Source organism: Solanum lycopersicum, chromosome 3 (assembly GCF_036512215.1).
Source record: "Solanum lycopersicum chromosome 3, SLM_r2.1".
Classification (NCBI taxonomy): Eukaryota; Viridiplantae; Streptophyta; class Magnoliopsida; order Solanales; family Solanaceae; genus Solanum; species Solanum lycopersicum.
This window is the reverse complement of record NC_090802.1, coordinates 64,752,256-64,873,057: the sequence shown is the minus strand read 5'-3', so window position 1 is coordinate 64,873,057 and position 120,802 is coordinate 64,752,256. Positions and strand designations below refer to the sequence as shown.

The 120,802-nt window shown below is 32.3% G+C and overlaps 14 protein-coding genes and 1 non-coding gene across 29 annotated transcripts; 10 read left to right on the top strand and 5 right to left on the bottom strand.

Annotated features, from left to right (window-relative positions):
- Window positions 1-3,330: 3,330 nt before the first annotated feature.
- LOC101255481 (transcription factor BEE 3) lies at window positions 3,331-5,075 on the bottom strand. The gene is made up of 6 exons (XM_004235761.5): window positions 4,601-5,075; window positions 4,337-4,456; window positions 4,147-4,212; window positions 3,990-4,058; window positions 3,822-3,899; window positions 3,331-3,661 (listed from the first exon to the last, which is right to left on the bottom strand). The coding sequence occupies exons 1-6, from the start codon at window positions 4,949-4,951 to the stop codon at window positions 3,533-3,535; spliced, it is 813 nt and encodes a 270-aa protein (XP_004235809.1). The 5' UTR covers window positions 4,952-5,075; the 3' UTR covers window positions 3,331-3,532.
- A 3,285-nt stretch (window positions 5,076-8,360) lies between these two features.
- On the top strand, window positions 8,361-8,434 carry TRNAN-GUU (transfer RNA asparagine (anticodon GUU)). Its single transcript has one exon. It is a non-coding gene; the product is annotated as a tRNA-Asn (tRNA).
- A 1,208-nt stretch (window positions 8,435-9,642) lies between these two features.
- On the top strand, window positions 9,643-13,458 carry LOC101260032 (large ribosomal subunit protein uL14mz). 2 transcript variants are annotated; one of them, XM_010320315.4, is made up of 4 exons: window positions 9,643-9,759; window positions 10,990-11,039; window positions 12,431-12,522; window positions 12,894-13,458. In XM_010320315.4, the coding sequence occupies exons 2-4, from the start codon at window positions 11,003-11,005 to the stop codon at window positions 13,266-13,268; spliced, it is 504 nt and encodes a 167-aa protein (XP_010318617.2). In that variant the 5' UTR covers window positions 9,643-9,759; window positions 10,990-11,002; the 3' UTR covers window positions 13,269-13,458. The 2 variants fall into 2 exon arrangements, with proteins under 2 accessions (XP_010318617.2, XP_004235825.2); XM_004235777.5 differs by having other exon boundaries at window positions 12,428-12,522.
- Window positions 13,459-18,881: 5,423 nt separating this feature from the next.
- LOC101266622 (MYB-like transcription factor EOBI) lies at window positions 18,882-20,728 on the top strand. The gene is made up of 3 exons (XM_004236372.5): window positions 18,882-19,333; window positions 19,423-19,552; window positions 19,735-20,728. Exons 1-3 carry the CDS (start codon window positions 19,168-19,170, stop codon window positions 20,279-20,281), a joined length of 843 nt encoding a protein of 280 aa, XP_004236420.2. The 5' UTR covers window positions 18,882-19,167; the 3' UTR covers window positions 20,282-20,728.
- Window positions 20,729-25,297: 4,569 nt separating this feature from the next.
- Window positions 25,298-27,885, top strand: LOC101255184 (small ribosomal subunit protein eS7). The gene is made up of 6 exons (XM_004235760.5): window positions 25,298-25,413; window positions 25,968-26,052; window positions 26,150-26,223; window positions 26,310-26,433; window positions 27,187-27,369; window positions 27,590-27,885. The coding sequence occupies exons 2-6, from the start codon at window positions 25,978-25,980 to the stop codon at window positions 27,707-27,709; spliced, it is 576 nt and encodes a 191-aa protein (XP_004235808.1). The 5' UTR covers window positions 25,298-25,413; window positions 25,968-25,977; the 3' UTR covers window positions 27,710-27,885.
- A 590-nt stretch (window positions 27,886-28,475) lies between these two features.
- LOC101266926 (uncharacterized) lies at window positions 28,476-31,877 on the bottom strand. The gene is made up of 10 exons (XM_010320316.4): window positions 31,451-31,877; window positions 31,062-31,157; window positions 30,354-30,438; window positions 29,975-30,096; window positions 29,692-29,716; window positions 29,532-29,615; window positions 29,396-29,425; window positions 29,191-29,296; window positions 29,041-29,105; window positions 28,476-28,897 (listed from the first exon to the last, which is right to left on the bottom strand). Exons 1-9 carry the CDS (start codon window positions 31,538-31,540, stop codon window positions 29,042-29,044), a joined length of 702 nt encoding a protein of 233 aa, XP_010318618.1. The 5' UTR covers window positions 31,541-31,877; the 3' UTR covers window positions 28,476-28,897; window position 29,041.
- A 575-nt stretch (window positions 31,878-32,452) lies between these two features.
- LOC101249060 (cysteine-rich receptor-like protein kinase 43) lies at window positions 32,453-35,686 on the bottom strand. Of its 2 annotated transcripts, XM_010320317.4 has the most exons (6): window positions 35,051-35,606; window positions 34,788-34,956; window positions 33,948-34,158; window positions 33,629-33,866; window positions 33,365-33,515; window positions 32,453-32,997 (listed from the first exon to the last, which is right to left on the bottom strand). In XM_010320317.4, the coding sequence occupies exons 3-6, from the start codon at window positions 34,150-34,152 to the stop codon at window positions 32,599-32,601; spliced, it is 993 nt and encodes a 330-aa protein (XP_010318619.2). In that variant the 5' UTR covers window positions 34,153-34,158; window positions 34,788-34,956; window positions 35,051-35,606; the 3' UTR covers window positions 32,453-32,598. The 2 variants fall into 2 exon arrangements, with proteins under 2 accessions (XP_010318619.2, XP_004235787.2); XM_004235739.5 differs by lacking the exon at window positions 34,788-34,956 and having other exon boundaries at window positions 35,051-35,686.
- A 5,264-nt stretch (window positions 35,687-40,950) lies between these two features.
- Window positions 40,951-48,572, top strand: LOC101266109 (AMSH-like ubiquitin thioesterase 1). Its single transcript, XM_004235710.5, has 14 exons — window positions 40,951-41,332; window positions 42,530-42,594; window positions 43,307-43,382; window positions 43,460-43,651; window positions 44,170-44,261; window positions 45,169-45,274; window positions 45,989-46,035; window positions 46,249-46,582; window positions 46,689-46,778; window positions 46,863-46,925; window positions 47,020-47,094; window positions 47,407-47,469; window positions 47,647-47,699; window positions 48,014-48,572. Exons 1-14 carry the CDS (start codon window positions 41,213-41,215, stop codon window positions 48,186-48,188), a joined length of 1,551 nt encoding a protein of 516 aa, XP_004235758.1. The 5' UTR covers window positions 40,951-41,212; the 3' UTR covers window positions 48,189-48,572.
- A 6,344-nt stretch (window positions 48,573-54,916) lies between these two features.
- LOC101259728 (uncharacterized) lies at window positions 54,917-55,618 on the top strand. Its single transcript, XM_004235776.5, has one exon. It carries the CDS (start codon window positions 54,917-54,919, stop codon window positions 55,616-55,618), a length of 702 nt encoding a protein of 233 aa, XP_004235824.1.
- Window positions 55,619-58,325: 2,707 nt separating this feature from the next.
- On the top strand, window positions 58,326-60,121 carry LOC101260626 (uncharacterized). The gene is made up of 4 exons (XM_004235779.5): window positions 58,326-58,758; window positions 59,398-59,478; window positions 59,567-59,638; window positions 59,713-60,121. The coding sequence occupies exons 1-4, from the start codon at window positions 58,528-58,530 to the stop codon at window positions 59,845-59,847; spliced, it is 519 nt and encodes a 172-aa protein (XP_004235827.1). The 5' UTR covers window positions 58,326-58,527; the 3' UTR covers window positions 59,848-60,121.
- A 2,579-nt stretch (window positions 60,122-62,700) lies between these two features.
- LOC101263990 (zinc finger protein BRUTUS) lies at window positions 62,701-75,914 on the bottom strand. Of its 3 annotated transcripts, none has more exons than XM_004235703.5 (14): window positions 75,189-75,914; window positions 73,691-73,900; window positions 70,317-70,511; window positions 69,848-70,212; window positions 68,447-68,675; window positions 67,994-68,162; window positions 66,694-67,902; window positions 66,392-66,563; window positions 66,072-66,290; window positions 65,864-66,001; window positions 64,668-64,902; window positions 64,492-64,551; window positions 63,564-63,635; window positions 62,701-63,118 (listed from the first exon to the last, which is right to left on the bottom strand). In XM_004235703.5, the coding sequence occupies exons 1-14, from the start codon at window positions 75,489-75,491 to the stop codon at window positions 62,984-62,986; spliced, it is 3,711 nt and encodes a 1,236-aa protein (XP_004235751.2). In that variant the 5' UTR covers window positions 75,492-75,914; the 3' UTR covers window positions 62,701-62,983. The 3 variants fall into 3 exon arrangements, with proteins under 3 accessions (XP_004235751.2, XP_010318621.2, XP_010318620.2); XM_010320319.4 differs by having other exon boundaries at window positions 73,317-73,900; window positions 75,189-75,767; XM_010320318.4 differs by lacking the exon at window positions 65,864-66,001 and having other exon boundaries at window positions 75,189-75,817.
- A 1,761-nt stretch (window positions 75,915-77,675) lies between these two features.
- Window positions 77,676-91,601, bottom strand: LOC101264306 (uncharacterized). 8 transcript variants are annotated; one of them, XM_010320321.4, is made up of 14 exons: window positions 91,367-91,601; window positions 89,483-89,572; window positions 89,051-89,157; window positions 88,767-88,891; window positions 87,800-87,964; window positions 86,815-87,033; window positions 86,567-86,644; window positions 85,467-85,804; window positions 85,279-85,389; window positions 84,711-85,198; window positions 83,584-83,752; window positions 78,456-78,695; window positions 78,214-78,348; window positions 77,676-78,078 (listed from the first exon to the last, which is right to left on the bottom strand). In XM_010320321.4, the coding sequence occupies exons 4-14, from the start codon at window positions 88,870-88,872 to the stop codon at window positions 77,947-77,949; spliced, it is 2,181 nt and encodes a 726-aa protein (XP_010318623.1). In that variant the 5' UTR covers window positions 88,873-88,891; window positions 89,051-89,157; window positions 89,483-89,572; window positions 91,367-91,601; the 3' UTR covers window positions 77,676-77,946. The 8 variants fall into 8 exon arrangements, with proteins under 8 accessions (XP_010318623.1, XP_010318622.1, XP_069151485.1 ...); XM_010320320.4 differs by having other exon boundaries at window positions 86,815-87,048; window positions 91,367-91,564; XM_069295384.1 differs by having other exon boundaries at window positions 86,815-87,048; window positions 89,483-90,390; window positions 91,367-91,528.
- Window positions 91,602-99,402: 7,801 nt separating this feature from the next.
- LOC101267504 (histidine--tRNA ligase, chloroplastic/mitochondrial) lies at window positions 99,403-108,101 on the top strand. The gene is made up of 11 exons (XM_004235715.5): window positions 99,403-99,923; window positions 100,006-100,101; window positions 101,546-101,634; window positions 101,781-101,910; window positions 102,603-102,695; window positions 104,233-104,307; window positions 105,146-105,263; window positions 106,065-106,207; window positions 106,360-106,488; window positions 107,477-107,640; window positions 107,741-108,101. The coding sequence occupies exons 1-11, from the start codon at window positions 99,585-99,587 to the stop codon at window positions 107,877-107,879; spliced, it is 1,515 nt and encodes a 504-aa protein (XP_004235763.1). The 5' UTR covers window positions 99,403-99,584; the 3' UTR covers window positions 107,880-108,101.
- A 953-nt stretch (window positions 108,102-109,054) lies between these two features.
- LOC101265218 (AP-3 complex subunit delta) lies at window positions 109,055-112,419 on the top strand. Its single transcript, XM_004235707.5, has one exon. The coding sequence runs from the start codon at window positions 109,237-109,239 to the stop codon at window positions 112,147-112,149; it is 2,913 nt and encodes a 970-aa protein (XP_004235755.2). The 5' UTR covers window positions 109,055-109,236; the 3' UTR covers window positions 112,150-112,419.
- A 1,188-nt stretch (window positions 112,420-113,607) lies between these two features.
- LOC101267221 (glycosyltransferase BC10-like) lies at window positions 113,608-118,604 on the top strand. 4 transcript variants are annotated; one of them, XM_069295383.1, is made up of 3 exons: window positions 113,608-113,716; window positions 115,571-116,270; window positions 117,864-118,604. In XM_069295383.1, exons 2-3 carry the CDS (start codon window positions 115,632-115,634, stop codon window positions 118,503-118,505), a joined length of 1,281 nt encoding a protein of 426 aa, XP_069151484.1. In that variant the 5' UTR covers window positions 113,608-113,716; window positions 115,571-115,631; the 3' UTR covers window positions 118,506-118,604. The 4 variants fall into 4 exon arrangements, with proteins under 4 accessions (XP_069151484.1, XP_010318627.1, XP_019068705.1 ...); XM_010320325.3 differs by lacking the exon at window positions 113,608-113,716 and adding an exon at window positions 114,632-114,767; XM_019213160.3 differs by lacking the exon at window positions 113,608-113,716 and adding an exon at window positions 114,637-114,767 and having other exon boundaries at window positions 115,620-116,270.
- The last annotated feature ends 2,198 nt before the right edge of the window (window positions 118,605-120,802 follow it).

Genomic DNA, 120,802 nt, shown 5'->3' with positions numbered 1-120,802 from the left:
TAGCGCGTAAATAATACATTTCTCTGTAGTTGAATACATTGAATTTGCACGATTAATAAATGTATTCATGCATATAAAACAGCTTTGTCTTTTTGTCTTTGCATTGATAATAAGAGTATGCAAGCGTATCTGCTTTAAGAATCCCAATTGATCGTCATATTATGTATTTTTAAAAATTACGACTATTTCAAGTGAATATAGGTCCTTTATTTGGCGTGTCATGATAAATTACTAAGTTGTTTTTGTATAAATTATATTAATTCATGTTGAATTAATCTTTTTCTTGGCCAAAAAATGAATTTATTTGAGTAACTTATTTCGTATCAAATAACTGGAAAATGGATTAGTATCACGTTCTAATATCTTGAAAATGAATTAACATCACATTTTAATATCTTGAGAATGAATTGACATCATGTTTTAATATCTCGAGAATGAATTAACATTACGATCTAAATTCATATCAAGAATATTTTTTTTGTCTTGTGTTCTTTAAATTTGTCACATAAATTGAAACGAGAATTTACTGACTTAAATTTTTGAGCTGTTGGTTTCTTGTCAAAAAAAAAAAAAGTTGTGTTGTTCCCTGAATGGACACTCAATTAAATTGTAGGGTCATTTTTGATGTTTCCTTTACATCTAAATGGAAACATACTGTTGTTTAATTATTCTCACAAAAACAATTTTTTTACAACTTGTTGCCCTCTAACTTACTAACTTGTTTCACAATGGCTCCCACATTACTCTTCAACAACTTAATTAATTGATGTATCCACTTAATTAATTAATTAGTACTTTTGTTCCTTCTAAAAAAAGATTTGCTGGTTGGTGTCTTTAATTTGGTGTGATTTTAATTATGTTTATTAGTAGAAAATCTCTTACGTAATATTCCACGTTGTTAAAGTGTATATAATTAATGTTATGCATCCATGTGTATTATTTTATTTTATTTTTGAAAATATAAAAGTTAACATACTTCTTCCGTCCGATATTATTTGTTATAGTTTTTATTTTTAGAGTCAAACTATAAAAACTTTGACTAATATTTTAAGATGTATTTTTTCATCAAATTAATATGTAAAAAATTGTAATTTGTAGTACTTTTTATATAGTTTTAGAATATCTAACTTTTTGTTTAAAATATCGAATTAATGTGATCTAATTTACTTTTAAAAATTAATTAAATTGATTTTCGATAAACATAACATAACAAATAATTTCGAACGGAAGAAGTATCTTTTAAAACCTCGAAGGTTCGTGCATATGTCTGAAAAAGTCTTTCCATTAGTAGTGGGTTTAAAAACTCACATTCAATTGAAGAGAATATATTAATAAGAGGATTAAGTCAACCGTAATTTACAATATAGTTAATTAAATTTAATATTAGATTGATACCTAGCTATAAATAAATTGATTAATTAATAATAGAGTGAACGCTTCAAACATAAGATAGGACAAATTTAGATTGATAAGAGAAAATAATTTAGCGATATGAAAAAGGAAAATAAATAAATAGCGTATTATACATTTTGTGAGATCCAGTTATGCAATTATTATTATTTTTTCAATGAATAGCTTCATTATACACCTCGAAGACAACGATATTATTATGTATGGATTCAGATAATATTTGGTTGAAATTGAAAAAAAAATAATTAAAGATGAAATATTGAAAATTAAAATTGTGTTTAAACATAAATTCTAATTACTTAGAAAAAAAAATGTTAAAGATGTATTTTGTCCTTTTTTTGATTTTTCATTTGAAAAAAAATACTTTTTATCAAGAAATTTTTTATATATAAGGCTCAAACGCTCATCTATTTTGTCATATTCGTCTATCTTGGAGTATCCATTCACTCGAAATTGCTCGGCTTCGGTTTCTACTTTCCGTAAACGAGAACGAGCTTTTTCGAGTTGTTCAATAGCCCCCACATAGTTCTTCTGAATTTCGAATAGTATTCAAGATCCTCTGTTTTCGATTATCTAATAAATCACTTAATGAAAATAGATTATTTTTCCATTCCTTTCCAAAATTCCATAATCCCTTCCCGAATCAAACATGAATCTTTCGATTCATTTGGCTCTCACGCTCAATTTTGGTAGTAAAACAATTATTATTTCAGTTGAAATAATACTCAAATAATTTATAGTGGAAAAAAGGTGACTTTATGGATCCTTAGAGAAAATAATTTTGGTCCATTGAAGCTATTTTTACTCTTCTATATATGTCAATTTGACAACCATAATTATGTTAGTTGATGTTAATTGGTTATGAAAATGATGGTAATATTCTCAAGTGATGGCAACTTATTAAATTAATTAATTATATAGCAAAATAAAGTGGGACATTAATAGTTTTGCTTGGTAGCATTACATTGGAGGATCACCAAGTCAAAAAGAAAATTTGGCTGTTATAATTTATCATTTAGTTGGAAAATGAATAAGCAATGCAAACACATCATCTCATCATGTCCAATTAATCAAAGTTTAATCACATGCTTTTGGATAAGGTAAGATTGGTATTTTGATGTGATCCTTTGAGTTAACAATTTACCTTATAATAATTCGATTCTTTTGAAATCATCTTAATTTTTATATATAGCGAAAATTTACTATATTAGACGGATGATTTTTCTTTAACCTTTTTGAGTTAACAAAGAAGTCAAAAAATAATAATTGAATAATAAGATTTCAACTTTAGAGAAACAAATATATTATGCTGTGTAGATCTAGTAATCGAGCAATTTCACAAACTATGTGAAAAATGAGGTTTTAGACTATAGATATAACTATTCACTCGTTTAAAATAAGTATCTATTGACTTTGTAACAAGTGAAAAGATATTTTGAATTTTTTATTATGGATGATTGGCTACAAAGGAATTGTTTTTGTTTTAGGTAGGTTGGTTCGGTTTGTTGATCTTTCTCTATGCCTATTTTGTTATAGGGAAATGTTACACATGTAAAAAATAAAAAATAAAAAAATCGTGATGCGTTTATAAATTAATATAATTTTTGAAAAACTATAATTTCACAATCGTTATAATTTATACTCCTACTAGTAGTTTAACATATCAATTGTTGCTAATATGCTTGTTACTAACAATTTGTTAGTGTCAATTAGAAGATTTGTGAACTTTGTTGCCTCCCATGAAACATTTGCCCTATCAAATTTCGTATTACATCAATTTGAGCATTTTTGAGTTACTTCTTTCGATTAAATTATAAAATAAAGATATCATAAGTGAAATTCAAGATAAGATAGGTAATTACTAGAATTAATCAACTTCAAAATAGATTCTTCATTTTAATCATATTTCAACAAAAAAAATTTAGAGAAAATCAAACAATTTACTATATATAATTTGGTTAAGTACCCACATAAAAGCTGAGTGAGTCCTAATACAAGTATATTAATATAAAATATCTGAATTTCTTTTTTCCAAATGTGTACAAATATTGCAAATGTATAGCACCAAGTGGGAAAAAAGTTTGATTGAAAATAAAAATAAAAAATTAATTGGGCAGAATCTTCAGGTGTTGTATGGCAACATTGGATAACTTCCAAAATGAAGACCAACTTGATTTGTAGACATCACTTCACATTCAATTTCCTTCTTCATCATTTTCTGCATTTTTAGTGCTTCATATGCCTTTGCTCTCTGCACATAAAATATTCCAATCGCTCATTTTTAGTCCGTCACAAAAAGTATAAAAAGAAATATCGCGATTATGACTATGCTTTAGTAGTAACAATTATGTATTATGTAAATTTTTATTTCATTTATTGATTGGATTGAAAAGAAAATACGAAAAATTTACCTGTAATGACACAAGAATGTCGGATTCCGAGTTGAAGTCGTAGTATGAGCTTGCTGCGGTAAGTTTCATGGAGAGGAACTGGATCCAACAAATTCGAAATAAGTCAATTTATTTATTTTATTTTTTTATTATTCAATTTTTTTTAGTAATTATGGAAATTAAACTCACCTCGACTTGATTTTGCAAGGATTGCACGTAATTAATAATTTCATCCAACATTCCTGCCATGCCCATTGTCTGGAATTTGATTAAAATTGAAAAATTGTTAGTATTATTTTTTCGAATTTAAATAATATACATCGTCAGTATAAAAATACAAATATACCTTGTAGCATCCTGGAACAATATCTTGCAAGCATCTAAGTCTTTCATTAATTTTTCCTCTTCTAACCTGAACCATATAAAAGTAAAATTACATTAATCATCACAAATTTTTACATTTTATAAAATAATTCACAACTAATTTTACTAATTATTAAAATTTAGAATATAGTTTTAATCAATTAATTAATTACCCTTTCTGCTAAGCTGTGACTATCAGTTGCTTGGCCTCTTTTAGCTCTAACATGAACCACTTCTCTTGGTTTTTCTTCTTCCTTTTCATCAACTTTCACTCTATTTCCTCTTCCTTTAGTCTGCAAATTAAAAATAAAAAAATTCAAATTTAATTAATTTGATCGTTAATAAAATACTTTCTCTGTTATAATTTTACTGTCTAACTAAACTAAGACACTGAAATTGAAACGAACAGAGTAAAAATTTAGAACTAATTAACTTACATTTCTTCTTTTATTCCCCGTAGCAGAAGCTGAACTGCTTTCTGGAGTATCACTAATTTTTCTTTTTTTACTATCATTAATTTCCTCATTTTTGCTTTCTTGTTGTATATTTCCTTGAAATATTTCTTGTAAACTTCCTGGAAACTGATCATTTACTTGAGTGAAAACATTATCATTCGAAAATTCCATTGAACTCTGTATATTGAAACTTGACATGTCTGATGAACAAGGAATGGTCATCATATCTGGAAATTGGTTCATTAAATCGACACTCGAATCGAAATTTAATAGAGAAAATGGTGAATTTGTGATAAAATTTTGTATGTCTGAGTTGAATTGATGATCAGCCATTTTTTTTTGGGTGTGTAGGAAGGAACAGGTCCTTTTATGTTGTGTTTGTTTTTTTAGTTTGTGATAACAGAGTTTTGTGATGAGTGATATATATATATACGGAACATGCAGTGTTGAATTTTGAATTTCTTTTTTTTTTTAAAAAAAAATTAATTAATTAAAGAGTGAAAAAAGTGAAGCATTTTTAGAGGCCACGTGGAATCTTGAGCTTCTATGGTTTTGTTCCCCTTGCTGGACCCAATATTCAGGAGATATATCCAATTAAAATGGGACCCACTTTCAGGCATTGGTTTCCAGTCAGCAAATTATTAGCAAATATATTAGTATATCGATTTGGTCAAATTTTTAAAATTGGTTTGTTTTGAGAAGTATTTATTTGCTTTTTAGGATCAAACTCATTATATTAGACTTGCTTAAGGTGGATTATTTTTTCGGATAGCTACTGCATCAAAGTGAATATTTATCTCGTGCGTATCCAAAATAACGATTACAGATTTTTCTAATCATTAAAAAAAAATATTTTTATTAATATTAGCTAATTCATTTGAAAATACTTTTAGAATAATTTTTTATACTTACATTCAAAATCTAAAGGTGTTTTTTTAAAAAAATCTTGTTTAGTTTCTCAAAAATGTTTCTAAAACTCCTACTCAAATTTAGTCATCTTCATTAAAAGCTTGGTTAAACACTTTTTTTTCTAAATAAATGTGTTTGGTTTTTCAAAATTCGCTAAACTAGTTACTCCCTTTACCCCAAAAAGCCTTTTTTTTTAAATTAAAATAAATTTATCTAATTAAACAATGTCATATAAATTAGAACGAAAAACTACGGCACAGCCTAAAAGAAGAAAAAAAACAGAAGGGGAAAATGTCCACTGTTTTTTTAAAAAAATAATAATAATTAGATGTCATGGTCAAGTAAAAGAGCAGTAGTTTGGTGGGCTGGTCCTTTTTCAATAAATATCAAATAAAACTTTATTTCCTCTCCATAAAGAAAAGAATTAGTAACAGATTCAGAGTATAAAGATCAAAATATAAACTTAGACATGTATATTTAACTTTATATAATATAAATTAAAAAAAAGGGGGGACAAGAAGGTATAGACAGTATAGTATTTAAAAACTATAGTCTTATAGACAGTATAGTATTATTTAGTAGTATGATGAGTTAAAATAAAGTTTTGGAAAAAAAAAAGGACAAGGATAAGACATATTAAAAGATTGAGAATGATATGGATGCACTTCATTTGATGATTAATAATCACTATCAAAGTGGTTGATTTGAGATGGGGACACTCACCTCTCATATATAATTATAATAAAACACTATATAGATGATCTCATTTTAATTGAACTAATTCAAAGATTATATTAGTGGAGACTAGAGAGTATTGAGTGATCATATCATGTTATTAATCACTATTAGTCATTTGACTCTTTTTAAGTGTCATTATTACAATATTGAACTTAATTGTCTGGTGATTGTTAATTTCCACTAACTCAATGCTAAAATGACATATCAATGAACGTGGCTTAGCATCATAAAGAGTACTTAAAACAATGTTATCAGTATGGAAATATTCAATGTAACAATTTGATATTTATTGGTGTTACAACTTTTGAGTAGGAAAGCAGGAAATTGAATAATTTCGTGGTGAAAAGTTTTGAGTTTGAGTCCTGGCTACGTAGAAAATTCTATTTTAAAGAGATTTCGTGTTCTAAAAAAAAATTAAGTCTTTTATTTAGTTGTTGTATGGATTAATAAATAAGCAAATACGAGAAAAAGGAAAGAAATTAATCAAAATAAGATTAAGAATTGATTTTACTAAGATTAAGACAGAAATTCAAATCAAATGAAGAAAAAAAATATTCAATGTCTTGTAGCTTTCTATTCAAAATTACAAAATTACTCTATACTTCGTGATTTGCTGCTGAAGATGTTGTAATTAAGTTAATTTTATTAGAATTAGCATTGTAGATTTGGAATTGGGACTTCAGATGTAAGCTTTTAGCCATTTTACCACCAAAAAAAAAAAATGTTTGTTATATTTGAAATTCTCATTATATAATAGTATAGTTTACACATAAATTTAATCAATAAGTTTTGATATCTTTCAATTATTTTTGTCAAATTTAAAATCTATCATAATTATTCTATATAATTATAAATTCATAGGGAAAAAAAATACTGTTATTTTATTGAAAGAAACCTAACAAAAAAATTCATAAGAATACCACCAAAGGATATGTTGCAATTGATAAGATTGTTTCGTTTTTTATTCAAAAATCTCGAATCGAGCATAATATGAATTTTTTTGATATGGACGTATGGCATGGTGTGTTTTTCCTGAATGGAACCTCAAGTACGTGAATCTTAGTTAATTTGGCTTTATGCCTAATGGAAAATCAAAAATAACCCATCGAGGACCCTTAGTTGCAGTATTCGTTGATTCTTTTAAGGGGTTTAGGCTCAAATATGCCGTTGAACTTTCAGAATAGGCTCATTTATGCGATCAATTAAGAGTTTGACTCATTTATACCATTACTGTTAGAGAAAAGGCTCATTCATGTCATTATTTTTTAACAGTGGTTTTGCAAAATCATTTTTGATACGAGACCAATTATAATTCGGCCACGTCATCAATTTTTTAATTAAAAAACAATTTATTCAGAATTTTGATTTTTTTAATTAAAAAAAATTAATGCATGAATTTAGTAATGCAGGGATTAGTTTTTATCAAGTGTTTGGTTCATTGTTTCCTATCTAATTTTATGTTTAATTTAAAACTTTACAAAAGTTTAGTTCCTATTATATCCTTGAGTTATTGTGAGATTTTATATTTCATTTAACTAGTCAAGTTAAATACTAAAAATATATATAAAAATATTATTAATTTTGAGGTGTGATATGTCACACAGTATATTTCTAATTTTTTTGTTGGTCAAATATAACTTAATCTTAACATTTACTTAAATTGTTCAAATAGACGAAGTTTATTTTAAAAATAAAAAAAATAGTTCAAGTTACATGGAATGAATTTGGAGAATTTAAATGAATATTTTTAAATATTCTCATATAAATTTTTTTTAAAAAAAGATGAATTAGAAAAAGAAAAAATAGGAAAATAGTTTTGGGAATAATTTAGTCATTTAGGGGTCTTATCCCAGGATTGCTAAACCTTGGATTAGCTATCCCTCCTTTTCCTACGAATAAAATAAGACCTTGTTTGAGGTATAACTAATCCATGAATTGTTAAGTAACCAAACAATGTTTTTGCTGGACTAAATTTTAATCCATGTATTCTTTTGACTAATACCTCCTACGAAACGGGTCCTTAAAGTGTCGGCTTGATAGTGTGATTTACTAAATCTAGGACCAAATTGAAAATATAGATTAAATTACCAACAAAGCTGGAATAGCTCAGTTGGTTAGAGCGTATGGCTGTTAACCATAAGGTCGGAGGTTCGACCCCTCCTTCTAGCGATTTCTTAATTTTTGCGTTAAGTGATGATTTTTTGTGCTCATAATATTAATTTGGCCTGCTTTAATATTTCTTTGAGTTCTAATTAGGTATTTGTCGATACAATATCAATTGATTTGCTCAACTTTGTCGTGGATTTGAAGTTGAAACTTGCAAGTTTAAATTTTTGAAGTTGCGATTATTAAAATTAAAAGTTATGATTTGACATGTATTTTATTTTTTTTAAAAAATAAAATAATATTTTGTGAGTGAAAGTTGGGGCACCCATTTTTGGGAAATTGAAAAATAAAATCTGATCAAACAGATATTTTGCTAATAAATTTTCAAAAACTATCCCAAAAATCTATCTCCAAATGCCATTTGATTCTTTGCGTTTATTTATTCTACCATTGTGGCAGTTGACAGACGACAAATATGTTTGAATTATATCCTCAATTTGTAGATAAAGGAAATAAGAGACATGTTCTATAAGACTGAATTTTTTGATTCTGTTTATAAATTGAAACCACGTAGAAAGCAATGAATTTCTTCATTCACCTTATAATAACTAATACTTCTATTATTAATATCTATAAAAAATAATATATATATTTTCAAAATTAATTTTTCTATATTGTTAATATCTACTTAACTCTAATAGTCATATACAAATGAATTGGTTTTTTGAATTCTTTGTTTCGAAAAAGTTTGCACTATTTGGATTAAATCGAATAGTATTTGTTTGCTATATATGAAAGTTGTCCTTATATATATGTATAGAATTAAGTTGAAGATAATCACTTTTGTCCCTTTTTAGTCATTTTCATTATGATTTAGTTTATTTTCTTATGTTTGGACATTTATAATTGATATACTTTTAAGTATTGTGTTTTACGTTTTACTTGTAATTTATATTAAAAAGTATATTTAAGAAATATATATATTTAAAATTGTAAATATAACTTTGTTATGTTTCTAATTATTGACATAGCGGATTAACCAAACCCAAAAAAACCAAACCAAACCAAATTTATTTTGATTCAAATAGCGTTACACTTCTTCAAAATGAAAAATCAAAAATCCAAACTAAATAGTATAAAATCGAACCGAAAAATCGAATGCACACCGTGACCAATAAACATGATAGGCTTGGTAGAAACATTGGGCTTCGGAAAAAAAAGGCTGAAATTCTGTTACTCGAGTCCGGCCCAATTAATCCAAACCGCATAACGTTTCATCCGGCCCGTTTATTATTCCTTTAGTAAAAGTAGAAAATACATACTGGACCGACAGAGCAAGTGATTCGGGCACCCTCACAGATCTGTTCGCCGTCGCCGAACGCTTAGAGGTACTCTTCTCCTCCATTTTTCTTACCTCTTCAAACTCACTTCTCTTTAAACTGTAGCCAAAATTTCAATTTCGTTTTTAGCGGTGTGTTGCAAGTACGATAATCATCGTAAACCGAAGGATACGATACCTGTTAAATGAGAATATTCAGAATTATATATGTTTCTATTGCATTTTACTGCTTTGATGATAAATACACATATTAATTCAATTGATGTTTGTGATCTGATTGCTGAAGTAGTAGATATTAATAATGAACGTGCCGCCGGTCAATGCTTAAATATCTGTAATAGTTTAATGTTTCTGCGATTTCATTGATGAAAAATAATTGAAGCAGCTAGACTAGATTCTATATGTCAAATCCCGTTCATTTTCAACCACCAGGATAGAACTTTATATCTCAATGCTGGTATGGTTTCGAAGTCGTTCTTGTTGTATCGCCAGGATTGAGTTTTTTAGTTAAATGCTGGTATGGTTTCAAAGTAGTTGGTGTTGTATTGTCAGAACAGAGATTTATATCTAAATGCCTGTATGTTTTCAAAGTTTTTTATTTTCAGGATAGAGATTTATTCAATTTTCAATGATCTTTTTCTGGAATAATGAAAGTAAGGGGTAGAGTAAGTGTTAATTAAAAATAGTCTTATTGGAATGTGTTCATAGTAGTGAATTATGTAATTCAGCTTCCTAATTACCAAGTATTTATGCACAGAATTATGGGTGACAATTCTTTTGGTTAATTCTCAAAAAAACTTTTGCAACATCGAAAAAAAAAGATCGACAACAGACTGTGATACTTGTCTTTGCGTGTATTTGATAAGTTTCTGTTTGTTACAAATTCAATGTGTATTCTATGATGTGAGTTTTGAAGGAAAGGACAAAATAGGAATACCCTGTTGGCATGTTCCTTCACGCTATTGAGGGTTGAGTCACTAATGAAGCAAAGTGGAAAAGGTCCACTGTTAATCTCCTGTAAGGGGATGGGCTACCATATTCAACAGAAAAAGAAGGGACTCTTCAAGTTATCAAGGGCTTGAGTTTTTCTTTCCCCGGTCACTGTATCACATGTTGCTGGCTTACTACTGTACTTCACATAATTTGATTATCAATTACGCTTAATCAAATTTGAATATTGTTCACATCTATTGGTAGAACTGGTGTTCTAATTTTGTAATGCTTATGTTATGTCTATTCGTGGAGTATATCGTATCTGACTTTCTCATTCTTATCACAGAATCTTTTCCAAAATGGCTGCATCGTCTTCTTCTTCTCGGTTGGTTCGTGGTAAGGGGCTTTATTTGCTTTGATTGCTAATATGGAGCGGTATGATATACATTTGTGTGAGATGTGTGACTCTCATTCTTTTTTAATGATAATATATCAAAATGCCAATGAAATTCTCTCTCCCCCTGCCTCATGGGAAAAAGTGATGTGGTTTCAGGCATATAAACTAATGAAAAAAGGAGTGTGTAAAACAAATAAGAGTAAGTTTTAGGGGTTACCGGCCAGGATACGACATTTTTTGATCTGCAGAAACTAGAAAGGCAGTTTACATCTCTGCTCATTGGTGGATAGTCTAATGAACTCAGATTAGGTTTTGCATGTACATGTTGTAGTTATTCTCCACACAACAAACTCATTTTATATTCTTGCACGGAGCAGCCTATAAACAGGAACTACATGTTTTGTCTCTAATGATATAATGTATTACTGCCCCCTCCCAATTTTTATGAAAATTTCTGTATCCTGAGAGTGACTTATCTGTGATTGGATTAGATCAACTCAATATGTTATAATTATAATTTAGATTAACAAACTATATGAAAAGTACCACAAATTGCAATTCTCTCATGTCAACATTACAAAGAAGTATCATTTTAAAGTGAGGTCAAAGTTTACATAGTTTGAATGTCGACAAGCAAAAAGGGCCACCATATAATTTGGGTAAGAGGGAGTAGTTACATGTCAGATCATTTTCCCTTTTTCTTTCTCTAAAATTTTTCCATTGAAACTGGAGAAACGATTAAGTAGTGATCTACTCATTCAGTGGGGTTTGGTGTCAAAATCTTTTGAGAGTGAATGTCCTCTTCAATCTTTACAGCATAGCAAGTATAACCTAGATTTATAGTTATAAAGTCTGGATCGTTGGAGATTTATTCTCGTGTGTGCATAAGACTTCTGCTGGAATCAATTTGCTCCATTCCAAGTTGTATATCCTCATTGTCCTAAATGATGTTTATGGACTTGTTTTTTCCACTTGATACAGCTTTTTGTTCTTGTTTCTTTTTAATGTTCTTAAAGGAAAAAAAATAACTGATACTTGGTCTCAAAGTTGCAGTGTGAAACTTCTACACCTATAAGCTTATTTAATCATTTTAAAGTTGAACATGATAATTCAATTTGGAAAAAGGAAGTAGTGTAATTTTTATCAGCCATAAGGTCACCAACAAATTTTGCACTTGGACAATTTTGTGGAAATGCTTAAACCAATATTGATATTTTGTGCATTACGAAGCCCGTTAGCAACTGCAACTGGATATTGTGCTCCCTGTACCAGCTCACTGAATCCACTGCCTTCCTGTGCTATCCACATTGCCTAATCATCAGCTTTTCCTTATTTCCTTGACTATATGCATGACCTGTGGTATAAAAAATTTATGATGAATTTGCAGCAGTGGGTCGTTCATTGTTCAGTGGTCTTTGCAACAATGCTGATGGTTTGATGAGATCAACACACGAGATGATGTGCAATCATTTGTTATTCCAGGTTCATCTGCTATGCTGTTTAATTCTCACCCCCAATACCCTAATCTTTTTCCGGTTTGCAATCTTAATCAGTCATTGAGCATAAAATTTGGATGTTGCGTGCATTTTGTCAACGCATGATATTATATAATATTGCAAGCTACATCATTCATAATCATACCTCACATTATGTATGATAAACCCTTCTTATTACTGATCAATAATTTTAAATGCTTATTTTTATCAAAGGAAGCAACTTAATAACATCACATGGCTGAGTTGCTATGGAAAAGTTCTTGAAACTTGCGAGTCCACTCTGCTAATTGAGTAGTATTTGAATTTTCTCTTGTTACAATGATTGTAAAGTTTTTCACTTGTTTTTGGTCCTTTCAGCAACAAAGAACTTTCATACAAATGAGGACGAGTCTGAAAGTGGTTGACAATTCAGGTGCAAAGAGAGTGGCGTGCATCCAAGCACTAAAGGGAAAGAAAGGAGCAAGATTAGGAGACACCATAGTTTGCTCAGTGAAGGAAGCTCAGCCAGGTGGTAAGGTGAAGAAAGGAGAAGTGCATTATGGTGTTGTTGTTCGTGCTGCTATGCCAAGGGGTCGCTGTGATGGGAGCGAAGTGAAGTTTGATGACAATGCTGTGGTACTCATCAACAAGCACGGTGAACCCATTGGAACCAGAGTTTTTGGTCCAGTGCCCCATGAGTTGAGGAAAAAGAAGCATGTTAAGATTCTTAGTCTTGCAGAGCATATCGCCTAATGTTTCAGCCTCTTGGTTATTATGTACCTTTAACTCAATGATTATTCAGTCGTCCGAACCGATTGGAATACAGTTTTGAATTTATTGTATTTGTAGGAACCTGTAGTTGTCCCCAAGCTGTAGAACATGTTTTTTTTTTTTTGAATCATCATAAACGTTTTGACTTGTAAATATAATTGTTGGTCCACAAGATACAGTGCTCAAGGCACTATGTCCACAAACTGACTTAAAATAAATACATCACTAACACAATTGTTGGACCCTTTGGAGTGATGGGTTTATGTTTCTCACTTTTACAAAGAAAAGATCTGTTTCTTCTGTTCATTTTATTAGTGGCTAGAAGATCATTATTCCTTTGATTTTTATTAACTATCCTCTAATAATAATGCATGCACTTGAATCTACCGTTTTGTGAATGGCAGTTCTATCCACATAATATAAAAATTTAGGTACATTAGGGACAACTAACAGTTCAGTATACAAAGCATCTCACGTTCACATAAAGTAAATGAAAGAAAATGTAACTTTATTTCAAAAAATAAGTAATTAACACTAGGCTTTTACCCGTTTTTAGGTTCATTATAGGTCTCTTACTAGTTAGAACTTCCAATAATCTTGGTAGAAATTTGTTATCTTTTTTTTTTCGTCTCAGCAAATCATTTTTTCCACAAAGAGTCGTGATGTCTCGTCTTCTTTCACCTTATAAAAACAAGTTAGTCCTCTTATCTACCTTTGCATTTGGATTTATACTCAAACTATTTGGTTAATTACTTGTCTTATTGTTCTAAGGACGTCCGTTTATCACGCCTAATCACACTTCAATTGAGAAATTAAACTGTGATGAATTGTCTTCTTTGACACTTCTATAAGACTAGTCAATATGATTCCAGCTCTTTAAATAATATGTTGCTGCCTTTTTAGAAAATTGGGTTTGTATACTTAGCCATGACACTGATGTTTGTGGAGAAAGGGCTTTCTCTTTTTTAACTTCATCTGATCAAAGTATGCCATTTATTATAGTTAATAAATTCATTGACTGTCGGCTACTATTTAACTAAGCAGTTAAAAAAGTCTGAGTTTGACAAATCAGAGTTTTGTCGGTTTGGAATGAAGTGTTTTAGTCCTACTGAATTATAGGAGTTAAATTTCATTTGTCACATCGCACGTTCTGAAAAATATGAAGTCGTGTGCAACATCAACTTTGAAAACGGAGCCAACGAGGATTGTGAAAGAGTGGTAAGTACACTTTCATGCTTAATCAGAAATTTCAGGTTCGAGTTCTTGAAATAAGAAATTGTCTTTATTAGGAAGTGTTTTAACTTTTATCCCAATATCAGACTTTTCAGTGTTTATTCAAATTTAATCAGTCTTCTATGTGTATACTGAACACCAAATAGAACAATAAAACTTTGACAAGGGAAGGATTTATAGACTCCTCCTTATGATTTTGTTTCTCTTCCAAAATGGCTACTGGTAGACTTTTATGACTACATAAATCTAGGGCATCTATTGAACTATTCATATTAAGTTGGAACAAATTTTGGTAATATGGAACAAATTTTGTCTTTCCTTTGAGTGATATATCATTAAGAACACACATATCAAGTCTATTTTTCTTCTTTAGATGGTTGTTACTTATTGTATTGTTTTTTTAAATACAATATTTATTTTGATTGTTGTTTACATTTTGTTATATCGTTATATTCATTAGGGTGGATCTATGTACAAGCCTAAAAGTGCCACGACACTTGATTGTCTCGATTGAAACACTCTATATATAAGAATTTGTATATATATATAACATGTCACCCAGAGTTGCACCTAAAGACTCAAAAGAGCCAACGAGCCAAAGCTATTGCTATTGACAAAACTCGATCATATAACCTATTTAGTCTATCCAATGTAGATAAAGGAATCACACTAATGTTCAAAGGATACGATGTCGCATCCGAAACTTCAAAATTCTGGATCCGTCTCTAATATTGTATATGGGTTCATTTATACCTCCTTCGACAGAAAATTTAACTAAGTTGAACCTCTTTAATTTCTCTATTTATTTATTTTTTTTCATATTTTGAACCCACTTAGTAAAACTTTCGATTTCACCATCGATCACAACATATAATACATCAAGCTATTCAAATGTTAATTTTCATGAAAATATTACAGTACAATACAACACAACACGATATGTTATGATTAGGGGTGTACATAGGTCGGTTCGATTTATCAAATTTAAAAACCAAATCAAATCTAGTCGATTTTTTCGGTTTCGGTTTTAGTTGGTTCTTTTGAATTTTTTTCGATTTTTTTACAACTATACCATATTTGAAAAAGCAATCAAATATTTTTTCACTTATCTGAGTGATAGACTAAACTTGAAAAATGTTAAGTGAATAGAAATTTTCGAAAAGACTGTAAAATTCACATGAGTACAAAATATTTTTTTTAATTATTAACGTTCATTATGCTAAACAAATAAGATTAAAGGGTAGATGCAAAATGAATGCAAAAAATATTTACAAAGTAAATTTTCAACTTCAAATTTGCAAAACTATAACATATAATTATAACTTCGGATCTTAATACAAAATAAAATATTTACAATTTTTACAAGTCTAAATTTGAAACAAAATATATAAACATTGAAAACTATAAACTAACTAAAAATATATTTCAAAGTAGATTTTAAATAATATTGTTTAGCTATAAATAAAATAAAGGCTTAATTCATCGACAACCCCTTAAATTTGTTCGCATAATTCACTTGGACACCTCAACTAGGACTATTACCTATTAGACACTTTAATATTAAAGAATATGTATCTATTGAACATAAAACGAAAACTTTTTTTAAAAATGTTTTGTGTGTAATTCACGCGCATTGTCTTAAAACAATGACAAATAAAATTATGACACTTGGCACATAAACCCAGTCTAGCAATAAAATATAATTTTTCAATTTAAAAAAATGAAAAATAGTTTCCAGCCTTTATTTATTAATCGCAAAAATATTTAAAAAGAGAATCTCCCCCACCCCCACCTAACCCTTTGAATTTCTTCTTCCTCTACCCTGTAAACCCCGCAGCCACCATCTATTTCACCATTGATAACAAAGATAACAAAAATAAAAATCCCCCGTTCAAATTCATTCTCATATCATCTGTTATTCTCCATTCGTTTTGAGGTTTTTGTGAAAATAAATAAACGTCAATTGAGATTTATGACCAAGAAAAATTGAAAGTATGTTGAATTTTTTAATATCATCTTTAATAAATTTAATGAGTGGCAATGTTTGTTCATCGGAGTGATCGAAATAGAGATGGACGAATATCAATCAATTTTTAACTCCACTATTCGAATTTTTCTTCTTCTCACATATTAAATTAGCAGATTTGTTTTTACAAAAAAATGAAAGAAAAAAGAATGAAACAAAATGCTAAAAATTTTAAATCATTAGAATGGAAGGGGAAGAAGATGAACACTGGTGCATGGGTATGGGTGAGGGGGTGGGTGGGGTTGGTATGAAGAGACTAATGTGGAACTAATATAATTTTTTTAATTATTTAGTTAATGCATGTCAACAGTTAGAAAATAGGTACCATTTAACAAAAAATAAATACTTAAAAAATAAAATTTTACTCTATTCACATGCTAAGAGCAGTGATATACACTTATTTTGCCACATCAGCATTTTGTGTTTAATAGACAGATATTTTGAAGAATTTAGGTGTTCAACAGGTATAAGTCCTAGTTGAGGTGTCTAAGTGAATTATGCGAGCAACTTTAAGGGGTTGTCGATGACTTAAGCCTAAAATAAATTGCATGCATACATACATACATACATATATATATATATATATATATATATATATAATTGAAAGCTATAAACTAACTAAAAATATATAGATTATATGTAAATAATTTTATCTATAAATATGTGTGTTTTTGTTGGTTTGAGTTCGATTTAATTTTTATTTTTAATACTAAATCAAACCAAGAGTGATCAATTTTTTTTTTAAACATTCAAACCAAACTATAAGTCAACTTTTTCTTTTGATTTGATATGATTTATCGATTTGATTTGACTTTATGATTTCGTTCGTACACTCTTAGTTATAATACTTTGGGCTATAACTTCTATCCTTCTTGTTAAATGATATCTCTTTCATTTCCTGTTGTGAATCACGAAACTAATAAAGCACAAGATAGTTATTAAAAGAAGCAAGACCACATCTTCACATTGCTGCATTTGTAATGTAGATAAGATATTCATTGCTACACATAAATGGTATCAATATGGTATCACATCACAATCACCATTCACTTTTAATTTCTTGCTAGGCGCAGCAATTTTGTGTTCAATTTTCTCAAAACACATGTTTGTTACCTTTTATTATAAGAAATTGTACGCTCGATGATATTTGAGTCAAATCTAGCCGCAATATAAGACTTTATTTCAATAAAATAAAATTAAAAAAACTTTAATTTGTGTAATTATTGTAGTAGTATTTTGTATGGAAAAAAAAATAGAACCACATAATATAAAGAGCTTAGGATAAGTCGACATCGTCCAAGTAAGAGTGGGGAATTTTGTAACGAAAATGCAAACAACGGCTTAAAGTGCCGCCTTACTTACCAACTTAATTAGCAATCAAAAAAAAATTAAAAAAATCCCACGTTTTATTTGTACAGTTTTGTGAACTCTATGGAAATAGTTGTTGTGCTACATGTGTTTCAGTCAACCACGTTGTATTTATGGAGAATCTTGGAAAAATTGACACCCTACTTTTTATATATATATTTTTTATTTTCATATAATCAATAATATTTCATTCTTTTTTTAAGAAAAAAATATATCACATTAAAAACGAAGGATGGGGATGAAAGTTGAAAGTTTAAAGTTTAGATAACTAATCAATTGAGATATATTTGTCAGTTTTTTGTTGTTGAACTTGAATTATGATCTCCAAAATATTACTCCTTCTTGTCCTAGATTAGTTGATCTTCTTATTAAGAATAATTATCTCATATTAATAAGAAAATATGAATTAAATTTTCCTATATTGCCTTTGGATTTTATTTTTTAGACTGTTCACATTTATTTATGAAATTCTCAAAAAAAATTAAGAATTGAATAATAAAATTACAATTTTTATTTATAATTGTTTTTAATATACATGTAAAACTGAAAATAGTGAATTAATTAGAACGGAGTTAGTACTTTCAAAATGGAACTCCATTTTTTTTATCACCACTTAATATTTTGCGCGAAATAAATAAATGTAACATATGTATTTTGCTTATAAACTTTAATTTTTTAATAATCATTATATTTTATTTTTATTTTGGACTCTTATAATTCAATGAAATAAATAGTTTTGGCCTTTGGGAATATAAACAGTATTGTTAAGTATTTTGTGTTAAAAGTTAAAATTCATCCCCGGGACAAAGGAACATTTGATAATTTTTATGTCCTTGTCGACCTTTTTTTTCCTCTTAAAATATATTTTAAAAAATTATCATATTGACCCTATATTTTATTTATTTATTTAAATCTAGATACTATGACTTTAATCTTATTTAATTAACCATGGGTGTTGATTCATATTCGTTATTATAGCCTAAACCAATAACCGTTTTGGTCACCTTAATGGACGACTTTACTTTTAATTTCAAACCGACTTAAGGATTATACTTTCCAAATACATGAAAAGAGTCATGTAAATTTCTCAACCTTTTTATTTGGTTTATGACTTTTAAATGTTTTTTAGCTTTATAAGCAAGTTCCACGCAGCATCTACTTGTAGTAGTACTAATATAAAGTTGTACTACTAGACTTTGAAACTTGTACACTTGAAAACTTCCCTTCAAACAATTTTTATTTTATTTCTAATATATGGAAACAGAAATGTCATTTTTGTCTAAAAGTTCGAGTAGTAGTTCTAGTGATGATGATATTGAATTGAGGAGAGGTCCATGGACTATTGAAGAAGATAAACTCCTTGTTCATTACATTACTAATCATGGCGAAGGACGATGGAATATGTTAGCCAAACATGCTGGTAATTTTTCTATATAGTCATTGTTGAGACTTGAGTCTTTCATTTTTGCGTGTAAATGTAAGTTAGCATATATATGTTCTTTTTTATAGGATTGAAGAGGACAGGCAAGAGTTGTAGATTAAGATGGTTGAATTACCTTAAACCGGACGTTAAACGAGGAAATCTCACTCCTCAGGAACAGCTCCTGATTCTTGAACTTCATTCCAAATTGGGCAACAGGTATATTTCTTGTATCAAATAGACTATTGTAATCAGGGGCGGAGTGAAGCCTATTCGCTAGAAAATTACTTATTCCCCTGTAATTCTCTTAATGAAAGTTCTGACTCTTGTCTTCCTATAATTCTCTTAATGAAAGTTCTGACTCTTAAAACGATCAAAATTCTGTTTTTTCTTACTATTAGATGGTCAAAAATTGCACAATATCTACCTGGAAGAACGGACAATGAAATCAAGAATTACTGGAGAACGAGAGTGCAGAAACAAGCTAGGAATCTGAAGATTGATTCAAATAGTGCAGCATTTCAAGAAATGATTCGTTCTTTGTGGATTCCGCGGCTTCTTCAGAAAATACAGAGCTCATCTGTTTCGCCATCAATTCAGAGTTCACAGTCATCAACGCCTCCAGGTTTCAGCACGAGCAGTAATTCGAGTTCACATTCATCGAGTATCTATAATTCTCCAAACAATATTTCGGAATGTCCTCAAATTCCAACACGAGAGATAGATGATTCTGATTTAGATTCATTCGTGAAGGCTCATTTTCCATTTGACAACAGTTATGATATGGATAATTTTGGACAATTAACAACTGGAAACTTTAATGATGTGATGGATTATGATCAATTGAGTGGAGATCACATCAAGATGACTGGTGATGTTATAGCTGACAGCTTTTGGAGCAATATGGATGAATTTTTCTACCAAAAAACAGGATACGAACAACAGTAAATAGTACTACTAGTAGTTGATATGGGTTGATTGAAGCAAGTTTAACCCAAAAAAAAAAATTGCAAACCCTTCAACCTATGCCTGAAATTTCAGAGACACACTTATATTATATGAAGGTTCTTTTATCTCGTGAACTTATTTTATAAGTAATTTTTTATCCATTTTCGGTTTACGTGTACTATCTTAAAAAAAAAAGTCAACCAGTGTTGGGCCCACAAAATAGTGTCACGTAACTCCAAAATGGTAGGAAATTATTAATAAAATAAGTTCAGAGATAAAAGACCTTAGTATAGTATGAGTGTGTCTCTGAGATTTCATGCTAGGTTGAGAGGGTATTTGTGCATTATCCCAAAAGAAAAACTGTTTCTAGAAAAGAAAGGAGAGAAGTACTCTTTTTGTTTACTTTTATTTGTTCAGTTTAGAAAATAAAATATAATTTTTCAATGATATCTTAATTATTATTATTATTAGACGAATATTTCATATATAGCCACTTAAAATAACCTAATTAATTTTTATAGTTATAGTTTGATAATTACAATTCGTAGCTAAATATTATAAGGAGGAAAGAGTCGAGCGAGTCTGGAGAGAGAGGAGAGAGGTGAAATGGAGAAGGTAAGGAGTGGGAAAGAGGTGAATTGTATATGTATATCGGTTAGATAATTGTATATTATACATATGTATTTGTATATATGACAAACGAGATTCGAAGAGGGAGGAGAGAGGCGAGCGAGATTGAGAGAGGGAGGAGAGAAATGAACGAGAGAGGTGAGGTGTATATGTACATCAGTTAGATAATTGTATATTGTACATATGTATTTGTATATATGGAAAGCGAAATTGGAAGAGGGAGGAGAGAGACAGGTGGAAATGGGAGAGGGAGGAGAGAGATGAGCGAGAGAGGACATAGAGTGGAAGAAAGGTGAATTGTATATGCATATCTGTTAAATGTATATTTTAGCGAATTATACATATACAAACGTGACTAATTATCAAACTCGAAGTCAGCCCACGTAATTGAATATAATATTAGTTGCAAGTAGTAATTATAACTAACTATAGCTATGATGGATCGTTAAATAATATAAATTTACTTAACCACATAATTTTCTCTTATTAGTATTAAATTAAATTCATTATATTCAAAGTATAATAATAATATTATCATTTTATTTATTATTTATTAAAAAATTATATAAAATTAATATTAAACAAATAAAAATAACCCGAAATTCCATTTCCTAATAGAGGGGATTAATAGAAAGGTCAATCAAAGCAAGAATATTGTTCTTTTGAAAATTTCTAGTTTCCTCCATTGGTTCGTGTAAACAGGGGGATTCATTAATTGATCATAATTGATACAAGACTTTTACTGTTAATATGATAAGAAAAATGAAGGGTAGTCCCTCCTTTTTATATTAGTTTATTATTATTTTTTATATATGTTACATTGAGAAATTATAAATAAGAGAAAATTTTACTAATGCACGTTTTAAAAGAAACTTCTTAGAAATTACATTCACAATTATTTTTCTTCTATCTTATCTCTCCTAATTTTTATTATAGTCATTTTTCACATATTGTTATTGGTGCATATTTTCTTTACTTGTTCAAATTATTTTAGTCTTATTTTTTTCATCTTATATATTTATGGAGATATTTTTATATTATTCGCTATAATTTCGTTTTTAATAATATCTCTCATGATATATATTGTACCCACACATTAAATAGTATATCCTCATTTCCCCAGAACTCCCTTTTAAACATAGAGATTTTTGACTTATCAATATTTTGTTCCATACAATAATATAAATTTAACTATCACTATATAGAATTATGTGAAAACACATTTTTATCATACATTATTTTAAATATAAATCGCTATTTCACTCGTCTGCTTTAATATGATGTGTCATGGGTTCCATCATAAAAACAAGGCCAAAGTCATATGCGGCCACTCAAACTTGTCCCGATTATTCATTTAGACATTTGAACTGGGACTTTTACCTATTGAACACCTAAAAATGTGCCTATTAAACAAAAAACGCTGATGTGGCAAAGTAAGTGTATCTCACTGCTGCTGAGCGCGTGAATGCATTTTTTTATTTTTTTTTAGAATATTTATACCTACTTTGTTGACACTTGGCATGCATTGACTAAATATATATATAAAAAAAATTAATTTAATTAAGCATAAATCTTTTAAATCATAAAAAAAAAAACAAAAAAAACCCACACTCATCTTCCTTCAACCCACCATTTTAAAAACTTCAAATTTCTCTGCTTTTGTTATGATTTTTTTTTTCATTTTTTGTAAACAAAACGTCTGCTGCATTTTCAAGAAGAAGAAAAACTGAAACATTTGGAGTTAAAAATTGACCAATATCTGTACTTTTTTATGTTCAATAACTCCAATTGAGCAACTATCACCATTCATAAACTTATTAGAAATGCTATAAAATATTTGATATAATTTTAATTTCTCTTTGTTGTCGATTTTAAAATAATTTATCAAGGTCGATTATATTTATAAAATCGAAATAGTCGTCAAAGGAATAACATATAATGAAGAAAATGAAAGAGAAAAACATTTGGTGGATGAATTCGAAATAAGATGGGGTTAGGCATTTTTTTTTTGTTATGAAGTGGAATGGTGATTATGGAACAAGAGAGAAGAAGAAGAGAAGAAGAAGAGAATAAGATGAAGAAAAAATGACAGTAAGTTAGATGGGATGGGGTTAGGTGGGGGTGAGGGAGAGGGTGAGGGGAAAGATTTTTTTTTAATTAATTTAATTTTTTATATATTATTAAATGAAGGAAAATATTCTTTATTTTTTAAAATTAAATTAATGGGCCCATGTGCCACGTGTCGTAGTTCTATTCGTACTTTTTGTCAAGATAAAAAGTGTGCATTACATGCACAATATTTGTAAAGATAGTTGTTATTTTATGTTCAATAGATAAATATTTATTAATATTAAAGTGTTTAATAGGTAAGAATCTCAGTTGAGATGTCTAAATGAATTATGCGGACAACTTTAAGGGGCTATCGATGTCTTAGGCCTAAAAACAATTTTAAAACTAAAAGAAAATATCTCTTATTTTCAACAACTTTTACAGCTAAATGAAGTCACTCCAACATTTTTAGAAAATCTTGAGATTCCACCAAAAAAAAAACAGATTAAAAATAAAAGTTTTTTTAATCAAAAGAAAAAAAAGTTTTTTTTAATCAAAAGGCAGTGTCCACCAAGAACAGACAGATTAATGACAAATGATTAAATTAACAGATTTTCAAAATAAAAATAAAACATAACCTTAATAAGACAAGTAGATCACCCTTTTATAAATTTTTTAAATTAAATATCGTTGGGTTATTTTAAGATCTAATAAGTCTTAAAAGAAGGGAAAATAAAATTTATTTCTAGGAGTTTTTTTTCTTTTTTGTATTTTTAAATAAAAATATTTCTCTAATGTATTATTATTGTTGTTTAGTTTGTTGAAGTTATCGAAATATAAGATACTTTTATATATTTAACTTATTTTGAAGAAAAGAAACAGATTAAAAAATTTGAAACATAAAAATATCAAAGGAGGAAGATATTTCCGGCAGCCCATTAAAGAATTGAAAAACTTGCATTTTTCTTCTTTTTCTTCGGTCTGTTATGTATACAAGTATGAAACATTTGAGAGTAATAATTACTATTAATTCTTAGTGGATGACTGAGTCTAAACTTTGGAACAATTCAATCTCATCATTGAACAAGAATTTTTAATTGAAGAAAGAAGATATAATTCTTACGATGTTAAATTATTTCTTATATTTAGTGTGTTTAGTATCATGAGTTAAATCTTTTTTTTCACATTTTTGTTATATTTAATGGTCAGAATTGATAGAATATTTAGCAAAAGTGTTAATTTTTATTATTGGTGAAAGATGACAAATATTTCATAAAATTAATCAAAATACACATTCAGATTCATAAAAAAAATTTATTTCTTACAAACTTAAAAAGATGAAACTGACTCAGAGTATTACTTACCAGATCATTTAAACATAACACCAACTATAAGGAAATTTATGGTCTTTTGCACCTATAATTGTTTTGAAATTATCCATAATTTTATAAATGGATGCAATGAATTGAGTATTTTCAAAATAGTAAAAGAATAATGAGATGATAAGAATTAGGTTGACTTGGTGCATAAAAATATTTTGAAAAAATAAAAAGGAACAACTTTTCTTTGTAAAATAATTTGACTATTTTGTTTCCATTTTCCAAATTTCACCACAAATGGAAACATTTTTTCCATACACTTCTCGTCGCTGCCATAATATTCAGAGAAATGGAAATTCATTCAACACTATTTTCATTTCTTTTCATACTTACAAATATTGAGTTTTATAACAAATGTCCAATATAGACTTTTCAACCTGAATCCAACTTTAATCGGACTTCAATATAAATACTGAACATTACACAAGAAATAAAAAAAGAATTTTATAACAAATGTGAGTTAATTACTTAAAAGTCATCAAAGCTATGAAACTAAACACAGTAAAATCACCTACTATATTTGATTTGCAAAATGAAAATCTGTATAACTAATATATGTATAAATTATGAGAAAATTTGTGTATTATTTTATGCATGATATAAGATGAAATAATTTATATATGTATGATTAAATCCTATATAAAGTAATACATGTATTTTTGCACAACTAATGCTTCTATTATTTTTTTATTAATTAAAATACTTATAAAAAATAATAGACAAACTTTTTCATCATAAATTTGTATATTTTTAATACCTACCTAACTCCAAGGTTATATTATAGACAAATGGGACGTCCATTTTTTATCCGTTATTCCGTTTGTTTTGACCCATAAACATGATGGGCTAGGTAGAAATATTGGGCCTTGAAATATACAAAACAAAAAAGAATGGGCTGAAATTCTGTTAATTCGATTAGGCCCAATTAATCGAAACCACACAACGTCTCATCCGGCCCGTTTATTATATCTTTATAATACATTTCACTCTGCAAACCTAGGGTTTTTATCTTCTGTCAGAGCAAGTGATTCCGGCACCCTCACAGATCTGTCAGCCGTCGCCGAACGCTCAGAGGTACCCTTCTCCTCCATTATTCTTACCTCTTCAAACTCACTCTTCGATTTTATGCCAAATTTTAAATTCGTTTTAGCGGCGTCTTGCAAGTATGAATCATCGTAAACTGAAGGATTTGATACCTGAGAATGCTCAGAAATATATATGTTTTCTATTGCGTTTTACTCCTTTGATTATAATTACATGATGTCTGTCATTTGATTGCTGAAGTAGTAGGTATTAATAATCTGTATTATTATAATGTTTCTGCAATTTCACTGATGAAATAATTGAAGCAGCTAGACTAGCTTTGATGTATCAAAAGTCCCGTTCATTTTCGAACCACCAGGATAGAACTTTATATCTTATGGTTTCAAAGTCGTTCCCGTTGAATCAATGGGATGTAATTTATATATCAATGCTGGTATGGTTTCGAAGTTGTTCGTGTTGTATCATCAGAATAGAGATTTATATCGTCATCCTTGAGAAAATCTTAGAGAGGACTAGTCAATTGTTTTCTACCTATGCTATATAGTGATTGTTAGGTCTGAATTTCTAATATGTTAATTGATTAGATCTGTGAAGATGTACACATCAAAGCAAAAGATTCACAAAGACAAAGATGCTGAACCATCTGAGTTTGAGGTGTCTGTTGGACAGGTTGGTTGGTTGTTCCTTTGATAGTTCCTGTTATTGTTTATCTTCATTTGATAATTTTGTGTCTGTGAAATTAAGATTGTAAGCTTTTGCTCAACAGGCTTTGTTTGATTTGGAAAACACCAACCAAGAGCTGAAAAGTGAATTGAAGGATCTGTACATCAATTCAGCAGTGTAAGGGTGCTTCTTACAGATTCTGTTAGTGAATAAATATGTATCCGACTGCACTGTGGTATTTACTTTGTTCACTGCTGCTGCAGTCAAATTGATGTGTCAGGAAATAGGAAAGCTGTTGTTATTCACGTTCCTTACAGACTGAGGAAAGCTTTCCGCAAGGTCCATGTCAGGCTTGTTAGGGAGCTCGAGAAGAAATTCAGTGGAAAGGTAACCCAGTAAACACTTCTTAGTTTATGCTTCCTGCTGTTACTTCCTTCAAGTGTGTGTTTAGAAGTATATGTTTTGGAATCTGTCCATCAGAATTAACGACATTCTGTTATACTCCATATTAATAAGAAGTTTTTTTGACAATGGTGATTTTCATAGCTAACTTGTGCTTAATTCTGATGTTGTGATTTGTCTAATATAATATCGCATACCTCACTTGGTGGATTCAATGAAAATTTTTCTTTTATGATTAGGCAAAATTTAGTCATATACTCTATTTTTTGTCCTCTTTTTACCATTCTTGCCAAGGAATATCTACTATCTGTACATTTAGATAATAAATTAACCAACTGATGTACCTCTTATTCTTCATTGGACGGTTCGGATGGACTTCGCCGTTCTTTCCCAACTAAAATCGAAAGGGCTGTATCACATCGAGATGTCGATTCGTTTTCCGCCCCCAATGAGATGGGGAATTTTTCACCCCCTATTTAGACTTTTGGGCCCTTCATCTTTCTGAATCGAGACCCGGCCCGGCTCGCGTCGTTCCAACAACCGGATGAATCTGAAGTTATGCTATTGCTTGCTTTATTAATTGGATGACAGTTTGCTTTCGATGTGGCTACATTTTAATTTTTGAGTTGTCCCATATATTCTCCTGGTGGTTGTTGAATAGATTAGATCATTCATTCAACTCTTTTCCAGGAAGGATACATTTTCTTTTAGCATTTCCTGAAATTCCTTTTCTTGTAGGATGTGATCTTCATTGCCACCAGGAGGATAGTGAGGCCCCCAAAGAGAGGCTCTGCTGCTCAGCGACCCCGCACCAGGACCCTTACTTCTGTCCATGATGCCATGTTGGAGGATTTGGTTGTCCCTGCAGAGATTGTTGGGAAGCGAACTAGATATCGCGTTGATGGATCCAAGATAATGAAGGTAGGCTGCTGGAATTATCTTGTTGCTACTTTTTTGAGTAAATCACTCCTGCTATGAGAAACTTTTTACAAGAGAAGTAGCTCTTTTGAGTTGAAAGTTACTTTTACAGCTCATTTCTAAATATTGAACTAACTCTCTGCTCTATCTATTGGAAAGAAAAAACCTTATCGATCTCTTGACAGTTATCTCAATACTTCATTGTTGTGCTTGTTTTGGACAGGTCTACTTGGACCCCAAGGAGCGTAATAACACAGAGTACAAGCTGGAGACTTTTTCTGCAGTTTATAGGAAGCTTTCAGGCAAAGATGTCGTGTTCGAGTACCCCATCACTGAGGCTTGAAGATACAAAATAGTGATGTTTGATCTCTTTGTTGCAAAACTACAAAATTAGTGGCTACTTTATAAAGTTTTGGCGTTTGAATTTTGTTTTGAAGGCAGAGAACAGTATTTAGACGATTATTGGATCTCATTGAAACTTTGTTGCAATGCTCTAGATTATTCGTTTTGTTTGTTAAATCTGGTGTTGTTCTTTCCTCCCATTATGTGCTCTCTTGTACCTAGGATTTAAGGTCTTGTTAGAGTTTCATAATCTGGTGCTTGCAATTTTTTATTGGCATACTTAGCATCAATATCATGTGTATCCTTTGGTGATCCAATTGATTGTCTAGATTAGGTTTTACATGGTATTGGTGATTTTAGGTCGATAATTATATCATAATCTTTTGGATAGTATAATCTCTGGAATTTTTTTTTATCATTTTATAGAAAAATTCGAAAATCTCCTGTTGGTTGCATCACTTCTTGGATACATCTCTATCTCTTTTTGGGATTCGATACCTCCCTCTCTTCCTTCTTTATGATATATCCCTTCTTTTACTGATATATCTCTCTGCATATCTCTGCTATTTGTTTGGAAGATTGACTTGTGTCTACAATTACAGATGCTTATTGCATGAAACTTATAAGTAAGAGGAATGATATATCCCACTTTGTAATATGTTACTCAAAAGCTGAGGTGTGTTTGAGAAACAACTTCTCTACCTTTACTTCTCCAGGAGTAAGGTTTATGTACGCTTCACTTTTGAAATTACATTGGGGTCTGGGTATGTTGTCGTTGTAACTTGTACTAGTAGGAATGATGTTATTGTCACTGACAGAATATAAACTTAACAAAATATTTAAAGAGTTCTATGAAGAAAATGAAACTGATGTATACAACAGCAAATGTCAAAGAGACCAAGTCATGAGGAAATGTATCATGTACTGAGATTCCTTTTGGTGTATGAGAAAGGAAATAGAACAATGTTATAATTGTAGCACTATAGTACTCTGATTCTCCTCTCGCCGCACCCAAACATGTTTGTATTGTAAGTTATGCTGCATGCAGTAATCCAGCTTGCAAAGATGATTTGGCAAATACAGTCCCATAAATAGTAAGGAGCCAACCAACGTGAGGGGTACACGAATGCTCTTGAACTTTGTATGAATGGGAGTCCCTTGAGTTGTGTCAAGTATCCAGCTCCTCAGCCTGCAACTCTGTTGCTTAGGACACTTACTATGAACGCCTATATAGTTTCTTCATTTTTTGTCGCGGGGAAGAACAAAAGAAGACAACCCAAGCACATGACAACAAGTAATAGATTGGTAACCAACGGTCTAAGGCAGGCGTACCTTAGGACAAGATCACCAAACTAAGATATGTGGCTCCACAGAGAAACAAGAAAGAAATGAGTCCCCTGCAAGTGACTTCCCCTTCAGTAAAAGTTGTATTATTTAAGAAGTTCAATGGTTCAATGCCTTTTAGGAAATAGTTGTGCTCACCAAATGACTCCCCAGCCAACACCAGTACAAGGACAGGGACACACTTCAGCGAACTTCTCAGCATCACTTGAGTTAACTCTTCGTGATATCAGATCATCGTATATATCTGCAACAATTCAATACATGTATAGGCATCAATATGCTAATGTAGAGTTTTATCAAATGAGGAAATACGTGAAACAGTTGTGTATCTCCAGAGCCTTACCATATACAGAAAATAAGCTGTTCATTACACCTGCATATCAATAACACTTTAATGAGTCAAAAATGAGTCTAGACATTGGAAAAAGAAAATCAATGGTGCATGAAACTTTAGCATAGGTAAAGGGATTGAAAATTACCAATGAACAAAATGATGTACCGCAGAATTTTTATCTTTGTTGTTTCTTGCAGAATCCATACAACAGCAAGGAAGAGAACAAACCCTGATGGTTTTGAGGTTTAAATATCAATTTGGTCTAGTTCTCATGGCGAAAAACCTTGCAGAGTGAATGATCTTACCTATACAAAGGCCCCGGAGTGTCCACTGCACAAAAGAGGTGAGACATGTTCAGCAAGAGGGTACTGTAAATTCAATGTAGAATCATGCATATTAAGAGCATTATCATTTAGAATATCCAACATCAACTAGCTCGAAATAAATAAGAACTTCGTCCTTTTCAAAGGATACAGTTGGAAATTTATTTAAGTCATTTCAATCCAAGATGCTCTCCCATTAAGTATACATGTAATTTCATTGAGAAGATGAGTTTGAGACACTCTAAGGGAATCGATTGTCACTCACATTTTTAGCCACAAAAAGAACAACAATTAGAGTGACCACTAAACATCCTGCTGCAATTCTTGCTGAAAGGAGCTTGGTGGATGCAAGCACTAAAACCATTCCCCAAAATGCTGAACCAAGATCTATAAGGAGAAAATAGAGTCGATTCCATAAACCAAACAAGAGTGTGATATGAGTTAACGTCAGCCATTGAAAGAGAAAACTCATCATGGGCATCTTGCAGTAGTTTCTAATATTATTTAGACACAAGAAGATATTGAACATTATGCTAGTTCTAAGATTATTTACATAGCAAATCAACCGAACAGAAGTAAATAAATAAGTTCATAGTTCATGTCGATAAGATTAAAATGTAACCAGGGAAGTGATAGAAATATACATCCAGCTGGCAAGATGAACCAATATACACCTCCACGCGTTTGTGTGGTGCCACCTTCATTAGCATGAACCTGTATTCCCTCAACCTGCAGGTGATACAAGCATCACAAAATAAGCTAAAATACGAATGACACAAGGGCTAAGGCTGAAGATGGGACTATTTGTTAACTGGTATATATGTCCCAATGTAGAGGCAATGGCGTAGCTAATATAACAATTAGTACAAACAACAGAGAATGTTACCCAGTTCAATCAGAAATATATCGGTTATAAGGAACTTGAAGCAAGCATTGAAGACAGAATATGTTCAAGGTACTCTTTTTCTCACTTCTGCTATGAAGCATGATAATACGACAGTGCAACCTATGATTGTATATTACCTGTTATGAACCTAACATACAAATATGCCCCTGCGGAGGCAAGCAAAGAGAGTCTATTGTGTATTGTGCTTTGGCAAAGTCTATATTTCTCACCTCCGATTCTTCTGGCATTTCATCCCCTTATTTGTTACTGTTTCATTGCTTAGTTTTCCTATTGTAAATTCTGTATTTCAGTTCGTCAAATATAATCAATCTCATTGTTGTTGAATATGTGAAGTAGTCTTTACTTTATTAGCTAACAACAATCAGTCTTTAACTATCAACTCTCAGGAAGTATGAATCAACAGTATCTTATGCTAAAAAAAAAGGGGGGGGGAGAGATTTTTTACATGTCCGCAAGTAAGTTTGCAAGCTATGGCATGACTAGCTTCATGAATAAACACGGTAACGAGCTTGAAAGGTAGTAGCAGCACTGTCCTCCATAGCTGCAAGAAAAGAACCAACAGATTGTCACCAAGAGGAAAGGTCACAGATAGACCAGTAAGTCATAACAGCTTAAATTTCCAAAAAAAAAAAAGAAAAGTGGAAGACAAGAAGAGTAAGTACAGCAAGAATGACAACATAAAAAGTTGTAAGAGTATGAATGTGATCCAAGTTTAAAGATCTATTGTTAAGATATACAAAAAAGTTCCCTTTTTTTTAGAAGATAAAGGGGTTGTTTTAATTGAATTTGTAAGAGTATGAATGTAAAAAAGGAAGAAACAAGAAGAGTAAGTACTGCAAGAATGACAACAGCACAAACGCCAAGAGTTGCGAGAAAAACGATTTGTTCATGCTTGCAACAATGCTTCAGCTCCCAATTTGGCATGCTTTGCAACTAGCAAAAAGAAAAAGAAAAATAGTTCAAAGTGGTATTTTCAGGTCGAAAGGGATCAAGATTCTTTTTTTCTCGAGTGGGTGTGAGTGCAAAACTTTTATATAAGTGACTTTGTTCCTTTTTTTTAGTTTCCAGCTTGAAAAGTAAAGAAATTTGGAGGTGATGACTTGCAGTTAGTGAACTTTTGCACAATTAGCGGCTTTTTTGTTTTTGTTTGTTGTGGAAAGGGCCAGAGTTGAGAGACTGAATGGGAAAATGGCAGAGAGAATGAGATTGGCTGATACTGAATGGGTGTTAATAGTTTATTCTGACTCCGCTCGTCGGTGCTGTGCTATAATTAACTGCAGTGTGGGTTCTTGTTGTTTAATGAAACCCATGCCACATGCACCCAATAGCATTACTCCGCCTACTCCATATTAATTGGATTGTTGATGATACAAAATATATTAGAAAAAATAATGTAGTTATAATCTCATTAAATTATATGATACACATAAAAGTCTATAATTTTTTTGAACTTAAAACAATTTACATATTTTGAACTATAAAAAAAAGTCTCAATAATTTATCAAGGGAGTACACTTTGTTTCTACTTCTACACTCAATTTAATTAACAAACAGTACTGACATAAGTCGTCTATTTAAGTTTATTGAAAATTGTCTTGGGAGAAAACATTTTGACTCGAGCATCAACTTTCTTGGATCTTGGTTCTGAATCTCATTGGTCATAGCCCCTCTACACAACATAAAATTAAAGAGAAAAAAAAACTGTATTACCCAAGACATCACCATATATTCATTTTTTAAAATCTAAATTTAATCAGATGATGGTGAGTCTAATATATATATACATATATATACACTATATAAAGGTTTGCTTTTGATCTGAAGTAGACGACAACAGAATAAAAGACTGCACTTTAATGTTAGGAACAAATTTTACATACAGTAAACCTACGCGCACATATGGTGATCAAAACAATCAGGTAAATACAAAATAAAAAAATGGTAAACAACAAACTCGTTACAAATTAACTGTACAAACGAGGTCATCTACCTTCATTCATAGAGGAACATGAGATTGAATTTCTAGAAAAATCCTCAACAAAACTACTGCCTCCAGAAGCCCTAGTAGTACTAATAGCATTTGTCGCGCCAGTTAATGTACTACTAGCATTAGTAGTAGTATTTTTGGTAAAGGCACTAGAACTGTCAGTTGTCCATCTGCTCACACGTCCTTGAATTGCAGGTTTCCCAGGTTTTGGTAACGTAAATGAATCACTTGAAAGCCTGAGATTAACAGAGTTCATGTCCGGTCTATCTGAAACAGTAGATTGACAGCATAGTAGTCCTAACTGAATACACATTACTGCTTCATCAGCATCATAGTCTTCTAGGCTTGAATCAACCAGCTCCAAAGTCTTCCTTTCTTGAAACAGTCCCCATGCCTGTATAACGATAGGAGTAAACTTGTCAAAGCAAGATAGCAGACAGTGGACGGTAAAATAGCAGATACTTTTTCCTTCCTAGAAATGAAATATGGAACGATAGCTCGATTAAGCCATTTTTTCAGCATATGAATGAAAACTAGTTGACTAGTTGTTGGACAGACTGTGCTCTAAGATGTACTGCTTTTGGGATACTCATGACAAGAAGTTTGTAATAATGTAAGTTTTGAATATCCGGTTTCCAACCCCGCGTTGTTTTAGTATTTAGTCATATTCAAGTAGGAAATAGATTCAAAACTCATGAACCAAACACACTCAATCACATCAGCAAATACTCATATATTTAAGTTTCTAGACTGGAACTTACATAGCTTAAGAGGTCTGCCTTTTGAGGACCAAGCCGCCCATCACTGTTCTTCCTTCCACTCACGATCTCCAATAGCAAAACACCGAAGCTAAACACATCTGCCTTCACGGACAAATAACCATGCAATGCATACTCTGGAGCCATATAACCACTGCATTCAGTAGAAGCAACTCAGATGCTAATTAGGGGAGGAGGAAATGGGGCAGAGGAATCTTTTTTCTCCTTTGCGTTCAAAACATACAAGTAAAGAAAAATAATACTCACTATGTACCAGAGATTTTAAATGTATTTACATGAGTGCCATCCTCTGGAAACAGCCTAGCCAGACCGAAGTCTGAGATCTTTGGATTTAACTGCTCGTCCAGCAATATATTACCGGCCTTAATGTCTCTATGTATGATTCTTACTGGGGCTTCTTCATGCAAATAGAGAAGACCTCTTGCAATACCAGTAATTATTTGGAATCTCTTTGTCCAATCCAAAGATGGAGACTTCTCCTTAGCTGAAAAATCACACTTTGTTAGTTTTTGATGACCTGATGGTATTAAAGAAACTCTCGGCATCATGAGTGTTTTTTTTTTACCGAAGAGGAAGCAGTCGAGGCTTTTATTTGGCAGATGCTCATACACAAGCATCTTTGAAGGTCCTTCTATGCAACATCCGAACAAAACAACCAGATTTTTATGCTGAATTTTCAATAATAGTTTCACTTCATTAGTGAATTCTCTTATTCCCTGTCTTGAATCTACTGATAACTTCTTTACAGCAACTTCCTGACCATTTGGCATCAGTCCCTGTGAAGAAAGTATATGAAACATAATCAAGATAGACTCCGATCTCCTCATTGAAATAAACCATATGAAGTTCATTAGGTCAGACAGCTGTGTCAATTATTAACTGGAGTTGTGGAATTTCGAAATTTTTTGTTTTCACGAACTGATGAGATTAGAATGATTTCTAATGTATGAAAACTTGTTAGTTATCAATGAATACCATCTTACAGGTTCAGTTCCTAAGCAACAGGAGTCCGAGATGGTACTAAATGGAGAATTTGCATAGCCTTCTTCTAACATATGTTGTAACTTCTAAATAAACAACAATCTTAAGAAGTAACATTATACTTGTTAAATTTAAGATATACGTTCTGAATACATAACAATTACAAAAATGAAGTATATTCAAATATGAGAGAATTTAATAAGTAAACTCCGCATTGCTTTTCTATACATGAAAAATCTTATAATATGTGCAGCTTCTTATAGTTTCAAAACCATTAAATACAAACATTAGTAGAACGAAATGAGAACGTAGGGATTCATGAATAGGAGAAGCGAAGTCACAAAAGGAGTATCAATGCGAAATGTAGCAATTATGCAACCAAATAACCCCAATTATTCCCCTAATTGGATACTCTGTTCAATACCTAATTTGGATTTACTTTTTTTTTATGAGCAGTCAGCTGCAGTAAGCTTCCTTATACTCAGCGGGAAAGGCCGGACTACAAGGTTCTATTGTAGGTCGTCTTAGGCAGCATTTCGTTTACACAGCTCGAACCTAGATCCATGACAGCAACTTTGCCCGGTATTAATTTCCTAAAAGTAACGACAAACGAGGTAAATTTCGAGTGCTATTTTTGCTTATGGTTACCTGTAGAGGAAATATCAAAATCAGATAAGCCGTACGTACCTTGTAAACGGGTCCAAATCCTCCGTGACCTAGCTGATTAAGGTCAGAGAAGAAGTTAGTAGCAATTTGCAAAGCGCGGAGCTCATAGAACAAATTAAACGACTCTTCTCCATTGTCATCTGCTTCGTCTCCGCCGCGGCGTTTCTGCCGCTTCTCGAAACAACTGCATAAACTTGAGAGGAATCCCATAGAAAACAGAAACATCAAGGAAGGATGCGCATTCAGTTGTGAGAAAAGTTAAACAGCAAATTTTTTCCAAATTAAAATTCGTACACAACTTAAAAGATACGTGTTGAGTACTGCTTATAAAAGTTCTTAGGTCCCAGCTTGAAAGAGACTGGTGATCAGGTGTGGACTACAGCAGCCGGCCGTATTCAGCTCTTAAACTTTACACGGATGTACGGATGGCTTGAATACGAAAAGAACTATTGCAATTCGTATGTATAAATGTCAAATTGATAGTGTGCTTATTTTACCGTGCTTATACGAAAACACGATTAAATAGTGCTCACGCAAAGAATAGAAATATCTTTATTAAATTTCAGATTTTATTTATTGCTTCACGGCACAATGAAGGCAATACAATATATAATGTGGGGGTAATAAGGTTGTGTTATTTGAAATTAAAACACATATGGAAACACCGTGAGAAGGTTATATTTATTTATTGTAATAAACATTGATTAAGGAAAGTCGTTGGAGCAGTTGAAGACTTGAAGTATTGACTTTGATTACGTGTGCGTGGAAAGTGATGAGCAGTTGAAATACTTGTAGTCAATTTGACGAAATAACTTTTTGATCTTAATAGTATTTTTATTAATTTTATACCAAATAAAAATTTTATTTGTAATGGGATATAATCGAATGAAATTTTGAAGGAATGAATTGACGCATTCTTCATTTGCTATTTTTACGAAAAATGATAGTTTACCATAATAAATAATCTATTACTAAATAGAATTTTTCAAATGCGTATATTTTAAATGAGATTTTATATATATATAGATTAAATTTATTTTATATTCGAAATAATAAATAAGACTGTATACATTATCTATTCTCTCCAAATGTTACACGTGCAATTATATTAGGTGCGTTATTAGATTGAAAATGTATGTTATATGCAACTTTAATGCTCCTTCCATGGGTTGATTACTTGATTTTATTATGTAGAAAGTGTGTATTCTTTTATTATATAAAACAGAGTTTCACTTTTAAGTAGGCATATTTTTATTGACGTTTTTGCTTCAATAATAATATTTAAATAGAAAGTATATTTTACTGTACTTTAATTTATTTAGCGTATATTTTTTTAAAATTATGAAAAATATCCGCTTTAGCTATCTTTAGTTATATCTTTATTATTTTAAATATTAATTAAAAAATAATAATTTTAAAAAATATTTTAAGTATGGACCCTCCGTAAGCAAAACAAAATGAGATAATTTACTGCTACATAAATATATATTAATATAATCTTTTTCGAGAGTGAAAATTTTAAAATCATATAATTAATGTATTAGGAACTCTTTCAAACGAGTGGGACTTTTTTGTTTTGTTTGTCTTATTATTCGATCATCCCTATTTCAAATTAAATATTTACTTTGATTTTGAAGTTAAAATTTACGAGGTATTTATTTTAGTATTTGTTGAAAATAAATCATTTTTTATGGGTCTAATTGGATGTTGTTTTTTTAATCTAAAATGTAACGTCAACTGGTCTATAATTAGAAAAGTACATGTAATTGCGACGTTGTCAATTAAGAAAATTAAAGAAGAATAGCGAGAACTTTAAATTTGAAACGTAATTAGTAGTATAGCTTAATATAGTCAGAATAGATTAATCCTATATATTAGGAGGATAAATCATGGATTAAAGCTGGAAAAGTTCTAGAAAATTGTTTAATGGCGCACTACAATTTAGTGCTTTTATTTCCAATCAAACAACTAGTTTATCACTAACCTTGATCCAAAAAAGTACTCTCATAAACATAGACAAAACAACAAATAGTAATTACTTTTCTCCGTCACATATTAATTGTTTAATTTATTTTTTGCACAATTTTTAAGAAAAAAATGAAAAAAAAATAATTTTACTAATTTACCTTTTAAATTTTTGTTTAGAAAATTTTCAAATATACTTTCATATTCCAAAAAAGAATAATTATAAATATAAAATAAAAAGTATATAACTAATTCTATCTGAATTAAAAAATTGACAACTAATTAATTGTTTTGATAGCATGGACTAGTATGGGACTAAGGGAATAATAACCAAGTCTTAGTTTATGCTTAACATTAAGAGTAAATCCGATTGGTGTTTTACGGCGTCTCATACATCAAGTATACAATATTTTCTAATAATGAAAGCTATATATTCGATAAACTCAAATTCAATCTCTAATTAAAGATGAAAGATAAGTGATTATTCCACTACAATTGTTATTACACCACATTAAAAATGATCATAAATTGCCGTTAAATATATAATTTTAGCAACCATCAGTACTCTTTGTATATGTCCCTAAAATCTTTAATAATATTGGTTCTAATGATACTTAACTAATACCTCTAAAAATTTTATCACTCTTTATTAATATTAATATTTATTGCTATTCAAAGTTATTTTTCTTACGGTATTAAATTTTCATTTTTTATTGTCGATGTCTGAGAATGCATCCCTATGGGCTTATAGAATCTTTTTTTAAAAGTTTCTTTTATTTTATTTTATTTTATATGTCTTAATTGTATTGAGCATGTAAAAAAAATTTAAAAAATTGTAATCTAAAAATTGAGGATGAGCATGCAATTTTTTAAGAAATTGTTATTAAAATAAAGGATGCACATGCAATTTAAAAAGAAAAATTGTAATCTAAAATTAAGGAGGTGTATGAATAGACACGTATTACAACATCTTTTGAATTTTTTGTCTTAAATATATTAGGTAGGATATGATTTTAAAAAAGTATTAACTATAAAAAAGTATTGAATTTTTGCAATGAAAATTAACTTAAGAAAAGAGAGTACAAAGTCAACATATTTTAATGCATGTTGAGTCGTGGAATTTGTCAAACAATAATTAAATATTGTTGTGATTGATATCTAATATTCGTCAATCTAACATTAACACTAAAAAGTGTCGTTTATATTACTTTTCAAATACATTTAAATATGGGCTATGGCAGGTCTAATGCTATTTCAATTTTAAATTCTCAAACGGATTGGAAGTAGAATTTAAAATTAACTTGTTTTATATGCGTTGATTAGTATAAAAGATAATCATTACGTAAAACACATACCAAAAAGAAATAAAATATGTATTGAGTCATTTTCTCTGTACCTAATAATACTTATAGTTTTGCTATCGTTACCTAATTTAATTATGTAACATGACCCTAAACTTAATTTTCTTGATTTTTTAATTTGTTTTGGATCCTCTTTTCCAATCTTCCGCGGCAAAAAAAATCCTAAATAGTGAAGTTTCATTGAATTGGATTATAAAGTATGTTAGACCAAGTTATTAAAAACTCTATTTTATTTATTTTGAAAAATATGAGAAGTACTTTTATTAATGTTTCATAAGTATATTACATGTAGTTGATTTTTCAAAAAAATACTTTCAAATATAAAATTACGAAAAAAGAAAAATAACTATCAAAGTTCATTAACTCGATATTGTTGCTTGTAGCCTTTGGCTACCACGGAATTCTTGTAAGATGAATAGTTTCATTAGACTTTGTCATTTGTTTGCACATTTATTTTGGTACAAATACCTTGCTAGATGATACACAAATTTTAAGTAAAAGTATTACCTCCATACTGGTCATGTTAATCTAAAAATCTCAAACATTTGTTGGAGTGATTGATAAGCACTAAAATGAAGATGGACTTTTTATTTTGCCAAAACAAAAAATTATTGATGGGTTCATATTTTTTTTGAGAAATTTTATCTATCTGCGAGTACAGTCTTTATGGGGGCTGACCTAGAAGGAATATAAGAGAATAATTCGACAGGATGAAAGAAGCAAAAGAACTAAGCAGTATCCTCGAATTCTGATCAAGTTTCTATAGTTGAAATATCACATATTCTATCATCGCACGACGATTGTACACTTTTATATTTTATCTCACCTGATGATTTAACTGGGGATTTTTTTCAAGCAATTGCAGATTTAAAAATTTATATATCATCTCATAAAATGATTGTGCAAAAGACACATAAAGATCAATGATATTATTGATCACTATACTCAGGTCGAAAATTGAAAGTCATACGAGGATAGAGAAAGAATTGTAAATGAGGATATTCGAGATAAGGTAAGAATGACTTTAGTGAAGGATAAGATGCGGGAAGAGAAATTGTGATGGTTTGGACATGTGAAGAGGAGATGTTCGAATGTCCTAGCGCGAAATTGTGAGAAGTTGGGGATAGATGGTTTCTTGCGAGGTAGATTTAGACCAAATAAGTATTCAGGGAAAGATAATTAGTACACAGAATACATTTTCGTTTACCAATGACATTCCTTTAGATAAGAGGTTGTGATACAAATTAGGGTAACATTATAGGGATCGTTTGTTAGGCCGCATTAAAATAAATAGTCCATGTATTATGGATGATATTATGGATGATATTATTTAGTATTATGTTTGGTAGGAAATTAGATCCATGTATAACTAATTCATGGATTAGTTATACCTCCTACATGGTTTATATGATGTATTACTAATACCTTCCATTTGGAGGTATTAGTAATACATGAGTTATAATACCATAGGATAAGTCTACTAAAGACAAAAATATCCCTCAAAATATTTTATTTTTTATGATTGTGCTAGAAAATTTATTTAAATAAATTAGTTTACAAATAATTTAGAGAGAATTGTTTGTTAATATGTGTGTGTGTGTGTGTGTGTATATATATATATATATATGTTTGCGCGATTTTCTAATTATTTGTATTTTGAACAATTTATAAAATTGAATACATATTAAAATCACAACTTACAATTTTATGTGTAAATGTAGATGATTTATTCAATTTTACTATTGTTTATCATCTTTTCAATTTTAAAAGTTGATAGTTTATCTTTTTTGAAATTGAAAATTGACATTTGTTAGTGATCAACTTATCAAGATGACACTTATTTATTCTCAAATAATTTAAGTAAAAAACAAAAGGCAAACATGGCAATAAAAATGTTTTTTACATAGGTAATTAGAAGGACATAAAAAAAATATTATCTCGCAATTATTTACATTAACCAATTGCATAATAATTCAAGGGTATAATTGGAAAGATGTTTTTTTTGTAAAGTTTTAATGCAAACACAAGATAAGGTGGAAATAATGAACCAAACACTTGATAAAAAAAAACTCTCTATTACTAATCTTCGCTGCACTATTAATCCCAGCATTACTAATTTCAGTATTATTAATTCCTGCATTATTAATTTTTGTACCAAAAGATCCTTATGTGTCTTGTTATCCATTCATATTACTGTATTAGTGGTTTTAGTATTGCTCTTGCATACTACTATTTTATGATGTTTGTTATTATTCATGTGTTTTTACTATTTTTTGGGAATATTTTGAACTTTTTTTCTTTAAAACAATTTCTCGAGAAAATATCTATCCTAAAATAAATATAAATTCTAAGACTATTTTATTTGTTACTATCTATTTTTTTGTACTTCTTTTAAATTACTTGAAATTTTTTCTTCTTTAAACCGAGGATCTATCGCATATAATCTTTCAATCTATGAGATACATAATTATCCAAAACTTCAATTTGTAAAATTATAATGAATATTGCTATTGTGTTATGCTCAAATAAAAATTGAAATGAATTAAGAACACATGGTACATTATTATATACTATATCGAATAATTAAGAAATTAAAAAAAAAGGTGTAGTGAGTATCAAGTTCAATGAAACGAGCCCTAAAAACATCTTTCCACATTTGCCCCCGTATGATTCATGAATGACCTCTTTGTTCTCCTCGCCCGTGCCTTCCCCAATCTCTGCCTCTCTCTCTTCCAAGCAGGGGCAGCCATTGAAGACTCAATTTTCTGTGTCTGATCAACGTTAAGAATTACGATCCGCTTCAATCGAATGATAAGGAAGCAGAAATAGACGAAAGAAAACCTCCGAATTCTTCAATATGATGACTCGGTCGTCGTCGGGGCAAATCAACATCGCAGCGCGTACGAAGAAACTCGATGTGGATAATCGAATCGCTTTGAGAATTTACTATCGCATCGCAGATAATGTCCTCAAACAGGTCCTCTTTTTCCATAACCTACTTTATGAATTTGTACTTTTTATTTGAATTTCCGGTGAATTGTGAACTAAGTTTGTGAATTTTTTGATTGATTGTTCAATATCAAAGCTATATCATTACATGTGCAACTCTAAGCTTGAAAATTGAATCACTGAATTTTATTTGCATACTGAAAATAATTGGCGACTGTAGGGTTTTTATTGGAGAACAATTGGGAGTATTTCGTTCTTGTTGTCATTATCATTATTGTGATTTTATTTATTCCTTTAATTGGGAAACTAATAGTGAGCAGACTGCCATACTTGGATACAATTTTTTGTAACTCTCTATGATTACCAATGCCCAGGTTTTACCATTAACTTATGTAATGCATTTCTAGCTAAAATAAGTAACCATTGAACCACGAATGGCGTGCTAGCTGTTTAGGTTTTGCTGAAACAGAGCAACTGAAGTTAGGGCAATGCATGCTCATTTCTTAGGTCAGTACTTAGGTCCAATGCTGGATTTTCAGTAAGATTTGGCTTTGCTTCTAGGTTAGTTCTTGGGTCTGTTCTGATCCTATTCCAAGTCGAGTAGCAAATATGATTCCCTTTACTCTAGTTATACTCTGTTTGGTATAGTGCAGAAGAACAGGCGATCAAAGATTTCATAATGTTAATTGAGTTCTAAGCAGATGCATTAGCTGGAATTAAGCTCTGCTGAGTATTGGTATACAATTATAGATTTGAAGTCTCCGAATCTCCTTAAGATAGTTGCTTCTACTTTGTCCAATAACTGTCACACATGTATGTTGCTTGTTGCTTTTGATGATCTTAGAAAACCTTGCTAAATCTTTTATGCTAGCCACAATCGATCCCTTGTTTGATCAACCCACTGCCACTATATTATTGTTTGCTATACCTGGTTAGTACTCTGGATGTTTTCTTTGCATTCTTAATATTATCGCAACTATAGCATGGTACTTGTTTGGTGGTGAAACTGTGCCTCTTTGAGTTGGAATTGTCTGTTCTGATATGCTACTGGTTAGTAACTTCCACATCGTTTTATGACTTCTCATGTCACTCAATTGAATGCCTTTTGGTGCTAAAGTGCTTTGCTGCTCGGAATAGTTTATAAATACCTTTCTGTATGAGTCCAAGTTCTTCTTTATTCTCTACAAGCAACATTGCAGGAAATGATATGGTTACGATATTGTAGGCTGACATTTTTCGCGCAGAGGGAGACGTCATAGATTTGTATGTCATGCTTCTTAGATACTCAAGGTGAGATGGGAAGTCACATGGTCCAAAATTATATTTTGTTTTCAGGTTAATGTTAGAGACTGCATTAAGGTTTATGTTTATTATTGTGCTTAATTCTGAGATGGTTAGATGTTAGAAGACCTTCCTTTCAAGTTTTGAGTACCCAACTCTTTTTTCCTTTTTTTTTTCTTCAGAGTTGGCGAAGCCGCCCTATTGAAAAATAGTATTATCTCCTACGAAAAAACATTTCTCAATAGTGCATGCATCGAAGTTCTTTTTTGTTTACCTCCGAACTACTTGCTAACATAAATACAGGGAAGCATTCAAAAATACTGTCAAAATTTTATGCTCTAGTATTCCAAAACTTTCTTTGATTCACCAGATTTCTTAAAAAAACTGAGTTTTAGATGCTTGTTAAATACTTGAATAAATATTTTATTTGTTTTTAATCCACATTCTTATCCAGTGGGTTAGTAGATTAATTTACTCATTGAAAAAGTTTTTGGTTTCTCTAAATTTTGAAGTACAGGAAGTTTGTAACTGAAATTAAATATGGGTTACGTCTGATAGATTAACCTCAAGTTAGGGTAATCAACCCTTAAAAGTTTTTATTTTATATTTAAATTAGAAGCCTCTAGATTGAATTACTAAGTGGTTTCAATGATTTGGATGTCTTAACTTTGTTCTGAACGCCTGTCAATGTACTTAAATTACGTGTGTTTTTCTGTTTAAGTTTGGTCTCTGAGACAATACCATGCCATCGAGATTATCGAGCATCCCTGCAGAGCAACAAAATTTATTTGAAAAAGGTAAGACAATCGATGCCTTTCCTCTGTGTTCATATGTAAGCTTTACCTAACCTGACTTTCTTATATTTGATCTCTAGAGATTACTAAATGCTGTGGCTGAGCTTGAGGATTTGAAGCCAATAGTTCAACAGAAACTTGAGGCGCTAAACAGAAAAAGCACATATCAAGTGAATAAGGGGAACAATCATCATCGGAATAATCTTTTAGGATTCTCAGGGGAATATTCTCCTGCCAATAATCAAAGCTTTAGGGCTTGGGGGACAAATAAGGTATGCATCATGTACGTTCTACTTCCTAGGTGTCATTCAGGTGATCTTGCTTGGCTGTCTTGAACTTGATTGTAATGCGTGGTTTTGTGGGTTCTATTTGTCTTTCATATTTTCTAGAAAGTGTATGGTTACTGGTGTGCAGTGCTCCAAGCACTCTGTATATAATTATAATAAAAAAATCAAGAGATGCACTGAAGGTGTTGAAAAACTGTTCGTTTGAAACTTACCAAAGCGATAATTGCAATTCCACTAACTACGGGGCTTGCCGGAAACAAAACTTTTAAATTATAAGAAAACTTTGGTGTATCATAGCCATAGGTTGTTTCTCTTACTTAAAATTGATTTTTTTTCCGATAACCGAGAAATTCACAAAGGCCAATGTGTGTTAGATTGCCTTCAAAGATTTTATTTAAGAGAAGGTGAAAGATTGTGAACGGAATGCTAGATTCATGGGTAGTTGGAACTTTTACAGCTTGTATTAATGGTCTATTTTGATGACGTTGTTTCTAATCTCACAGATAGCGGCACCTGTTCGAGAATTTGGGTATCAAGTTCCCAAAACCACACAGTTTTTACCTGTGAAGCCTGTAGATGAGCATATCCGCCGTTTGTAAGTTTCTCCAATAAAAAATACTCAGTAATTTATTGCTAGATGCAATGTGCCCGATCAATGCACTTTAATGGCATGGAGTAGTTGCTTAGTTCTGGCTCTAGTCTGGGGTCTCTTGCTAAATCTGAATGTTGCATGTGGGATCTGTTCATTTTACCTTGCTTAAAATTTACTTTAGACCTATAGAATCACTTATACTGTTATACATGAACGACTAACAGACTTTAGTATGACTTACCTCCTTGTAGCTTTCATCCTTAGAGTAGTGTGTTTATTATTACTCCCTCTGTCCCATTTTATATGTCATCCCTTTCTATAAATAGCTGGACCACATTACTTGTCAATTTATAAAATTTATGCATAAATTACCATATTTTGCCTATTGATAGAATAGTTAATTAATCTTGTCATTTAATAATATAGTTGAGTTAAGAAAACATTATAAGGGTAGAAGGATAAAATCACATCATTTCTTAATGCAAGTGCAAAGTAAAAAGGTGACATATAAAATGGGACGGAGGGAGTACTTGGAACTTACAAATTATGAAAGTAAAATCTACGGATGTCAAGAATAGTTTCTTTTTATCTTAATAAATCCATGAGTATTAAATGATATTGATACTTTTTGCATTGTATACTGGATTAAAAGATTCCTGAAGTAAATGCTGTAGCTTTAACTTGTCCACAAAGCATAGCAACCGCACATTTACATGCTGAAATCATATTGTATAGCATTCACAAATTAAAACCTCTTCTTAGGCTGGCAGCCTGGCACAATATGTGGATTAGATACAATGATGGGCAAGGTAGAATGCATTAGTCAAGGTGAAACTGAGCTTATGTTTGCTGGATGTCAACTGTTTATTCAATTTTCTTCTTCTTTGTATATTTTTTGTTTCTTTTCTAGGTCACTTAGTATTCCCCGTCCAACGGATGAAACCCTGAACAGACATTCCATCTTGGGTCCGAATGGGCTTCGAGGACAGTTGCAGCTTCCAGCTAGTGACAGAGGGGTATGAAGGATATTTTAAATAATTTTTTTGTTTTGTTTTTTTGTCTTAGATAAACATGATTATAGTCCTCAAACTAGTGACAGAGGAGAGTGAAGGATGTATTGTTATAACTTTGGCATAGTGAAGTACAATTTTAATCCTCGTACATGAGAAGTCAACGAAATCCTGACTCTTAATCAAGATGTAAATGTTCTAGTCTCCAATGTCTTTTATGTTGAATTTATTCTCATGCATCCCTACAATCAAACTCTTGCACAAGGTCAGCAGCTCTTGAGATTGGATCATGGATAGGCATAGATTGAGTGGTCCGGCGGACAAACCTTTTTCAGGAATATAAGGACTTAAGAGGGTGTTTGGATTCACTTAAAAGTTGGTCAAACCTACTTTTAAGTCGGTTTTTGACTTCTGAATGTGTTTGACGAATATTAAAAATAACTTAAAATTAATAAAAAATGACTTAAAGTAATTTAGGAAGTGTTGGGCAAGGTTAAAAATGATTTATAATAAGTTTAAAATGACTTAAAATAAGTCAAAAACCAAAAGTAGGTCTCCCCCTACTTTTTATTTTTTGACTTAAAAGTCATTTCAGTATGACTTTTTATTTTTTGACGTAAAAGCCACTTTTTAAAGCCCATTTAAACGGGCTCTAAGTCCTGTTCAAGTAAATGTAAGGACTGAAGTCTAACAAATAATAACTTCTGTACATAAATGCAGGTGTCTTATCCAAGTAATGTTGACTTCACCCCTGTTCTGATCCCCAGGTGAGGTTCTCAGTTGATTGATTTCTTTTCAACATGTTTTATCATTTGTGAATTTTTTTCGTTGTTACTACACATATTAGTAATAACATTGTCCGGGCTTATAATGCATTCCTGAGCTATCAATTGATAATATTATTTACTGTATAAGTTTATTTCTCAGTGTGCTTGCATTTGACTTTTGAGTATAATTCTTAATCCTTGATGGGTAAACAGCCTCCTGAAGCAGCCTCTGGAAAGTGAATCTTCTGATAAGAAGGATAATATCAGTTCAGAATGTGGGAAACCATGCCAGGAATTAATGTTACCAGTCAACAGTGACAAGCCAGTGCTACGTCTTGAGGAACCTGCTTCATTGATTTCCTTTGATTCAGAAGAAAGCCCTCTACAATCAGAAATCATTAGACAGCCTTCTCCTCCACCTGTTCTTGCGGAGGTACAAGATTTGATGCCAACTGCAGCATGTCCAATCGAAGAGGTGGAATGTGGATTAGTTAAATCATCACCTGATGGTCTAATCTGTTCTGAAGATCCCCTGCAATTGCACATTGTGAGATTTTTCTACATTTTCCTATTCAATTTTTTGGTTGTCCATTTCCTTATCGTCTTTTCTCATTTAACATTATAAAATACTTCCACCGATTCTCATTTTGTAGTCAGCATCTGTTATGGATACTTTCATGAAGTTAGCCAAGTCCAATACTAACAAAAATCTTGAAACCTGTGGTGTTCTTGCTGGATCACTAGTATGTCCTATTAACTATTATCATTGTGTTTTTAGTTACTATCTCTTTTAACGTATCATCATCCATACTATTTACTTGTTTCAGAAAAACCGAAAATTTTACATCACTGCTTTGATCATTCCTAAGCAGGAATCGACATCAGATTCGGTAAGTAAGATTCATTTATATTATTCATAAAAAGAGTAATTTTTCTTTTTATGTTTTCCCTTTGATAATATCCTGATCGATTCTTTCCAAACAGTGTCAAACTACAAATGAGGAGGAAATATTTGAAGTTCAAGATAAGCAATCATTGTTTCCTCTTGGGTGGATTCATGTAAGTCTGTTTTGCGAAGATCCTAGTCCTTGATGAATAACTCCTGAATTACAACGTCATGTTAAGTCTAAACTATTGTATCAAGTCACAGTTCAGTTTCTGTGATCTAGTGGAGTTTGCTATGCTTTTGTAAGAAAATATGTGGAAGAACTATCAAGTAGCGGGTAGAACACTTAAAATACTGAATTGCAATTTATTGAGTCATAATAGGAAATGTAAATTGAAATGTTGTCCATGGTCTGCAAGTTATTTTACAGCATCTTTTCCCGTAAAGTCACAAATAGTGACTCTTGACTTTGCACTCTTTTTCAGACACATCCGACGCAATCTTGTTTCATGTCATCCATCGATGTTCACACTCAGTATTCATATCAGGTTTCTGTACTCTTAACTCTACTTCCTCAACGGGGATATGCTTCTCTCTAGTTTGTTTACAAAAACTGAGGCAAAGTTTATATGGCCTATTACACCTGAATTTATGTTTAATTATTATTGATATGATTTCATCACTGATCCTGGATTCACTTATTTCCTTTACTAATGATTAAGCAGATTATGTTGCCTGAAGCAATTGCAATTGTAATGGCCCCAAGAGACAGTTCAAGGTAAAGTAGCCTTAATCTCTGGTGAAGTAGATTTTTCTCTTAGTGCAATGCCCTTTTTGGTGATGTTTGGTACATGTATTGTGCATTATACGATCATTCGATAGAGTTTAGATGGATGAGATTAGTTATTCAACCTAGCTACTTACCCAAAAAATATTTAGCTATCTTTCACGATTGGAGAAAATAGTCCTGGTGTGGGTGGGATTATTTGTTGAGGATTGTGTCCCTCCTACAAGTGAGAAATGACAATCTTCTCTTTTAGCTCTAGTTAATGATGTTCATCTAACTAATCTGTGTTATTCTATTGTGCGTAGAACTCATGGAATATTCCGATTGACAAATCCGGGTGGAATGACAGTTATACGACAATGTCCAAGGCGTGGTTTTCATCCGCATGACCCTCCTCCTGATGGTAGCCCAATTTACAAGCATTGTACAGATGTCTATATGGATTCTAACTTGAAGTTTGATGTCATTGATCTGCGATGACTTCGATCATCGATTAATGATTTGAAAATACATCTTTTTTCCGTGGTGCTTGTTTATTGATTAATGTTGGTTGGTCTACGAGATTCAATACACAATCAGTGAATACTCAATTTGATAGTTGTTATCAGATAACTCTTACCTTTGAAGCTGCAGCTTGCGTGCAGGTAAAGGTTGTAAAAGGTTCATACCTGGCATTCTTGCAGATATAAATAGAACTGCATCTTTGAAGACGTATAATTAGAACAATTTGTGTAAATAGAAATTCTTTTTCAGGCATCTTCGTGTGTAAACTTGCAAAAGGTCAAAACTATTGACGTCATAGCTATTGTAACTGTACATCAGTTGTGACATGTACTTTGTGAATATAGTTTTGTTGGTTCAGAATATCTTTTACTTTATCTCTTCATCATTTAGAATGACGGAAAAAGCCTATCCACCTCCACGAGGTAGATGTATACGGTCTGCATACATTCTACCTTTTTCAAACCCCACTGATGGGATTTCATGGGTTGGTTGTTGTTGCATCATTTAGAATGACTAAAAATTCATAGAAGGGTTTTCCTTCGGTCAAAATATAAATAGAGGTTGAGAAGAAAAGAGAAACAGTTTAGAGTAGAATTCTTTATCCAATCTGACTTTGTTATTGAATGATTTAACAGCTTAAATTTGGAGAGCATTATTAGCTAGTAATCTATATTTTGCTGTGTGGCATCCACAGCTTTATGGTGCTCAAATTGCAATGATCTCGTCCATGATATTTCCTATTTCGTTGTCCAGGGCCCCGAAGAAGTGTATGTTCAGGAGGTCTTCCTGCCTTTTGTAAGAGTCGGCAGTACTAGTCTGTATTATGTAGAATCTATTTTTTGCCCAGCTGTTTCTTTCTTTGTTCCCTTTAATCTTATCTTCTTTTTGTTTGCGGGAGAGTATTGGGTTGAGTTCCAGTTTGTTTTATCGTTTTTGGCTGAATTGAATAGTCTAGTGTTTGTTTTCTTGTGGTCGAGGCATTAACTTTTTGGGATGGATTGATTGGTGGGGTAAAGCAAGGCAGACTTAACCATTGTGGTGGAATTAGCATATTAAGATTGATCTCTGCCTATGACCCACTTTGGATCAAAAAAGCTTACAGATCTGTTCTTCGGATTAATCCATCATAAAATCCAAAAGTGAGTGAATTTATGCTATGCCTTGTAAACCTCTTCATTTTCTTCTCGTTCTGATGTAAGATTTGTCTAAGGTGTTATGTGTACTCTTTGAATTAGCCCTGATTGGACATACTTTTTTAGTTTTGCTTACATCTTTGATAGCAACCAGTGCATACTGGATTCTGGGACCCTGTAATATTGTAAGGTGTGAATGCCATGCTTTGTGGCCAACCCGCTGAGTATTGTATGGCTTGGGAATTCATAACTTAGGTGTGTTGTTGGGCCTAAATTGAATAATGTGGACAACTTGGTCACATGTCAAGTCTTAAAATATGGTTCGTCTGTCAAAAACCTGAAAAATTGACACAACCTTAGTGGTGAACGAGGATGAATATATACCTCCCACTTATGTCAATCACTTCTATGGATCTGGACTTGTAATCCTTAGACGTCTTTGCTTTAATCTTAGATTTTCGTTAATCATTACCTTCATTGTCATTTTCCAACCTAAATTATTTTTCTTTTGGAATAATCGAGAAAGCTTTTTTATTTATTTATTTATTTATGTGAGATTGAATTGCTTTTCCATGACCCAACAACTCTAACTTCAGATATTTTTTTCTTCTAAATTTGACTTGGTAACATTAATTTTGATTCCCTGAAAGAAAGGGACTCATCGAGTTCATCGTCCTGGTCTTGCTTACTATTGTTTACTTTTTAAGTGTGGTTCGCAGATTATTATCGTTTATCTCTTTAGTATGATTTGCGAATTACTATTGATTTTTTTGTGTATACTTAAAGAATAGTCGATGTGGTTTCCTTTTCAAAAAGGGACTCGATACATCAACATGACTTCTTGAAATTGGTTGGGTTTTTTTGTGTTCTATTCAACGAAAGATAATAGAAAATGGAAATCTACGTTCTGTTTTTTTCCAATCAATCATATAACACAAATGGTTCGTATAACTTTATTTTTGTCTACCTTTTCTTATCACGATTTGCTAGTTATTGCTAGACACCAAGAAAAAAATAAACTTGAGTCACGTGAAGCCTAAAGGTTTCTTTCTTTGGGAGGATATATAGGCTACAGTAACTTCTAGCACATCTAAGTTGAAAAATCTATTACGTATTTAAGAAATACAAAACAATCACTTGGTTTAGTGTTGGTGAAAGTCGGAAAGAACCCCCATTATTTAGGTATATGTATAAATAATATAATTTTATGTTGAAATCATAAACTGGCTCGCAAAAACATATTTCTCTTTTTATTTTGAGACTATTAAACTGGCTCGCAAAAAAATGTTGTTATATTCAATGATTGTATTGGTGGTCACTAAGTACCTCCATTTTAGTGATGCCAATTCAATTTTAATACATTCCAAAGCTAATATTATAAATCTAAAACCTTGACAACAGAATCAAATATTAAACTAGTTTTATCAACAAAACTTCTTTTCATCCATGTTAGTTCTAGAAGGAAGTGGTTAAGTGTTGTATAGCACAATTGTGAAACTTCACAATGTTTATTGATAAACTGTCAAAGCAAAGAACATGTATTTTTTTGCTTAATTTGTTGTTTTCATGTCATTGTTAAGAAGAAAATGGAAAACATGTCTTCAATATCAGAATCAGACCAAATATACGTGAAACTTTCAACAATCTCTCAACTAATCCCAATTGAAATCGTATTAATGATTATTTATTTGTCATATCAAATTATCAATCCACAATAGTTTCTATTATATTGGAATTTATCCAAGGGAAGTAGTAACAAAAGTCAAACAACAATAAATAATAAGGTAAGAGTATATTTCAGGTCTCATTTTGGGGAGTCACCATCAAATAATATATAGTACAACACATAACTAGCTAGTTCAATTTTATAAATGAAATTTAAGAAAAGCAGTATGTATCTAGCGGAGTTGCAAAAAAATTATATTGTATATATATATATCATATATTTGACATTTTTTATTTTTTACATAATTTTATTTGCTTATATTTTGATATGCCTCCTTTAATCAGTCTATCACTAATTTAAGTAACTTTGTTCCTACCTAGTGAAAATTGAGAGTTGCTTCTTCATATACTCTGATTATTGTGTTTAGGACAAGTAATTTTAATTAAATGTATGTTGACTTGAATTAAGTATGATCCAATAAATTCACCTTTGGTGATAATGATTGTTATAATTTAATTTTTATAGAGGCATGACAAAAGTCATCATAGAGAGCGTTGAAGTTAGGTTTGATGTCCTTGTAGGAATAAGTAGTGTAATCCATTTTATTTGAAAATAAAGTGTTTAAATTATATGCAAATGTATCTTATTTAATTCCAATTTATCTTAATTAACTATAAACAAAAAAGTTGTTAAAGGTATAATCGAGATAAATTAATCCTGGTGACCTAGTTATGTTGTTAGTTAGTAATTACAAATCAATGATGGATTTTGGATTATCTAGAGAAAGGGCCCTCTAATCAACAATTTCCATGTTTTACTTGATCATGTTTCAATAATTAAACATACTTAAACCTAATTGTACAATTCATCATGAATCATTTTATTTTTTTCTCTATATTTTTATTTTTTATTTTCTATTTTGTGGTGTGTGTGTTAAAAAAACATAGGACCTTCCTAGTCAATAAGTAATTTATATATGAAGAATTTATTCATCTAAATTCTAAGCCTGTTAATAGAAAAAAATGGTAAAATAATAGTAATAATAATTAAGTTGGTGGTTGGAGTTAGCATACACCAAAAAGTCAAAGAGAAGAGAGGGGTTAACCCACAACCTCCCTCTTACTCAGGAGTGTGAAAAAAATCAAATCGATCCATAAATCAAAACGAAAAAAATATTATTGGGTTGTTGTTATTCGGTAATTGAGTTATTAGGTTTTTAATGGGTTTAAAAAAAAGTTATTGGATTATTAGTTCAGTATCGGGTTTTACTATTGGGTTATTGGGTAAACCGATAACCCAATAAAATGGTAATAATTTACTATTTACCCTCCCTAATAATTAAATATTAATAAATTTAATATATAACTAGACACTATAACTATATAAAATTATTAGTTATCTATCTACTTCACACTAGGCCGATTTACTAATTTTTATTGTTTAGTAAAAACCTAAAAACTAATGTAAGGGTTCGCAATTATAGCTTTTGATTTTAGTTTTTGTTTTAGTTTTAGTCTTGTTGGATTATTTAATTTTAATTTTAGTTTGTAATTGTAGGTTGTAAGTCTTAATTCATCGCACATTCAGAAATTTTAAATTTATAAAATCGGAATAATCACATTTTTTTGTTTGTTATTTTGAACAAGTTTCTCTTATAATTTTTTAATATAAAATATGATTTTTATCAAAACTGCTAATTTTATAATTTTTATTGTGATTCAAACCTTACTTGAGATCTCTAATTAACCGTAAAAAAATCTTTTATCACTCCGTCACCCTATTTAATGGTGGGATCTTGTGCTTCAAGTTAGAAGCCAACGTAATTGAGTAGCAATAGCCTGAAAATTGGCATGTGGTCAAATTACTCAATTGTATTTAGGCCTATGACTCAAACATGTAGAGACAAAAGCAATGGAAATAATATAACATGTATGTTAATGCTAAGTATAAATGATGTATGTTGCTTCAAAGTGTTGATAAATCATTCATGGCTTTTACTTATTATTATTGTCACCATAGACTTTTTCACTATAATTTGATATTTGGACATTGACATGTGTTGCACATTGTAGCAAAGCAATTTAAAGAAACAATTTCTTGCTAAAGAATTATGGTATTTTCATGAGTAATAGAGGCTAATAATTAACATAATGACTCATTCAATGTTTCATAAAAGTAGTTCATTGCTGTATTAACAAGGTATCTCTTTTCACCTTTTAACATCCACCAAAAGTGTTAAGCGTGCATACTCATTTTGTAGGGAGTAGACATGTTATTCATCCGATACGATCCGAGCTTTTAGAATTGAAATAAATTTAATAATGGATCATGAAATTTTAGTAATTTTTTCTATTTCATAAATGAAAAATTTGTTTAACTTAAATATACTGATAAAATAAATAAATCAGTGACAAACTAATTATGTTCTTCATCCCTGTAGAGTTTATTAAAGGAAGTACTAATATTTATCAATAACTTAAATTTCAAAAATCTATAACAATACTCTCTTAACTGGTATTAGAATTTTTGACTAATTTATATTTTGAAGAAGAGTGTTCCTATCAATAACCAAAACTCAAAAATCAAGATTTTTATTTAAAGGGACAATGGACAAATATACCCCTGAACTATCGTAATTGATATGCAGATATCCTCAGTCATACTTTTGGAACATTGATGCTCCTGCCGTTGAAAAACTAGAGCATATATAGAGCCTGTTTGGCTCAGCTTAAAAGTTGGTCAAGCTGACTTAAAATCTGGTTTTTAACTTATTTAGCTGTTTGGCAATACTCAAAACAGCTTATTTTAAGTTAAAAAAAAACTTATTTTAAGCCAAAAGTTAAAAGGTGGGGTAGGGGTGCTTTTTTTTCCAGCTTATAAGCTGTTTTAAGTTGACCACATTTTTACCTTTTTGCCCTTAATATTTTTATACAATCTCCAAATTACCCACATAACTCTAACATCTCTTTCTTCTATTTTTCCCTTTTCACGTGTGGATGATAGACAATTACTATTACAAATGAATGAAAATAAAATAAATCTTAAATCTTTCAAGTGATCTATTCAAATTATATATTATTAAAATGTCAAATAAGTTGCACATATAACTTAAATAAAAATTTATATTCCTCTTATAAATAATTTGTGGTGATAAAGAAATATGTGAATGATAGCAAAATATAATTATTTATGGCTGTAAAATATAAATTAATTAACTTTTATTATGTTAACAGCTTTTAAGGGTATTTCAGACATTTTGATTTAAAAAGCCGTTTATCAGCACTTATTTGCCAAACACATCAACAACTTTTTTTTTAACTTCAGCACTTTTATCTAAACGCATAACTGCTTATTTTAAAAATAAGTTTCAGCACTTTCAAAAGTACTTTTTTAAAGCTGCTTTTATTAAGCTCATCCAAACGGGCCCATAATCTTCACTCTAGAGCAATTTTATCCGTCGGATCAACTGGTAAAATTATGACACGTGTATGTTCGTTAGTATAAAGGATATATATAATCTAGTTTTCTAACGAAGAAACACCAATATCCCAAAAGCATGACAAAAAATATCTCCAAATCGTTTACGATAATTTAAAAATATATTTATTCTTTCTTTTCTAGATTAAATAATAAACAACCCTATCCAATATCCAAGTAGATTTTAGTATTTGTTTTGGACAGAAAAGCCATGTCAAACTACAAGTGCCCCAAAAATTCAAACCATCTATTTAGCTTCTTCTTCTCTTTCCTTTAGACTCTGCAACCATTCTCTGAAAAATCTCATTTTCTCCTCTGTCATCTGTCAGTATTCCCACATCACATTTGAATTTTTGTCTTCTTTCTCTTTTCCCCTTCTCTCTTCTTTCAATAATTGAACCAAAGAAAACAAAACAAAATAAAAAATAATGGCCATTGATATGATATCTGAGCCTCCAAGCTTAGCTACAAGTCCAAGAATCTCTTTTTCCCACAATCTTTCACCTTCAAATCTTACTAATATTCTTCACAAAACACAAATCCAAGAACCTGTTCATTCAAATTCTGAATTTGATTTCTGTATCAGCAATACAGAAACTTCATCAGCAGATGAACTCTTTTCAGATGGCTTAATTCGCCCAATTCAACTTCAAGAAAAGTTTGTGAACTCTTCAAAACAAAAAAATTTATCCAAAAAAACTCAATCTCTTCCACCCCTTCCACAAAATGATCAAAACCCAAAACAAGAAATCAAAACAGAGCTACAAAAGAGTCATTCTTTTTGGAGTATTAAAAGAAGCAGTAGTGTTCATTGTGTTAATACACACAAGAAAAGTAGTTCATTTTGGTCATTACCTTTATTGTCACGAAGCAATTCAACTGGTTCAGTACCAAATTCCAAGAAACAGGGGACTCTGCAATTAAAGCAAATCAAGAATTCATCAACACCAGCAAGTTTTTACACATTTCCATCAGCTCAAAAACCGCCATTAAGGAAGAATTATGGAGCAGCAGGGAGTAATTATGGTAATGGTATTAGAATTAGTCCAGTTCTTAATGTTGCATCACAAAATTTATTTGGATTTGGGTCTCTGTTTCGTAATGGGAAACATAAAAAGAGCAAGAAATGATTTTGTTTGTACCAATTGGTAGTGATCAACTCATCACCGTTTGTTATAGATTCAAGATTTCTTAATTTTTTTTTTTTGAGTTATTTAAATATCTGCAGAATTGGACTCTATTTTGTCTTGTTTGGTTATCATGATAACAGAAATATCCAAAATTATGAGTTTTAAGCATGCGTTTGGACATAGATTTAGTTGAAATTTTGAAAAATTAAAGTTGAATTTTATTTGAACTATATTTCACTTTTAAAAAGTAGAAAAAAAAAAGTGAGTAGATTTTTTTCCACCTTGTTTGAATATATAACAAAATAATATTTTTGAAAAAAGGAAAAAAAAAATCTATGTTCAAACACCTCCTTCGATCTATTGATAGGTCATGGGTGAGGTGGGTTTGTCAAGTGAATTGGTGTAAAATTTATTCGAATCGAGTTTTTATATCAAGTCAATATATGTATGTCATGTGTTTAAATTTAACGTTCATTTTACTTCATTAAATCACATAACAATGCATTTTGTATTGATTTGATGTAAACAATCGTTACGATTTAGTTTTTTTTTCGTAAATTGGGTATTTATAATTAGGAAGACACATACTTTTATAAAAAAATATAGCAAAAAGTATATTTAAAGTAGACTATATTTATCCCAAAAGAAAGGGTTTTTGAAGTAGGAAGTTGCAAAGGTAATTTAAAAGTATTTTGAAATTGTGTATTATGTATTTCAGTTGAAATTTGTGAGTAGAAATATATTTTTTTTCTTTTTTTTCACCTGATTAGAATGTATAACTAAACAATTTTTTTATTTTAAAAAAAAAATCATATTAAAGATGATTTTTTTGGTGGATGAGTTAAAATGTACAAATTCATATCATTCATGTAATATCCCCCACTGTCATGTTCTAAGGTGACAAAAAGACATAGATATAAACCTTATTTCATGATTGTCTTCTCTGGCTTCTTCCTTTATAATTTATCTTAAATATATCTATTTATTATTTCATATAAATTTCAAGATTACTTTTACGTCTGTCCTTTCTATTTTTTTTTTTTAATATTTTGGTAATGTAGTATTATCATAATTGTACCATATAGTGATTCAAACTTTACATAAATAGTGGGTTACCGTATCCACTGCGTTTTTTGTCTGATTTTGTGAGATTAAAACAATATAGTATATATCACCCTTATAAAGTCAAAATTATGATTCTTACCAAGTTCACAACTCAAAATAATAATTAAATATATGAAACCAAAGTAGGTGAAGATGTATTTTATGTTTATGTGTGTATCATGACTTCTATTTTCCTAGAATTGCGGTAAAATGCATTTGGGGTTTATTTGAACACCGGATTCATTTTCTTGAAAAAATATATTATATATATGAAATTAAAATTAGTTTTTATATATACAGTAGATGTTGAATTTTCTTACTTTGTTTGTATGTCTATTTTTTGAATTTTCTTAGTGATAACTCTGACTTTGTTACTAACATATTGATAGGTATTTTTCATTTTTAACGGGAGATTTCTGATTCAAACCCTAAACATTGAATTATTTTGTTAAGTATTATTCACGTAAAACTTTGATAGAAATATAAACTTAATTGAGCTTTAATACGACTAAGTGACAAAAAAACAATAACGAGAACGTAGAGAGTGTAGTCATTAGATGGTCCTTCAACAGTACCATTGTCATTACGAGCACGTTCTTAATTTGACTCGTATAGTAGTACGGTAAAATTTGGTCTTCCCATTTATTCTTTCAGAAAATTCTAGTGATCATATATATAATTTTCATCATATAAAATATGAGATTAATAGTAAATATTTGATACAAAAGAAATAAATTAAGATACGTGTAAATTGATTTCAATATCATAATTATTTTTTTTAAAAATTTTTTAAAATTTTTTTATCACTTAAATCATATATATATATATATATATATATATATATATATAAAACTCAAATATCCGAGATTAAATAACTACCAAATGTTAGAATAACAAGCAAATTAATCAAAGAAGACTTGCGCGGTGAGTGAAATTAAATACACAACTACATCAAGGATATTTAATAATTTATTATTTAAAATTGTTTTACTTTAATTGTATTGTGCAATTTTAGGGACAATCAATTGAATCTTTCACAACATAGATCCAATTTTGTCTTCCCTCAAACTCCAAAGGAAGCTGGTCTCATTAACATTAGATTTTTGGATTATGAGTTCTATTCAATTTTTTTGTTAAATTGAATATCTAGTTTAGTAGCACAAATTTTTAACTATTCAAAATTTCAAAATTAGATTTCTTATATTCAATCAATACTTATATAATACTAATAATTTCAATTTTCAAATGTCTAAATTAGTACCAAAAAAGAATCATTCAACATGAAATTATACAACATAGACTACAACCGACTAATCGAGTGACCATCAATACTCTAGAAAGTTCTAAGAAATAAATTATTAAATTAATTAAGATTATCAATTATTAAAATTTGAAATATATAAACAAACTAATCAAAGGTTCAATTCAATCTAATTTATAATATACTGTATTTTTTAAAATTGAAAGAGCAAAATTAAAAAAAATAATAATAAGAAAAATGTTAAGAAAGGAAAAGTCATTCGTCTTGGCGCCAAATAAGACAATTCCAATTACGCGATGAAACATAGAAATCTCCACCTTACACGTTGCATGATGGAATCGAATTGAACGACAGAGATTAAACCCCTGCTCTGCACGAATCAAGGCCAATTTCATAACAGCTTTATCAGTCTCGTGAAACGCTCACTCTGCTTTCAATTTTTTGTCGTCTCTGAGAAGGAAAAAAGTGATACTGTTACAGTTTTTTTTGAAAGAAGAAAATCAAGGGTTTCTACTGTGATTTTTGCTTCACGTTGAGATCAGGAATGAGGAGAAACCCAAAAGCTTCAATCGACCCGATCCGCGCAAGCAAGAGGATAGCCAAAGCAAAAAATGTGATGAATCCGATAGTTGCCATTGAAGCAATAAATAAGAGGAACCCTGAAGTTGCCGGATCGGAAGTAATTACAAGGAAGACAACAGTGGTTCCAGAAATTGCTGATGAGTCAACATTGACGAAGAAGATCAAAGCATCCAATAAAACAGCCGATACGAAGGTTCTGTATACGATCTTATTTTCAAACTCTTGTTTGATTTTTTATGCTTTGTTTTACATACATACACTTCAGTATTTTTTTTGCTTATTTAAATAGTACTTTATCCCTCCTGCTTCCGCTTTGACGATAGAAAGTATAAAAATTGTGTTTCGACATATATTTTATATGAAAAGAATGATTTTTTTTGATCGGAAGTCCAAAAATCCCAAAAATTGCTCAGGCCTTTGGAAATCAAATTTCATAGAGGGTGTTTATAAAATTGCCGCCCATCTTATATTAAGTAGAAAAAAGGTTTAAGAGACCGTAGAGGTATTTTCATTGTTTTATTTTTGAGATAACTAATCGCGATACTATTATTTCACTCTCCAGCATGAATAACTTATCTTGTTACTAATTAGGACTGGGCATAAATTGGGCCAACCCGAAACTCTTAACCTAAATCTAAAGTTTATTGGATTTTTTTTTTAGATTATCTATTAGACTAAGCTGAAATCTTTATACCTTGTAGAGAGTTTGTTTAGTTTTGGCGATATGTTTCATATTATCGTAATAATTTCTTAGGACAATATCCAACGCGACTCAATTGTTATATGTACTTGTCTCTTATGAAGTTGTTGTGTCTATTTGATTACTGAACAGAGAGGCAAAAGGCCCTTTGCAAGTAAAGTTCCAGAGACAGATAGCAACTACAAAACTCTGTATTTTGACTCGCAAAAAAAGGTATTGCTTCTTCTTCATTAGTCCATTTGTTGAGCAGTAAGCTGCTTTAGTTAGCACTGATACGGACAATCTATAATGTCAACTCTAGGTTGAGGATTTGACAGAGCTAAACCATAAACAAGCTATTGATTTGAGCTACCGGAGTGGACAAGTTGATGCAGTAAGCCTACTCCACATCATTTGTTAAGCCTTGTTTTAGTATTTTACAAGATAATAATAATCTTATTTTACCAGTACGAGTATATAATTGGAAATATGAAGAATGTGGTGGCCTTCTCAAGTACAATGAGAGCAACTGATGAAGAGATGAACTTGTCTAAAGGAACTGCTCCGGATGGTCCTTCGTTGAACCTGAACCATCTCGAATGACAAGAACATATTCGTAGAACGTGTGTTCATCATCCTCATTGGTAGTGAATGTTTTTGGTGGCCTTCCATTTATTTGGTGGTGTTAAATGTACATGTATGTTTGAAATTAATAACTCTTGGTTGGTTTCTCTGCAACTAGTAGTTTGAACTCTTGTTGGTAAAGCTGAAAGTTGGTGTTGAATGTAATTAAATGACATGTTTTGCTCTTCTTAGTAAGTCTTCAACTATTTGTGATCGTTCTTTCTGTCAAATGAGGAAAACCTGCTTACACTTACCCGTTCTATTTTAGTTGTCTCTTTAGCTTTTTTTATGCTTGTTAAGAAAATAATAAATATGATGTATTAACTTTTTCTCAACGCTTATTTAAGTAAACAAAAATACAATGTTGATTTCGTTCGGTTATGCTTGGTAGATTGATTTTTTTGTCAAATATTGTGCGTACTTTTTTAAAAGTTGAGGGTATAGTTGAAAACAATTGTTAACTTTAATTTTGAATTTCTAAAATGAAAATATTTTGGAACAAATTTTATGAGCTAAAACAGTAATTAAAATGGAATGTACCACGAGAAAGAATTGCTTACGTGGCTAATATCTCTAAATCCTACCATTATCGGTTCGAGTCACCGAGCAATGGAAGCTCCCAGGAAGGTGTTAGCCACTTGAGCAACTCTTTCTTTTTATCGTAAATAGTTTCAAACTATTTTCTCCGTCCGGTATTGTTCGTCATGATTTCTATTTTTCATACTACAAAAATTGACTAACATTTTAACATGTGTTTTTTCATCATATTAATATACAAAAAATTGTAATTTATAGTACTTTTCATATAGTTTTAGAATATCTAATTGATGTGATTCAATTTACCTTTGAAAATTATTCAAATTGACTTTCGATAAACACAACATGACAAATAATTCTAGACGGGATGAGTAGCAATTAGCAAATTTGTTTGTGTGACCAATAAAAAGACAGCAAAACGAAAAACATTGATTTGGATATAAATCAACACATTTAATGGAACAAAAAATTGAGAACGGCCTTTTCAGTAAGTATCCCATTATGTATATGAGATAATTTATTTCACTGCTAAAGTATAAATGGTGAGATAAATAGTTCAAGGATTACCTAATACCTCCTATTTTGTTGCATGTGGAATTGTTATACATCTACATGAAAGTTTAGTCTTTTCATCGCTAGATCGATACTATCCTATTTTCTGAATGATGCGTAAGAAAACAAAGATGACTATAGTTGAGCAACAAATAATTTTTATCCTTTTATTGCCAATGAATTCACGTTGAGTCACTTAATCCTATTGAAGGTATGCAGATTCAATAAATAGGAGGAGGATTTTCATGAAGTTATTATATTTAATATATATAAGATTAAAGAAAGATTTTGATTTCTTTGATCAATGTAATGAAGATGGTATATATGACTATCTAAATGCAAAATAGTTTGATAAGAATAAAATCTGCATGATTTGTAGATGCACTTGATAAGAAAGAAAATGAAAATCTGTAAATATTGTAAGAATCGATCATAATATTAGTGTGTTTGTGAATATGAAATATTGTTGAAAATTAATAATACATAGGAAAAAATGTTATACATATTGATAATGGGATAATACTAATGTGTAAACCCAAAAAAATTTGTGGTAGTTAAGATTGCAGCAAGCTTAACTTTTAGTGGTGAATAATTGCGACAAATAAAGGCAATCGCGGCAGCTAAAGTCGCTACTAATAAGCACTTTTACTGGCGTTGGCGTTAAAATTTGGTGCTTTTAGCGGCAATAAATAGAGCACTAGTGACGACAAAAGTTGCGACCACCATTATAAATATCGTGACAACACAGCCTCGAGTAATATTTACTTTTGGTAGCAATTAATATATGAAACCGCGGTCGCAACTAATAAAAGCTTTAGTGGCGAACATAAATCTATTACTAGTAAATAAAAAGTCGCTACTAATAAGACACTTTTAGGCAGCGATTTTAAAGTTATTTGTGGCGACTTTAATTGCTGCAATAGTATCTTTTAGCGACGATTATTATGGCTGTTATTGTTTTAGCGGCGACAAGGAGATCTATTAGTGACGAAAGAGGTCGCTACTATAAGCTACTTAGCGGCGATTTAAAGCCATTTGTGGCGACTGTACTTGATGCTAATACTAACTTTTAGCGACGATTGTTATAGGTATTAACGAAGATAAAAGCCTGCATACTTTTAGTAGCGACTAGTATATGTATTAGCGTTAACTGATAGACGATTTTGCGGCGACTAAAGTTGTGGTTTCTTTTTCATGTGTATCGATTGTTGATTTTTCTAAGTTTATTGAAGATTCCATTTAGCATTAATCTTTTTTTTTAATGAGTCAATCAGAGAGAGATTATGCATCAATAGTTACCACGTTCACCCAAGCTAATCATGTAGAGCATTTGGCCACGCTTTTAGACTTCATATGTTTTCATTTTTTAGTCGTCTCAAGAAAATTCAACTGGTTGTCATTATGAAATTGAATTTGCCTTTATCTTAGCAAAGTAGTAGTGACGAAGAAAGAAAACTAGTTACGTGACATTTTTTACTTTAAGATAAACGGAGGATTCAACGTCATAACTAGCATTGCCCCCACTTTCATTATATGCTACTAACTAGTAACAACATCGAAGGTTTCCATAAACTTATAGGCTACTAAAATATTTTGACTTATGATAGCTCACAGAAGCAAAGCCACGATACAGTTGTTAACATAAGTTTTTTTGTAAGCTTAACATTATGTATTATAGACTCTAAAGCTCCATTAAGATCCCTATGAATTTTCTGTCAAAACTTGTCATCTCAGAGATTAAGCTGATACTAAAGCCAAATTAGCTTGCACCATATTAGCTTTTAATTAGCGCAATGAACATATTTGTTTAGAAGAACTACTTTTACATAGTACAGAGTCTATTGACACTAGAGGGGAGCTTAGCCGTCTGTACATTTTAGAAGAACTACTTTTACTTTCCTTTGCATAGTGTAGAGTCTAGTGACACTAGAGAGGGGGGGTTAAGGGGGAGCTTAGCCGTCTGTACATTTTTTACAGGTTCGAAATTTCATCGAACGGAGTAGAGAATCCTAACTCCTCAGTCATTTCAGGTAGGGCAGTCAGAAGCTGTTGTAGGCAGTGTAATGACTCTGGTGTTGTAAGATCCGCAGAACCCACACTTGTGATACAACCAATGGAAGGGTGTCCGGCATTTCTGTTCACAATCATTGCAAAGAATATCCTGTATATGAAATGTCATATTAGATGGATGATTTTTAAGGAAAATATGGGTTCACCACACAAGTATCATCACCTAGCACCAAATTAGAAGTTAGAACAACTACCAAACCGATCATCAAAATTAAGTATCGACTAGAACTTTTTCCCCCAATAAGTACGTATCAACAATGTCACCATGTGGCAACAACAACTCACAAAATAAATCACTCTTCTGTTCCTTCTAGACTTCTTTTAAGTTTTATGGAGTAAACAAAAGAAATTACTTAAGAAAATAACCAAATAATCATGCTATATAGGTATTTTCATCCCACCAACATGACCGAAGAATCATACTATACATGTTCTCCATCCCATTGACAAATTGACAACCTTACAAAATATGTCAATGCAAGTCCAAGAACTTTGAAAAAAAATGTGAAATGGAAAAGTGAATTAAGAAGGCAAACCTGCCAATGATTCCGGTACTCCTCTGGAAGAACCTCATTAGCCAGCAGAGCATCTAGCATTCCAAAATAAACCTGGCAGGCAAAATGTCAATGACTGTTAAAATATCCAATTCTCTCAGAAGTCCTTCACACTAATTACACCTTCAAGGACAATTTTATGAATTACAACAGCTCAGCGAATAGAACCCATCCAACCAACCCTCAAAGATTGCCCCCCTCCGAGGAAAATCAAGAACACGAGAAAGGAGAAAAAAGATGCAGCAAGGAGAGGCTCAACTCACAAATCAAAAGAAAATGATTGAATTTTTTTTAAAAAATGGACACTCTTCATAGCTGCTGTGTGATACTTTCAAAAAGTGATCACAAAACCTCAGACTACCTGATACTCAACAACAAAGAACACAAAACTTCACAACTTTAACATGCACGCACTCCTCAATTGCCAGCGATCGTGCTTGGAGGCAGCAACGATAAACATTTTAGTTGCATAGTAAAACCAGGGGCGGACCCACATTGGGTCCAGGGTGTTCACCTGAACACCCTCGACAAAAAAATACACGATATATATAGGTAAATTTTTTATATTTCTGTAGATGCATATATTTTGAACCCTCAATAACAAATAAAAATAGATGGCTCAATGGTAAGACCCCTAAATATTAAGCTGCACGCCCTAGGTTCGAATCCCTGCAACATTTATTTATTTTCCTTTATAGTTTCAATTTATTTTTGTTTAAAAAAATCAGTTCTGTTTTTCAAGCATTTTTTATTTTAAAAACGTGCCAAAAGTGTGGTTTTAAACCCAAAAAAATTCAAAAGACCCATTTCGAAAGACATTTTGAACCTCCTGAAAGAAAATCCTGGGTCCGCCACTGAGTGCAACCTAAAAAGAATATTACAGAAGGAGATCACTAGAAAATTCTCTTACCGCCATATTACCCATGGATTTGCTGCATATCGGACAAATGTAGTTACTGGAGGCATATTCCTGGCAGAGAGAGCATGATTAAACTTAAGCAAACTTGAATAAAGTGAATTAGTTCTCAAAAGTCTTTACAAGTCAAAGAAAGTATGCATACTGTACAATATGATTTGAAGTTTCACCTGAAAGCAAGCCGAGTGCATGTAATGCCCACAAGGCAGAGGTCTAACTGTTGCACTGGAAGTAAACAAAAACTCACAGCAAATGGGACAATTTGTTTCTAACGCCTTCTCCAAACACTTGTGATCTACCAAACCTTTTCCCAGACAACAATTGCATTTCATGCAATGATAAAAATCAATTCCAAGACCATGTCCAACACGACAAAGGTTGCAAGAAGGACAGTGATATATCGGCCTGATACACAAGAAAATCATTCAGTAGAAGAAAACTGGCTGTTCTCATACATCAGTTTTCCAGAGAAATAGAGGACGTGTCAATCCCATTTGTTTTCTTTTATTTCATTGCCTATCCCATTCCTGGCTCCAGAGAAATAGTGAACATGTTGTTATGGGTGGGCTGGTTCAAATATTAGTTATTGTTGGGATTATAATACAGAGATTGTTTATGCCAAGAATAAAAATGAAGGGACTGTTATATGGTGAATACTATTGTAAGTCTATGCATTAAATAATAATACATGGAATGTCATTTTATATGCAAGTACTTTACCCGCATATTGCTAGCTAATACACAGAGGCGGACTACACGTTAACTTAGAAAAAATCATGTATATATATGATATCTATCTTAAGAAACTAGAAAAAAGTAGGATATAATCATCATAAAAGTGCCCTTGTACAGTTGGTATAAGCTAGTGATGTCACCTACAAGACCCAGGTTCGAACCTTGCTATTACCAATTTTATTTTTTTTAATTTTAAGTTTAGCTTAGAGCTTACATTGGTGCACCCAAAGTCTTCGAAACCTGAGTTCACCTCTGCAGTAATACACATACTCTTTATTCCATATCTATCACACACAAAACAATACAAAATTCTAACATAACTTAATGCTGGTATTACACATTAGTTAGGACTTCTTCTTATACGGCCAACCAAAAGCTGCACTAGCTATGCATGAATTATTTTTCCTAGTCCCTCCAACCAAACAATCCTTTAGTGACCTATGTAAGCGATAAGCCTACAACCAGGTGATATTGTCAAGAACTACGATACTTCCAAGGTCATTATATTACAAAAACAGATCATGCAACTCTTCCCCTGCTAATTGAGGTATACTTAAAAGATGCACTCAAAGGATAAACCTGTGAAGTAGGCTTTAAGCTCTAAAATTAAAATCTGAGTGGACTCGTCTACCTCTCGTCGTCAAAGAACTTGCATATACTGCAATAGTATTTTGCCATGGAAAATCCATTGCATGATGGTGTCGTGCAGCTGGGTCTAATTGGTTGAACTTTTAAGCAACGCATGCACATCATCTCTAGTGTCGCTTTCCTAGAAAAAGAATAAACTTGAGACAAAAAGAACCCAACTACAAGCTCAAGCTTTTCTAGCTAAAGTTTACCTGTCCATTGAATGGTCGCTCACTTCATCATGGCAGAATCTGCATGCAAACAATTTTCCACAGCAAGCTGCAAGAAGTTTGCAGTTTCTTTTGTAGTGTTCACATCCAAAAATCTGCTTCTCCTTATCTCGAAAAGACGGTGAATACCCAACAACATCTTCACTACGTGAGATTTCTTCTGTTGATGCTTGTGATTTCTGCTGAGAGGCTATCCAACGGCTGAGTACATGGAAAAATGACCAAGCTGAGGTTTACTATCTATTTATCTACAGTTCAAGATGCAATACATAATAATAGCAAAAGGAAGCACCCAGACAAACCTGGTCATCAGATTTTGAATTAAATAAGATTTCCTCCTTGGATCAAGCGTTGAATCCCAGTGAACTTTTCTAATCTCCGACTCAAGTTCTGTTTGATTCATACGGAAAATGTCTTTCCAACCGGGTTTGAACATATGGTCACTCTGATCCAAGCCTTCATGTGAATCAACACCTGTCTTATCAAGGAACAGATGTTAGTTACCTCCATTAGATGCAATAAACGGTCAAGCCATAAATTAAGCACTGAACTGCGAATCCAAGAGCAGTATATGCAATGAAACAATAAATGTCATAGCAATAACCTCTGTTTGTATAGCTATTTTGCAAGGTTTCAGACTGCGAAGATACTTCGGGATTTCGTCTCCAACAATCGTTGAGCCATTCACTAAACATGGTGTTTCTTGTAGCCTGCTTTAATGTGTCCATCATCTTATTCTGCTCATCCTGAGTAAGAGCAGAAGTTACCCAAGGCAGCATTGACTGAAGTACTTCAGCCCCTGTGCTTCCAATTATACGACCAACAATTATGTCTTGTTCCTCCATAGAGAAATGCTTGCCAAATAGTGGCCACAGCTCATGTTCTTCTCTGAATATATGCTGATCCAGGCTAACTCTGATTGATTTACACATTCCTTGAACCTTTGTGGCAAGCTCATTGTATTTTCTTTTGCAATCTCTATCATACAGGCCAGTAGACTCGAGAATACTACTCCCAGATTCCTTCTGGTAGGCCTCCTTCAACCCTTTGTGAAGTTCCGAAAGATTAGTGAGGGCAGATGATATGTCTTCAAACAGCTTCTCCTCCTGCTTATGGTCCAACATATAGGAATGAGACACATTGTGGAGTGCTTCTTTAGATTCAAGTTCAGGAAAAACTATCTCATCCTCGGCATTACTGTGGGCTCTGTACAAACCCCAAAGCAACCGAAATCTTCCAATGAACTGCCGAAGAAAAGTCTCCGGACAGTCACTAAGCTTACCAGATTCAACATCAAGATACTCCAAATCTTTTTGTATCGCCTTATGAAATTTGAATATGGTGTCAATGGGATGCACTTTATGGTTGGGTTGAGAAGAGGTACAATCTGTCTCCCAGACAAAGAGGCTTGACTCAAGAGAAGGAGCAGCAGAGCTGAAGGTCAACGAACGAAGAGATTTTGGTGTGGATATAGTAGTTAGTACTAGATTATTATCACTAACTCCCAATCCTGGGACACGACATGACTGATCATTGCAAGATATATTACAAGCATTTACACCCTTGGACAAGTCCAATGTATCATCTTTTGAGCAAAGAGAATTAAGGTTTCTTTTGAATGGCCTCTTAGAATCATCAGAATGAACAGAGAGAAAACATGGACAAGGTGCTCCAGTATAATATTCTTCAATGTCAGCAAATCTTTTTACAGCGCAGCAACCAGTGACACTAGAAGACAAACATACACCATCTGTACGTCCTTTACATGCCCAGCCAGATAATAGGGTCACCAAAGCAGTATCAGCTTCTGGAGCTGCAAGAGCAGAATTCAATTACATAATTCAGGAAAAAAACAAAGCTCCTGGCATATCAACTGTTCTAGCAACAAAACTATTCAGCAATACCTGCTAGCTGCAAGTTCTTTAAAAAACTTCTGGCTTCATCTTCAGACAGTGCTCCCACTAGCCAGGGTAAGACTTGTTCCATCAACTTCAATGGCATTAAACACAAACTTTGGTACAAAACTTTCCTCTGTCTGTCCCGGGTAAAATGCTTTCGAGCAAGAGGAAGAACCTATATGAAGGACAATACGGACATCACTTAGCTCTGAAGCATATTTTGCGGACATGGAGAGAAGGCAAGCAATAGCTACAAAAATATGTAGAAAGTAGATGCGAGTTCGAATGGAATTTATGGAGTAAGCAGACTCTGGAGCTTATTGAACCTACAGAGCAAGTTCATATTTTTGGGAATTAATGCCTGCCAATTTATTCACATATGGTCATGTAAATAAACAATCAGAACATAATAACTAAATAATTTCAGCAAGAAAAAAATAAATTTATGATGAACCCTACCTGAACTTCTTCATTGTGAAAGTGTTGTTTAATTGTCTCAATAATTAAGTCAGCCTGAGAATATAATTTGGAGAAAAATTCAGCAGCTGAGGTGGAATTGACTTCTGTGCATTGAATGCTCTCGATCAGGCAACGTAGCTCATTAAATTGAATTTCTTCCTCAGCATGCTCTTGGAAGAAGGAGAGCCCTCCATCTACTGCAGGAAATATGACCTTGTCCTCTGCAATGCTGCCATAAGGTAAATCTAAAAGAGTAAAATTTATGTTCAAGACAGGAAAAAAAAAATTGGTTTGTTGTGGATATGCAAAATTCAATCATCAGCATTAGTAAATTGCTCATATTACAGTTTCTAACAGTAAGTTCATACATCAATAGTGCAGGATATATAATTTGAATTGTTAGACAAAGCTCCAAAATGTCAGACCAGAAGCAAGATTAGCTGCCTGAACTTCTTCAAAAGATTAAAGACTAAGGGGTCATTTGGTTTGAAAACAAGTTATGTTGTCTAAGTTATCCTGGTATTATTTCTTATTGACGGTTTGGTTTATTGTATTAAAGATAACATGCATTACATAATTTATAAGAAGTTGCTAGTTTACAAAAATACCCTCCACAGTCTTTAGTAGAAAAAGTGTTTGAGAGACCTTAGGGGTATTTTTATAATTTTCATTGTTGTATCCTGGGATAACTAATCCTGATAAACGTATCCAGATACTAATTACTAATCCTGGAACACTTATCCAGGATTCGCAACCAAATAAGGGATAAGGCAAATTATTATTTAGGACTATCTATGTTTGTCCAGCATAACAAACGACCCCCTAAAGGTATTACTTTACCAGTCCTTGCAACCACCTTATATATGTAATTTTTGGTTTTTCCAACTCGAACTTGAGCGATTTCTTTTTCCTTTACTTTTTTTTTTGTTTTTTAAAGAGAATAAAGATCTGTAATACAAACTTTTTTCGGAGTTGTAGAAATCAGCAATATTCTTGTCCCTCATTAGCATACAATACAGAAAAGGTCCAAAGGGTGGTTGAGCTCAACATCAGAACCCTTTAAGACTGTTGAGTGACCTATCAACCATCAACTTTACCCATTATATACAAGTAAAATGTATGGCTTTATAGACAACAGGCAATTTCTTTTCTTTCCCAAAAGCTCTAATTTTCAGCCATAAACAATAAGTGAGGCATCATAGAATTTGATGAAATAAGAATAAATCATTACAGGACAAGAAGACTCATCAATTATGTCTTTATGCTCTTTTATTTGAACGGAGATCAAAATAGAAACGACAGCATGGTATACATAGTATCTTCAATGGAACTGAAGTGTCATAAGATTTGACGAATTTCTATCTATCAAATAGTGAAATAAGAATTTTTATAGACCAATACCTGTGAAATATGCAGACTTGAGCTATAAACTGAAGTCTTGCATAAAAAGCTGTCAAACTAGATAATTCTCCCGCCAACTCAATTCTTCTAGCCTCTGCTGCTATTTCATCTAACTCTCTCTTAATAGCATTATGCCAATGCAATACTTCATCAATTGGATTTCCAGAATCAGTATCAAAAGAATCACCCTTTAGCCTGAATTTTCTTTTCCCAGGGCTGGAAGATTCACACACACACTTCTCGTTTCCTGACGCATAAGTTTCAGTGACAGAGTTAAAATCCACAGAGCCTGGAGGGTCAGCATCAACATCGTGCCCACCAACTGCAGTGACACACTTTCCACCTTCCATCCAGGAGAAAATTACCTTCAAGAAAAGAAGCACAGCAAGCAACATGGTTTAAGAGGAGAAAATAGAAAAGGCAAACACAGAGAGAGAGAGAAGTGGTTAGCATCTAGAAGTTAAAAAACCTGTTGGAGAAGCTTCTCTTTTGGAATAATCATAGACAAGCACTTCTGCATATCCTTGTGCTCATCAGGTGATATAGAGGATGAAAGCCAGGGAAGGAACTTTTTCATCATATTCACAGGAATGCTACAAAGGAATTGCCAAACAAGTGATGCCTGCTCATCCATTGAGAATTTCTCAGTGAGCAAAGGGAACACCTGTCAGAAATATTTGTAGTCAATAAACATATAAACGGTATGGGTTCTCAAAGCAATTGGATTTTGTGAGATCAATACTGACATCATGTAGGACTTTTGGAATAATTTTTTTGAGCAGTGACTATTATTTTATGGGAGTATTCACTAAAATATAATGTAATAAGATACAAAAAGAGATCCATACAAAGTTACTATCCGGTCACACCAATTACACAAAGGCCCAAGTAAGAATGGTCTTAAGAAAAAGAGTGAGGGAAAAAATGGAATATGCAAGAAACGGACAACATCAACTACCATTGTGGCAACTTCACATCACCAAAGAATTCAAATTCCGTATTTATCCCTGTGAGAACTACAAAACTTGAATAATCCCTTATGTGTGTGAGTGCACATATAAGTTCCATGATACACAGCTTCAAACTCAAGATATAAAAGTAACGATTTTAATTAAAGATGTATACTAATATTTTTCTTTATAATTATAATATACTCTAATGACACGTTAAACATGTCTTGTTGATAAGTTCTTAATCATATAACTGGAAAATTCTAAATAAAATATTATTTATGAGGAAGAGAGTTTGACTCGATTAGAAGATATCAAAAGGACACAAGTAATTTGATATTTTATAAAATAACATGATTTAAAATATGTAATAAATACAATTCGATGAAGATCGTAAATAAAAAATGTTGGCATCTTTATGACTTTGTAAGCATGTAATTTCTTAGTTATAGATAGAAATAAATTTATTTCGCTTATTAAGTTTAAATATCATTCGTAATTTCATGTGGCATGAGTTCTTGCAAAATTTATTTTTTTCATCTTATAGAATCATCTAATGCTACAAAAGAAAACGACGGGAGTATTAACTGAAAATTAACGTAATAAGTGACAAGAAGAGATTCATACAAAGTTACTACCAGGTCACACCAATTATGTTGAGTATCCCACATCCGTGGAAAAGGTCATTTAATCTCCTTATATGGTTATGGGTAATCACTTCCCGATGAGTTAAACTTTTGGGATTGAGTTAGGCCAATACATTTCTTTCTCAAGGAATAAGGTTCATCCGAATTCATTGTTTTCGATATTCGTCTCCCCAATCTTTTTTTTTTGATGACAAACCCGCAACCGCTACCCTTTGGGTGCGCACAGGGTAAAACACCCTGTCCTATGCAATAGCTCGCAAACCACTTAGGAGAGGTAACCCGCACTAGGCAAGCCTGCTGCAACGAGCTCGATCCAGAAGGCAAATCTCTTGCTTTTGCTGGCAAGGAGTTTCTAACTTGAGACCTCCAACATGGAAGTCCCAAGCTCAAACTACTGGGCCACCCCGAAGGGTTCGTCCCCCATCTTATATTATCCACACTCCAAATGTCAAATCATGGGCATGAGGAGAGTGTTGAGTATCCCACAATGGTCGGATAAGGTGTGAGCGGGAATATTGAGTATACCATATTGGTCGGATAAGGCCCTAGGGGGAGTGTAGAGTATCCCACATCGGCCGGATAAGGTCATTTTATTTCCTTAAATGGTCTTAGGTAATCTACTCTTATGAGCTAACTTTGGGATTGAGTTAGACCCAAGATCTATTTCTTTATCAAATTACAAAGGCCAAAGTAGGAATGGTCTTAAGAAAAAGAGTGAGGAAAAAAATGGGAATATGCCGGAAAAAGAGAGAAAAAGATAGCATCAACGCACGTCACATCACCAAAGAATTGAATTTCCAAATTTACCCATTAGGACTACAAAACTTGATATATATATATATATATATATATATATATATATATATTATAACCCAACCATTGATAGGCTAGGTTACACCGATAGGTTATATCTAGACATAAATATACTCAAGGCAAAACCAAACTTCTTGCAAGTAGTTGAGCTTTCTCCTGTTTTTTGGTGGGATTAGGCCAAGTGGGAGCTTGGAAGTGTCGTAGTATTAGTCGTATACATGCAGTTACTTGATTTTGATAGTTGTTACCATATCTTGTCCTTTGTGATTAGTTACCACGTCAAAGCACGCTTAAAGCCTGAAGTGAGGCTCAAAACGTTTTGAACGCTTCGCTTCGCTTTATGTGAGCTTCACTGTCATCATCAAGGCTCGAAGACATATTTTTCCTTGAGTATGTTTTCTCCATTTGCACCTTTTTCTCAATAAAGCCCATACTTTATGTGTGCTTTGCACTTAAAGCCCCATTGAACCTTAATGGTTTCTTGCGTTTTTCGCTTTTGATAACACTATTCATAATTACTTTGACTTGTTGCACCTGAGTTGAGTGTCTTTTGGAAACAACCTCTCTACCTCCACGAGGTTAGAGTAAGGTTGGGTTTACACCCTACCCTCCGTAGAACCCACTGGTGGGATTTCACTGGGTGTGTTGTTATCCTTGTAATGAAGTTCCAGTTTGTACCGAAGATGGGTATTGTTCATTGATAATCATATTATGTTGTAGATTCTTTACTTTTTGGTATACTACTTGTAAAATAATAAACTTCTTTGTATGAATGTCTTAATTAAATTCTTTTTAGATAAAAATATTCGAAGATATCAATAAGCTCATAATGAAGAGGTAATAGCACGAGCTTCTAGAAATCTCAACAACTATCATGCAAGTATAACAAAAATTAGGCTACTCCTTTATTAGTCAAATTCGAGAGTTGGAGCACTACATTTGTTCCGCATGGAATATTCAATAAATGTTTTTTCAACTTCAACATACTTTTATAGAGTCTAAGGTAATAACAATAGACGAGTGTATAATTGGTACAGTTGCACATGAGTACGGAGTTACCCCAACTTCAACTCATTTGAAAAATGAATTGTGTTGATGATCCGCTTGATTCCATATTCAGGTGACCAATCCTATTTAACTGCTGCAGAAATAGGTCGAGTATCCGAAATACCAGCACTACACCAGCCGCAACACCTCTGAAGGCTCTGAAAGTTGGTTTTCCCTTCTCTATGGTAGTAATCTCATGGCTCATATAAAATAGGACATGGAAGAAATTGCATACAAGGAGAAGCAAAAAAATGATGTAACATCGCTCACATAAGAACATACAATTTTTGGATTAATAGAGACTGTAAAAACTGACAATTGAGATGGTATATTAATATATGGAATCCTTGAACATGAAACTTAAGCAGAGTCTCCTACATGAATACCTGTTCTTCCTCTTTTGACATGTGCTGACTAACAGAAGTTTGCAACGCCCCAGTACAAGATGCTAGCTCTCGTGGAAATCTTTCGCAATTCTGCTTCTCAGAATTTAAGATCTCAAAAAGGTGATCAAAAAGATCATTTTCACCTTTGTGCTCTAAGGAGTATGTTGGCGCTACATTCTTCACACGTATATCAAGAGCTGGAAAGATCACCTGCAATTGTTATAATCATGCTATCATCTCTAGCAAAGGCATGACAAGGAGACATTTGCAAAGTAGACCCAACTAGGAAACATCTCACTTTATCACGCATAACAAAAAAAAAGTCAATCATCCACAGTACTTTTTCTTATAATCCAAAAGGATTTCATCGCATGTTACACCAAGATGGTTTAACTTCTACAAGCAGTATGGCCTTCAGTATCCAGAAAATCATCCAACTATGTATACAAAATGAAATGGTTACACCAAGAACATCGTTCAAGCGAAAGGCCTCCTTTGACATTTTTATGTTGTTCTTCTTGCTCCTTCATAAGTTATTCAATATTTTTCTAGCCAAATCATCCAAAAATGCACAAGAGGTATTGTCTTCCATGTTGCACCTTTCTAGTCTCTATTCTCTCTATCCTCCAACTTTCTATAGCTTCCGCAACTTCTTTTAGAAGGTATCCAAGCTTATTATACAAAGAATACGCAAAGACCAGACTGAAATACTTCGCAATTAAATTGTATAGGGTGCGCATAATATCAGTGGCCTCTGCAGATTTAAACTTAAGGTCTTCACCATTAACCCCAAATCCATTATCATGTAATATAAGAAAGAGAATAAACACACTACCAAATGGAAATACAAACATATCATGTACGTCAATTGGCAATAGCACTGCGGGCCACCATTTTAACCATTAGACCATCAAATCATACAACATTTAAACAGAGTCTCTGTATCTCAACAAGATGTCAATCCTTAATCTGCAGTAGAAGAAGAATGTAATTTATATTCTAATTCCCATTGTGGTTTGATAAAGGGATTACTTTCAGGTATGAGCAGTCCACAAGGCTTGTTGAAGACTCTTTGTCCTCAACAAACAAGGAACAACTTATTTAGCATAAAACTAGATTGCTCCAAAACGGAAAAAAAAAAACTAACACCGTCAGAAGAAGTGCCAAGAAATTAGAGGTGAGAAGTATTGATTGATTAGGATCAGACTTCAGAGTGTTTTCCCAATTAAAAACAGAACAGACATTAACAGAGAAACATGTACACAAATCACTAGTCATAAGAAGGATGACAATAAGTAAACACGGAAGCTCACTAAAAATCAATAGCAACAAGAAGCAGCATAATGATGGAAATTTTAAAAAAAAATAAAAAGAAGAAGAGAAAATTTAGTTACTTAATAGAATGGCTTGATTAGCAATTCCATATACAGATAAGCCAATGCCACTTGATACAACAATGTTAAGACTGAAACTGAAGCATTCAAAAGTTGTTTGTTACCTCATCCTCAGCATGGCAATGGTGCTTGTAAACTGATCTAAGAAAACGGTACCGCTTTAGCAAAGGCTGTATATCTTCCAATTGTCCAGTAGCATACGCCAACGCCGAATGGTGAAGTGCATCAAGCTCCAGCCGAATTGCCTTATGAAAAAAAAGAAAAAACAGAATTGGAGACTCCTGCTTACCACCAGTCTCCTTTTCCAAAACTCCATTAGAAGACGAAGCAGAGGAATCCACCGCATTGACTCCCCCACCACATAAAACCGCTACTCCTCCACCTCCCTCTCTCCCTTGAGTCGCCATTCTCCACCGCTTCTAGCCCTAATTTCTCCAAAAAATTTCAACAATTCTGAATACTCAAAATAGAACTGGCACTTTCTCCTTCACGTCTAAAAGACAAAAACACACACAGTTTTCCTCTCTGTGTGTGTGAATTCATCAATTTTGCAACACGTAATTTTTCTATTAGAGAAGAAGAAGAAAGAAAGAAGAGAAATTTGCATTCAAACACTCCTCCGCCTAGAAAATGTCTGTATGTGACTAGCCAGTCATACGTGTGCACATAATACGTACCCCTTTTTTCTCAATTTAGATACACATAACTACTTTTTAATTATCAAATCATGAATAATTTTTTACACATAATAGGAGATTCCTAGTTATGGATTAGAACTGGTGAAATACTTTTCTTCCTACTTTGACCTGGAGCCCACGTGCCACATATCCACAATAAGAAAAAGTTGCTTAGATAATAAATACTTTTCGCCTTCAATTTTAGAATGAGATCAAATCATTAAAGTGATTGACAAATTAATCTTTGAAATTTTTAGTTCAAATTTCAAACATATTAAAATTTGACTAATTAATATTTACATTATAAAACTTTTTATATTAGGAATAAAGTATTTTTGGCAATAATAATAAGGTCGAACTTATAAATAGATCCCTAGACTTGTTAGGTTTTTTTCTTCAGGTATCTCAACTACGTTATTTTTGAACCACTCATAATTTGTTCATTTTAAACACTATTGGTTGATTTTGATCAGCTTTTCTATTGGCAATTGTGATCATATTGTAATGATTTTGATTGAAGGAATGAGATAAACTGCGTGAATCTCATTTGCTTTCTAATGTGTTCAAATGACTTGAAGTAAAACACAATTATTCTCAAATATATTCACTATCAATTAAGACTAATGAGTTCTGAAACAACATATCTATTCTCTATCTATATCCCTCACAAAATCTGATTCCACATCAACTTAAGATATTTGTTTAAAAGGAACAAATTATGAATGGTTCAATAATTTAATAAGAAAATAGCATAATTAAAGTACCTAAAATGAAAAATTCAATAAATTTTGAAATCTGTTTATATATTTGGTCAAACAATAATATGTTTTTTCTTAGTTTGGAAAATTACAACGTCTAAATCTGATTAATTAAAGGTAGAGAAAAGTAAGTAGGGACAAATTTGTCGTTTAGTGGCAGTCACTTGGATTATACCCACATAATCAGAAAGTATGATTTCATCAAATAAAGACAAAAGTGTAAGAAAGATATGTGTGTGGATGAGGAAAGAAATAAGTAGTTAATGGATGAGATTTTCAAAATTGATTGTTCATTACTTTCTTAGTTGGGAGATTAACCTTTTTTGTTCTCTAGTCAAATTTTAATTGGGAGATAAACTCGAACAAGTCTTGGCTTTTATTTATTTATTTTACATTGTTTTTGTATTATTTTAAACCCTTTGATTGTAATTAATTTTACATAGGTGAGGTCATTAGTGTGAACAATTCGTTTGGTTTGTTTAATTTTTAAGAAGTTAATTGGCATGTTCCTACCAGTATTAAATTACATTAGATCATCTGATTCAAAATGAGGTTATCTTAAAAATATTATAAAAAATTATCAATCCCGCTGTTTATGTGAAATAAATAGTTTGTTAATTATGGTAGAGAGTATATCCTTAGGTAATTATCCCAACCATAAGTTAAAAATACCTATGAGCAAAACAGCAATATTTTTAAATAATATAAGTAAGCGGAAAGATTCCATAGAATTTTGTGTTCACAAACTATTCAATGAATGTCTGAAAAATGGGTCAATAACTGGCAAGATACAGAACTGATTTATTACTTTAAAAGAAAATTAACTCATATAAACTAAGCAAATTGATACAAAGTCAACTTAAATTATTACTGATAACGGACTTACATTGTTTTGGGACAAGCAATATTCTTCTTTTCTTTCTCTTTTTTAACCAAAAAAATTAGGTGGTGTTTTTTTTAATGTACATGGCACGCAAAAAGCTTGTGCAGAGAGTGTGTTGGGGAATAGAATCACATATCAAACTCAGTCTAAACAAAGCTATACAGTCGCAATACACGCTTTCAAATATTGATACTTGTGAATATCTCATACCATTCTTGTGCACCAAATTAGAAAGAATCATAGCTGTCCATTTCACGACCTATGTGCCTGCACTTTTCCAAGTAAATAGTATAGTAATGCATAATATAATTAGAGTTATACTAAAGAACAAGAAAAGAGAATCATATCGGATTAAATGTAATGTACATGTAAAATCATAACTAGCCCCACCATAGATTCCCACTTTTCCCTGAGAAATAGTGTCACTTTTACAGAAGATGATAAATTAGGGCAGCTTTTGCTGTGGCTACAGATCCTCAAACAGATACTTCTAATGATGTGTTCTGGCCATGCCATGATTTTCATTCCATTACTGAAAAATTATTTACTCCTGCTTCCCTATAACTCGGGTCACCAGACCAAGGGCAACAGTTCTTCCTGATGATCGGAGGGACACCCTTCCAAGAGCTTTACAATTAGCATGCTCGTCAATGCAAACCATTCCTTGCAAAACCACCTAAACCATAAAAAATGAGTCATCTTTAACAAGCCAACACATGGAGGGAAAATGCATATTGGCGGCATCTGCCAACCAAAGAAAAAGAAATACATAGAATAAACATGAAACATGACGGTTGCTTTTGTCAAAAACCTCAATCATAGCATTCTGCTTTGCCAGAAGACATCGAGGTGATTTTCTGGTCTCCTTTCCAGTCTTTGGATCAAGCAAGGACAAAATCCTCACAACTCTTGCAGCCTCCTTAGCGTGGTGTACAAGAAATTCTAACTGCATAGTTCAAGATGATAAGTGCTTTATAACCATTAACTATACATAAGCCATCGGACATGGATATTTCTAAATTTCCAGTAGAACGATTGATTAATAAATGGTACCTGAGAGCCAATTACAATTGGAATGCCATTCTCCAAGATGAGGACCTTCAGTTCCAAATGATTTGCAACTGGAACTGGGAATTCAGGGTGGCACAAGACACCCCCCGCCATCACGTGATTGGCATCAATACCCTGTAGATTGATAGTGACACTGTCTCCAGCTTTTGCGGCGTTACAAACCTGAGAATCACGTTCCAAAGAACGCACTGTTGCCACATCTCTGAATGGCATGACTAAAACCTGGCCATGTTCATAATTTGGTGTTAAATGCCATAGGCATTAGTCTGTCAAATATAATGGAACTACACTGCCAACAAAGTAGATTTCAGAAGTTCCAACTTCTGCAGTTTGCTCTTTGCTAAATGGAACATTTTCCTACTCTTTATTTCACTATGATCAGCAAAGTTTTTCCCTTTTTCCACTCTTTATTTCTTCCTAACTCTATTTTCCAGTGTTCCTCTTCAAGCATCTTTCTATACTCACAGTTCTGCCTCTAAAATGTTGCTTATTCATGCGTGGTAGACATACTTTATTCTTTCCATACTTCTCCCCAATTTTCAAGGGTAGTGTCCATGACATCTTATGGCTCCATACTATTGTTTGTAAAAAATACAGAGTGTCAATAATCTTGGCTCAGCTTTTTCGAAAGGTACCTAGGGGCTAGGGGTTTCTATTTCTCTAAATTATCTCTCAAGACTTCATGCAGATATCAAAAGTTCAGGGCCTTTCTCCAGCTGAATCATCATAAATTAAGAAAAAACAGCAAAACAAACTCACAGCTACTACTGCAACAGAACCAGCCAAAAGAACTCAGATATCAACCAGAAATGATTTCGGTTAAAAAAACATAAACACCACCACCAACAAAGTAAAGTCAAACCGTGGAACAGCTTATATATAATGAATACAATCAATGATACACACAGAAAGATTATTCCGATATTATATATATGTAAATCTTTTTTTTTTTTGTGGAACTGGTAAGGTTGAAATATTCAGCGGGTATGCTGGCTACCTCCAAAAAGGAATAATTACAGATTTCCTATCAAATCTATAATCTGATCTATATCATCTATACAGAGCTGTTTACACCAAAAAAAGTGGAGATACTACACAATTCCATTTAACTTTGTGGATGGAATTGGATCTATCTTCAAAACATCTTCCATTTCTTTCTTTCCCGACTGACCACCATACACATAATGGTATTAGCTTCCACCATCTCTTTTGACTCTTACTGCCTCCCCTCCTAATCCAACAGCTCAACAGATCTGATGTATATTCTGGCATTGTCCAGTTCATGCTTGTGATGTCGAGAAACAAGTTAATGGTTATTTGTTTCCCCTGTCAAGTTGCACAAAAACACCTAGGAACCAGTTGTCTGCCTTTCTTTTGTAGAACTTCTTCTGTTAAACATGTTCTCTTTATCACTAACCAGGTGAAACACTTTACTTCAATAGGAATGTCACTCTTCCAAAAGTAGTCCCTATTATATTTTGGGGCCCCTGTCATCCCCATTAGTCCTCTTTTGTAGGCATTGTTGACTGAGAAGACTCCATCCTTGCTATGTTTCCACAGGATCTTAGATCTTGTCTGTTGTTGTTGTTGTTATAATCATTCCAGATAGTTTTTCCAGTAGCTGTGCCACCCTCTCCACCTCTCAGTCATTAAGTAGTCTTCTTAAAGATATGTCCCATCCCTGTTCTGTCCAACAATCACTCACTCTGGTATCAGGGTTCTCACATATGAGAAGTTTGGTCTATCCAACCATCTTTCCAAAATTTAGTTTTGTATCCATTACCCACCTTAAAATACATATTTCCTTCCATTTGTGGCCATAGGTTCCTGATTGTCCTCCATACCCCGACCCCATATGGTTCGGAGGTGATTTTTGTACACCAGGGATTTAGTTCTCCATATTTTGCTACTATAACCTCCTTCGAGAGAGCTGCATCTTCCTCAGTGTATCTCCATAACCATTTCATCAAAAGGCTTTCATTTTGCACCCTAAAAATTTATGATCCCTAAACCCCCTCTTTCTTTTCTAAGAAGAACATTCTTCTAGTTGACTAAGTTATAACCCTTTCCCTCCTTATTGCTTTTCCATAGGAAGTTCCTTCTTAAGTTTGTCCAGTTTTTTCACCACCTTTGTTGGGATTGGAAACAAGGACATCACATAGGTTGGTAAAGAGTCCAAAACAGAGTTTATGAGGATCAATCTACCCCCTAGGGACAGGTATTGTGCCTTCCATCTAGCAAGTTTTTTCTCCGTTTTCACCAGAATAAAATTTCATATCACTATTGTTTTGTGTTTGCTACCTAGGGGCATGCCCAGGTATATGGTAGGCAAATGCTCCACTTTGCATCCCAATATATTTATTAGTTGCTGCATCTGAGGGACCTCATTTACAGGAAAGAGATTACTTTTTCCCCAGTTTACTTTCAACCTGAAACTGCTTCAAACAAAACCAAAATCACTCTGATGTAGCTAATTTGTTCTGTTGTAGGTTCACAAAAGATGATAGTATCATTCGCATAGAGCAGATGACACACTTCTTTTTTTCCCACTCTATCTCCGGCCTGAAAGCCTCTAATCCATCTGTTTTGTGTTGCAATCCTCATCATACTATCAAAGCCTTCCATTGCCAAAATGAATAAGAAAGGGGAAAGAGGATCACCCTGTCTCAGTCCTCTTTCTGATTCGAAAAAACCTACGAATTCCCCAATTCACAAGGACAGAAAACTTGACCGTTTTTATACACACCTCAATCCACTTTTATCCATTTGCTGCCAAATCCCATTTGTCTAAGAGTATTCAGAAGGAAAGACCAATTCACATGGTCATAGGCTTTCTGAATATCCAATTTGCACATTAGACCTGGAGCTCCTCCTTTCATTCTTGAATCAATGCATTCACTAGCAATGAGTGTTGCATCCATGATTTGCCTCCCCTTTACAAAAGTCATTTGATGTTTGTTAATCAATTTCGACCCACTTTTTTAAACCTTTCAACCAACAATCTAGCAATGATCTTGTAGACTCCCCCAACAGGCTGATTGGCCTAAAATCCTTCAACCCTTATGCTCCGGGTTTCTTTGGGAGTAAAGTAATAAAGGTTGCATTAAAGCTCTTCTCAAAAATCTGATTAGAATGAAAAAATTGAATTGTATTGGTGATGCCTTCCTTCAACAGGGCCCAAAAAGTCTGGAAGAATACCATCGGATATCCATCAGGACACGGGGCTTTCTCCTTTGCACATAAGTTCAAACATACCCTTTTCTCTTCTTCCTCAAAAGGTCTCTGCAGCCATACTTTTTCGTCTTCAGTGATCATGTAGCCTCCAGCAGTGTCAACTCAGGTCTCCATTGTTCTGCCTCCTTGTATAGGTTGTTATAGTAAATATGCACAGCCTCTTTGATCAATGCTTGGTCCTTAGTAACAGCTCCATCTACTTCCAATTGGTCTATATAGTTAAATCTTTTATGAGAGGTTGCAATTCTGTGGAAAAATCGTGTGTTCTTGTCACCTTGTTTTACCCATTGGATTCTTGATCTTTGCTTCCAAGCTAATTCGTCCTTCCTTGCCACATCTTCAAATTCCATGCCCAGATGTGTCTTTTGCAGCAGTTCATCATTTGTGAGGGGCCTCTGTTCCTGAATTGTTTCCCAATTAGAAATTTGATTGAGAATACTTCCTTCCTTGTTTCCAGTTCCCCTTATTATTTTTGCTCCACTCTTTAAGCTTTACTTTCAACATTTTTAGCTTTTCAACCAAAATATAACCTGCTCTGCCAGTCACACTAAATGACTCCCACCAATTTTTCACCTTTTCTTTGAAACCCTCTACCTCTAACCACCGCGTTTCAAATTTAAAATAAGACTTTTTCCACCCTTCATCTCCACAGGACATAATAGGATTATGATCTGAAGCAATTTTGGGGAGACTGCTTTGAACTATCTGTGTAAAATTCTCTCCCCACTCTGCACAATATATAAAGCTGTCAATTCTAGAAGCAAAAATATTATTTTCTCCCTTTCTCCAGGTGAAAGAGCCTCCACATAATGGAGGATCAACCATCTCCATTTCTTCAATGAAGGATGAGAATTCTGACATAGCACCGGTCAGTCAGTGAGAATTTGTTCTCTCTGACGGAAGTCTAGTGACATTGAAGTCACCATACACTACCAGCCCGTTAATGTTATGCTTCAGCTCTAAAAGTTCTTGCCAGAGCACTCTCTAATTTATTCTGTTGCAGTCTGCATATACTGCACCAAAACCAGCTGAAATCATCATTTACTCCTAAAAACTTTCCAGTTATACTTTGGTTTTCATACAGAAACAACTCGCCCCTCCAGATTCTCCTATCCCATATTATTAAGAAACAATAACTGATGTTTTTCCAAACTTTTCACAAATTTTAGCAGAAGAGAATCCAAGTGCACAAACCAACATCCTTTTCGGCTAAAAAGTGAGAAAGAAAAAGTATAGAAGAATGAAGATCTACCACAATGAAGGTTTCTGGCAGTGTTTTGCCCTATTCCAAAACCTTCTTGGCTCTTTTGTAGGATTCTTGTGATTCTGTGGTTTAAGACAGTTCTCCAGTTGTAAGAGATATGTTTACTCTAAAAATATGACTCATAAAAACCGTGTTAATGACTTAAAAATTCTTCCAGACAATAGGCCCTATAAACGTTTGTTACATAGGAACCTTTAAACATTACTTCTAGTACCCTTATGGGTTTTTTTCTTTCTAAAAATATAAGCGGGTTTATAGTAATGTTACCGACACATTTAAATATATGTTGTAACCTGAGCTACAAAGTTTTCACCGTTCTCCATCAGCCCTTAATTTTTACCCATTGGAATTTTGGAATAAATTAATACTTAAAATGTTACTCATAAATGCCTTTAATCTGTTTGGGAAATTTTCTGAAAAGCTGCATCTTTTTTGTTAATTAGTTTGGAAAAAGGATTATTAAGGTTAAACTTCCTCTTTCTCACATAATGTGGATAAAGGTTAATGTTTGTGATGACATAAACCATTAGGTAAGAACATGACTCCCACAAGCATGTGTTACATAGAGGAAAAAAGGGTATACGAAAGGAATATTGTAGCAGTCTCCAGTACCTTATTTCCAGTTTGAAGAGCTCCCCTCTCCAACTTACCGCATATTGACACTTGCCCTTGAGACTGTGCTCTAACAACATCACATATTGGCAATAAAAATGGCTTCGAGTAGTCTCTTTGAGGAGGTTGGAGAGAGTCTATTGCATCCAATAGGCAAGGACCTCGAAACCTGCAAGTTTTCGAAGCCATGTTCTTACTTCATGAGTTTGTCAAGAATCAAGACAAAAAGGTACCTCCAGTAATTTGTGTTAAACCAACTAAAAAATTTTTATAAGCCGATATCAAACAACTAAACTCAGTCCAAAATTAATTGGATTCATACACTTAAATCCTCAAAATCCATTCTGATCTATCCAACTCCATTTCATTTCAGTACTAATTACATTTTTTAAAGCAGATTAGCAGCTTCATATAATTAAAAGTTCTATAAATTTCATATTTACCTCTATATGGGATAAAATTTTCTAACTAAAACAAATGCTCTTGAAAAAAAACTAATCTAATGTGAGCATACTACAACTACTAAGCCTTGACCTAAATTACTTGGTATCGCCTAAATAGATCTATTATTTTTAGCTAAATCTACACTGATTCTAGAGACTCTAAGTTTCATAAGTAAAATTCTCTAATTGTAATTTTAAGTCAGCCTCCATCCCTTTTAATCATCTTCAATCACCTTGCCCTACCTACTAACTTCTGCACATGAAGTTTTATGCAGGATATGGTGAATAATCTCAGGCCACATTCTATCATTTTGTTCTCTACGTGTGCTCTTGTGTAATTTGTTGAATATGCCATCTATATCTACAACATTCATCTTATGTGTGTTGGTTTTAGAGGTCCAATATTCACTTCCATTTACATTGTAAACCACAATTACTAAGAAAATTCAACTCAATAGCACAATCTTCATCTTAAAAGCAGAACTTTAAGTTATTATATCTAAGAAGATTTTCACTATTTAAATTCCAGCTACCTGTTGTTTAAGAACTCTTTGTTATGCGATAAAATTAAGCGACGTGACTAGAATTAAATATACAAGTAAGGTTGTGCTTTCTTAAACCCACAAACCCATGACACAAAAAACAGGAAGGAAAAAAAAAGAGTATGTCGGCTAGTAGGCTAACCAGGACAAGAACCGTGATTCTGATGGACCTGTCACCAAATTTTGGTTTTCCATGGCACTTACGGGAATCCATGTTACTGAAGAATCTTTAAACTTACAAGCACGGAGAAATGTGCCCAATTGTTTCTTAATTGCATCAAATCGTTCTTGGGAGTATCCCACTGCATCCATTTTGTTAACTGCAATTATAATCTGATCCACCCCAAAGCTTTTGATAAGTTGTGCATGCTCCCTCGTCTGACCTCCAGTAGCATCAATACCTGCTTCAAACGCACCAACTGAAGCATCAATTACAAGAACTGCTGCATCTGCTTGTGTAGCCCCTGATATCATATTTGGGACAAAGTCCCTGTGGCCTGGGGAATCAAGCAGAACAACACGGTAACATTTTGTGTTAAAGTAGGCAACACCCACTGTCATAGTTATTCCCCTCTCTCTTTCTTCAGCACTCTCATCCAATGCCCAGGCATAAGCAAATGAACCTTTTCCCTGAGTGAATAGACAACGGACTTGTCAACAAACTCGTAAACATTTGATTGTGTCTTGCAATAAAGGATGAGAATAATTACTTGCTGCTTAGCCTCTTTTTCATATTTGTGCATTTCTTTATGGGATATCCGCCCCAATAGGTGCAGCAACCTTCCTGATAGTGTTGACTTTCCAGAATCCACATGGCCAACCTACATATGGGGAAAAATTGAGACTAAGAAGCAGTGTAATATACACTAAATCAAGATAAAGTAAATGAAGGACTTACAATTGCAAGATTTAGCTGGTTGAAGTTGTCTTCTGTTTGAGGAGGCTGCACAATTTTCTCAGGCTTATTCTTTGAGCTTGATGCTGCACTGTCACTCTTTCCTGTATCCACACTTTGAGGCTTTGATGATACAGATATATCGTTCAAATTGCTTGCTAGGCCATTATTTCCCCTAGTTTTCGAAGCAGGACCACTATCCTTCAAATCATCGTTCTTAACTTTTGCTAATGATGTTGAAGAGCTTGGATGCCCTTCCGCAGCCAATTCCTTTTTTACTTCTGTACTCAGTTCCTTGATATTTGATGAGATATCTAACTGTAAGATCCTGTCAGTATCAGCTGAACACGGCAAATAAAAGATGTCAACCTCTCCAAACTGAAAAAATATATAAAAACAAAAGAAAACAGTTACACGACTGAGTGTTCAATACAGCCCTGGAAAAGGGTATTCGTGAACCCTAACCTAACTTAAACAGGGCAGAAGAAAAGAAAAGAAAAACAGAAATTTCATGAAAACACTAATTAATTTAACAAGAACTTTAAGCTATTACTTGGCAAACCACTAGAAAAAACTGAAAATGGCTTGTATTACTTGTAAGAGCATGATTCACTCACTGTCCAGTGTTCCAAGGGACCACCCAGACATCAATACTCCCTCGCGTGAATCTCCAAAATAGTGATATATCTTTCCGACTAGGAGGGAACTTGTAGTCTATGTTGCTCGAACTCTTCAAAAGTGTTGCCGCACCCATGTTGGATCCTCCTAATGCACTATTTTTGGAGGACCCAACACACACCCTCGATATTTTTGAAGAGTCTAAACAACATAGCTTGAAGTGACCCTCCATTGACTATTTCCAAGCTCCATCCTCATCAAGTAGACCAATGCAAAAATGGTTGATGCATTAAGATTCACTGATTGCAAGTATTTTCTTTTCAATTTTCTCATTTAATTTTGCAGTTAATCAACGTCAGTGCAACCTCCACCATCGACTCCACGGACTTAAATGTTAGAAGTATTGTTGCCCAAACTAGAACCACCTTAAGGAAATAGGACATAAATTAAGTGTACAAATAGAATCAAAAGCATGAATAGAGTACCTTTGGGACGTAATTTGGATGGTGCTATTCCACTCAGTACTAAATCGTCTGGAGATGGGGAGTCAAACTTGAAAGGTACTGCACCATCATTAGCATGTGTGAGGAAATGAATTAAAATCAAAGATGGTCAAATACTGAACAGAGATAGAAGTACCATAATGCAACAAACACAATTTTTCAAGCAAAGGGGAGGGAAAAAAAGGAATGCATATGTCTATACACCGGCCTTTGCTTGAACATGTGCAGACCTATATCAATCTTGCAGTGGCTTTGAGAGCAAAAAGCTCTGTGTAAATCATGAAACTGTCCACAGATATTTCCAGGCTTGTAGTAAAAGCAATCTTCGGTCTTAAAACGGTAATTCTGTGCTTCAAAGTTTATAACATTTTTTGCTTTCTGAAGCAGCAGTGATGGAAATAGAGACTCGGCCATTACAGATGCTCCAGAATCTTTACATATGCCACCAACTGCACGGGAACCATCTACTCTATGAAGCCGCAAGCAGACCACACATGAAACAACAAGCAGACCGGATAAGACCTAAACATAATAATGTAAAAAAAGGTAGTTTGTTCATACAACCTACTGACCTTTAATAACCTTTAAAATAGGCAAACCAAGAAGAAAGAAATGCCCAAAACTTTCAAATAAGCATTACATTGTAGTAAGTAAATAAAGCATGAAATAACATTAGAGATGGACTACCCATGTAAATAATTCCATCTCCCACCCCCAAAGAAAATGTTTTCTCCTGTTCTGTAAAACGCTTTGGTCCATAGTGCAAGTAAGCAAAGCAGTTCACAACTTCACATGTGAGCTAGTCTGGTAGATGGTAGTGAAAAATTTCATAGAGACAAACATGAAATAAAATCAAGGAGAATGCGACCAAACACAAGGAAACAGTTCCTCTTCCCCAACCCCCACAAAAAATGCCTTGTCATGTTCTCTATTTCCCTGGTTCAAACTGCTAATATTCAAAAGAATGCTATAAGGTAGTAACAAAATTCACACACCAGCAGACAAGCTAGCAATGCAACCAAAACAAGGAAGAGAAAAACAGTTCCCTCTTCCTGCCCCCCCCCCCCCAAAAAAAAATAATAATAATATTGTTTTCTCATGTTTAATGGAGATGGAAATACAGTAAGCAATCTGTCCATAAGAATGTTAAGCATAGAAGAAAGTTTCACAGAGACACATATTTAGACCCTGAGGACAGGTTCCAGAGTTGCTAACCTGCATTTTCTTTACTGCTGACACATTTTTTGACCAATGGATTACGAAAGACTCCACATATATCACATACATTCATAGTATCTTCATTATCAAATGTGCAAATGGGACAACGCCAAATCCCAGACTTAACCGACTCTTGTTTTAACCTTGTTTCTGGCGGCACACCTGCAGCACATTGTTAAAAAGCATATTATGTTCTTCAAAGTTCTCTTAACATTTACAGGGTTTGCTATTTTCAGGACCTGCGGTCATGGTAAACAACCATAAACATTTAACTACGCAAAGAAGAAATCTCATTGGTATTTCCTGTGTTCTTTCATGTAATAGTACTACTTCTAAACTTAGTGTAGAAACCTAAATTTAAATGGTCATGAAGTTGCATAGGATATATCTGTAGAAGAGTACCAAAAGCATTGGGATGTTCCAGCTTGCGAGACAAAAATTGAGACACGGATAGTGTAATGCTGTAATGTTTAGGGAGTCCTCCAAGAAGTTAAACAAATCATATCTTTAAGCCTGGTAATAGTTTGGAGTAAGTTGTTAAGTATTTTTATCCTTCAACGAATCCCAGTGAGTAGTATAGAAGAGCCCCACACAACAACTAAATGTTCTCCACCATCCTACTTCAAGAAACATAGTCAACAATGGAATGATGACACATCAATAATTGTTGTAACAATTCAGAGAAAAATAACACAATAAAGCAAGTCATTGCAATTTAATGGACAATACCATGAATTTTAATTAGCTTGCACAAAACGAGTTTGGAAGTACATAAAATACTTTTATTCAAACATGACATCAACAAAGGTAAGTCAGCATTACAAAGAAGTAATCTCATTATGATTAGTGTCTTTTGCTGTTCTTGTTTGTTAAGGGTTGAGGGGAGATAAAATGGGATTGTGCTGCCTCAAGATCTTAAGCATGAGAATCTAACAAGCTCCCTAGAAAGAATTAAGGTACTCACCATATTCCTCTGCACAATCATACCCATCATCATAGTCATAACCGTAATCTTCATAATCATCAAAATCTTCCTCATACTTAACTCCATAATTCACCTTACGAGGCATCGTGAACTTTCAGCTATGCCTAAAAATCATGTACTTGAATGGTTACTCTCTTGATAAATCAAACCCACATTACCAAAGGTGTAACGTAATGTAGAAGCTCTAAAATTCTAACGGTAAAACAAAACACAAAATTTTCCTTTGTCATGCTGAAATAAAGTTGAATATGAATGTAATTTACCTTGACGTTGATGATCTCATTTGGAAAACATCTTTCTCCAACTAATTTACGGAATAGGAAATCTTCTGTGAGTGTGCTGAGCATGGGGGAAGAAGATCTAAAGTTTCCTGTGCAATCAAAGAAGCTACTAGATCAAAAAAAGTTCAAACTAAGCTTAATCATAAAGTTCATCCTATCTCTGCTCGCAACTGGTTATATGTTATATGGCTCAGCCTTTCAATCCATTGAAACAAACTCTCAAAAGGAAGATAAAAGAATTATGAGTTCCAAAAAATTTCTTTGCAGATATGACATGGAGGGACAATTGCCATATACAAGCTATGTATTTCAGTTCAGTGTTTATCCTCGTGTATGTATATAGATGTCTATATGACTTTGTCTCATTCTACTATTTGTTTCAATTTCATGGAAGACTGTCAAGTTTAAACTTACAGCTAATTTTGAGCCCCCAACAGAGTAGAATCCAGCTAGTTCATCACCTTAGTAGTTACAAATGTATAACACCCATTGGCCAGTAGCACACTAGAAACATGAAACCCTTCATATTTAGTATGTCAGAAAAAAACTTCTCAAAAATAAGTTACTTCCTGAAAAATGTTTTCTTGTATATGATTAGTAAACAGAAAATATTTCAATGTTAACAAATTGATAGTGTATTGATGAATTTTTAAGTATGAAAGAATGATGATAAATATATAAACGTCATTTGGAGCGGTGACATGAAGTTAAGAGTTGACATAGACGTGAAAAGAAAAATGATTTCCACTCAAAAATGAGCAAATTACTGCTATCATAAGAAAATTCCGGCAACCGAAGCACCAAAAAAATGACTTGTTTTCCATAAAACATTTGTTGTCATACCAAATAAAACCTAATAGTCACATCGGAATAGGTGAATCAAATAACCGTTGACTAATTGTAATTCATTGATAATGAAAATAACTTTTACACAATAAGTTACTTTTCTTTATAAGGAATTTACACAATAAATTGCTTTTAAAAAAACCAACAATAACGAAAACAAATACCTGTCTATATAGAGTGTTGGAAGTAACCGGAAAAGGAGGTACTTCACCTGCTCAACCGGTCAAATACACTGGCGTCTAAAATGAGAGTGTATATGAACTAAAATCTTTATATAAATTCGTAAAATAATACAGTTTCGTTAAACATCAACTTAGATCTTTTTATAGCACTTGAATCCTATGGGTTAATTTGCATTGGTATTACCAACCAAGATACAAGTACCAACAACAGCAACTACGTCTCAGCCCCAACAGAGATGTTCCCTCTGCTCCCGTTTAGTTGTCATGTATACTAAAAGTGGTTCTTCCCATATACTTGACAATTCAAAAAAATCATGAGATAAGTAATTAGATTATCCAACTTTGCCCTTAAGCGTAATTATTCTAGAAGTAAGTGGCACATAAATAGACAAAGATTAAATAATTAATAAGGGATATATTAGTCAAATTACACTCCAAATTAATTTTTTTTCTTAAGGGTTGTACAACACCTTATCCCGGCAACTAAAAGGAAACAGAGTGAGTAACGAATTATGCAGCGGCTGGAAAATATTTCTAGATTTATTTGGTAGTAGTGTCAACTTGATAATTTAATCCACAGTAATTATATATCTTGAGTTAAGGAATTAGATTAATAGTTAAACTTCACGAAATTAAGGAGTTAAACCATTTATTTCGTGAAATCCTAAACTCCTCTCTAGCCAATACAAGACCTAAAAGAGTCAACAAAGACATAATCATCTCACGTGTATTTATTTTCAAGTAAATGAAAAAAAGTTAATATACTTGAATATCAAGAAAATTCAAGAAAACACAGTCTGTACTACTAATATGCCATAACAATGCAGTTAGTGATTCAAATTGAATACAAGAAGACAAACCGCGTAACAAAGAATTAGCAAGAAACACACCTAAATGGACACTAGTTATATATCTCAAGTTAAGGAATTACATTAATAGTTGAACTTCACGAATTTAGGAGTTAAACTGTTTATTTTGTGAAGTTGTAAACTCTTATGTAGCCAATACAAGATCTAGGAGAGTCACAAAACACATGATTATCTCACATGTATTTATTTTCAAGAAATTACCTGCACGACTAATATACCATATCAATGTGGTTGAGGTTCAAATTAACTCCAAGAAACCAAATTGTCGTAACAAATGATTATCAAGAAACACACATAAATGGACATCACAAAATTGCTTAATTCTAAAAATAAGGGTTTGTACAAGATGAATGGCAAGGCAGTGAAAATGGAGGATAATCAATTTCGAATCGTAAGCTTACTGTTGTCAACTCCGGCGAAGAACAGTCGCAGAATCGGAAGAAACAGTATTGAGAAGGGCGATTTCGCTGTAATGTTGATGATTCGTCATTCACCGATAATTCCCCCGGTAGAAAAAGACACTCTCGTTTCCTTAATCTTTCTGCTTTATTTATGCCTTTCTTCTTCTTCTCGTTCGAGAAATTTCCTAAATAGAGTATACAACTGCGGTGAAAAGGAGCAAAAATAATTTTTTTTTTTTTTTGAAGGGGTGGATTGAGGGGCGGTAATTATATAATGTTAAAAATATGAAGCGGTTTAATCAAGCAATTTTTTTTGGAAAAATTTCATATGTGACAAACATATTTTATGAAATATCATTCCATGGGTATAATTTACATAATGACATTCCATGCATATAGTTTAATTTGTTAGGTGACTTTAAATTTGTATAAAACATTTATTTTAAATTTAAGTTTATACAAAAAATTTACTTTTTCAGTAAGCACAAAAGATGGTAACAATAAATTCACATAATTCCAAAATTTAAGCAAAACGTTCAAAATCAAATATTTTCCTAAAAAGATAATTCTAAAGCAATAGAAAGATAATACCAATTCTAAAGCACACGATTGAAGCATTCAAATATTTTTCTATTTTATTTTTTTTTAATAAATCTATGAAACACTCAGGCGTTAATGACCCTATATATATATATATAAATTGATTATATTGAATATATTTGAGAAATTGTATATGATTTTTTATACAATATTTGTGTGTATTGATTATGTGTTATTAACGGTATATGTTACTATCATAATATGTATTTGTTTTTAATTTTTTTTTGTGTAGTCTGTTTGTATACAATATTTTATTATATTTCTATTTTTTTTTTGTATATAACTAGGAATTTGTATAATGTATAATAATTTTGGCATATGTATTATATTTGTATATGTGCATCTGTAATTTCGTGTTCTTTAAAAAAATAAGGGAAAATGTACAAGTACCCCCTTAACATATGCGTGAAATCCGAGAGACACACTTATATTATACTAAGGTCCTATTATCCGCCTGAACTTATTTTATAAATAATTTTCTTCTCTTTTCGGCATACATGACACTAGCTTGAAGAAAAAGTCAACATGCGTTGGACGGTGGATTATCAACAACATTGACATGCAATGTCATCTATTCTGATTTTGAAAGACTTGTATCTGATAAGTAACTAATTTAAAAAAAAATATGAAAAACTAACAAGCATACTACATATACAATTGTTGAAGAAGGATTCCAAAAAAAAAAAATAATGAAAGACACGAATTTGACAGCTGCAAAAAGTGAAGGTACAATTGGAGGGAGAAGTTCAAAATTTTCCCAATTCAAATTAGAAGGGAAGAGTGATTTTAGGAGAAAAATATGAAATAAGAATAGAAGAGATAAATTTGATTTTGTATGAAATTATATACAAAATTTGACTATTTTTATTCCGTATACAAATAGATAGTGGGTCATATTATTTATGGCAAAAAACTGAAACTTTATTTACTGACAATAAATAAATTAAATTATACCCTTATTAACTAATTACTTAGTAATATTTGTAATCTCACGTAATTTTTCATATTGTAAACCTAAATTTTTTCATATTAAAAGGTGTTAATTAGTTGGGGTGGGTCCATTTATAAGATGTGTTAAATAGTAGGTTGTCTATTCACTTATCGTACTCATAAATCCTAATTATTTACTTTTAAATACAAAAATATTGAAAACTTAAATTTCTCTCTTCATATTAAGAAGGGAAAATTTCATATATGACAAACTTATTTGATTAAATAACATTATATGGGTATAGTTTACCTAATTACATTATATCGGTATAGTTTAATTATTAAAGGTGTCTTTAATTTTGTATATAATTTTTTTTTATACAATTCTATTTTAAAAAGTTGTTTGTAACTGAAGCATTAAATATGGTAACAATAAATTAAGATAATGTCACAATTTTAGGGAAACGTCCCATTTTTTAAGCTAAACGTTCAAATTCAAAAAAAAAATTCATACAGCCATTGAAACAAAACTATAATTATTTTTTTTGCTCTTTGTGAAACTGAAGTTCAGCAATTTTTGCAATCGAATACAGGTAAGTTTTTATTCGATGAAATTTCTTGTTTATTATTGCAATAACTATACAATGTTAAATTGGATTTAGAAATTGTAAATTTTTTTCGATCGTTGTTTTTTTTAAAAAAAAACAAAATATGATTTTGTTAAGCTGAATTTGTGTGTATTCGTTAGTGTGATGTGGTTTTATTAAAAAAAAATTCAAAATATGTTTCTGTTAAGCTGAAATTTTGCAATATACAATTATATACTGTGCATGTAATTGTATATGTTATTCGCAGTATTTGTATATTTTGTAAGCAACAATATTTAATCAGTGTTCATAATTGTATATATTCATAAATCATGTGTTTTATTTTTTATAGAATTATATACTATTGTAGATGTATTGTTTGTATATTAGAATAATAGTATAAAATTTCTATGTCATACGATTTATTTTTGGAAGAAGTATACACTATTGTAGATGTAGTGTTTGTATATTAAAAAGAATAACGGTATAAAATTTGTATAATTTGATCGTATAAAAATTGTTTTATTAATTGTATATATGATCTCTTTGAATTATTTGAAATATATATAAATATTCTTTTCATAAATGTACAAATAATGGGCTCATTAGCTATTTTGGTTATGCATTCTGGAAAATGGGACGATATAAATAGTTACGTTGATTATACTATAGAGGGAGTAGTTTTTAAGGAACAGTCAACGTTTCTTGATTTTTATACTACTATTGCCAAACAGATTGGTGTTGATATGAATAATAAGACTTTGAAGATTGAGTACAAGGTCGAAGAAAGCAATAACGAATGGTTATACACAATGACATGGGTGTCAGAGTGTACGTAATGCTAAAAAAGGCCAACATTGATTTTAACAAATTTCCTATTTGTATAACTATTTTGGATTCATGTGATAGACAGATTTCTCAGTGTAAAGAGATGGGGCTGTTGGCAACTGTTGCAGAAAATGACTGTCATGATATGATTGTTGTTGAACCGGAGCATACAAATGTTGCATTTGTATCGATTGATATGTGTACATGAATATATTAGTTAAACATGACATTATATTCAATAATTTGTATATAACTACTACAATATACAAAATATAATCACATATGATATTTTCCCATCTGTATAAATAAATCCAATTACAAAATATAATCACATATGAGCCTTTAATATACAACCCCCCTACTACCAGCTATTAAAACAGACATATACATATTAATTATTGTATATGTATATATACTCAATGTATACGAACTTCAATAATTGTATATAACTAATATAATATACAAATTTTAATCATATATTCAAATTTTTAATCTGTATAACTAAGTCCAATTACTTTTTTTTTATATATATACAAAAATAAGTTAGATTGATATGTGTACATGAATATATTAGTTAAACATGACATTATATTCAATAATTTGTATATAAATACTACAATATACAAATTATACTCACATATGATATTTTCCCATTTATATAACTAAATCCAATTACTTTATGTACTAACTTCAATAATTTGTATATAACTAATATTATATACAAATTCTAATCATATATTCCCGTATACATTACTTAAATATACTATATACAATTACTAAACATGGAATATACTATATACAATACTTAATTTAATATTTTTTGTATATTGACAACTAATTAACCAAAAAATTGTATATAACATTGTGTTTTAAGACCCTACCTCTTGATTATGAAGTTCTTCAGATCCGACTACTTCAGAAGCATTTTCGTCTGATTCAATGTTTACAGCTTTCCTCTTTCTTCTTCCTTGTACAATTTTAATGCCTCTAGCTTTGGCATTTTTAATAACTTGTTGTACTGCCATAGGGTCGTTTTTTTCTTTGATCTCAGCTCTTCCATGGTTTGTTCTTCTATAATTTGATTTGATTTCCCCAAAGACCCTACATCAACCCCAAAATCTTGAGTTAGCCCCATTGAAAAGGATGGTAAAATGTCATTGACATGCAAAGGACTATCTCTTGTAATCCTCAATGATGAAGATGATTCATTCATTGTTTGACCAATTTTAAATCTATCAAGAACAAAAAATCGATTATTTCATCAAAATATATGAAAAATAATAATAAACAGAACACATATACAAATTTTAAATAAGTAAAAAAAAAGGTAAACAACTAAAATTAAGGAGTACTTACAAAATTGACTTCAACTTGGGGAGGGAACTTCGACTTCGAGAGGGAGAAATCTAATTTTGGACAACAATTTGAATTTCAAACCGGCTAGTTGGAGTATTAAATGTAGGAGAAAACGTTGGAATGTTAAAAGGAGAGAGAAAAATGTTTGTGAAAAGGAGAGAGAAAATTGTTTTTTGTATAATTATATACAAAATTAGAAAATAAGGTTTTTATACAATTGGCTACATAATAGGTTGTGGACCCCATTAATTATACAAAAAAAAACTATAATTATATAAGGTAAATAAATTAAACTATACCCCTATGACATAATTAGTTATGAATGTTTGCCATTTCATATAATTTTTTCTTTTTTTTTCGAGAGGGGGTGGGTTGAGGGGTGGACGGTGGTAATTATGCAACGTAAAATATGATTTTATGTAGGAATTACGAGGGAAAATTACTTGTATATAATTAAATATATATTAGTTAATTAATTGAAATAATTATAATTTGTTTTAATTTCATTTGCAATTTATTTTTAATTATAATTTTGAATATTATGTTCAGTAACACACATGCTCTTAAATTGCTTAACATGTGATGTAACATGTTTCTTTCTCCTCTTTTCTTAATTTAGTCATCATAACATCTAAATTTGAGTTAATGGTTAAAAATATTCGTAAAGTATAATTTAAATTTAAAGTACATTCATTCATGTGTTATATAAGTAAATCAAAAATAAATTAAACTATTTAAAAAATTATAAGATTTATTTTTTTTATCTATTTTTTAAAAAAGAAATTCATCCATCAATAAAAAATTTGTCAAGTCGAATGAATATATGTGCACAGTTGAATGATTTTTCTAATTTTATAAATTGAGCATTTAAATCATATTCAGACAAAATATATTAAAATTATAAATATTTTTTGTATTAAGTATGGCAAAATACAAGTCTAACTTCAAAATTTTTAAATAAAGTAATAATTTTTATTTTCATAACTCAATGATTACGTAATTTCATTAAATTCTAACATTTATGTACATGGTATAAAATGTGTATTGCGTCGTATATAACGTACATATGTGCTAAATATTTATCAAAGGAAATCTCAAAATAGTTAGACGTGATATTTTTAAAATGATTTTACATAATATTTTTGACCATCGGAACATACTGTATAAATATTTGAAGACATATGTATTGTTGCAAGTAGGGGTGCTCACAGGTTGTTTTGGATCGATTATTGGTCAAAATCAAAACAAACCAATTTAATTGGTTTAAAATTATCAAAACCAAACTAAACCAAACTAAATATAATGTACATTTATCGATTTGGTTATTTTCAGTTTTGGTTTGGTTTGGTTGTTCAGTTATTGATCATATATAAAAATAAAAATAAAAATTCATTAAAACGTGAAAAAAATTGACAACAATTCAATCAAACGAAAAATAGTTAGAATGAATGTCATTACAAAACTTTTGATCATTGAATTTACTGAATAAAACTTCAAAATTCACTATTTTGGCAATAGAAGGAAGAGACAATGACATTTTCAGTCCTACAAAAGAATTTCGATAGACACTCATATACATGAAACCAATAAGAAAAATGCAACATTTTTTTTCTCAAGTAAATTATAAATATTTTTTGATGAAACATATATAAAATCTTTAAAAGTTGTTTCTGAATATAAATATTATGTATGAATAATAATAAAATTTATGTATATAACTGTTACTTCCGTTCGGTTATGTCTTCGATATTTTTCAAATAAAATCATAACCAAACCAAATACTATTGTTTTTTAACAATCTAAAACCAAACTAAAACAAAATCCAAATTAAATCGATTTGGATTGATTTTTATCCAAACCATGAACACCCCTAGTTACAAGTCAATTTACTAGGTGATGCCAAAAAAAAAAAACATATAAACTAACAATACACAAAATTTAAATTTTGAGAATGAAAGATTCATTTCTTATGCATATCCTTATTTTTTAGGTAACTTTGAGCTTCCCATCGTGGATAAGGCATGACCAAATTTTTTAAAAATATATATTTTTTATTGATTTAATCAGTTTCTTAATAAAAATAGACTGAAAGAATGATTATTGTTAGTTTTTGAATAGTATAATAATATTTCTTCTCATTAGAATAATATAAAAATGTCTATTAAATTGTGTCATAGTTAAGAAATATTTTAGTCTAAATTTCTAAATTGAATTAAGCTATAAAAAAAACTACAAAGAATATTTTATCGCATTTTTCCATTGTTGGAGTTACAAATTACAATACAAATTAACTTTTACTTTTAAAATCATTTTCCCACTAAATGTAATTCTAATTAATTTTTTATTCAGATCATCAATATAATAAAAAAGAGCAGTCCATTTACTTAAAATAAATTTATCAAGATATTTAGTTTCAAAATTCCCCAAACCGAATTGGTGTAAAAGTAACAGTAGAGTTCTCTGTTTACACTTTGTAATTATATTTTATCTTATTATCTATGATATTGTTTTAATAAATATAATATGAGCAACTTTCATATATAGCAAATAAAAAATTTATATTTATATGTTATAGCAAAGTTTGCATAATTGTGTTTTATAGCAAACATAAAATTGTATAATTCGCTATATATATACAATTGTATAATTCGCTGACTTAAATTGTATAATTCGCTGGCCTATTTCGCTGCAATTGTATAATTCGCTATCCTATTTCACTGCAATTGTATAATGCACAATTGTATAATTCGATGCCTATATCTCTGCAATTTTTTTATAAAATTTGCTTTGCATATAACTGAATAGAATTAAAATGTATGTATATTGCATAATTATAAGTGTATAGCAAGAAGATATATGTTTTTCTCTCGTTTTATACAAAAACATAAACACAATATATATACTTCTATTGTATAAGGCTATAGAAAATTGTATTTCACTGCAATTGTATAATTCGTTGGCCTTTTTCTCTGCAATATTTGTATAAATTTTGCATTTGTTTACGATTGAATTGAAGTAAAATGTTTGTAAATTGTATAATTAAGTGTATAACACGAAGATATATGTTTTTGCATGTGTATATACAATTTTCTCTCGCATTATACAAAATAGAAACAGAATTTATACACTTCTGTGTTAAAGCGAGAGAGGCGAGCAGATGGAGAGTGGCGAGCGAGAATGGGAGAGTGGCGAGCGAGATTTTTGGGAGAGAGGCGTCTGACAAACTTTGACTAACGTTTGCTATGAAACACAATTAAATCAAACCCTAGCTACTCTATTTATTCTATGTTATTAGTTTGCTTATTATATATAATTTTCACAGCCACTTTTATACACATTAACAATTTAAAAAGCCGGCTTACAATAGTATAAAAATATATAAGATACAAAATAGGGTTGACATATACAAAAAATAAAATCTTAAAAAAAAAAAATTAATCATGTATCATTTAGAGAATTGACCAAACACAAAACAGAATTTTGATCCGGCTTGGATTTTGATCCGTATGCCTCATTTGGAAGTAAAGAAGAAAACTCTCTCAAGAGCCATCTCATATACGAATAACACATATGAGACTAAAAAGCAATCCTTTTAGATGACAAAAAAATACGGCCTTTCAAATCAATATTAAAATTTAAATAATTAATTATAAAAATTAAATAAATTATTTAATAATAAAACGACAAAATGAAAAGTAGTCTATTAAATACACTAAATCAAATTAAAATAGAACTTTTCATAGCTATATTAAAGAAAATATGTATATATAAAAAAATATGAGTAATATTCTAAACGAACATTATTTTATTTTTTAAAAATTAAAAAAATACAATAGCATAGGTTGACATTTGTGAACCGTGGGGGAACATCTTAGCCGAAAATCTGTACCGTTCCATGGTTTCAGGCCGGTGAAACCATGCCTGCAATTTTAAACTCTTCCCTCTTTCTCCTCCATCACCACTCACTGTTTTCGACGGCGGTTCTCTCATTCCGCCGCCATCACCGCCACCTCAACGTTTCTCTCTTTTCCGCTCCACGTACTACTCTCAGAGCTTACTCTACTTCTTCCTCCTCATTTTCCATAGAATCATCGACAAACCAGAATGTTCGAACCGGACGGTCCGGGTCAGCGACTTCGCCTCCAGTTGAACAAGATACTGTTCAGAAAATCGACGTCAATCCTCCTAAAGGTACCCGAGATTTCCCCCCTGAAGACATGCGCCTCCGCAATTGGCTCTTCCATCACTTCAGAGAGGTATATGTATAAATTGATTACATTGTCTTCTGTTGGTGCTGCTGCCCTTGTACATTTGCTAATTTGTTTTTACGTATTTCAGGTATCTCAGCAATTCGGTTTTGAAGAGGTTGATTTTCCTGTGCTAGAGTCGGAGGCTCTTTATATCAGGAAGGCTGGGGAGGAAATTAGAGACCAGGTTTGTAGCTGGTTATTTTGTTGTCTTGTGAATTTTGACATACTGCAGGCATATGTTTGGTATATACCTAGAGACGTTGGATTGTGAGCTAAATTATGCTGACTTTGCTGGATCAAACTAGCTAACATTTAACTGTAGATGAGGCATGATATGATTTGTTCTACATTAAAAGGTGTCATTTATGTTGCTATGCTTCATTTTTCTTTTGTTCATCAAGAAAAATGTAACTTGGTTTGCTCGCATTATGGTTTGGCATGAGAATATCTATTAACTGATTTTAGTTTTAATTTGCAATTCTTGTAAGCCACTTTTAGTTGGGAACCTGAGACTTACATTCTCTTCTATTTTCGTTTACTTTATCTCTATCCATATAAGAAGAATACTATCAATTTGAACTCAAACTTTTAAATAGTAAGCTATAACTATTTTCTACAAACTTGCTCTCAAGTTACCTTGAATCACTTGCTAAGTTTTGTGACTGGATCTGATATTGATAAAATCATGTTTCAGAAGAAGACCAGGAAAATTACATTAATTGATTTGGTTCCCATCTAGTATTTTTTCTCTGAAGTGCTGACATAAATGGGCATTTTTTTTTTAACAAAAGATTTAGTTTTCAATTTTCTCTTACCAACCTTCTTGAGAGTATGGGTGTGAATACCTAAATGAGGGTAATAGGTGATAGACTATTTGAAATCTTTATCACAACTGATGGTTGAGATTACTTGATACTATTTCTTTTTTATCCCACTCTAAAATCCCGTTTTTGAGATGGAAAAGTTTCCCATCTACAAGTATTTGAAGTAATGCACAAATCACTTCTTCATGCATTTGAACTACGTGGGCATTTTTTTTAACAGAAGATGTAGTTTCCAATTTTCTCTGACCAACCTTCTTGAGAGTATGGGTGTGAATACCTAAATGAGGGTAATAGGTGATAGACTATTTGAAATCTTTATCATAACTCATGGTTGAGATTGCTTGATACTATTTCTTTTTTATCCCACTCTAAAAATCCCGTTTTTGAGATGGAAAAGTTTCCCATCTACAAGTATTTGAAGTAATGCACAAATCACTACTTCATGCATTTGAACTACGTCTGCGAGCATGACTTAACCTATCAACAACAAATCATTGTCGGTGTGTATAAGTTAAAATTCATATACACTCATTTTTCTCAATTAGCGTTATACTTTGTTAGATCCCCCTTAATGCTGCTGTGCGTTTGAAGTCCTAGCTGATTTTGGCCTTTTTCTTTTTTGAGTACTCTGCTTATCGTGAGCTTAAGTAGGCTAGACTTGTTATGTTGTCTTCAGCATTGCAAAGAAAGAAACTGAAATGCAATTAAGGTAACACTTTTTTGTATCAGTATTTGCTATATAAAAACATTTTTTGAGAAGGTAACATGAACAATAATATCATCTGTTCTCTTTCTATATTGCAGCTTTACTGTTTTGAAGATCGTGGAAACCGTCGAGTTGCATTGAGGCCTGAGCTGACTCCTTCATTGGCAAGACTTGTGATACAGAAAGGGTAAATATCTAGTATGTTTTACTTGCGTATAGAATCTCATGATTTTTCAGCGACTTCTCAACATTCACCATTCATTTATATGCTATTACACTTTTGTATCCAGGCGGGGATGCCACATTTTGATCTGCACGTTTTTTTCTGTCCAGAAAATCTGTATCTCTTCCATTGAAATGGTTTGCTATTGGACAATGCTGGCGTTATGAGAGAATGACCAGGGGAAGACGACGTGAACATTACCAATGGAATATGGATATAATTGGTGTACCAGATGTAACGGTAGGTTATGCTCTATATATTTGGCTGATCCTTGGTACTGTAATAAAGCATTTGAAAAGAACACGAGAGTGCGACCTCAGTGGTCAATGGAGTGAGTTGAGAACCTTCAAATTCCAGCGGAGGCAAAACTACTAGGTGTTATCTTCCTCGTCCAAAGACTTGGTAGATAGAATTAACCCCGAGGAATTAGTCAAGATGGTGCAAACATGCCTGTACACCACAGTTTATTGTACTTGTCTGTTTACATGTAGCACAACTTTTATATAAAATACCTCAATCAATCTGAAGATATGTTAGGATTAGATTTTCTAAGTAAAAATGCTTGGTAATTTTTTGGGTTAGACATGATAATATTTCTTGGCAAAAGGAATGACTACTTCTGGTTCTTGGATCAGAATCTTCTCATATCTGATATTGAAGTCCTAAGTTACTAGATGTGGACATAGCTTGATTTCTGAATTGGTTATTTTACTCGCTGATCGTAACCTTCATGTTAGCTTGAACATAACTTGTATGCTTAGCACTCATTTGAGGTATTCTTTCCCTCTTCCATATGTTGCATGTAAGTTATGAGCTTTTCTAGAGAAAGATGTTTTCTTGCTGCTGAAGCTTCAAATATATAATACAATGATTTAGATGCTAATTTCACATTTTCACTCACCCAATTTATTTGTAATTCCTCTTTCTTTTAGGGTGAAGCAGAGCTGATATCTTCAATGATTACCTTCTTCAAGCGCATAGGCCTAACAGCATCAGATGTTGGGTTTAAGGTCTCTAGTAGAAAGGTGTGAGTTTATATATTTTTCCCATATCATTCACCAGAACAATCTCTATTGTGTTCTTGCTACTTGTTGGCATCTCAGTAACCAGAAAAGATATGTTTCGAAAGAACACATGATCTAAATGTTGTTTCGTGTTATCGTAGAATTGGAGATTCATCGTATGCTATTGTCATTTCTTCTCAATTTAGAAAACCCACTTTTTACTAAGTGACATACCGAAATTTATGCTACTAATGCAGTATTTATACTACTGCCACAATATTATCATTATTTTACTTTAATAAAAACAATTTTATTATAATAATGAATCGTAAGAAACGTAGATTGAAGCATGACATGATCCTTGATCAACCAGCTTGTAAACCGTTACTTCAATCACATTCTTTTCTACTACCTACATAGTATACAAATTAAATCAGAACACAGATAGACAGTAATAGTTACTTCATAGGTTGTACAAAAAAGGGATACTCGTGATGCCCATTATGAAGAAATGGACCTTTGTGACCTCAATATGCATTGTATATATGGGGGATACTAGTGATTTTACATTTGACAAGCTATATCAATGGACATTGAAGAAGGGATGGTTCCTAATGATGTTAATATGTTGTGTTGCATGAGTTCTTTGTGTGTTCTTAAAGTTAAGGGATAATGCCGCTCTTAATTCAATTCCAAAAGATAACTTATGAGTGAGGATTATCTAAAATCATATAAGGAGATAAACCCATCACTCAACCAATGTGCGACGTTTAAGACCACCTCACGCCCAAGACAAGCATGGACAATGTAACATGGGAGCTAACATTGGCTAAACGATATACCAGGAATTGAGATGAGTCTGAGTCTAAAATTGATAAAATGTTGAAGTGTATGTCCATCTCATCTATAACCAAACTTAATTTGTTACCGGGCCAATTTTCTTTTCATAATTCTTCAACATCCATAAACTGAAACAAGAAAGTAGCTATTAACCTATTTGAAAGTTTTAAAGAAGCCCAGTTCATAGTAGATTGTTTTCATGTTAGATAATAGTTTCATGTTTTACTAGTAACTTGGTCTTTATATTGATGATACTGTCCCAGGCAAATGCGAAGTACTATTTCTTTTAATCAATCAATAACACTATGATGTTGTTTAGCTGAGCATTGGCCTGACAAATGGGAGCTACAAGTAGGTGTGTGAATGAGGCTTGCAAATGTCGTAACTCATAAGGACTTTAGGTGGCTTCTTCTTTTCCCTTTTGAAAAGAATTTCAGGAGCCCTAATTACAAAAGCGATGAGGTTAGTCCTAGGAATATCATTAGTGGTTTTGTCTTGGAATTGAGTAGAAAAGTGGGAAGAGTATAGTTCAGTGAGTAGCGAATTCTCTTGTATGACGGAAGTTAGGCAAATCTCCTTGGAAATAAGTTCGAGTTAATGCCTGTCATACAATTTTCTTCTTCTTAAGGATGTCATTTATGGTGCTGTTTCAGCTTAAACAACTCTATGTAATTAGGATCTGTTTCTCTGTATTGAAAGTATCATGTGCTATTTGTAGGTCTTGCAAGAAGTATTGAGGTGCTATTCCGTCCCAGAAAATATGTTTGGTAGAGTTTGCATCATTATAGACAAGGTCAGTTTGATAATGTAATTCAGTTCTTATTTTGATCTATAGTATTCCAAAAAGGCAAAAGCAGAACACACTGGTTACTTGATTGCATCTGTTCATTTTCAGCTGGATAACTGTTTCTTTGGCACTAAGTGTGAGATGGTTATGGATTTTCTAATCATATTATGCTATATTCTTACTTTTAAAAAAGACTACTTTCTATTCTGAGGTAGTGGAATATGTTTAGCAACTTGATGTCACGATCCTTCATGAAATTCTATTCTGCTTCTCTAATTCTGTTTTATATTTGATTTGATACAGATAGACATTACTCTATCAATTTACTTTATCACAAGTAGTTGAGGCCGGTTATATTAATCCTCTATTTCACTTTATTCTGACCCATAGTCAGAAGTTTGCTCCTCAGGATCTTCAATTAAAAGTGCTATTTACTTATATCAGAGTTGTGCTTATTGCATTTTTCTCACATGGTAAGCCCAATCACAAACCCCTCGACCTGGAGTCAAAAGTGGCCCTGTTTTCCACTTTCCTCTCTTGGTGATACGAACTACCATCCTTAAGGTTGGAGGTGGAGTCAATTCCCCTAGGCTATCCCTTACTTTCAAAGGTACCCTTTTAGCATTACATCTTAAAGAAGTCTATTGCATTTTTTTCTTCTAAAAGGAACCTAGTATTGTTTTTTCTGCTAGGAGCTCAATCATTGTATTTTTTTTTTTTGGTGATTCTGGTGAGAGTTAATGAACAGCCGGTTGTTTATAGTATAGTTGATTTATGTATCACCTACTGTACATTTTCAGTCTTCTTGTTCTAATCAACTCCTGTTACCCTCTTGGCTGAATAGATCGGAAAGATTCCAATGGATGATATCAGGAAAGATCTGTTGTCTGCTGACATGTCAGAGGTAGCTATTGAAGACCTATTGCAAGTTCTATCATTGAAGTCTTTGGCAAAGTTAGAAGGTTGGCTGTTACAGCATTTACTTCACTAAGGTTTACCTATGGTCTTCTTCTATTTGTTGCTCAAGAAGTATCTCTGGGAATTTATTTCTTCACTTGTTATGTTATTATTCCCCTTCATCCATACGTGTCACTAGTTAATGTAGATGATTGCGGACAAGTTAGTTTGACGTTATATATTACCTGAATTGTACAGTAGAAAATATTAAATTAGCTGTTGGAGGATGCGTAATATTTCTGGACGGGTAAGAATTCAGTTGCAGCTTATATTGGCATTTCCTATCAAAAATAAATTCTTCAGACTTTAAATTTTAATATTGTTAGGTTATTAAATATTTTTAACCCGCGCGTACCCAAAGGGTAGCAACTGCGGGTTTCCCTTGTCATAAAAAAAATAAAATTCAAAAGATAATTGGGGTTGAAAGCATTGTGCATGGTCCAAAATACCCCTTTGTATCTACCAAAATTTATCCAGTTTGGAAGTTTTATATCATGTAAAAAGGTTTTATTTCATGGAAGTTTCCTCTTTGCTAGAACCTGTTAAGCACCCAGGAAGTGGATCCATGAATGTTGTATGAATTGCACCAGAGTTTTGTGTAGTCTAGCTGTAGACAGTTTACGAGAATATGAAGTGATAGAACTTCTAAGATATCCTCTTTTTGAACGTATGTGAACTTTCCAGATGAATATTGTATCTCTACCTGCGTTTGAAACGGAACAGTTGAAATCCTCTACTGATGTATAAGCAAATATTATAGCTTAGAGGTTTCTGATCTTGATTTTTATACCTTTTTGTTTGGGCAGAGAAACTTGGGGCCTCAGGAGAAGCACTATCTGATTTGAAGCAACTATTTTCACTTGCTGAGAAGTATGGCTATTCAGAGTGGCTTGAGTTTGATGCATCAATTGTCCGTGGTTTGGCCTATTACACTGGGATTGTGTTTGAGGTTAGACTCGAGATTGTTTTTGATAGTATCTGAACTTTGTGCAAGAAGACTTGGAATTGGTTAACTGCTTGTCGTATTTGTCTTACTGATAAACTGTTTGCTCGTAAATGGGTATCTCTTCCACTTCATTGAATAATTACAGTTTCCTGCAGGGATTTGATCGCGAAGGAAAGCTCCGGGCTATCTGTGGTGGTGGACGGTATGATCGGCTATTATCTACCTTTGGAGGCGATGATCTTCCAGCTTGTGGATTTGGATTTGGTGATGCTGTGATAGTAGAAGTGAGTAGAACTTCCTGTTTCTAGTCCTTTTCTTTTACTGGATGTTAGAGATAAAAAGTTTTTTTTTTTTTTCAATTGATGATCTGTGAAGCACGAAATACTTCTACATTGAATTTAGGTGAAAGTTCACAGTAATTTTATGGACATTGTCGAGATGGACTTCTTTTGCCTGTTTTGCTTCCAAACACTACTATTCTCAGTTTTCCATCCAATTCAAGTCATTGGTTCTTGTGAAATTTATTAAATCTTTGAACATCACAAACTCTGTTTTCTCCATGTCTGTATCGGACCTGCACATAGTAACACTTGTAGGCATAGGGCATGAAATAGATCCCCTTGTGCACACAAAACATGCAGCAAATGACAATCACCACTACATTATCTGAAATTCCGTGATTGCAATAGGGGCTCCAACCAAGGTTGTCTTCTCAACTTTGCTTGTTTCCCTGAGATCTATAACCTTTTATTTCACAGAATAGTTGCTTTCAGTAAGATGAGTTTCTCCTGGGATAAGTCTTGCTGATAAAGATGGAGTATCGAGTATGTGAGCAGATTTGATATTGAAATGTGTCAGCAAAGGGAATAAGTTTTCTTTATGTAAGATTTAGAAAATGTCTGTGAGCTCATGGTAGATTTCACTTTGGATCACTAGAGTACAAGATAAAGGAGAACACCTAAAGATCTTTGAGCTTGTCATTTTTCAGATTTGGGAAAGAGGGGGGGGGGGGGGGGGAGCTGTTGCTAGCTGCCACTGTTTTGTGTACTTTAGAACTCTTCTTTTTCTTCTATGAGCAAGCTTCCTCCTTCCATTTTGATATCTGTGAAATGCTGCAGTAATATTTTATATATGCTTAATTTCAATTTGAGAACCACCATCGGTTGCAGGGACAGATCCTTTCTTGCTTTTTTGTGTCATCTGTATGTTTTCTGTTAGAAGATTTAGGTCTAAACGGTATTTGTCTGTGCTTTCTCTGTTGGGAATATTCAGCTACTCAAGGAGAGGGGACTCCTACCAGAACTTAACCTCCAAATAGAGAACATTGTCTGCTCACTGGATCAGGAACTTCAAGGTGCGGCATCTGCAGTTGCCACCATTCTCAGGGGAAAAGGGCAAAGCGTTGATCTGGTTTTGGAGAACAAGCCACTTAAGTGGTACATTACGATTTATATCATTTCACTATTTCTTTGTTGATGTAGCTGCTTGTTGTTTCACTCTGAAGCTCATACTTCCAATTTTCCATTACTTGTGAAGGGTGTTCAAGCGAGCAGCACGGATAAATGCACGCAGATTGATTTTAGTTGGAAAGGCTGAATGGCAAAAAGGCATGGTCAATGTTAAGACTCTTTCAACAGGTGAGCAATTGGAGATAAAACTCGATGAACTGGAGTAACGGAACAGCGTCTTGGTGTATGCAATAGTTCTTTTTGCCAATTATTCTAAGTTGTTTATTTAGCTGGGTATTTCTTAGTGATGGCAAAGCAATGAGGTATTAAATTTTTGCTGTTGTTATATTTTTCTTATTGCCTGTGTAATATCAATTAAAATAACTAAGATCTGAGTATAAAACTAATTGGATTCAATATATAAATCCTCTATATTCTTCCGACTCTTAGGATACATCTCATTCCAAAATCTGTGTAATTTAAGGCAAGTTGGAGATTTTATGAATTAGAAGTTATATACATAGTACACTTAAACATACATAAACATTTTCTAGTCACAATAATAAATTAATTGCCATTAGAACAGGGAGGAGGCCTAAAAAACTAAGGGCAAAATTGAGGAACCACCAAAGTATAGAAGGATGCACAACTACGTTTTATACACACATATTTGTACTAAGCTTTGCATTAACTAAATTAACATTTTACTACATGCATCTCCCTAACTAAATTAAGAATTTCCTTTGTATATTGCTATTTTTAAAGGTCCAATTGTGGTCATAAACCTTGTTAATTTGATTCAAAAGTATGCGTTAGTTTGTAAGAAGAAAACATAGGTGGAATCTCTAATTATATTTGACACTCTTTAATTCACGCCTTGTCGTTTGATTTATGAAATGAGATGAGATATCTGAACTTAATCCAAGATATCCACCCTATTTCATCTCCCACAACTTAGGTGTGATAAATTAGTTCAACAACTATAATTCCAAAATAACTTAACATGCTAATCAAATGACCTTGTATTGCATTAGAAATACAAAATTCCTTAATGAAATGACTTTTTCTTACTACTAAACATAGAATGAGTACAATGCAATTCATCCGGTGGTGATTCTTGAACTACTTTATCTCATTTGCTCGATGTTGATTGGATTTTGGACTAATTTATCTTATTTGTCCGATGTTGAGTGAATTCTTGAGCTAATTTATCTCATATGTCTGATGTTGATTGGATTTTTGAACTAATATATCTCATATGTCCAATGTTAATTGGATTCTCGAACTAATTTATCTCATGTGCCCGATGTTGATAGAAAAATTTCACTAATAAGAGCATTTCAAATTATGCAAAAATATATATTTTAGTTCTCACATTTTAAAATATATATTTATTTTTTTAAAGAACATTCTTGAAATGAAATTTATACTTCACATTTTCAAAATTACAACTCATAAATTGCAGTAAAAAATTTGTTTGTTTGTCCAAACAACTAAAATCCCAAGCAATCCACAGTCATGGCGTCTTTCTAAAAGAACCTCACAACTACACTCACAGCTGCAAAAAGCAACAAAATTGATGTAATGGCCGGTCCTTCTCTTCTCGATTCTCTCTTCCAACGATCTTTAGAAGACTTAATCAAAGGTCTCCGTCTCTTCGTCGGCGATGAATCATCCTTCATCTCCAAAGCCGTCGACGAGATCCGCCGTGAAATCAAGTCCACCGATCAACAGACTAAAGCCACTGCCCTTCAGAAACTCACTTACTTGCATTCCATCCATGGCGTCGACATGTCTTGGGCTGCTTTTCATGCTATAGAACTCTCTTCATCTCAGTCCTTCAATTTCAAACGCATTGCTTATCTCGCCGCTTCGCTTTCATTCGATCCTTCGACTACTGACGTCATCCTCCTGCTGACTCATCAGCTTCGTAAGGACCTTCAATCTCCTAATTCACACGAAGTAAGCCTCGCTCTTCATGCTTTGTATTTCATTTCTACACCTGATTTAGCCCGAGATTTAACTCCCGAGGTATTTACTTTACTGAATAGTAATAAGGGTTCTACTAGGAAGAAGGCTATTGCTATTATTTTGAGACTGTTTGAGTTATATCCAGATGCGGTTAGGGTTTGTTTTAAGAGATTAGTGGAAAATCTGGAGAATTCTGATCCCGCAATTGTATCTGCTGTTGTGGGTGTTTTTTGTGAGCTTGCTTGTAAAGAGCCTAAATCTTATCTCCCTTTAGCGCCTGAGTTTTATAAGATATTGGCGGATTCTCGCAATAATTGGCTGTTGATTAAAGTTTTAAAGATTTTTGTGAAGTTGGCTCCATTGGAGCCGAGGTTGGGGAAAAAGCTGGTGGAGCCGATTTGTGACCATTTGAAGAAAACGGGTGCAAAGTCATTGGCTTTTGAGTGTGTGAGGACTATTGTTAGTAGTTTCAGTGAGTATGATTCTGCTGTGAGGCTTGCTGTTGAGAAGATTAAGGAGTTCTTGAATGAAGATGATCCAAATCTCAAGTATCTTGGTTTGCAAGCACTTACCATTGTTGCACCAAAGCATTTGTGGGCAGTCCTGGAGAATAAGGATTTTGTGATTAAATCGTTAAGTGATGCAGATGCAAATATTAAACTTGAGGCCTTGCAGCTTGTTTTATCTATGGTTTCTGAGGATAATGTGGTGGATATTTGCAAGGTTTTGATTAATTATGCTCTTAAGTCTGACCCAGAGTTCTGTAATGAGATTCTGGGATGCATCTTGCTGACATGTTCAAGAAATGTGTATGAGATAATTGTGGATTTTGATTGGTATGTATCACTTCTTGGGGAAATGTCGAGAATTCCACACTGTCAGAAGGGGGAGGAAATAGAGAATCAGCTTGTGGATATAGGTATGAGAGTCAAAGATGCAAGACCAGAACTTGTTCGAGTTGGCCGTGATTTGCTTATTGATCCTGCATTGCTTGGCAATCCTTTTGTACACAGGATTTTATCAGCAGCTGCTTGGGTGTCTGGGGAGTATGTTCGCTTTTCAAAAAATCCATCAGAAATTGTGGAAGCACTGCTGCAACCAAGAACCAGTTTATTGCCATCATCAATAAAAGCTGTATATATCCAGTCTGCATTCAAAGTACTTACCTTTTATCTGTATTACTCTATTTCTACCAAGGGAGTTATTTCTTCAGCTTCCCAAGGAGTGGCAGATCTGATGCATGGAAGAGTACTGGAAAATTCTCAGTTTGTAAGAACTGGACCAGTAGCTGATAGTGACACAGATGATGGGGGGTTGAATCCCAGGATGTTACATCAATCTGTTAGGGATGCTTCAGTAGAGAGTTTTGAGGATATGTCTACTGCTCATGAGTGGTTGTCCTCGACATTGCCAAAAGCAGAGCCAATAACTGAAGAGTCTATACTTAACATATTAGATCTCGTAGAAATAACGTTGGGGCCACTAGCAGGAAGCCATGAGGTGGAGATACTGGAGAGGTCAAGAAATGTCCTTGGTTTGGTTGATCTGATAAGAGAAGAATTACCTGGTTACTTGGTGAAAAGGGAAGAAGATGATGACAAGGGACAAAAGAAGACTCATGAAATGATCAAACTAATTGCTGAAGCCTTTTCAGAAGAGCTTGGTCCAGTTTCAGCAAGTTCTCAGGAAAGGGTGCCTATGCCTGAAGGAATAGTGCTTAATCAAAGTCTGGATGATCTGGATGCCATATGTGGTGACCTTGGGTTGCATATACCTACTTCTTTCTCCCTTGGAAAATCAATTTCCTCTGAGAAGGATGATGTTACCATGTCTGACCGGCAAAGTAAGGAAGAATATGAATCAACTGAATCAACGTCTCTTCTTGCTGAGCATCGCAAACGTCACGGGCTATATTATTTACAGTCACAGAAAAAGGAGATGGCATATGATGATTACCCACCTGCTAATGACCTGAAGACTGGAGAGAATGCTGATGATGAGGCTGATGATCTGATTAAGCTGACAGAACAATCTCTCTTCTCTAAGAAAAAGGCAAACCAAGCAAAGCCTAGGCCTGTAGTAGTGAAACTGGATGATGGGGATGGACCTTTTATCCCTGCCAAAAAGGTAGAGTCAAAAGATGACCTAATCTCTGGTGCTGTGAGAGATGTTCTTTTAGGTGATGAAGCAACAACATCATCATCACGGGCTAAGAAGTCTGACAAGTCATCAAGTAAGAGAAGACAGAAGGACAAGTTAGATGTAGACAAGTCTTCTGGACCAATAGAGGATTCTAAAATGATGGAGAATTCTGAACTAGAAAATGTAAATTTGAGAAGAAGCAAACGCCATTCTCGTGGTAAAGAGAAGAAACATAGAAGTACTGCAAAAGATAGAAATGAACATGAAGAAGGAGATAAGCAGAAGGTTAGCCATCACCATGGCAAGCATAAATCCAGACAAAGGGCAGACGGGGCTCTAACATTAGCAGCACAATCACCTGTAATTCCTGATTTTCTTTTGTAGCAATGAGTGCTGGGATATTGATCATCAATTTGATAAATACGGGTTAGGTGAGTTCTTCTGTACATTACACTTCATTTTATTTTTTTCTGTTTTGGTTACTCATTATACTTGCAATTGGTGAAGTGGTTTTTTGTCCATCTTTTTTAATTTTTCCTGTGTGGAATTTCTTTTGGGAAGGGTATATTTTTGAGTTCTTAACACTTGTACAAGGAAACCTTTACAAGGCCTTGACCGGTTATGATCCTTTGGTTCTATTTGTTTTTCTATTCATCTCTCATCTATGTATGCGTTGTCAGTCACATTCTTTGCTAGTTTGATGAAAGGTAAAACATAGGCACCTAGACCTTTTCCAAAATCAAAATTAAATGTGCTTATAGTCGCTGTATAACTGCCCCAAGAAATAATGATGTACTGGGTCTGGCTGATAAGAATATAAGAGGGCTAATCCCCATACTCTATGGGAAAAGCTAAAAGATTTGTAATCTCCTCTAGCTGGTGCTTGTGAATTTTTCATCATGAGGCCAATAAATGCTTGGTGAGAGTTCATAATAACTTGGAAAAAAGAAGAGAATATGGACATGTTAGGTTGCGATAATCAGAAAAATATGCACAGGTTGAAGCATTTAGGCGAAATACTCTCTTGACATTGTGCCTAAGAACGAGCTGCTTGTAGGATTGCTGTACATTGGTACTATAACTGAAAAAATCAGTTCTTTCAGCAAATGCCAATCCAAAGAAAAACTCATTCTCTCCAAAGAGGAGTCATATTCCATTGTATTAAGAAAAACCTTCACAAGTGAGGTTTGCTTCGTGGTAGAGACCTCCACCGCCAACAGGTAAATTCTGCTCATGTGAAGTGTAAGTGCAATCCTTGTGGAATCAGAAATGAGGTTAGATGTATAAATCAAGAGAGGGACCAATAGACAAGCAGTCCCTTCTAAATAACTGAAACTATTATTTGTTGTCCCTTTTGTTATTATCAAGAAGCTTTCATTCTAACCTTCTAAACAACTATGGATTTTGTACTGCCATAACTGACGCATTACTGAATTGTATGGTCAATATTGGGCTTCCACCTCAGTTTTGGTATATTCGTCTGTGTAACAGTTGTGAAGTAGTTGAGCATATTGAGGGAGTTCATACTGACTTAATTCTTTGCTGTTTACTTGAATTCTGCTGGCACGAGAAACATCTTCCATTGTTTTCTATTCATGAGTGTGAATCTATTGTTACTGGAGACAGACGTCTTCCTAAACCAAAAAATAAAGAGAATTACAGATGCAGCAGATGTCTGAAAGAAAAAAGGAAATATCTTAGTGTAGAAAGAATCACCTAACAGAATCTGTGAAAGCAGACCCCCCCCCCCCCTCCCCTTCTCTTTTTCCCCCAACGTTGCCTGCCCACTGTCTAGTATATATTCTGTTCTGTTTTTCTTATCAAAAATTTGTTTCTATTATTGGTTTTAACTGTCATGAGAGACTGTGTGGAGGAGATGTGATCTCAGAGAACTCTACATTCAAAGACTTACTGCATGATCAGCAGATAAAGAGCTTGATATACATGAGAGGTATACAGTGGACGAAACTACTTTCATTTCTGTATTCTCTTTTTTCAAACTGTCTTTGGATGCTTTACTTCAACGGAGGGTCTATCGGAAACAACTTCTCTATCTTATGAGATAGGGGGTTGGGTCTGTAATGCCTATGTGACTTCTCTGTCTTGTTGCTGCACTATTTGCTTGGAAAAAAGGAGGGAACCATAAGAAATGCCACAAATCATGGCTGATGTTTGACCATACATTCATTTTAGGAAATCATAAAATATTTATTGATAATAAAACACATCAAATCAAGGTAAAACTGTATTCTATTATATTTCTTGTATCTACCTTACCGTTACGGAATTGTCTTTCACTTTTTTCAACAATCATCCCAATTACCAATGAATAAGTTGTGTTTAATGGAAACTAATGTGTCTCAATTTAAAAAAATAAGTCCCTTTTGATTTTCTATAATCGTTGTCAACTGAAAGACCAGGACTTTACGAGTTCATAAATTTCTGTCAACTGAAAGACCAGGACTTTTAATAAGTTGATTTTCTATAAATTTCTGTCTCACAGAAAAATGACTTCCTACGCCTAAAAAAGGATGACCTTGGAACGGAGTTTAAGAAAAGAAAGAAAATTTTTAAATTTTGTAGTTTTAAATTAAAGTTATGTCAAATGTATCAAAATATCTTTTAATCTTGTGGTCTTAAACATGTCACGTAGAAAGTTAAAATTAAAATTGTTATAAAAAAAGAAAAGAGTCATTTTTTTCTTAAAACAAATTAAATTTTTTTATTATTATTTTTTAAACGGAGGACAGGTACGTGGAGTAGCCAATGCCTAAGGTTGTCTTCCGGAAGTCATGGAAATATTTTTGGATTAATTGGTATCCACTTGGCATAACACAAATTCTTCTTCTTCCTCCATCTTTCTTCTATCTAAAAAAATTAAAAAAAAATCTTGTAAATTATTGCTGTAAAAACTACTAATTTTTTTTCTTAAATCTGTTGAATAATAATTAAATATTCCCTCAACATGTCTCAACATCAACTCCAAGAATATTCTCTCTCTGGTAATTTTCACAATTACTCAATTCCTTCTTCCTCTTTTACATTTTTTCAACAATGATTAAATCATCACGTTTCCTCTTCTATCTTTTTCTACATTATAATAATTCATGTAATTAATATTAATCCAGATTACTAAATATTTTCTGTAAATTTATTTTCTATAAAAACCTCTCTTGTACAAATAATCTTTTGTTGATAGTAACACGTTCAGATTATTGTAGAACGAAAAAGATAAATAGGAGAGGTAAATCAAGTGAATATTAAATACAATTTTCTTTTACATATTACTGAAATCCTTACATGAATGTCTTGGAGATATTAAAAAAAATTAACTAAAATAATAATTAATTAGAACATATCTTGTGTCTAATTCTAGTTAATTTTTTTGCTTCCATCTCAACTATATATATTTCCTCCTCCTCTTTTGCTTTACTCCATTTCTTCTTCTTCCCTTTCCCAGTATTTTTTTCGAATTATGTCTTGAATTTGTTTATTTTTTTTTATTATATATTTTTAGAAAAATCATAATTCCTATTGATTTAGAAAATCCATTGTCCTAATAGATTTTGGAAAGAAAATCTAGTAGGATTTGGAGACTAGCTACTCGAAATCTATATATAAGAGTTGTCGTTGTACATTTTTTCATCCTTTGTGTTTTTTCTTCTCTCTTCGCTTTGTGTATGATTGTGTGCTAGATAACTCAACTTACAATCTTTTCGCAATATATCAGAAATAACTTTTATATCCTATCCTACAAAAGGCAAAAGCAAGATCAGTAATTCTGTGCATATCTTATCTTTCTCAGACTCTACTTGTGGGATTACAGAGAGTGTGTATTGTTGTTTTTCCCATAGATTTTCAAGAAAATGAAGAATGAACAACAATATCAATTCACCACTACAAAACTATTCACTATTTCTCAAAGGTACCTCCATAATCTTGTGTCCTATTTTTTTTTATTTGGGTCTGGTTTAGCAATTGGTATAACACTAATTTTTTATCTCCAAGACCTAATTCCCAACACTTTACAAAACAAATTATTTTTCCCCCAAATAATCCAATTCACCTCACCTCCACCTCCACCACCCCCACCCCCACACCCTACACCAATTACCCCACCATCACTTCCACAACCTCAACAAGAAAATATTATTCCTCTTGTTTTAAATAATAATGAGACCAAAATTTTAGACCTTAGTGGAATAAGGTTAAAAGATTTTATGGAGACACCAAAATTTAGTACTCCTAAACATGTTATGAAAGATGAAGACTTGATATGGAGGGCTATGATGGTGCCAAGTGTTAGTGATTTGCCATTTAATAGAAAACCAAAGATTGCTTTTATGTTTCTTGCAAGAGGAAGTTTACCATTGGCACCATTATGGGAAAGATTTTTCCAAGGACATGAAGGCCTTTATTCTATTTATATTCATTCTCAACCATCTTTTAATGGAAGTGCTCCACAAGAAGGACCTATTTTTCATGACAGAAGAGTAGCAAGTAAGGTAAGTTTAATTTACTATCACTATTTGATATATTAATTATAATTTTCATTTGATATTGTCTGCTTCGAATCTAGGTCATTATAGATTATAGATTATAGATAGCAATTTTACGGACATGGGATTTACCATGAACTATCTTAAGTACTCAACGTCTTCATTTGCCTAAACTCAATATTTAACCATAAGTATTTTGATACATAATTATGGTGTTTAGCCCAAAATTATTCTATCAAAGCTTGGACAGATGAGAAAATAATTGTTATTTTTGCATGGACTCGAACTAATATATGAGAAGTAATTGTTATTTTTTGCATGAACTCGAACTAATATATGAGAAGTATTAATTATAATGTGATGAAAAAAAATGATATTTAACCATCCGTTAGACCAGAGATGAAGCTGAGTCATGAGATTCATGGATTTGGACGAATTCAATTAATTTTTCATAGATTCTACATTTGTATCAGAAACACTCTATATATATATATATATATATGTTTTGTTTGTTTTCATGGTCTAGAGATCTACAAGTTCATTTATAAAGTATTACGCACAAACCTAGTATAGTGCAAAAATATATAAAGTTTGGTGAGGAGAAAAAATCAACTGGTGCCGTATCAAATGGTCCGTGTTTTACTAGACAGCATGGAAACTGATACACGAGTTAAATTATTAAATTTAAATTTTGAATCTACCGAATATAAAAATTTTTATATTGTTGATGATGCAATATTCTAAATAGCAGATTTTGATGAATATACATCACCACCATATATTAGTTGACTTAGACCATTTATTTGTCTTGTGTGGCATTAATTGCCGAGAATCCAGCTACTCTTTGGCTATAATATTGTAAGATTAGACTATTTTACGACACTTTTGTTTGTGTAATTAATGCTAATTATGATGCTTTATGGAGGAACTTATGTGATGTACCAAACTTATGGTGCTTGTTTGATAGATTTAATTAACAAAAAAAATATATTATAAATAATAGATCCAGAATGTTATCTATGGTTCACGTTTAAGTATATCTATATATGTTTTAAAATCCTAAATTCACTTTTACTATTATCACTTATATAGCTTTTGACATGGTGATAAATATTTGATTCTAAAATTGAAGTTTTTTAGGGTAAGAAACTAGTTGATTAAGTTTTCTAAGACAAAACACTTTTTGTTGTAAATTTCTTTTATTCTACTCCTTTTGCCAACTTAGAGAAAAAAAAAACGCTTTATAAAATTCCTTTCTTCTGTGCCTTGGCATCTTTATCTTTTTCACGTGAACTCTAGAAGAACATGTTAGACTCCACCAAAAAAAAAATCGAAACTTTTACGTAAATAGTCGGTCAGATTTACAATTTACTTTTTATAGTTAATAAATATGCATGTTTCTTTATATTTGAAGCAGAGCCCATATTGGAGTTGGCCCAATTAACCACTTTAGAAGGATAACTATCTGGGCTTTTAGGAAAGTATATTTTTGAGTCCATTGAAATTTTCACTTATTGCAAAAATCCATTTTCCCCCACCTAAAGATTTAATTGTTTAGTAAATCATAAACTCAACATTTTAACATGTTATTTTATGCAGAAAGTAGAATGGGGAAAATTCAACATGGTGGAAGCAGAGCGACGATTACTAGCGAACGCGTTATTAGACATATCGAACGAACGTTTCGTGCTTCTTTCGGAGTCATGCATTCCTCTATACGACTTCACGACCATCTATGACTACATCATCAACTCCGCAAACACATTCATGGAGTCTTACGATTTGATAAGCCCAGTGGGACGAGGTCGTTACAACAAGAAAATGAAACCATTGGTAACCCTAGCCCAATGGCGAAAAGGGTCCCAATGGTTCGAGGTCGATCGAGAGATCGCCATCGACATAATATCGGATCAAAAATATTCTAATTTGTTCAAGAGATTTTGTAGGCCAGCATGTTATTCAGATGAACATTATTTGCCAACATTTGTGACAATGAAATATTGGTGGAAAAATGAAAATAGAACATTGACTTGGGTTGATTGGGCCAAAGGTGGGCCTCATCCAACAAAATTTATCAGGCCTGATGTGACAGAAGATTTGCTTTATGGGATGAGAAATGGGACCAAATGTGAGTATAATGGGCAGCCCAGTAACATGTGTTACTTGTTTGCTAGGAAGTTTTTGCCTAGCACTTTAGATAGGCTTTTGAGATTTGCTCCTAAAATCATGAAATTTGGATAAATTGATATTTGTAAAAGTTTTAATATTTTTGTTAATTATTTCTAGTTCTAGCATTGGGTTCAATGACACTGATAATATACATCATATTCATTTCAATTATTTTTCATGTGTTACAACTCAATCGGTTATTTTGATAAGACAGTGGAATTCACCATTTATTCCAGGACTACCTTCGTTTCATTTTATGTGATACCGTTTGATTTGACATAATATTTGATTTAAAAAAAATGAGACTTTTGAAACTTATGATCTCGTCCAGCAGGGTTGGACAAATCATCCTGAATAAAAAATGAAAGGAATTGGTAATGAAAGACCAGATCCTTTTTTTCATCAATTGCATTATCTATGCACCAATTCTTTTAGATTTACGGTCCTATTTCTATTATAAGAAATGAGGTTTCAACCCACTTTAAAGGAGTCCTTAAGGTCATAATGAGACATTAAAAATGAATTCTCTAGAGGTCAATTCTTTTTTCCAGTCGTAGTATACGGCATTATCAGCCTTAGTATTAGGAACCCCACCCCTAACGAGCTAGAAGTTAAATAAGTTCTCTTAGCCTTTTTCTTGACCGTAGGATTTGGGGAGCTCTTCCCTTCTGCTCGACTTGTCTATTGAATCAACTCTTTTCTAGGAATAGGCAAAAAGAAAAGTTTGTGTTAAGCATATCACTTTTTTTAGAATGATTTGTTCCATCAATGTAAAACAGTACTTAGATATTTGACATGGTTGTAAATCATTTCATTAAGGATATATAAAAGAGGTATTTTAAAGTTAAATTAATTTTAATTATAGTAAGATGACTTTCTTTTTGGATTGAATTAAAAAGAAATTTGTGCTACATAAAATGAGATTGAGGGATTAGACATTTATTTTTTTTATTGAAGAAAATTGAAATCAAGTGAAAAAAATAATTTTATACGAGATTAATAATTATTAATTGAGTGATATTGAACGCTTTTGATGTGATTAAAAGTGTACTTCTCCCCCAAAAGAATAAAGGAATAGGAGGGTCTTTTTCCTCTTTTGAAAATTTCCAAGTCTTTGTTTGGTAGCTTCTTTGTAATTGTTCAACAGACTAGACCTGACCTAAACCAACACCACACATAAAATCTTCTTTGGTGTGTGTATGATAATACTCTATGAATATATTATGTCGTTTTAAATATGATACGTGATTTTATTTATTACTATGAAGAAACACTCTTATATATGATGTAGCCACGTAGAGATAAGGGTGTCCAATTCGTCGAAAAAATAGCATATATATTAGTAAATGATCAAATAATATATTTTGGATACCTTTAGCATAATAAATTAATATTTCTGAACACCCTTTAAGAAAATCCTGACTTCGCTACTGATTACTTAGTAGTATAATATGAGAATATTGAAGTAACAAACTTTCCACAACGAGTTTCACTTGAATTTTGTTCAGTAAAAAAACAATGCATATACGATGTTAAAATTACTTTTAATAATATATATACAATAATGATGAATTTCTAATTTGACTTCTTCAAATTCTTATCTCTTATCTCCAAAACAAAAAAAAAATTATTTTGGCTCCGCTTCTCACTTATTAAATATATTCACTTTAAATAAATTTTTAGCGACTCTAAATATGATTCCTGATATAAATACAAATAGGTGTGGAAAAAAATCCTTTCTCCTTGGATATACAAATATACAATCTTTATTAACACTTGTTTTCTTGTAAACTTAGATGAAACTGAGTATAAATCTACATTAGACGACGTTAAAAAATGATGTGTGTGTATGAAATTGTGAACTATGGAAAATGAAATGACAAGGACCAAGTGACATGGACACACAACGATCGACTAATTAATAATATTAGTACTATATTATTATATGATATATATATATATATATATATATATATATATATATATATATATATATATATATATATATATATATATATATATATATATATTTGTCAGTATCAGATTTATGTTTTTATATTTTTTTGCCTGAAAAGGTTTCAATCATTTTGTTGCTTGAACTTAATATAACCGTCCTAATTCGATTTTACATCGCCATCAAGTTTTTATTATTAGTATAAACTATAGGATATTCATAACAAGAAAATATGAAATGAACAATTAAATTTATCAGCCATTTCTAACAAATCCATCGATAGAACGTTTCAGGGTAATTTTAAAATATACAAAGTTAAATATGATAACGTTCAGATTTTTATCGTTTAGCTATTACGAAATTTTATCTATCATTAATTTCTCAATAATTTTAAAATAAAGTTTGAAATATTTAT

Excerpts from the sequence above, each read along its gene's own strand:
- LOC101255481 (XM_004235761.5), bottom strand. The coding sequence starts at position 4,951 with ATGGCTGATCATCAATTCAACTCAGACATACAAAATTTTATCACAAAT. Across the intron at positions 4,457-4,600 it reads CGGGGAATAAAAGAAGAAAT|ACTAAAGGAAGAGGAAATAG; the intron begins GTAAGTTAATTA and ends TTTAATTTGCAG. Across the intron at positions 3,662-3,821 it reads ACATTCTTGTGTCATTACAG|AGAGCAAAGGCATATGAAGC; the intron begins GTAAATTTTTCG and ends TTTTATGTGCAG.
- LOC101260032 (XM_004235777.5), top strand. The coding sequence starts at position 11,003 with ATGGCTGCATCGTCTTCTTCTTCTCGGTTGGTTCGTG. Across the intron at positions 11,040-12,427 it reads TTCTTCTCGGTTGGTTCGTG|CAGTGGGTCGTTCATTGTTC; the intron begins GTAAGGGGCTTT and ends ATGAATTTGCAG. Across the intron at positions 12,523-12,893 it reads GCAATCATTTGTTATTCCAG|CAACAAAGAACTTTCATACA; the intron begins GTTCATCTGCTA and ends TGGTCCTTTCAG.
- LOC101266622 (XM_004236372.5), top strand. The coding sequence starts at position 19,168 with ATGGAAACAGAAATGTCATTTTTGTCTAAAAGTTCGAGTAGTAGTTCT. Across the intron at positions 19,334-19,422 it reads TATGTTAGCCAAACATGCTG|GATTGAAGAGGACAGGCAAG; the intron begins GTAATTTTTCTA and ends TCTTTTTTATAG. Across the intron at positions 19,553-19,734 it reads CATTCCAAATTGGGCAACAG|ATGGTCAAAAATTGCACAAT; the intron begins GTATATTTCTTG and ends TCTTACTATTAG.
- LOC101255184 (XM_004235760.5), top strand. The coding sequence starts at position 25,978 with ATGTACACATCAAAGCAAAAGATTCACAAAGACAAAGATGCTGAACCA. Across the intron at positions 26,053-26,149 it reads TTGAGGTGTCTGTTGGACAG|GCTTTGTTTGATTTGGAAAA; the intron begins GTTGGTTGGTTG and ends TTTGCTCAACAG. Across the intron at positions 26,434-27,186 it reads AGAAGAAATTCAGTGGAAAG|GATGTGATCTTCATTGCCAC; the intron begins GTAACCCAGTAA and ends CTTTTCTTGTAG.
- LOC101266926 (XM_010320316.4), bottom strand. The coding sequence starts at position 31,540 with ATGCCAAATTGGGAGCTGAAGCATTGTTGCAAGCATGAACAAATCGTT. Across the intron at positions 29,616-29,691 it reads ACTCCGGGGCCTTTGTATAG|GGTTTGTTCTCTTCCTTGCT; the intron begins GTAAGATCATTC and ends CAAAACCATCAG. Across the intron at positions 29,106-29,190 it reads GTTGGCTGGGGAGTCATTTG|GGGACTCATTTCTTTCTTGT; the intron begins GTGAGCACAACT and ends AGTCACTTGCAG.
- LOC101249060 (XM_004235739.5), bottom strand. The coding sequence starts at position 35,254 with ATGTTTCTGTTTTCTATGGGATTCCTCTCAAGTTTATGCAGTTGTTTC. Across the intron at positions 33,867-33,947 it reads CCTCGACTGCTTCCTCTTCG|CTAAGGAGAAGTCTCCATCT; the intron begins GTAAAAAAAAAA and ends GTGATTTTTCAG. Across the intron at positions 33,516-33,628 it reads TTTAAAATCTCTGGTACATA|TGGTTATATGGCTCCAGAGT; the intron begins GTGAGTATTATT and ends TACTGAATGCAG.
- LOC101266109 (XM_004235710.5), top strand. The coding sequence starts at position 41,213 with ATGATGACTCGGTCGTCGTCGGGGCAAATCAACATCGCAGCGCGTACG. Across the intron at positions 43,652-44,169 it reads GGGCTTGGGGGACAAATAAG|ATAGCGGCACCTGTTCGAGA; the intron begins GTATGCATCATG and ends CTAATCTCACAG. Across the intron at positions 46,779-46,862 it reads GTGTTCTTGCTGGATCACTA|AAAAACCGAAAATTTTACAT; the intron begins GTATGTCCTATT and ends TACTTGTTTCAG.
- LOC101259728 (XM_004235776.5), top strand. The coding sequence starts at position 54,917 with ATGGCCATTGATATGATATCTGAGCCTCCAAGCTTAGCTACAAGTCCA.
- LOC101260626 (XM_004235779.5), top strand. The coding sequence starts at position 58,528 with ATGAGGAGAAACCCAAAAGCTTCAATCGACCCGATCCGCGCAAGCAAG. Across the intron at positions 59,479-59,566 it reads ATTTTGACTCGCAAAAAAAG|GTTGAGGATTTGACAGAGCT; the intron begins GTATTGCTTCTT and ends TGTCAACTCTAG. Across the intron at positions 59,639-59,712 it reads GGAGTGGACAAGTTGATGCA|TACGAGTATATAATTGGAAA; the intron begins GTAAGCCTACTC and ends TTATTTTACCAG.
- LOC101263990 (XM_004235703.5), bottom strand. The coding sequence starts at position 75,491 with ATGGCGACTCAAGGGAGAGAGGGAGGTGGAGGAGTAGCGGTTTTATGT. Across the intron at positions 68,676-69,847 it reads CAAGTCTGCATATTTCACAG|CATTGCAGAGGACAAGGTCA; the intron begins GTATTGGTCTAT and ends ACCTTATGGCAG. Across the intron at positions 66,002-66,071 it reads AGCGACCATTCAATGGACAG|GAAAGCGACACTAGAGATGA; the intron begins GTAAACTTTAGC and ends TTCTTTTTCTAG.
- LOC101264306 (XM_010320320.4), bottom strand. The coding sequence starts at position 88,872 with ATGCCTCGTAAGGTGAATTATGGAGTTAAGTATGAGGAAGATTTTGAT. Across the intron at positions 86,645-86,814 it reads CCACTGCAAGATTGATATAG|TACCTTTCAAGTTTGACTCC; the intron begins GTCTGCACATGT and ends ATGATGGTGCAG. Across the intron at positions 85,390-85,466 it reads ACCAGCTAAATCTTGCAATT|GTTGGCCATGTGGATTCTGG; the intron begins GTAAGTCCTTCA and ends CCCCATATGTAG.
- LOC101267504 (XM_004235715.5), top strand. The coding sequence starts at position 99,585 with ATGCCTGCAATTTTAAACTCTTCCCTCTTTCTCCTCCATCACCACTCA. Across the intron at positions 104,308-105,145 it reads TTTGCATCATTATAGACAAG|ATCGGAAAGATTCCAATGGA; the intron begins GTCAGTTTGATA and ends TTGGCTGAATAG. Across the intron at positions 107,641-107,740 it reads GAGAACAAGCCACTTAAGTG|GGTGTTCAAGCGAGCAGCAC; the intron begins GTACATTACGAT and ends TTACTTGTGAAG.
- LOC101265218 (XM_004235707.5), top strand. The coding sequence starts at position 109,237 with ATGGCCGGTCCTTCTCTTCTCGATTCTCTCTTCCAACGATCTTTAGAA.
- LOC101267221 (XM_069295383.1), top strand. The coding sequence starts at position 115,632 with ATGAAGAATGAACAACAATATCAATTCACCACTACAAAACTATTCACT. Across the intron at positions 116,271-117,863 it reads ACAGAAGAGTAGCAAGTAAG|AAAGTAGAATGGGGAAAATT; the intron begins GTAAGTTTAATT and ends TATTTTATGCAG.